Source organism: Telmatherina bonti (assembly GCF_933228915.1).
Source record: "Telmatherina bonti genome assembly, chromosome: 20".
NCBI classification, from domain to species: domain Eukaryota; kingdom Metazoa; phylum Chordata; class Actinopteri; order Atheriniformes; family Telmatherinidae; genus Telmatherina; species Telmatherina bonti.
The window spans coordinates 27416821-27560999 of NC_136618.1; the positions used below are offsets into that span (position 1 = coordinate 27416821).

The window sequence follows — 144179 nt, forward strand, 5'->3', positions numbered from 1 at the left end:
AATCAAACAGTAGAGAACATCATAGGAAGGTGCTAGTGGACTGCTGGAGTCCAGTTGGACGCTGGTCTTGACATGTAGTGCTACAGGCTTTTTTTTTTCCCCTCCCCACAATATTACATATGTTAAAATACAAAGAATAAATACCATAATATTGGTTGCAAAAAGCCGGGCTAAGTTCTCCAACTTTCCAACAAATATAGCTAAACTGAGTGCAGAAGTGCTCCTCAAAGAGCTGAGTCTTCAGCTTGCTCTTAAAAGTAGACAAGGACTTTGGAGAGTGTACAGAGTTTGGGAGGTCATTCCACCATTGTGGTACAATGGTGGAAAATAGTCTGGCTAGTGATTTGGTCCCACGTAGTGGTTGTAACACAAAGCATCATTCACTAGTGGAACGTAGCTGTTGATATGGAGTGTAGGTCTGGATTAAGGAGTGAAGGTAGACAGGAGCCATTTGAGTTATTGTTTTGTAAGCCAGAAGCAAAGCTTTAAATTTGATGCATGCTGAGACCAGAAGCCAGTGCAGTGCGATTAGCAGTAGAGTGACATGAGCTTGTTTGGGTTGGTTGAAAAAAATGCTGCTGCATTCTGGATCATCTGTAGAGGTTTAACAGAGCATGCAGGGAGACCTACCAGTAGGGAATTGCAGTAATTGATGTGTGAGATGACCAGAGCCTGAACCAGAAGCTGAGTCGTATGTTCCGTCCAGTACAGTCTGATTCTCTTGATGTTGTAGAGAGCAAATCTGCAAGTACGGGCAACCGAGGCTACATGGATCTTAAAGGTCAACCGGTCATCCACCATGATACCAAGATTCCGAGCAGCAAACATAGGAACAAGTGTGATCGAGTTAAGCTTCATACTTAATTGCGGAGGTATGGAAGGATTGGCTGGACAGATAATGAGCTCTGTCTTGGACAGATTGAACTGAAGGTGGCGAGCCTTCATCCATGCCAAGATATCAGCAAGGCAAGCTAATATTCCCATTGAGATGGTTGTGTCATCCGGAGGGAAGGAGAAAAAAAGCTGGGTATCATCAGCATAACAGTGGTAGGAGAAGCAGTGAGAGCTTATGACTGCACCAAGTGAGGAGGTGTATCGTGAAAAGAGAAAAGGGCCAAGCTCCGATCCCTGAGGCACCCCTGTTTTCAAATCATGAGATCTGGACACTTCACCTCGCCAGGATATTTGGGAGGATCTTCCTGTGAGATTTGGACAAGAACCACGAGAGGACAGATCCAGAGATGCCAACCTCAGAGAGTGTAGCAAGTAGAATCTGATGGTTGACTGTGTCAAAAGCAGCAGAAGAATCCAGCAGTATCAGGACTGAGGATTAACCAGTGAATCTGGCAAGTCGTAGGGAAACAGACAGGCGGGAGCAGTTTCAGTGGAATGGCCTTGCCTAAAGTCAGACTGATATGAATCAAATGGGTTTTCATTATGGAGGAACTGTGAGACTTGGCTGAAAACTGCACACTCTAGCAGTTTAGATAAGAATGGCACCAGTGTGACAGGCCGCTAGTTTTCAACCTTGGCTGGGTTGAGAGTGGGCTTCTTCAGCAGCGGGGGGACCCAAACTTCTTTGAAGACAAAGGGAAAGACACTGAATTCAAGAGAGGAGTTGATAATATGGGTCACTGCTGTTTTAAATCTAGGAGAAATGTGCTGCAGAATGACAGTAGGGACTGGATCAAATGGACAGGTAATGGCTTTAGAGTTTTGTAGACTTTTTAAGACTTCATTCTCGTTCAGAGGAAAGAAGGAGCAAAGTGAAGCACCAATAACCGGATGCGGTGGGCTGAGCTGGTCAGGCTTAGAGAATTGATTGCTAATGGTAGCAACCTTTTCGGTAAAAAAGGATGCAAACATTTCTGTAGTCAGCGTGGCTGGTGGCTGAGCAGGTGGTGGAGAGAGAAGGGTTAAATGCCACAAACAGCTGTCGTGTATTAGGAGCATTGCAGATCTTGTTCTGATAGACATCTATTTCAGCAGCCTTCAGGCTGGATGTGAAGAGTGAGAGTTTGTGCCGGACAAGTCAGTGATTTCATTAGATTTTGCACCACTTTCTTTCTGCTGCCCTGAGAACCTCTGTAAGCGGTAGCAAACCATTCTTAAGCTTGTTCCATACTCCACAAGAAGCAGGTCTGCAGTGGGGAGGGATCACTGTGGGGGGGGATGTCTGCTTTTATGTGCAATGAACCCGGTTGTTACCTCTGCTAAGGAGGTTATGTTTTTCCCTGCATCTTTGTGCTCAAGATTACTCAAAAGGTTACCGACGGATTTTTATAAAAATTTCAAGAGTTGTTGGAAATGTAAAAATGAAGAACTGATTAAACTTTGGTGGTGATCCGGATCACGCTGTAGAGCCTCTTGAGTGTCATGAGGGAGGAAGCCTGAGGATTTGACCAGGAAATGCAGACGTGCAGTGGGGTGACTGACAGATCAGCTGTGGAGCAGTTTCTGGTCAGTACCAAATCAAGACTGTTTTCAGCTTTATGTGTTGGAGGGGTCTGGACTAGTTTGAGACTGAATGAGTTGATGAGATCCAGAAAGTCATTGCCCTGTGCCAGATGGAAGTTTCCTGAGTGTAAACATTGTACAGACTCTATGATTTGAAACAAACCATTCAGTGAGTTTCAAGATTAGTTTATCAACCTTTTAGTAAGCAGTGTGATACCAGCACTATGCACTAAACTCTCAGTTCAGCTCCAGCTCGACCTCTCAGCAGCTCTTTTCCCAGCGGTGCTGTGTAATGGGACACTGCTAAATGATGCTGAGCGCACCCCAGTGCAGTCATGGCCGGTTACACCTGCCTCGCTCATTGCTGCTGTCCATGCACTGTTGTTAGCTTGTCTTCTTCCTGCTAATTTATGACCCTATCAGAGTCATTGGCTGCTGGCTACCAGATGAGCTCATGCTAAAACTAATTACTTAAACTAATTACTTTAGCCTGATAATCTTATTTTTAATGTATAATATATAACAGAGGTGTCTAGGCCTTACAGGAGCCCCTTATGCTATTATCCACAGCCAATACCAAAGCATGTTGAGCCGCTTCAAGATGAGTAAGTATGATGCAGTTTTTTTGTTTGTTTTTAAATATGCTATATATGCTAATATGCTACTAATGCTAACAGTTAAAAATTCACATGTGGACTTTCTTTGTTGGGAAAATATGTGCATCCTTTAGTGGCTTTTTTTTTTTGGCTTGACAAATGTAAACATGGCTACTTCATTTGGGTTTCTTATTTGCAAGCAGTGGGAGTGGCTCAGTTTCTACAGCCCACAGTGTTTGTGTGCCTCTTGTCAAGTCATTCTTACTAGCAACTCTAAAACTATGCTTTGTCTTGCTCCAAGTTTGTCTTTGTTCACTTTATTTCTTGTTCACCGTTGTCCATCAAAGGTCAGTAAACATGAAACTGGTAATGGTGCAGTTGTGTGAAGAGCTGCATGGCTCATGTTACCGTTAGCTGTTATAGCCATCGTACTGCTATACCAGATTTGACTGGGGATTTCTGTTCTCTCAAATGATTTTAACAAGATTTTTTAACATTTACACTTTCTTCTTGACTGGAATCCAGAATTTTTCTTTACATACGTGAGAATATACTTCTTTATTTACTGAATTCTTATTAACTTACTTACATTGACATTCGCAAGGACTTGGCTTGCAGTATTATTCTACAGAGATTGTGGCTAATATATGAAAGTATTGAGTCTTTTTCTTGTTATATACACAGCAAGGAAGAACCCGTGTTCTTGTGCCAAGGTTAAGATAAAACTTAACCCACTCAACAGTGCTAGAGATAATCTTCAAGAGGCCAAATGTCTGCTTACACATCACTCAGGTGAAAGAGTTTCCACTATCTGCTTTTTAAGATAATTCCAGGATTCAGTTTTAGCAATGCCTTTCTTTTTGTTCTTGGAGCTTTTGGTTAAAAACTATGTTTAAACTCTACAGTGTGGCATCTGTTCAATCAGCAAATACATCGTCAACTATACATTTATAGCTCATTATACATGCACTTGTAAACAGGTTGTGGTTAATGCCACATCCCTACACGACTAATAGAAAGTGACAGCCAGTCGGAGCTCCAGGGCACACAAGATTAGATAACTCAATGCAAACAGACACAACTATCTGCTCTAAGGGGTTATTTCCTTGCAGCCTGTGCTCCTGTTGGAGGTGTCCAATATGAGTTCTTAGGTTTCGCCTTCCTGTCTCATGTATCGCAGCGTGTTGACACATACAGAGGCAGTGATGTATTATTGAGGGTGTCTACAGATTACTTGGTACTGTACATTAGGCTAACAGCAGCACAATTACCTGCACAAGGATGCATGTATAGGATTCTAATTGCTCAGCATGGGCAATGACTGATAATGTCTGAAAAATAACGTCCGGGTCTGCCGGTTTTATCTTGCTGTGCGCATTGATCTGTTCACAGTCACACAAATTAGTTTAAACTGTCTTAATGATAATTAGGTGAGATAAAACAACAGCTGGGGAATAAATCTAAGATAGTATCTGTGCAACAATCCTCTCTGGACAAAATGCAAACACTTATATTAAAATAAAAGGAATGGCTTGTTGCTTCATGCTTAAGTCCTGTAAACAGCTTTCCTTTTCATATGAATGGGCATCTATAAGGGGAAAGGCTCATGCTGCAACACAGGCTAATTCCTACTAATCCCGCTGCAGCTCCTACCACTTAGAAATGGTTTCCAATGGCAGCCCTGGAGCAGGGGAATTGCTAGTGAGATTAGCTTGTGCGAGCTCCTCCTCTGTGGTTTTCAGTCACAGGCAGGGCAGGCCTCTCTGCCACTGCTTCCACGCTTACCTTTCGCACAGAAATGGATTAATTGTTTTTCCAAAATGTCCCAGTTCTTATTGGGAGGATAATGTAAGTCAAGTTCATCTTGTTCAATTTAGACATTAGTTTTAAGGGAGAATTATTTGCACAGAACACACAGAAAGAAAAAATAGGCCTTTGAATGATAGATAAAAGGTACATTGAGAGGTGCTTTGGTAGCATTTTCCTTTGTTTAATTAGTATTTTATCTAATTTAGACTCTGTTCACGTTCTGATTAATATTCTGTAGTTTTGATTGTAGATTTTAATAACCTTGTGTTAATATAGCTGACTTGTCATTATGGATTTCATCTGATAAATGTTACAACTGCTGAGATCTCTGAAGCAAAACAGATATCAGGCAATGACATTTAAAGGTTTATGGCTACTTCATGCTTTTGTTTATACCGTAGTGGATGACAGTTGTAAGAGAGACCCTGTAAATAAGCCCCCAGCTATCTAGTCTATCAGGATTATGGTCAAGTTCAGCGCTTGATCTTCCAGATTAATTTCCAAACAATTTAAGCTCGGGAAACATTAGCATTAAATTAAAAATCTAAAAGTGATCATATGACTGTTTGAAAAAAAAAAAACCAAGAGATGTACATGTATTTTTCCCACTTGTTTTAACCATGTGTGTAATTTACTTGGACCTGAGCTCATTACTGGTATCTCACATACATTCTGGATTAATGACAGTATTGGCATGGCAACTGGTCAGACATATACAATATCCTGCTCGATGTGGCATCTTCTTTGGCCCTAACAGTAATCCATCTCCATTTTTCTACTCATTTTAGGAGATCTCTCCTGAAGATGTTTCCGCAATCAGGGAAATCGATTGTCTTTGACAACTTTCCGGATCCTACCGACACCTGGGAGATCATTGAGACAATCGGTAAAGGGACTTACGGGAAAGTCTACAAGGTGCTCAACAAAACTGATGGAAGCAAAGCAGCCGTGAAGATACTGGATCCAATCCATGTAAGTTGTGTTTGGGAGTGAACCTTTGCTCTGCTTGAGAAGAAACAAACTGCAACATGTGAACGGCCGTCACTCTGTGCTGTTGTAGTCTGTTCGATGGCACAAAGGAGACACGCGACGGCCTTTGTGGTCCGAAATATTTAAACACAAACAAACTGAAAACTGATGATGAAAAATCTGGTTTTAAGTATTTTAAACATGTAAGCCATTTTTACAATTCAGGACCTTGCTGGGTTGCTTTCAGATATGCAGGTTTTCCAAGTAGGTTAGGTAACAAACACAATGAGAACGTACACATCACTGACAAAATTCCATCCAGTGATGTGAGTTTTATTTATTCATACTGAGGTTGATTTTTCTAAATATTCACATGCATCAGATACACAATCGACCAATCAGAGAATTGGATTTGACACCTGAGCCAGAGCCAAACATGAGCTTTGCTAGCCTCACTTTGTTGCTGATACTTAATTCAATCTTTGTCTCATCAAGACCGAGCGTCTTTGTTATTTTTCTCTGCTTCTTCAAGCAAGCAGCTAGCTGCTGAAGCAGATCCTCAGATTGTCCCACTGGCGTCCTAAAGTCCATCCTGAAGCAGCTGTGGTCCAGATTCAGCTTCTGCACTAAACATTTAAATTCTCAAAGTTCTCCTCTGTTTTCTGGAATAGGATGTACTCAATGCGCTGTTTTGTCTTTTCAGCTCAATATTTTCGTCACTTGCTGTGGAATCCATGTTTGTTTTTGCCATCTTGCAAGTTTGCTTCAAACTCTTCATCATTTATCTGCAATTTTGCATCACACTTAGTGTGCATAAACAAAAACATTACGTATTCATGTATTATTATATTTTACCTATGAAATATTGACAGATTTGTGTTATTTATTCCCATCGGTTCTGGTGTGTGAAGGTTTTATGTCTTAAACTGGGGATTTCTTGCATGAAGGAGTTTAGAGTTTCATAGACATCAAAGTTACCTCCTTCCTTGAAAATGTTTTTGCCAGAGGAGTAATTGATGTGGAAATTAGACATAATTATGTTGGAGAAAAAATGGACGCGTAGGGCATCAACGTGCTGATGGTTTTGAACTTTTGCTGCATTTACGTGTGGAACAGATGGAGGAAAACGTGGTGATGTACAGTTTTTTTTAACCATGTGGTGAACTGCAACTGTGCAGGAAACTCATTTTGTCCTCTTGTATATGCAATGTTGTTTAGTTTGGCCATCCCCTGTAGCTCCTGACCACAGCTGAGGGGAGGAACATAGATAGACCGAAAGACTGAGAACTCATCTTTCTGCCCATGTCTTTCTTCGCCACAACAGATGCCTGAAAAAGATCATCACTGCAGACGCTGTCGTTTACCTGCCTGTAATTTCCTACTTTATGCTTCAGCTACTCATGAACAAAACCCAGACACCTGAACCCTTCCACTCTTTGTCCATATATTCAGCACCAGTCAAAATGTTGGGACACGTCTCCTCATTCATTTTGAATGAGGACTGTACAAACCTTTGATTGGTATTAAGTTTTAAAGTTATTTATTTAAATGAAGACACTTGGTTTATATGTTCAACACAACTGAGTTTGGACATCCATTCATCCATCATCCATCCATCCATCCATCCACCCACCCACCCATCCATCCATCCATCCATCCATCCACCCATCCATCATCTATCCATCCATCCACCCACCCACCCATCCATCCATCCATCCACCCATCCATCATCTATCCTTCCATCCATCCATCCATCCATCCATCCATCCATCCATCCATCATCTATCCTTCCATCCATCCATCCATCCATCCATCCACCCATCCATCATCTATCCTTCCATCCATCCATCCATCCATCCATCCATCCACCCACCCACCCATTCATCAATCTACCCATCCACCCATCCATCAATCCATCCATCCATCCACCCACCCATTCATTAATCTACCCATCCATCCATCCATCCATCCACCCATCCATCCATCCATCCATCCACCCATTCATTAATCTACCCATCCTTCCATCCATCCTCCATCCATCCATCCATCCATCCATCCATCCATCCATCCACCCACCCATTCATTCATCTACCCATCCACCCACCCATCCATCCATCCATTCTTTCTTTCTGTAACTAATATTTTAAAACAATATTTTTATTGCTGTTTAGCATGAGGATTAGGCAAGAAGAGAAAAAAAGAAGCCAAAATAAGGACATAACAGAAAGCCCCTCACAGTGACTAAAGCAATTAATTTATATAACAATATGGAAAACTCAATTAACAGTGAGATGTTACAGTGTTGTGTTTGACTGATATCACTGCTACGGCAAGTGTGTGATTCTATTGGTATGTCTGTCCAGAGAAGTCCATACAGGCCTTTCTACAGTTTGCAGAACTGATGAAATCCTAGAAAGGATTCCATGTCTTATAAAATAGTGAAAGTTTGTCTTTGGTCCAGTAATTCATTGCTTTCAGAGGGATACGTTCCATTATACTTTGTGTCCACTGTGAGAGCTTGGAGGTTTGTCAGAGATCCACCCAAATCGAAAAGACCTTCTGGGACTACACAGGAGTACATCGAGCAGTCTCAACGAATGAGGTGACAGATTCAGAGTGGAAGCCAAGGATACAAGACAGGAGTGAGATCAAGATTTTTACCAGATATTACAAAAATCTCCTAACATACATTTCTCCAGAAACTTCCAGGAAGGGGACAGTAAAAAATACAGTGATAGTATGTACTTAACCAATCTTTATACTAATATTTAAGCAAGTAGTATATGATGGATATTTGATCTTGGGTTTTGCACTAGGAAATGACATGTCATGCCACCATTCAACCCCTCCTGACTCCAAATGCAGACTTTATAGCTGATTCTTTAAGAGAGCAAAACCAGGAGACTGTAACTGATTCATTATACCAACTGCAATAAGTTTAACTGGTGAAAAATACTTTCTAAATGTAGGTTTGGATTATTGTTTGGTTATCTGACAACCATTTATCTATGAAGTATGATAGAGAATCTAAGGAGCAGCTTTAATTAACTCTTCCATTGTGTAAACTTTAATAGATATTTTATTAAAAGAATATTATGTTATTTTTTTTTCCTTTGATTTAACTTCTTATGGGCTAAGCTAAGTCTATCATAACTTAGTCTCCATATTTATCACATAAATGTGAGCCAGTTTTTGTTCCTTTAATCCAGATTCTTGGTTTTCCTTTGTTGCATAATAATAATAAGTCTGTTTGACATAAAACTGGGCAAAAAAGTAAAGAGTGTCTGACAACTTAGTAAACATGCTGCTGACAGAATGATGTTTTCTCATTTTAACTTTCTTTGACGTCTGTTTTTCAGGACATTGATGAGGAGATTGAAGCAGAGTACAACATCCTTAAAGCTCTTTCTGACCATCCCAATGTTGTGAAGTTTTATGGGATGTTCTACAAGAAGGACGTAAAATGTGGAGATCAGTTGTGGCTTGTACTTGAGGTAGGAACATCACACCCCCGCACCGTTGTCGTATGATAAACACAAACATTTCGTGTACTGCAGGTGCTGACTAAAGGTCTGGTTGCACTTCATGGTCTTGCCAGATAAATGCAACGGCGACCCAAGCTGGCTGGGATTATGCAAGAGTTTTAGCCACCCCTGGCAGTGTTGGAGTTTATTTACTGAACACCTGAGGGATTTGGTCGCACGCCAGTTAAAATCATGTGGGCGGGGGATGGCTTGCATGCGATGGGCACCGTCCTGTGAGCAGCAGTTGGGATTTCTCTTCACGGGGGCTGTCTCAGTAAATTAGTTTATACACCTAACAGACTAGAGCTCAAGCTGAAAGATCCCTTTTTCAGCATGTTTGGATTAAGGGCGCAGTGGACAAACATTTCCCTTTGCTTTCCTACAGCTGAATGTATGGAGAGATTCAGAGTCTGAAGTGCAGTTTGTTCGTGAAAGTTCAAGGGGACCTTGATGCCAAAGCTCCTCTGTGTTCATGTAAAAAAGAAAGAAAGAAAGAAAGAAAAACCTTGCCTCCAGCCCCATATTTTTCCAGCTTTCATCTGTCTTTGCCTGCAGTGGCCCTTTTGAAATGTCAAGCTCCAGACAAACATGTAATGGAGGTCAACCTCTGAGGAGAAACACACACAACGGTGTGTTTCTAGCTTTTGACTCTCTGACCGTGTAATTTTACCGTTCACTTTGATGAAGAGCAGGAAAAACCTGGAGACATCCGATAAACATGTACAGGCTTGATAAGAATTAGTCCAGTATGAGTGTCACAGCGTCGGCCATGCAGCTTTGATGCTGTTTTCTATTACCTTACATTTTACTTTCTGTTTAAAGCTTCATTTTTTAACTTTTTTTTAAAAAACATTTTTAGGACAACGGCACATTTTGTCTTTACTGAGGAAGCAATATGAACCAAGACTTGCCTGTGAATGTTGAGCTTTAGGTCTGTTTCATGATTTTGGAAACATTCTAACTTTTCTTCCAGGTTTATCTTGCAAAGCTAATATTCTATAAAGTCTGAACTGTGTAAAATGCATGACACTAGAGGTAGACTCAGAATCAGTATCAGAATAAGAAGCTTTTATTATCTCTGAACCGGCGACTTGACACAACAAAATTACTTCCAGGACAACCTGTCCAAGCAGGATCAGGCCGACTGAGGCAGTCGCCACGTGAGCTTTTAGCATCACATTATATGTGCCAAGCAGCAACCAATCAGTGTTGTTCAATATGTTTTGTTTTCTCACTCAACCATGTTAGATTGAACATCTGAATCTAACTGTGTATGTTTATTTTAAGCATTATCTTTACTACCTTTATGTATGTTAATAGTTACATAACGTTCATATAAAACGCTGTCAAAAATCACTTCCAATATATTTGCTTCACTTCTGAGTTCCCAACATCAGTTTCAGGCCGTGTTTACTTTTATATGTATAGTTTAGTTTAGTTTAGTTTAGTTTAGTTTAGTTTAGTTTAGTTTATTAAGGATCCACATTAGCTGTAGTAAGCTACAGCTATTCTTCCTGGGGTCCGGCACAATTATAATATCAAAAACAAAAACTTGTAAAAAGTTACACAGCACATCAACATTTCGATTCAATCCTGGAAAACAAGTTGTTTACATCTTCAAAATCATCTCTTTACATCCATTTTTACTTAAGTAAATGCATGCAAGTAATGTCCATTCATATTACACCCTATCATGTAAACTATTCATTTACAAAAAATACACTTACTCATAATTGGATATTAACCTATATATGTGATTATCTATAATACAAATCTTTTAGTACACCTCTATCCACATTATCAATTTGTTTACTCTATTGCACATTCATTTGTATTTATTATACTTTTATCACCAAACCCTTAATGATTCATGTAGATACCTGTACTTTTAAAAAATAGTCTTTTAATAATATTTTAAAGTTTTTTAGGTCAGCGGTTAATTTAATGTTTTTCGTTAGAGAATTCCATGTTTTCATGCCTTTATAAATAACAGTTCTTTTTATGGCATCTGGTTTTGTTTTAGTCAAGCTAAAACTTCCATCTTTTGTATGTCCTGTGGTATATTCGTGATTTCCAGCTCTAAAAGTAAGGTTATTAAATAAAATAACAGGTCGTTTTAATACAGATACATTTCTAACTACAACTGTCAATGAATATAAGAGTCTGTCTTTGACCAACAACCGGTTTCTTATGCATTGTGATGAAATTTGTCCTGAAATCAGACTTCAGGACCATTTGGGCAGCTCCACTGTGTACATGTTGTAGTCTGTCTAACACCTCCCTTGTGGCATTTGACCAAATGACTGGACAGTAATATAGTTGAGATAAGTTTCATATGTGGCCAAGCAACATATGAAACTTATGTTTCCATATTTTAAAAAAATGCATTTACACAACAGCGGAACTGTATGTGTGCAGGGGAAAGCACAAATAGAACCACACATTGTCTTTTGTGCATATCAGGCCTTTAATCGACACCAAACTTTTGCAATGACATTAGAAAGAAACACAACAACAGAGGCATTACATGCTAACACAACACATGTAACACACTGCAAAAAGTCAGCCTTAAAAAACAAGAAAAAAATAAATAAAAATGAGGTAAATGTTGCTTAAAATAAGATAAATTATCTGCCAACAGAACAAGAAAATTTGGCTTGTCAAGACTTCCTAAAACAAGTACAAATACTCAAACAAGAGGAATTCTCTGGCATAAAAACTAAGAATTATATTACCTTTAAAAAAAAAAAAAAAGCATATGTGTACTCAATTTAAGATTTTTAATCTTACTTAGATTTCAGTTTTTGCAGTGTGTCTTTGCTGACAGCATAAATGTTCTGACAGAAACAGGTTCACCATTGTTGTGCTTTTCGTGGGTTCAGCAGGGTCTGAGTGTGCAACGTAAGATGACATGAGAGACGTTACCGTCAAAGACAAGACTCGCCTTGCGTTGCGAGAAAGTTTCACTTTGGAAACTTTGCAGGTTTTTCCTCCCAAAACTCTGTAATCATGTAAACAAGAGGCAAGAACACGACCAAACATACTGTCTTAGTGTTATGGTGTAAACCAAGCCTCAGACAACAGCAAAGACGGCAACAGTGGAGGAGATCACGATGAGGCAGATTCTCTGAATGAGACATTCATCCATTATTTTATTATAGCTTCTTCTTCTTTCTTATTTTTACTGGTGACATGTGAACCAAACTGCACAGCAGTGCCCCCCATGGTTCCTGGTGGTGCTGCTCCATTTGCTGCATCAGGACCACAAGGTCTTTGACAAAACGCTCATGAACACAGAGGATAGACAGAAAACTCCACCTGTATGCACAAGCATGTTTACTGTACGACATTAATTTGCTTTAATCAGATTTCAGTGTGTTTGGGATATCTTATCTCATAAACACAACTCAGGGGTCAATGCCGCCAGCTAAGGAGAGCTGCTGAGGACAAAGGAGGAGAAAATGATCCGCGAACAGATGCAAAAATAAATTGCAGTCATTTTGACAAATCTGTTGCATATGTTTATGGTCTGGGGTGGCTCAGGACAGAGGGTAGCAATCAATCGTAAGTCAGACGCAGGTCTAGAATATTTAGGATGGAACCAAGAACAGGGTGGGATGTGTAAAGTGACCCATAAATCATGAAAATAAATGCATAAATGCATTAAAAGTTGAGTAAAACTGTTTCTTTTTTTTTTTTTTAATGATTGTTGATTATTAAGAAGTGTAGCACACACTTCATCTGTAACTATTATTAAAATAAAGTTTGGAAACACTATTGTGCAGATTTGTGAGACATTTAATAGATTTTTCTTCTGTTTAATTATAACAATAAATTTGGTTTAATTGTGACATTAATGTAGTCAGTTACCTGGCTGGAGGGAGTTCTTTAAGTACATAACATACTGGATTTATTCATAATGTAGCATCAAAGTTTCCTCTAGACCAGGGGTGTCCAGCTCCACTCCTGGAGGACCACAATCCTGCAGTTTTTCCATGTATTCAAGTCAATTCAATTTAACTTTATTTGTATAGCGCCACTTCACAACAATGTTGTCACAGGGAGCTTTACATACACATCATTTCAAGTCAATTCATACATATCCTATAACAGAAACCAACTGATTACATCGAGTCATGACTTGGATCCAATCCCCCATCCTGAGCTGCACGCGGCGACAGTGGGAAGGAAAAAACTCCCCTTTAACAGGAAGAAAACCTGCAGAACCCGGCTCAGGGAGGGCAGCCATCTGCCTCGACTGGTTGGGGTGGAGAGGACAGGAAAGACAGATCAACATGTACAACTGCACTTATTCCCTGCACTTATGCACTTATTGCACTTTTGTATCCCTACTCCAACACACCTGACCTAAATGAATCAGTCACTGTGCAGATCTTCATTGGCTGTTGGATCCTATTGATGTGAGACAGATGTGTCGGACAAGGGATACATGGAAAACCTGCAGGACAGCGGCCCTCGAGGACACCCCAGGTCTAACATCAGCTTAACCTGGATGTGTTCAAGTCATATCCCTAAAACTGACCTGTTTGGGTCACTTAGGTCATGTCTTAATCTTAGTTTTCATCAATAACTTTATTGTGTGTATAGATAAGAGACAAGCACGGCATAAACAGGCTGGATGAATAGTTTAACATAAACCGTCACACTTTGACACAAGGCTATAATTACCTAGAAAATATCTTCCAGTTTTATTCAGCACATTAAATCAAACAGATTTCCGTCTTTGCAGAGTTGGAAAGCGATGTGTAAATATAATAATTTTTGTTGGACACAAATCTGATTGCCTGAAACGAATCGGGAGCAATCTATCCTGCAAACATCTCATCTGAGGAGCGAATGTGAGTTGCCTGCAGATCACACTGTTTTATCAGCATAAAGCTTATTGTTATTTCAACAAACCCAGGATTTATTTCACCTCTTCAGTTTGAACACAACATAAATAAAAAAAAAAAATATTTGACTTAGTGCGATTGTTTTGACTAAAGAATATAATGAAGTGAAACCAGATTTACATGGTGGGATATCCCACAGAAATACCTACAGCCTCCCTGAAATCGTTCTGCCACCTCGTGTTGCTCCTCTTTCCACTTCCGGATCAGCATTTCCATATTTCTGTAATCTAAGCTAAGCGGGATTTTGCATTGACAGGAGCAGTGTCATGCAAACCCACTAGATAGCTTTCACCTCCACATCTTGTGTTTCTTTCTCCTTTCACCTGCGTCCTTCCTCCTGACCTTTGCGGAGGACCTTGCACTGACTTGACTCAAGTATCAAGATGCAAGATGATATTTTCCTCTAGTTTTACACGGCGCTAGCTTATGCCAGATGAAAGATGTGGCTCTGTATTTCCTGGCTAATCCTGAGCATGGCTCTTTGGAAAGTGGCTGCATTGGCAGTGTGTGTGCTCTGAAGTAGATGCACATGGATTTCAGCAGAGAAAGGACAGGAAATCAGGGAGTGAGGTGGCAATTCACCATGGTTACTGTCCCTCCTTTTGAGACTGTAATTTTCCATCCTCTTGCTGTGCTGAGAGGAGCTTCTGCACTGACAGCGGACAGCTCATTATGAGTAGAATTCATACAAATTGCATCCTCTACCTTGTTAGCCTTTTATTGAGGCTTTTGGCTTTGCCTCTGTAATGCACTCCTTTATGATTGCAGATGTAGGCAGAAATGATGGAGCTTTTCATGTTCGGAGACCTAATATTGCTAACAGAGCTCTGAGATACTTCAAAGAAAGCAGTGATGATTGAATTTTATCGTCTAATTGCAAATAAGACTGATTTGACTGTGCATTTTATATGTCAGAACCCATGTTTTATCCAAGGAACCTTTGAAAGTAAGATCAAATGAGTAGCGTATTGAAGCTTGTAGTTAAAAAATGTATTTTCCATTTTGCCATAAAATAAAAAGACAGAACCAATCCAACGGCACCGGTCTGGTTGTTTAAAGCCAATAATGGACACGTGTACATGAATTATAATTCCTCTTTAATTTAGAATAAAAGTTAAATTTGCTTTAAAGAGGTGAAAAATGACCATGTAAACACCTGATTCTGGATGAAAGTGATAATTTGGGATTATACTTTGTCTTCCTTCTCCTCCTCAGCTGCTGACTAGGATGTGGAGTTGGTACTTCAAAGTCATCATCAAAATCAAAGCAAAAATGGTATTTGATATGTGATTTTCAATGTTATATCCGAAAAGACGAGAAGCAGGAATTAGTTTGTTTATTTTTGGTATCTGTTCGTACGTCACGTCCTCTGTCGGTCCAGGCTGAGCCCTTCCCAACCCCCAGATTTAAAGCTGAATTTACTTTCATTGAGAATTATTCATTCGGAAGTAAAAAAAAAAATGTAATTTACAGAAGCCAGTTTTTACGTTATATGTTTTCATGCTAGCTTTTGTATTTAGCTCACACAGCAGCACTGAGCCTGTTCACATTACCTTAAAAATCTGATAATTGTGAGTCATTATGTTGTTTGAATAATCAGAGTTGATGTGTGAACAAGAACAGCAGAAAGTCGATAATTGAAAATGAGTTTGAAAACAAAATAAACCTTTTTCAGTATCTTGATTTTCTTCAGAGTCACATAAGACTAAAACTCTCCGTTGTTTATGAATGGTTTCGTTTTGCTTTGTTTGGTTTGAGCATCAGCTGCTCTAATCTGGCAGCAAACTAAAAAGCCGACACGCTGCTGGGTTTTTTCTTTCTTTTATCGCTGATAAGGGCTGATGTGTCTGAAATAGCATTTAAAAATAAATAAATCGATAAAAATATGGCAAGAATATTGGGAATATTGTGTGAATATTGTGTTACCTCCTTTTCTACCTTCTTTTTAGTATAAAAGAATATAATGAATCAGATGTACGTGTCCAAATGGACAAAGAAATCAAAACATCTTGGTGTTTGAACCTGAATGGAAAACCTAATGCTGTTTCCATCATCATTTGTATAATCTGCTACCTTTGGAAATCAAATATTAATCAGATATTTACTGTGAATGTTACCGGGTTGAGTTTGATGTTGAAAGTCTTCAAAGAGACAAACTTTAGCTGTGTTTGTTTGTTTGTTTGGCATTAGATATTTGGTAGGTCGCAGTTAGCGTGTAATAGTATTTATTAAAACCTTTTTCATTGCTGATTTTCAAGGCCTGGACATAACTTAAATCTAGACTATGAAAACATCTCATATTGATGCTTGGTCAGATAAAACCTTCATCTTTAATGTATCGGGTATCTTTCAATTATACTTTAAAAATAATTTGTTTTAGTTGTTTTTCCTTTGCTACCTGTTAGGTAATAAAAATTAATAAAATAAATAAAAATCAATAAAAAATGAAATAATAATAATAACAATAATAATAATAATAATAATAATAATATTAATAATAATAATAATAATAATAATAATAATAATAACAACAATAATGGACTGGCGAGCTGTCCATCGCCTTTCGCCCAAAGACTGCTGGGATAGGCTCCAGCTTCCCTGCGACCCTTCCTTGGATTAAGCGGTTAGGATAATGGATGAATGAATGAATGAATAATAATAATAATAATAATAATAATAATAATAATAATAATAATAATAATAACAATAATAATAATAATGATAATAATGATAATAATCATAATCATAATAATCATAATAATCATAATTTCAGTAAGCTGACAGTGATGTAACTTAACAGAAAACACAAAAAAAAAAAAAAAGACTTAAAATTGTCCTTCTGAATGCAGCACGATGGAAACTTTCATTTATCAGTCACTACAGCAACATCATCGGTGTGCGTTGTCCTGATTATGTTGACATGTCAGTTCCCAGAATCACTGCTTTGTTGTCTTCTCCTTGTGACGTGACCCGACACGGCGTCCACCCGGTAAAAGTCAGCAGCAGACTGCAGTGCTCTGCATTGACCCCCATTTGTCTCTGTCCTGACTCGCCCCCTCTCAACCTCTGCAGTCATTAAATGACAATGAGGTTTAAAATGTTATTCCTTGTTGGGACTTTTCAACGAACGCTGCCGGAAAGCAGACACCTCAGCCATTATACCCATGTAAACGATAAGGCCACTGTAACAATGGGCGCGCTTTTCTCTGGACACCATCCAACATGTCACACACACACACACACACACACTCCCTTCTTCGAGTGTGGTGCTTCTTCCTACTAATAACACAGGAAATGAAAAACATTGAATTTATAATTGCTGAGAAACGTACATGAAAAGATGACTTAAGTTGGCACCTGCGTGTTTGTTTCATCTTCACATTTGTTTTATCTACTTCTTTGCCCGTCTTTGATGGACTACTTTAATTTACATGACTAAACAAGCACCTGACCTCATTTGAAATGGAGACTATGCCAATCAGTATTCAGTATATCCAGCTTAGTCTTTGAAACCAATAGCTCTGTGACAACTCATAAGATGCGGATGGAAAACATAGATCTTAAGACCTTTTAAATCAGTAGCTTGGATTTTGATTTTCAAATCAATAAAGATGCTAATTAGAAAAGATCAAACTGCTTTGTTTTGTTAATGTGGTTTGTAAGTAAAATGATGACTCGTCATAAAAAAGGAATGTTGGCTGAATAATTGAGGAAATCTTTCAACTTTATTGAATATTGCTGCATCTCAGTTTTGTTATATAGTGTAAAAATGTTAAAAAAAATAAAAATAAAAATAAAAAAGTTCCATGTATAAATACATGCATTATTGCATTTTGTTAAAGAATAATTACTAAATATTTTCTCAATGCGATGGAGAAATTCTTTATTATCGTAAAGGTGCTTCTGAAATGAGCCTTTAATCTTGTTCCATTTAATATCTCCTTCACCAGAAACACGAGGAAATGTAATTTAATCCGAATTAAACCAAACCAGCTCCGGAGTTTCATGTGTCACTTCCTCCCTGAGGAGTTTTAGATCTCCAACACATCTCTAATAATTAATGTTCATGTCCAGCATTGTTTTGTTTTGGTGAGAGCATTAACATTTAGGACCTTTAAATCTAGGACACCAGACCTCTCATTAATATGGATTTGCCTGTCTGTCCTGTGTAATTTAATGATGACAGGTGATATGGCGGCAGTGATGTGAGCTGACGTCAGGTGCCTCTCATTGTTAGAGTGCTGTGCTGTCCGTGAAAATCTCTGCAGTATTCTCTGCTCAACTGCAGTTTGTCTGCAAGTCTGATAGCAGAGAGGAGGAGTGATTAAGCTCCCCATGTGGCAGCTGAAATACACGCCATCCATCCTGCAACAGTTCACTGGGCTGCTGCTGAAGGATACCTAGATTGATTGACGCATTGCAAACAGACATTAGCCACAGCGTTGAAAACTTACGCCAGCACAATCAAGGTATGGGACCTGCTCTGCTCTCAGCCCATAATGTATAAAAGTATTACTGAACATGACAGCTGGGTCTCCTTTGGGCCAGAGTTTCAGTTTGAAGTCAAGGTTAACATCTCTGGCTGGAAAATCAAATTTATATGACAGAGGAAGTGGCGAAAAGTTCAGAACTGAGGACACAGTCAGCCGCTATAGGTTACGACCATATATGAAAATTGACGGAGCCTCCGGTGGTTAAAAGTGAAGCCGATGCGGAAGTGCATAAAACTGCAGTTCCCCCTTCATCCACTAGGGGCTCCAAAACAGAGAGAATCCCCATAGACTCCCATGTTAAAAAGACCAACTTCACAGCAGAAATAAACATGTTTACAGCCTGGTTCAAGAATCCATTTTCGGTTTATAGGTCAGGTTTGCCTTCATGACAACTGTGAGGGGAGGGAATTTTTTTTCCAACTTGCCCATTTAAAAGTAATTTAATCTCGAAATTCTGCATATTTAGGGGCATGTCCTTTTGATTGACAGGTACCCGATCTCCCGCTTCAAGTCAGAAGAACGTCGAACAACAGTTTTTACCCAGTTAACAACATGACTTAGCTTTAGCCCTCTTATCTCCGTTAGCTGGTTTATCTACTATTAGCTCCGGGTTAGCTCGGTTAGCTTTTAACTACAGGCAGCTTGGAGCTCGCTCCATGTCAAGCATCAACCATGACGCTCACAGCCCCCCTCTCAGCTCTGCCTCTTTGCCCATATTTGTATTTTCCGGGTGAGTTGACACGCATGCCCTTGCCAAGATGGCGATGGTAAGAACCGCCCACAGAGCTTCATTTCAGCTCTTCAGAAACCTATGGGTGACGTCACGGAGGCTACGTCCATCTCTTTATATACATATATGGTTATTATTATGGTTATACGTTATATGGTTACGACCAGACTCTGCTCGGGGATGTGAGACGTAACCAAGAGAACTGCGGACAGGTGTTAAGGTGGAAGTGCTGAGAATTTGTTGTCACAAGTGATGATGGGGAACAAACAAATACTAAAAACACACATAGGTCACACATATAAAGCTAGACTCAGGGCTGGACTGGGACACAAAGTCAGACTGGGAATCATACACTCATCCCAACTCATATCCTGCATGCATACGCTCACACACATGCAAGTGAACATACAGAGACAAACTAAGTAATCAGCTCCTTGTAAACCTCAGTATTTGTATTTTGAGTAATTATACAGAAGTGCTGCATCATTTTTTCCTATAAGAGACCAAGTATGCAGGGTAAACACTACCTTCCCAAACCATTAAGTAGATAAATACTGCATCTAAGCTTCATGCTGTGCTTTTTTATGCTCATTTTAAATGTGCATTCAAAGACGTTAGAGTTGTGTTAACACTAAGCTATATGGAAGTTATTCATTACTAACATTTTCTGATATGTACTGCATAGTCTTTGTGTAATCGCCGCAGGGGACTGATTTTTATCCTCAGAAACCACACACCACTGCCTGATTATGGACTAATTAGGCTTTCAGTGTACAAGTGAGGGAAATTAGTATAATCGCATAAAGAGCAGCAATGGAAATTTCCAGTCAAACACAAAGTGCTTTTTGCTTGTTGTTAAAGGTAAGGATACAAACTAAAATGGGCAAAAATATTCCTGGAAAACTAAATAAAAAAAATAAAAAATAGAGAGATGATGCACCAGTAGGAGATTTTTTTCTGTGTTTACAAACATCATTCAAATGCAAAATCTACAATTTCTTTTCACTTCCAGCCCCGAGCACAGTGACTGACGTCTCAGAGCTTTTCACTTTCTGTATACCTCTGGCATCTTCCAAAGAAAGCCCAAATTAAGGGTTATTATTGTTGCCAAGGCAACCTAAAGGGTAATTTTCTGTCATTTTACAAGGGAGATATCTACTGACAGCAGAGTCCGTGTTGTGATGCAGAACACCACAAGAAAACACCTGCAAACAGACAAATGAAAGGTTTCCTGCTCCCAGAAGGAAAAGTCTATCTGCAATCTCACACAGTGAATATATTCTATTTATAGAGTATAATTTCTTATATAAATCATTCCATTGTTTGGAACACTACACCATTTAATTCTTTTTTTTTTTTTTTTTTGTGGAAAATTTGTACATTTGCCATTTTAAGATTAAACCGTACATTAAAAATATGCATTCTCTCCCACTAAGCTGACTCAGAAAGATAAGCCTCCAAGGACAGACAGAATTACTGTCAGCATCCTTCCTTCTCCCTGTGAAATCTTCAAATCTGAACACATTTAAATCCCACATATCTAAGATGCCTCAGATTTCGATGCATTGTGTAAGCTAAGCTGTTTGTGCTGACTCATGTTGAGTTTGTGCTCTTCGTCCTTATGTCTTTGTTGTTTTTTTTCCCCCTCTGCAGCTCTGCAATGGCGGCTCGGTGACAGATCTGGCCAAAGGTATGCTGAAGAGAGGAGACAGAATGGATGAAGCCATTATTGCCTATATCTTGCATGAAGCTCTCATGGTGAGTCTGGTGGTTTGAGCCCAGAGTGGTGCCTCAATGAAGGGGGTTAAAATGGGGGTAATTTTCCAGGCAGGTGCTTGTCAGAGAAAGGCCATTAACCTTTTCTTTTCGCAGGGCCTCCAGCACCTGCACATCAACAAAACCATCCACCGCGATGTCAAAGGCAATAACATCCTACTGACAACACAAGGAGGGATCAAACTCGTGGACTTCGGTAAGTTCTAAGCCTCTTTTTGCCAAGAGATGCTGCAGCAGGATGCCTTTGTTTTTTCACTCCATCCCCCCCTAATCAGTGAAAAATCATGTTATGGCTCAATTTAACAGAAGAGGGTCAAATCCATTACCTTCAGCTCTCTGCCAAACAAATTGTGCTGCTAATTAGTTTCCCTGAGAGGCTGGAATGCATCTACACAACCCCACCATGTAGCGGATGATTCTGCTTTCCATTACACCCCATCTTTTCTGCTCTTACCAAGACAGCAAAGGGCAATCCTGCTATTCTTCCTGTGATTTCCCTTATTTGCTTTTTGGTTCTCTAAACCAAATTAGGCACTCCAAGCAGCAAACCATGATAGGCAAAGTGATTCTGACTATTTCCAGGGGATGACTCACCCCTTTTTCATCAGGCAACACACAACAAACACAGCTGCCTGTTTTCATTACAAATTAAATTCCCACTCGACGTGTGTGTAGGTTTTCTAATTGTGGGCTTCTCTTAAAAGCCTTTCTCTAACCATGAAGCATAAAGTGCACAGCTCTCATATAAAGAGGAATTATTAATGGACGCACTAATATGGAGCCCGTCCACCTTTTTTCTCCTTCAGAGCAGCTTCTTAATCCTCATGTTGCCGAGTGCAGAGGGGTGATTTGTGCAGCATGCATGTACCTTAAAAACAACATAAATGCCTGTTTAATAAAATTCTCAAGCCATGTCACTTAGTGGAAGTGACTCATACAGCTTCTATGTCAGGAAGCCTTTGTGCCAGACAGAAACTCATAGGCCCGGGTTATTTTTAAGTGATCGTCTTTAAAGCCATACTAAAGCCTTGTCCTGGCTAGGTCTGGTGCCTGAACCATGCTAATGCTAATAGACTATAAAATCCTCTGAGCTGCTGTTTCAGAGACAAAAAAATAGTGACAACAGAATTAGCTCTGACTCAGGTCTCCCACACAAGATTCCCTGCAGCTTACTGGGTGACAAGTATCAGACTGATGTGCACCCACCAGCACAAATATAAAGGCTAATGCGTCATGATCATGAAGAGTCATGGAAAACACTTTTGTTGTAAGGTTTATGTATGAAAACTGATGGTGCATCACTTTAAATCCTTTGGCGTACATAGGGGTTAATGGCTGCCTCAGTCACTGCAAGGGGCTGCAAAACAAGTTGAATCATCCACTGTCAGCAGCAGGAGGTGTTTGGTGTTTCTCTGAACATGGTGCTGTGCATTGTAACCAAATTTCTCTCCAGACATAATGGTTGCAGGAGTCTTGTGGCTTGTTCACATGCAAATTTGCAAAGCTAAGCTCTGCAGCCATGTTGCTTTCAGAGAGAAGAAGCTTGGTGTTCTTTCCAAACAATCTTTTTCTACTTGTACTGTAGTGAAACGGAGCATTTAAAGCTGGGGTAGGTAATGTTGGGGAGCTAGCAAGATGTGAAAGTGGCACCCTGTCTTGGCTCCTCCCCCTCTGGTTTTGTTCCTTGTGTGATCCAAGACTTTTTATTCACAGCTTCTTCTACCAATGATTTTCTCTTTCTTGGCTGTTTAGCGGGAGGAGGCAAATAAAAAGATAAATTGTAGTTTTTCTAAGTACTATGCAGTCTGAACTTGGTTTAATGTCCAATCCTAGGAAAGATGCATGTTTTCCACTGGAAAATAATCTTTCCCACTGTAAAATCAGCATCAGCAAGTTATTTGGAAATGATCCTATAACTCATAACAGTTTATATGCAGCAAGAATTGCATCTCTAAGATAATTGCAGATGTCTTTCCTCCTTGTTAACATCTGAATTCTCCAGATCAGTCAACAGTTTTTACATGGATTATATGATCTTGGTAGTGGGGTTAAAATTAGACTATAAACACTGTAAAAATGAAAGAAGATAAACAAACTGTTCCGTTGCGATTCTGAATTAATTCACCATGATGCTGTTGTGGTCAAGATGACACATAACAAATAGGAAATTCAGATTGGCCGTATAACGATTGTGAACAAGCACATCATAAAAATCTCAGTAACTGAGTACATTATGTAAGAAATGGTCACTGACCTACGAGAAAGCTTCCATCATGCAGAGAAAAGGGCTTCACCCACACATAGTTACTGTCAGCACAGCTGAACAAAAAGTTATACTTCAAACAACATACTCATCACTAAAATTATGATTGACAGTATATCCCCCTCTATAAATAAGTCCTGATAGTTTCAGATAAATGTAACCTGTTCTGATAGATTTGTGTCTGTTTCTTATCAGCTTAATCCTGTAAGGAGTATCAGTGATTACTAACAAACAGTAACTTTACAATCAAATCTTGAAGGTAAAAACCACACGTTTGACGACCACAATGTTAAAATAAAATAAAAAAAATAAAAAAAGAGGAAGACAGGTGCTTTTCATGGCGACTGAAAAAGACCATTTAACTGACAGAAGGGGACAAAGTCATCCCTCCTCTCCAGGCTACAGTAGCACCCTTTCAGTTATCCCAAGGAGATTGACAAAGTCTGGCACATTTCCCAACAGTGTACATTCCTTTTAACACTTAACAGTATTTTAATCTTAAGTATTACTTAAGGAGCATTTATGTTTCCTTTACATTTGTAATGCGTCCATTACGTTGTTATTTACAACATCCACTAGAGGGCAGTGCTGATTTCATTCCTAAGTTTCGACATTAGACAATAGTAAACATGGCGATGCTGGGAGGGATCGTGTGATGCACAGGTAGTACAGCGGTCAGGGGAGATGGTCTGCACACCCAATAATATTGTCACAGCTTCTTGTTTGATCATTTTATTGGTTGCACACGAGCTATTCTGCTCAGTACTGCCCCCATCACTCCCGGTGAGTCTGCTCTGTTTGACACCGCTGTGTATGTGTTTGAAAGCTCTCTGAAAATATATAGAAATATTCATTGAATGAAAGCAGAAGACTGATAGAAGACTCCATCCATAAGTTTCTTTCACGTTGAGCATAAATAATCCCTTTGCCTCAAGTGAAACTGTGCCGAAGAGTCCAAGAAACAAGACTTCAGGTGAGTCATAAGGATGGCTGGAGACTCTAAAACATCTCTGCATTCACAGGCTACTTCAATGAAATCTCACTACCTAAGTGACTATTTCCATTACCACTTAAGAATGAACACAGCGCCTCTTTTTTGCCTTTTCTTTTGCATCAGCACAATGTTGTCGTGGCTTGATGTGGATTCCACTTCTTTGAGTTTGTTTTTGAATTTTTGTCATTTATTCACAATTTCGGGTCACACTTGGTGTGCAGAGACAGAAATGTCAATAATTCACCTTCAAACTACTGTTTATTCGCATTGGACCTAGTGTGTGAAGGCCTTTAGAATCCATCCATCCATCCATCCATTCATCCATCCATCCATCCATCCATCCATCCATCCATCCATCCATCCATTCATCCATCCATCCATCCATCCATCCATCCAGCCATTCATCCATCCATCCATCCATCCATCCATCCATCCATCCATCCATCCATCCATCCAGCCATTCATCCATCCAGCCATTCATCCATCCATCCATCCAGCCATTCATCCATCCAGCCATTCATCCATCCATCCAGCCAGCCATTCATCCATCCAGCCATTCATCCATCCATCCATCCATCCAGCCAGCCATTCATCCATCCAGCCATCCATCCATCCAGCCATTCATCCAGCCAGCCATTCATCCATCCATCCATCCATCCATCCATCCATCCATCCATCCATCCATTCATCCATCCATCCATTTTCTTGACCGCTTAGTCCAATTCAGGATCTCAGACAACTGGAGCTTTTCCCAGCAATCATTGTCATTATCACCACTGGCCTTCAGAATCACTTCAACAAAACATGACGTCCTTTATGACCACCGGTTTGCTGATGGTTAAAATTATTGTCGGGTTGTTGGGTTGTTGATGAGGGCGAAAAAAAACAAAACAAAACAAATGCATCTAAGTGATTAAAACAGTGACCAAAAATGTCCAACTTCAGCTTCTTCTGCATCAAGCTGGTTTTAATGATTTTTAATGTAGAAAGGGGGCATGCTACACTGAGCAGCTGTAGAGATAAAGCCCCCGCTGTGACTCATCACTAACGGAGACACAAAATAGCAAAGAGATGGATCAAAAAAAGAGCAGCAGAAGAATGAGGAGAGCTGCTCGTTCATGGGTCTCTCATGAATATTCTAATTGACAGCGTTATCTCAGCGATGATTATTAAGTGTGGCCCACCAGGCTCCACTCCTGGCTAATGTAGTGGAAAGAGAAGGGGGGCTGTGAGGGCTTTAATAGGGGGGCTTTTGTATTTCTGCATTCTCATATGCTGCCATACTTCACGTGTATCACAGCATACATGTGTGTTAGTGTGGATTTACTGAGGAAGTTTGCTTTCCTGCTGTAATTTATGTGTTTGTCCATGTAAAAGTATGGCTCTGTCCTCAGTAATGTGGGTGATGTAAATGCATGGCGGTTTTGTGGCGTGATGGCAGCAGCTTCCCTGTGTAACAACTGCATGCGCACATCCCATCCTGCACATGACTGTAATCCCTTTTGATGTTTGCCACAGAGGGTTTTTTTTCTCTGCACAGCTCATACTTGTACTTGTCTTCACCCCACGCAGCAACAGAGCATGGGTGTATTAAAGAATTGTTTACATGGTAATTAAATGGGTGCACAGAATGGGCACTTATAATATATAGTCACTGGGACTTTGCTTTGGTGTTGCCCTTCTTTCTGGATATAGACTGGGCTCAGATCTGCAGAAAGTTCATGTTTTAATCTTGTTTACACTTTTCACCATCTGGAGATGTTGTTGGTACATTTCCTGAAGTCTCCTTTGCATTTCCTCTAAGCTGTTATCTGCTTGCTGCTTGCCAACACATCCTTGTTGCAGAACGCCTTTCACTACAGCATAATCTTCTAATATGCACTACGAAATACCTTTTTGTAGTCAATAGATAGTCTCAGCATGGCCCTAAATGAACCTCCAACAACCTGCCAAATGCAGGTTGAAGTTTATTTTGGCAGGTATAAATGAAAGTGACGAGCCACCTGGATGGTGTTTGAGTTAGGTGTCTTTGCAGCGAGCTGAAGAGCAGAATCCTTTTGAGCAGAGCTAAATCTTCAACTTTCCTCTCAGTTCTGCTGAGGATTTATGCAGGCAGTGTCATGGTTTGGATTTTCCGTGCCTTAGTTTTCCTGTTTTATTTAGTAGTTTTTCCTGTTTAGCTCCATGTCTTGTTTAGCTTTTGTTCCTGTTGATTTAGTTCACCTGGGTTCATTTAGTTCATTCGTTTCACCTGTGTCTTGATGTGTTCACTGTATTTATACCCTCAGTTTCAGATCTTTGTGGCGGATTCATTGTATTAGTCCCCTGAGTTTTTGGTTTGGATTAAAGCGTCTTAACTTGCATCCCGGTTTTGCATCTCTGCATTTGGGTCCACACCGCATCCTCACCCTACCTTGACAGGCAGTGGTGAGACTTATCATCTATTTTTGAAAACCCTCAAATGCTAATGTATGTTGATGATTAAAGGCGTCCGATATTATCAGGATACCAATATTATCGGCCGATATCGACATTAAAATGCTGTATTGGAAAGGATCGGTATCGGTTTTTATTTTTTGATGACATAACTTTTACACACCATGCATATATTACACATCAAACTCTTCAGCTAAGTCTTCTCTGACTCAATGTGACTGAATATAGATTTCATGTATAGTGTTACAGATATTTTTGTTTGATGGCACAACTCGCTCCAAAAATATTGGTGTCGGTTGATATTGGTATTGGATATTAAGAGTTGGACAAAATCAGTATATTAGATATTGGTAAAAGAAAAAAAAAGCCAACATGAAACTTAATATTCACCTTGACCTATTTAATTAACAAAACAAGGTCTCTAATGCAGGATTAAAAATAATAATAGTTGATAATATCTTCAGCAGATAAACTTGGGCATGATTACTGATGACAGATTATCATAGTTTATACTCATATTTTATCTTGTCCATTAAAGGATGTGCTGCATTTTTAACACCTAATGTAACAAATCGCCCAAGCATTGATATTATCATACCTTGAATATTTCCCAGCAGTCTGTTCCAGTGCTTTATCTGACTTAATAAACCAGAGTCCAGCGACACACACAGCACTTTATAGAGAAAATGTTACTCTAAAGCACGAAAATTAAAATGGGATATATAAATGTAATGCACTTCCAAAAAATATATCTACTGGCAATGAATCCAGTTACAATTTTACACTTACTTTTTCCTTTTAATCAGTACTTTAATACTATAATATTACACTATGTCACGGTGGTTTGATTTTAGTATTTATTATTATAATAATATCATTGTAACGTTAGTTTACTGACATTAGTCCCATTCTGTATCATGGTGATAATATTTGCATTTCTTGTTGTTTTTGGATTCTTATCTGTTTTTATTGTGTGGATAAATATTATATATGACGGACTTCTGGAGGAATCGCTGCTGTGTTTAATGGGGATCCCAGTAAAAGAAATAGAATTTGAAAAAAAGCCTAAAACTGTTCTGCGGCTGCATGTCGCGTCCACCTTCAGTTTGGTTAGCATGCTTTTATCTGGAGGCCTGGTTTTTGTTTCGGGTCCAGCTCCCGAGCTGGCTGGCTGCTTCAGCGAGAGGCAGCCTGAGGATACATCACAGCGTGGTGCAACACTGATTTGTCTGGACTGGGCTGGGGTCACGATTGTGGGTCAGCATGTTCCTTGTCAGGCTTTTCACAGCATGCATACAGACACACACACACACACACACACACACACATGCCCCACTCATATCTCTGCCGTGCTGTTTCTGCAGACTTAATGTGCCTCTAAAGCGACTGCTGTAATGCAGCTTCCTACGGTATGATATAATAAATCACTCAGAGACAAAACATCTTCAGTCTCCAGCTGCTGACGCCGGTGTGTACAGTGGAGTTTTATTTAAATGTTGTTCTTGAAATGTCCAACAAAGTAACTTACAGAACATGAAATTCAAAGCAATCTATCACTGTGAGAGGAAAACACTGCAGTTTGACATTTCTGTGGAAGTACAGTATATTTAGCTTCTTTCTCCTTGTCACGAGTGACAGATCTATCAGCGGAGCAGAAAGAAGCTGTAAAATCCACCCAGCCTCATATCAGTCCTGCTTTACCGCTTCATCATGTTTACCTGCTACTATGATCTTTGTGAGGATTAAAAACATAAGAAGGAAGTTGATGAAATGGTGTGAATAGTCTTCTCTGAGCCTTCAGAGCGAGGCTGAAATGGTTGTAATGTGTTTGTCTTCCCTGCAGGCGTTTCAGCCCAGCTGACTAATACCCGTCTGAGGAGGAACACCTCTGTGGGAACTCCCTTCTGGATGGCGCCTGAGGTATGAAAACTGGTCCATAACTGCCCCCCAGCCTCCTCTCTTTCCACCACATTAGCCTGGAGATGATCCCAGTTGGCAGTTCGGTTCATAATCATCAATGAGATAACGCCGTCAAACTCAATGTGCCCAGAAGAATGAAAGGAGCAGCTTCCATCATTCATCTCCTGTCTGATCGTGCCTTGGTACATTATACAGGAGATATAGCCTTAACTCAGACATGGTTGCATTAAAAGTGAAGTTTTTTCCCCCTCATTCAACAGTCATAATGTTTTCTTTACATGTGTTTTATTATTATTTCTTGTTTTTGAGTCATCTAAGTGGAGTTTTCCAACAATACTTATCCTGTTAAATATCTTAGTTATGTGTCATTGAATCACACTGAAGCCAGGTTTAAAGTGGAACTATTATGTGCATTTCAGGCTAATTTATTTTTATTTCTGAGCCCAGAAAGGCTGGGATTGATGGAGTTATTGTTACAAATGGCTTTATTTACTTCAGACCGACCCTCTCCGTAGGCTGTCAGATCAGCCTGCGGGCAAAACGAGTGAATTGAGACTCTTCTGCATTAAGCCCCGCCTCCCGCCACTGCACTACATCGGGAGCGCGCACCGCACCTGCTTTCGCCGTCATTGTAACGTCTCATAAACAGAAGGATTAGGCTCATATGAACTCAATAATAAACAAAATACAATGTCAACACATAGCATACAGCCCTACATGTTGGAACCTGAATCAGATCCTGAAAACGAAGTGGAAAACAGCAACCCACAGCAACGAATGCAGCAGGATGTCTCTCTTTGGTAAACTCACCAGCCATCGTTGGAAATAACTTTATCCCACGTTTTCCACCCGCCTGATGTATTTGTACATGCCCTTGTTAACCAGTAGAAGGTAACCAATCACTGAACCTTATCCCCCGGGACGTCACAAGGATTTCCAAGTAGAAAAAACTCTCTAAAACGACACGTTTTTTGTCGCCATGGAAACTGAATGGAGAGCGTGCTGGAACTCAAACTCAAACTCAAACATGCGTTTAGGTGATAAAAAAGAGTGCCATTCACATGTCTGATGAGGATTCAACACTGCAACACTGTAGAAAGCTCAGAAAACTCCAAATACCATAATAGCAACCCTTTAATGTAGAATAACCTCTGTAAAATCAGACTGCAGAAGTTTTGGGTTCATATGTTTATATGTGGTGGTTAAGTTTAGTTTATTTACAGCAACTAACTGGAAAGTGGTGGAGATAGTTAAGATAAGTTATAGTTTATTCAAAATCACACGGAGATGCTGTGAAAAGACGAAGAGATGGTCACTAAAGCACATTTTTACTCAAAACACGCTTGATCAAAACAGGGCTTGACAGTGGCTCAAGAGGTTGTCCTGAAGGTCGGCAGTTCGAATCCCCAACCATGCAGAAAGGGCCAGTGTTCGGTCGGAGGCCAGAGGGTGCATAAGGAAGAGCATAAAACATGTAACAACGAAAGCGTCTAAATAAAGCTTTTGGGATCAGTAGTTGGGAGCAGGTGATTCGCCATGGCAACCGCTAGAGAAAGGAGCAAAGTTGAAAGGGAAGGAGAAGGAGGAGGAGACTAGATCAAACCGGGTCTGGAAAGTCTGCAAACTCTATGATCCAATGATAGGGAACAATCATGTTCAAAAGCCAATATATTAAACTTTTAAATATCAGCTGGAGTCAAAATCAAAAGAAAACAGGATTGAATTATTGATTGATGATGAATTTATTTGTTCATTTCATGTTCAGTTTAACTTTACATTGTTATACATGAACAAATAGGCACAGATAGAAGATTAAATCTTATACAATCTGCCCCATAAGGCACCTTTCTAATAATAATAATAATAATGAGTAGAGCTGACTTAACTAAATTAAATTAACCCCCACCCTAACCATGTCAGCACACACTACTTCAGCAAACAATAAGAGAAAAAAACAAAAAAAAATACATTTGTCTTGTGTATCAGATAGATTCAATAAACTTACAACTGTGTTTACAATCTCGTAATTTTATCCTTGTACATTTTTTTAAAATAAAAAATTCAAATTATTTGCAAACTATAAAAATATTTTACTTGTATTTCATGAGATTCTTTGCATTTTTACAGACCAACACTTACTGACCAACCAAAACCCCTCTGTTTGTTTCTCTGTAATCATCGTACAACTTGGAAGTCTTCAGTTGCTCCTAAACATAAACATGATTCACAAACTCAACGATAAACATGCTGCCATTGTGTCGTTTTAAAATCAGATCTGTGCATCAAAGTTGCCATTTATTTCTGCTGCTTCGTTACAAAACAGGCCAGCTTGTTTTAAAAGAACCTAGTAGTTTATGTTAAAGGTGAAGTATGTAAGATTTTCAATATTTTCAAAATAAATTAACTAAGAAAATAACTACAATCATAATTAGGTTTTTTAAACATGTAGGTTCCAGTCTGTCCATATTTGATGTGTTATTAAATTAAAAGTTTAATTAATGACAAAGACCCTTCTTAAATGTTTGCCTACTAGTAAAATTAGTCATTTGTCATTAATTAAACTTGTAATTTAATAACGCATCAAATATGGACAGACTGGAACCTACATGTTCAAAAAACTTTCTAATTATGATTGTTGGTGTTTTATTAGTTAATTTATTTTGAAAATATTGAAAATCTTACATACTCTACCTTTAAAGCAAAAAAAGTTGCGTTATGTGAACATACCGGTACATAAAGATGAGCTTCCTCTGAGAAGGAAGAAACAAAACTTCGGATCATTTCCAGACAGTTTCAGCACACGATAAGTAAACTGTGCAGCGAAAGAATTCAGATATTTCTGCAACATATTGTCGACATGCAGGGAGAGGCTCAACAGGCCCCCCCACACAGAAACCTTCTCCTGGATTGATCCAACAGAACATAGAGGTGTTCCTCAACCACCTACCTGCACACTAGGAGTCATTTACTGCCACGTTTCAGATGAAATGATACTCTCCTGTACCAAAGCTACACTTTGTAACCCCTGCATTTAAATCCCCCTCAGTCTGGACGCTCTCCCCAGGACGTTACAATCCAAGAACATTTTTACATGAGGTTTGCATGCTGTGCAAATGCAGCATTAGAGTCCCGGTAGGATGACGTGGACTGTGATTTAAAAATTATAATCTCATTTGCACGTTGATCGACAAAAGTTCTGAGAAAAGAGCGTTGCTTGAGACGCGGAGAGGTTTGTGGAAGTCAGCAGAGGTTTTTCTAAACACAGACCTGCGTCAGCTTCTGGAGGAGAATCGCTTGTTAAGCGTTGAGCTGCGGGGTGAGTCGGACTGTGATAGTCTAGCTTTATGCTCTTAGTTGTAACCAGTATGCATCTTTTCTGGTAATTTTTTTAAGCTGGATTAGTTTTCTTCTTGCAAAATGTTTGGGAACAGATTCAAAGTCAACATTTTTGTGACCGACATGCGAGGCTGGAACATGATGCTGCAGAGCTCTGCGGTTTGCAGAGATGTGTCGTAATGAGTGTGTCTCGTTGAACGCGGTAATGGTTTGTCTGCTCGTTTTGCCTGTGTTCATAAGTTCTCGCCTGTCGAGAACAGCCAACACAAATTCTATTGATTTCTGACATTTTACAATAATGACAATCCGGCTTGTGTGTTAGTGTGTGAGCTCTCTGTGTGTGTGTGTGTGTGTGTGTGTGTGTGTGTGTGTGTGTGTGTGTGTGTGTGTGTGTGTGCGCATGCCTCCCACTCAGATGATTCATATTGTTGATTGGGTACCATGTTCCCCTCAGGACAACCATGATAGACTGAGTATAAGTGTGTATGTATGTGTTCAATTTGCTGTATCGCTCACTGAAAATGATGTTGAGTGTGCTTTTGGCTGAGCTGCTGCTGCTTTTATATGATGTTTGTGATATTTTACAGCTTTATAATGACATTTTACTCTGTTACAAGTTGTTTAGTGTGTATTTCTGTGCAGGAACTGATTAAATTTATAACATAATCTCAAAATTTATATATATATAAAAAAAAAGTACCTTCCTAATGAGAAGGTGGGATTCATACTAATACAACATCGTAGCTTACATGACGTCTCTGCTGTGTCTGCAGGTCATAGCGTGTGAGCAGCAGCTGGACTCAACCTACGACGCTCGCTGTGATGTCTGGTCTCTGGGCATCACCGCCATAGAGCTGGGAGATGGAGACCCGCCCCTTTCTGACCTCCACCCAATGAGAGCCCTTTTTAAAATACCGCGGTAAGCCTTCATCAGCTCTTCACAGGAAACTGTAGTCTTCATCAGCGGGCTGTGGTTCAGGCCTGTTCTGAAGCTGGGTGAATAAGAACAGAGATTTATTATTTTTTTTACTTCCAGCGTGTAAAATGATAATCTCTGGTTACAAAGTGACTTGATGCAAGACTTGCATCATTCAGACCCACCGGTCTTCTAACACTCTCTCCAACCCGTCCAGATGTCCTACCTATGGTTTTCACTCATGAAAGCATCATGAAAACATCATAAAAACATCATTTCTGTGTGTCGGTTTAGGACATAAATTCTCCCCCAACTCTGTGCTGACCTGGTGTTGTTGGGAGATTTTTCCTCTTTTTTATGATCAGTTTTTGAATTTAGAAAGTCACTAAAGTCTGTTTATAAACGTGATTATTTTCTGTTAAATCTAACATTTCTTTTTGGAATCAATATTGGGATCAATATTGCATCTTTCGAAGTGAACATGAGGTTTTCCGCGTTCATTCCCTCTCAAAAGACTTTACCGTCTGACTGGGTTCCCAATGAAAACTACCATTAAATAAAGAGAAGCTTTCAGACATCTCATGCATTCTTATGAGCAATTTAGAGTAACCAATCAACCTAACATGCATGTCTTTGGACAGTGGAAGGAAGCCAGAGTACCTGGAGAGAACATGGAAACTCCACAGACCAAACCTTGCTCCAGCCAAGGATTGAACCAGCAACCTTCTTGCTGTGAGGCCTCAGTGCTAACCACTATACCACCGTGCAGCCTTAACCTGCTGCTTAATCTGCTAATATTTGGTGGTTGTAGCTAAAGCCAGAAGAATACATACTGCTGCATCTCCTGATCCACAACGCTGTGATTTGCTCCACCATACAACGTCCCAACACAGTGTTTCTTCTTCCAATGATTTTCCTGACTGCAGGAGTGTATTCATGTCCCGCTTCCCCGACTGCTTTTGCTTCATGGGAGAGGCTGATAGCACATCCACCTGTTCTCGTCTCTTCCTTGTGAGCTGAAGGTGAAAACTAATTGTTTATCATCTGCTGATTCCAGTGTGAAACACATAGAAACACTGTCACCCTAAAAGCACAGTGTTTTGTCCATTACTGCCTTGAAGCACACACACACACACACACACACACACACACAGATGCAGAGAGGCTTCCTCTGCCTTGAAGCTGTCCTCTGTTTGCTGTGGGGGTCGTGCTGCACTGGAGCCATCACACAGCGTTCCCAGAATGAGTCTGACTGCTGCAGTCAGAGCTCCAGGCTCTCTGTTCACACTCCTTCCTCCTCTCCTCTCACGACTGCAGGCTCGTACAGCTGGCAGCCTGAAAAGCCAAGCTGAGGGTTGGAATTCAACCACTCCCTGTCGCCTTTCATTTAGGTAGCAGAAACAAGATCATTAAGGCCAGCGTTCCTTAATGTGTGAAATATCACATGTAAATTTCATCATGTAAAAGTGTTCCTCTCCCCTGTTGTCTCTCAGGTAAAAACATTTGCCTCTAAGAGCTAAATTTTAAATAATATACATTTTTTTTTTATCAGTGGGAGGCGTAGGTTTTACCCTTCAATCAAACAGTAATCCTGCAGGTACATGAAGGCGGAAAGCAAAGCAGTGATGACGAAGCAGTTCTGCCAAAACGGCTGAATGGGAAACATTCATTTCTGAGGGAATTGCAGCCCTTTATGTTGACTAAGGACGCTTCTGAATCCAGGCCAGTAAGAGGAAGGACTCGTCCCAGATCCAGAAAATGCTACAAAATTCTGACATGTCACGTGATTTTCTCTTAAAAAACAACACAAGGAACACATTTACATCCACATAGATTGTCTTCATACAAATACTGAGTTTTTACATACAGTTATGCTCATATATATTCATCCCCTTTCATTAAAGAAAAGGCTGAATTTACAACAGTCACTCAAATAACTGGAGACTTAAAAAAGGAACAATAACTAAACATTTGCAAAAATATAACTTTGTAATATAAGACATTGTTTTTTCATTTAATTGATTTGAAGAAAGAAAAAAAAACCCAAATTGGTCCTGGACAAATTAGAGCACTTTTCTGTTGAACAGTGGGACAAAATACCTGTCAACAGGTGCAGAAATCTGACTGAGAGGAACAGAAAACACCTGACTGGAGCGGAAACATTAAACGATTGTTCAACTAAATATTAGTTTGAGTGATGTATTATGTAATAAATTATCCTATTTGTTTGCTTTTTTTAAAAAAATATTTCTATTGAACCAGAATTAGAAAATAATGTAATGATTTTCATAAAATTTTTATTTATTATTACTTTAGTCAATTTCAGCTTATTTTACAGGCAGCTGTTTTTTTTTTCCTTCTTTAATGAAAGGGTATGAATAAATATGAGCACAACTGTATGATCAGGCCACAAAACTACTCGTGTAATCTGGTTTATTTTCATTTTACTGGTAAAACTGTGGGATCAGTCACTGTCACAGACTAAACCAACTCCCTTTGCTTTATATTCTTTCAAATCAGGAAAATTTGCAATCAGTTTAGTTTTTTTGCGCGAACTCAAACATTTTTTGTTGAGCTGTCTGTAAAATCTCCTGGCTTTTCTGGATCTTTTCTGCCTTTTGTTCCAGTTTCTGCTTGAATGCTTCAGTAATGGTGAAGTCTGGTCTCTGGGGAAGAATTCACTCCTACATCAAACCCGTTTTTGGAAACAAACCAGGCTTGAAATAAAATGTTTAAACATAAAATTTGAAGCCACACTACTGGACTTTGGCAGATTTTCTTAGCGAGGTGCTTCATAACGACTAATCATCCAATCTTGCATCCTACCTCTTCTCTGAGCCCCTTCCAGCTTGTAAAAGTCCGTGTGACGTTGTCTCTTTTCTTGTACTGTCTTTTCCTTTATCTCTTTTCTTTGCTTCCACTGATGTCGTCTTGTGTGATGTTGCGTAATCCAGGATATATTTCTGTGACATGCACATCAGCAGTCGTAATAATAATAATAATTTCAGACGCTAGCACTGATTTTAGTTCTACATTTCACTGATCTAAGATTAATTTAAACAAATATGACTGATTAAAACATTTATAGATTCAATGCAAAGGCAATAAACTGATCTGATGTGATTAAATTAAACTTAACCAGAAAATTCCAGATGTGTTGATATAAAACAATCATTTATGGGTCGTTGTACCTGTTTTATTGTGTGGAAATGTGTGTTCTAATAAAAAAAAATGTTCTTTTTAAGTATAATTGACACAGAGTGTAATAAAATCAGAACCTAAAGAAATGCAGACATTTTAAGATGGATATATATATATTAAAAAGCCTGAATCAACCTTCTCTCATACTAACATCTTTTTGACCCTTTTAGCTTTAATCCAAATAAAAGACAGGACAAAAATGTGCACAATATAAAACGGCACAACAATTAAAACTGTTCATGATGGCCATGTGTGAAGAGGGAACCTTTCCTCCATTATTATGTGGAAGAGAGAAGATAAGCCTTCATTACTGCGGTGAACGTCAGCACACTGCGTCATCACACTGTGTTATAAACACAATATGCATCCTCCCACTTCCAGCCTTTAGACGGGTCTAAAACCTCAAAGTAGGTGTATAATTAAGTACCACATGTCTGACTTGTCTTCTTCACAAGTCCACAAGCCCCCTGCTTGTCCTCTGGATAAGAAAAACACTTTAATAGTCTCAGCATTAGCCTAACAGACTCCAAATAAGCGTCTGACGCATTTGCTGTCTATATTGGCTGTGTTGTGTGATAAACAGGAGATGTATGTCCTCTCATTACAGCAATCTATTGCTGCCAGAGCCTGCGTGCAAAAGGCCTTGATGCATTAGCGACGCTGACTTCTTTCCCGTGTGCCAGGAACCCGCTCGTAAAAAAGACATTTAAGGCAGAACAAGGATTTATAGTGAAGTCTTGTTGAGTTTAAAAGTGGAGTATGTAAGATTTTCAATATATATATATTTTTTTTTAAATTAACTAAAAAAATAAACTACAATCATAATTAGATAGTTTTTTAAACATGTAGGTTCCAGTCTGTCCATATTTGATGTGTTATTAAATTACAAGTTTAATTAATGACAAAGACCCTTTTAAATGTTTGCCTACCAGTAAAAAAAAAAAGTGCTTTTTGTCATTTGTCATTAATTAAACTTGTAATTTAATAACACATCAAATATGGACAGACTGGAACCTACATGTTTAAAAAAAAAAAAAACTAAATCTAATTATGATTGTAGTTATTTTATTAGGTTTTTTTTAAAAAATATTGAAAATCTTACATACTCTACCTTTAACGTCAAACCGGAAAGGAAATCTGCAGGAATTCAGTGTCTCATCAGGGTTGTTGTTGTTTATTTTTACCGTATGAAATCAGCTGGTGGATTTCACAGGTAGAGGGTCGTTAGTTACGGCTTGATCCCACCGCTGAAACGTCTCTGGATGTCCCTGAATGACAAATTGTTTCACCGTTAAGATTTCACTCCATCGTTCCACTCGGTGCCTTTGTTCTCCACCCCGCCTGCGTAAATCCCATCTCGTCTTATCCTTCCATTTATCTTTCCCATTTCTTCCTTTACCAGAAACCCCCCGCCCACGCTCCACCAGCCGGAGCTCTGGTCAGATGACTTTAATGACTTCATCTGCAAGTGAGTGTCTGGATAATAAATATTTGCTCTGATCGTGTGTGTGTGAGCTGATAAATGTATTTCCTTAATCCTACGTGTTCTTCTTCCACACCGCAGATGTCTGATAAAGGACTTTGAGCTGAGGCCAAATGTGCTTGACCTGCTTCAGCACGTCTTCATCAAAAAGACTGTTGGCAGAGAGAAGATCTTGCAGAAGCAGCTGATCGAACTCATTGATCTCAATCAGCAAATGGGAGTGATTGAAAAAACAAGGTATTGTCTCAAAGTTGTGTGTTTGATAGAAAAACTGAACCTCTTCCTGTTAGTGGTTTTATTTGCTGGCAGGCGAGTTCCCCTTCCAGCCAGATGTTTTACAAGCCCTGTCGCCCTGAATCCTGCACCAACTGCACTTAAAGTGCACCAAAGAGTGTGTAGTAGCCTCGCGTTTCTGCATTGTTAATCCTATTTCTGTCATTTAAGCCATCATGGAAAGACAGACAGAAGCACAGACAGTAATGACAGGTAACAAATGCATATGTGGCCTTTAGTAGGAGCTTTTTAGTCCAGTTGTAGTCGTGTTTGCACATGTATTTGCTGTCAGCTGCATGGGATGTAGACTTTTCCACGCTGTTATAGATATATTGTTGTCTGTGTAACAGCTGTCTTTATTTCTTCTGTTTCCTGAACATGTCGTTTATATTATTTTTACATCAGGTTTGATCATCTGATTCAGGTTTATGTGGAGTTACTACAATAACAGCTGCTAATCAGGGTCCTTTTTCCACCATCAGACTGGTGTTTTATTAAAGCTCAGTTGTAACCATGATGGGAAATTACGGCCATCATCAGCTGATCGAGTGATCAAACTGCTTTTATTACATTATCTATACATACTTAATTAAATTTCATGAACTTTAATGAGAGAGTTTAAACAATAACACAAACCTTTTAAATGAAAATAATTGCAGGAACTGAGTTTATATGATTGGCATTTTTTTGTTGGTTCCAGATGTTTTTCTGCATGAATATGAAGTTTATGGCAGAAATCAGCCTGAAATCTCAGAGGTCAGAAAGGTTGAGTGAAAATGTTTACAGTTCCAGCACCTATCATCCTGGTTAGGTTGGCCATAAAAATGTGACAGGAAATTTGCTGCTGATGTTTTAGCTTTTGTGATTCTGATTCAGGCTCTGAATAAAGGAGATATGTCTTGACAGGGAAAGGAGAGCCAACGTGAAGATTAGATCAATCTTTTAGTCATGTGCTTTGTCCATAATCAGGTTTTGTTTTGCAGCAGTTTGTTTTTATATTAGTGCTCATGATGTACTGAATTAAAACTAATGTATTTATACAACATATATTTATTTAAAGTAGTTCAAAGGAAGCATTTTTCCTTTCGGTTTTCCCCCGAAGGGGTCACCACAGCGAATCATCGCCTTCCAGCTACCAAGCCCAGTTGGTATGGTTGTGCATTGGCACATGTTTTACTGGTCAGGGCTTAGATAATACTTGTGTTTCCCTCGTGGCTGCAGCGTAGGGAGCAGGACTCGAACTGCCGCCCTTCAGGTCACAGGACAACCGCCTCTACCATCTGAGTCCACCCCTTTAAAGGAAGCATATTACATTTTTTTTATGCTTCTAAAGTTTTAAAATAGATATTTGTCTTTTCCTGCTTGAAATGACTTCATTTTAAATCATCGTTTATTTTTCTTGTCATAATGCATGCGACAGATCTGGACTGCAGGCGGTTCAGTTCAGCAGAGTCAGAGACTCTTTCACCATGGGGTTGAGATAATACAGTCTACATTGATTTGTTTGGACTTTTCAGCTCATTTGGACCAATTAGTTCTGGAGGGACTGCCTGAAGAAAAAACATAGTTTAAACAGCTTTCTCTCTGGTTGTTTCACACCACAGACACGAGTGATAAAACGGCCGTAAACTCAGCTGCCAGATAAGCTGAGATGACGTTGTCGTTCTTCCGTCTCAGATTCTTCAGATTTTTCATACCCCTGATATTTATGTTTCATTTTGTTACATAGGTAATGTCAAATGGGGCACGATTGTAATGTATGATGTAACTATGTTCACTGTAAAAAATAAAATATTAAGACTCTTCACAGACAAAGAGTTTTAGAGGCCAACATTAATGATTATTGCTTAGAATAAACTGAGACAATTTTCTAATAATAAAAACAAAAACGTTTAGTTTTTTTTCTAATTTGTTGTCTTTGTGCTGTTTTTCCAGTCAACCACGGCGTTTTCTTTTCATTTACATTTTTCACTCTGTCCCAAAAGACAAGGTTGTGAACGCAGTGAGTGACTCTGCTGTTCATCCTGTGGATTGCAGGCATGAACGTATCCACACTAAAAAAGGAAGCCACATGAAGACACAAACCGATGCAGACGAGGTGGACGACCTCGCCACCCTTGAGGTTCTGGATGAGGTAAAAAAAAAAAAAAAAAGAAAACTTTAAAACTCAACTTTCATGGATTAAATCACACCCAGCCTAAAAAACAATAAATAAATAAATAAATAAAACAAACTCACATGCATTTTCCTTATGAGACATAATTTAGAAGCAAAATAAACAGGTTTTCCAAAATCAGAAAATATGTTTGTTAAAACAATAAAAAATAATTTTTCTTACTTTTGTGCTAATTTGATTTATCAGGTCTAATTGCTTACATGTCCAGACAGACTTGATTTATGGTGGAAATGAAGAATTTGGGACATTTTTCATTTCCTTTAGTTTTGCTACAAGGCTGAATCTCAGTCAGTGTCTGTTTTTCCTTTTTGTTTGTCAGAGGAAGATGAATTTATGTCAAGACAAAGCAGCTGTTTTTGTCATTTCAGCTCATCAGTCATTATCAATCAAAACTGAATGATTAATAAATAGCTAATAAATCACATATAATGTAATATATATGGATTGTGTATGAGCTAGATCCATGGCTTAAACTATTGAGAATTACTTTAGCCTCCTAATCACATGCTGGTCAGTGGAAGACAAACACAGCAGCTTCCTTTACTGAAACAACACTTAAAGCAATTTATCAAATCTGAACGCAGCGTTGGTGCTTTGAACGATACAACCGGCCTCAGTTGCTGGCGGATATTTCTTCCCATCCTTCAAGCTGAGAAGCTCAGCTGTCGCTGATGAACCTGGCAGAGCGCCGACAGAAAAATTGATGACCATGTAATGAAAATAAAACAGTGACAAGTCGCCGGCTTTGACTTGAGACGAGCGAACACCTCAGGTGGCTTCCTGGAGGGTCTTCCTGCACTTTTCTCTTCTGGCAGTCATGTAGGTTTTTATCTAGAGCAGAAATACGATGCAAGTGGTGTGAATGGTGTTTTTTTTTTTCTGTCAGAACACAGTCACAGAGCAGCTTCAGAGTCGATACAGCAGAGATCAGATCTACACCTATGTGGGAGACATCCTCATCGCTGTCAATCCTTTCCATAAGATGGAGATCTACATGCCGCAGGTCTGTGAGGAAACACTCCATGCCTTTCTGTGTTATTTCCCCTCATATGTTCAATAACACCCTGATATAGCTTTATTTAGCCTCCTCTCACATGCTGTCTCTCTCCTACCTTTGTGAATGCCTCCTGTAGCACACGAAGATGTACATCGGAGCGAAGAGGACAGCAAACCCACCGCACATTTTCGCTGTGGCCGACATCGCCTATCAGTCTATGGTTTCATACAACACAGATCAGGTGAAATGCACTGCTTAACTAAATGTTCAAACTGTGTCCCAAACACAACACAACTGGTTTTAAACCAGGAGAAAACAGAGTCTGAGACCTCCTTAACCTCTAAGGATTGTTCCTATTGATGCACGTCAAAGTATTTAGTTGTTTTCTCTGTGAATTTATGTTTAATAAATCTGCAATCTGTTTAGGATCTCAGAGTGTTTGTTCTTTTACTTCTTAGCATGAATAACTGAAACATAATGTGACTCCGGCTTCCTGTCTGCAGTGTGTTGTCATCAGTGGGGAGAGTGGAGCAGGTAAAACCGAGAGTGCTCATCTGTTGGTGCAGCAGCTGACAGTTCTTGGAAAGGTGAGACGATGACAGGGGTGGAAAAAGTTCTGGAAACTGCAATTAAGTAAAGGTATCTTTATTTTTAAAGAAAGAAAACAAAGAACGAAAGTTATAATTTACTTTGAGTAAAAGTTACTTTCAGTTACCTGATGTAAACAAAAGAAGTGTCATAAATCCAGTCCAACAATGTTTTTAATAAACCAAGCATGTCTGTGCATTTTCCTTTCAGTGGGAGTCGAATGAAACTGAGGTAGATTAGCAGCGGAGAAGGACAATCTGTAGCATTTGGCATAAGTCCTGTTCAGGCTGATGTTTTCTATCTGCATTCAGTGGGGTTAAAATGTACCTGAGTAAAAGTAAAATTAACTATTTTAAAATTTACTGAAGAAATCACAAATTACTCACAAAAATTACTTAATTACAGTAATGTGAGTAAATCAAATCAGCTACTTTCCACCTTTGGACTGAACACATCATCATATATATATATATATATATATATATATATATATATATATATATATATATATATATATATATATATATATATATACATATATATATATATATATATATATATATATATATATATATATATATATATATATATATATATATATAGTATATATATAGTATATATATAATATATATATAGTACATATATATATATATATATATATATATATACATACACATATATATATATACTATATATATAGTATATATATAGTATATATATAATATATATTTAGTACATATATTTAGTACATATATATATATATATATATATATATATATATATATATATATATATATATATATATATATATATATATATATACATATATATATATATATATATTTATATATAACATATATTATATATATACTAAATATATATTATATATACTATATATACACATATATATATATATATATATATATATATATATATATATATATATATATATATATATATATATATATATATATACATATATATATATATATATATATACATATATATATATATTGGAGGAACTGCACATCTCATAAACTTACTATTCTTTTTTTTTCCATTTATAGTAAAGTATATTTTAAGCTCAATTAGCTCAAGTAACTAAATCCGAAATTATAGAAGCCGTTAATTATCAAATCTCCATCAATTGTGAGCTCCAAGCATCAGCTGAAGTTGCCATGGTGATACTGAGTGCAACATCCTTTCTGACTTAGACTAAAGGAAGGACTTCTGTGACTACTGCAAAGTTAAAAAGAAAAGGTGGTAACACTTTACAATAATGGTACAAATCACATACTTAAGTAATGCGTAACTCATGATGAACTAATGTATTTATTAATGAAGACTTTATCATGAATTCCTGTTGCTCATCATGAACTAATGATGATCTCAATGTTGATTCATGTTCTTACTTGACCCCTAATTAATCATCAGTTGATGAATATTAGTTCACTGTTAATTTATCAATATATCAACAAATTTGCTGGTTTAGATTAAAATATATAATTTAATTCCCTGCTACTTTTATTTTAATTTTTATTTAAAGCAAGACACACTCAAAGAAGTTCACTTGGGTAACATGGATATGTAAAAGCACTTGGAGTGATTATTAGGGTTTTTAAATGATTGTATTAATACATTTAAGAAAGATATGACACTGGTATGTATGGAAATGCTTTATATTAAATACATAGCTGCTTTAGTAACAACAAAACAAACAAACAAAAAATACAATCAGCATTTATTAATAGTCACTCAAATCGCTTTTGCAGCCATGTTCACCCAAATTAACATCTTGCATGTGTCTTTCATAAATACAAATAAAAAAGAAAATCAGTAGCAGAGAATTAAACATGTTTCTATTTAAACTGGCAAATATGTCATCATATTGATGAATTAACAATGAACTGATGTTCATTAATTGATGATCAATGAAGGATCAAGTAAAGACATGAATCGTTAGCTCATGTTGAGCAACAGGAATTCATGATACAGTTAATAAATACATTAGTTCATCATGAGTTACACATTATGTAAGTATATGATTTGTACTATTATTGTAAAGTGTTACTGAAAAGGGAAAAGTGCCAGTTTTTTTTTTTACTATAGTGTGAAATTTTTGTGTACTGTCAAAACAATAACAGCGATAAACACAAGTTTATAATTGCAGTAAGGGATGGAAGATCTAGCTAATCTGCCCTTAAGCTATGCATGTGTTTGCTACCTGTCAAGTGTATAAGTGGAATTATTTGTGGCTGTCTCAAGCAGAGAGTGTTTGTTTTCATGTTAGCTGACAGACAAATGGCAGCTTGTCTAAACAAAACAAAAAGTTGATTTCATGCCAGTAATCCCTGTTAGATATTTCAGTCTAACAAACCTACAAAGTAAAAGCACCGAGCGTTACAGCAGACTGGAGATATTAAGAATATCCCTCCTAAAAACCCGTCGGTCCAGTCAGTTTGAGCTTCTTCAGATGGAGGCGTCACTCAGCACGTCATTTCTGGCGTTGACTTCCATCGTTATGACCTGAATGATGCTTCCTGCAGGCCAACAACCGGACGCTGCAGGAGAAAATCCTGCTGGTCAACAGCCTGGTGGAGGCATTTGGAAACGCCTGCACCGCCATCAACGACAACTCCAGCCGCTTTGGCAAGTACCTGGAGATGAAGTTCACCTGCGGCGGGACGGTGGTCGGAGCCAAGATATCTGAATATCTGCTGGAGAAATCCAGAGTCATCCACCAGGCGATGTAACTATCCCTTCCCTCTTTCCATCTCTGTCTTGTCTTTCCCTGTTCTAACCTTTATCTCACCCTGACCTTCATGGAAATGTTGGTGCAGAGATCGGTGTGTATTGGACCGTCTCCCTTTATTTTTACTTTTACCTCTCCATTTTAAACTACTGACATTTGCTTTCAGTCTCCACTCACTCCATCTTCTCTTCTTATCGTGTGTCTGTGGAGCAGACTGGGTCAAGCGGAGGGGCAGACTTATTTCCTATGTGATCAAAGATTGCAGTCTAGCAAGAGACCTTAGTGGAGCTTCAAAAGCAGACTCAAGTATTTCATTAGGAGACAGACTGGCAGCTCAGAGATGCTTTGATTTGGCAGTGAGCAGGATGCCGCAGCATTTATTTACCTTGTTGTTGCATTGAGGTAGTCAATAATAATAATAACAGATATATTTTCTCTGATCTTTGATCGTTCTTTGCTGCATGTTTCAAAGCCCAATGGAATATTAAAATTTATAGAAGGCAAGAAAAATTATCTTTGTGGATAAAATGATCATATTTTGTATTTGTTGTCACATATAAATTAGTAGGTGAGGGTTTGGAAACACCTCCTTTTTCTAAATGAATAGTAAGATGTGTCAGGATCTTTGATCTACTGTGCATGATGTCAGTATGTTGAATGGTCATAATGAGGTTTAACCTTTTAAAACCTGAGTCCAACCAATAGGAGGACTTTTTCAGAATAGATGGAGCCAAACTGTGGCCATTTTCATTCTGCTTAACTTTATTAGTTTGCCATTGTGTTCAGGTTTACAGCTATGGCTGCTTCATTCCAAAAGAATATTCACACTCATCCTGAAAGTTTTTATTTGGCTCAGTTAGTTTGTTAGTTTGCTTTTTAGGCCAGCCAGAACTTTTTTTTCCATCTGTCGATTAACCATTTTTGTTAGAGATGTCTGACATTATCACCAAATTGATATTATCGGCCGATATTGACATTAAAAGGTAATATCAGACATTATCGGTATGGGTTTTTATTTTGTATTGACATATTACATATCAAACTCTTCAGCTAAGTCTCCTTTAACTCAAAATGACAAAAAATAAGAGATATCATGTATAGTTTTCTAGATATGTCTGTTTATTTGACACGACTTGCTTAAAAAATTTTGATATCGGCTAATATCGGTATCAGAAATATATATCGGGTATTGGTTAAAAAGCCAACATTGAACATCCCTAATTTTTATTAATCATTGATTTTTTTTTTCCCCAGAAGATCACAGCCCTGCAAGTTTTTGATGTTTCTCAGCTCTAACACTCCTTTTTCAATAAAATGATCCAACAGATTATTTAGTTCTGCACAGTGACTTATTCATTTGAATCAAATGTGTTGGAGCAAGGAAATATCAAAACGTGCACACTGAAGGCTGACATACACTGATATTGTAGCAGAGAAATACTCATTTCATGATGGGTATTTAACTTTTGTGCGGGGGCTTAAAAGACAGATACAGGGCTCAAACAACTAGACGACACATTATTAACTAAATTTAGACTGTTATCTAACTTGACTTCAAGCAGCCAGTGATTAGAAGTTATTGGTAAACTGAACCTGATCTAAGTCCTGTAAAGTGTTTTAAAATGTGCTTCTTATTAACACAAAAAATTCACTAGGGTGTTAATGTATATATTTCTCTGTAGTGGCCCACCACCGAGCACGGGGCATTGCAGAGGTTCCTGTGTATGTATTCGTCAGGGACACTAACACACAGTGATGAAATACTGTATATCACATTTTAATGGTACTGTTACCATTATCTGCTTATTGATCAAGTTCTCTATCACTTCTCCAACTGATTCTTGACACATTTGTCAACAAAGAAACAAGTACATTTTCAGCATCAACACAGCTGCTTATTGTTTATAACATTTGTTTGACAGGTTTACTGTTTGAGCCCAAGCAACAACCTCCAGCGGTTAAAAGTGAAGCTTATGAGGAAGTGCATAAAACTGCAGTTCCCCCTTCATCCACTAGGGGCTCCAAAACAGAGCGAATCTCCACAGACTCCCATGTTAAAAAGACCAACTTCACAGCAGAAATAAACATGTTTACAGCCTGGTTCAAAAATCCATTTTAGGTTTAATAGGTCAGGTTTACCTGCATGACAACTGTGGGGGGAGTGAATTTTTTCCTAACTCGCCCGTTTAAATGTAATTTAAGTTTGAAGTTCGGCATATTTAGGGACGTGTCATTTTGATTGACAGGTACCCAATCTCTTGCTTCAAGTCAGAAGAACGTAGAACAACTGTGGTTTTTAGCCGGTTAACAACGTGACTTAGTTTTAGCCCGCTTACCTCCGTTAGCTGGTTAGCTCCTGTTATCTCCGGGTTAGCTTGGTTAGCTCTTAGCTATCGGCAGCTTGGAGTTCGCTCAATGTCAATCATCCACCTTGATGCTCACAGCCCCCCTCTCAGCTCCACCTCTTTGCCCATATATGTATTTTTCGGGCGACACAACACACTTTCCCCTGCCAAGAAGGCGATGGTAGGAACCGCCCCCTGAGCTATAATTCACCTCTTCAGAAACCTATGGGTGACATAACAGAGGCTCCATCCATCTTTTTATATACAGTCTATGTTTGAGCCTCAGATCTGTTTTGAAGTCTCTGAACTCTGGTGCATAACAAAATAGTTCAGCGACTTTTAGGTTTTATGCAAAATAAATCATTTGATTTTCCAATTGAGTTGTAGCCAACTTACCACCTTCATTCTTGGAAGACTTAGAGATGAGACTCAGTCAGCTTCTTCATATGTGGTTGAATTCTAAGCACTTTGTTATCACGCTGTCTTTTTTACTGTTGTGTATTCTTTCAACACACTCTTACATTTAGTAATAATTTGTTCTAGGTTCAGGTTTATGGATTTATTTTTTTTACATTATTGAAAAGTAGCGTTTAATACAGCACTTGTGTGAGCACCGGTAGCCTCCCAGCCTGGCATTCAGGTGAACCCAGCCGGAAGACGTCACACTTCAAACAGAAGAGCAACTATTTTCTGGTTTCAGATGAGAATCAACTTTTCAGGTTTGGAACCTGAAAATGTTGAGACTTGTGTAAAAGCACTGGCTGGCTCTAGATTAGGTTGGGGAAAGAGCCACTAGTGCCAGCTCAGTGCAGATAATGTGAATAAAAGATGAAACATAATAGTTTAGAATAAAAACATAGAACTAGACAATCATGATCATTTTACTTTTTCGTCACAGAAAAGCACTTGTTTAAACAGTTGATCTTATAGCAGTTTAGATAAGTACCAGCGTGCAAGTCATCTTTTCTCCAATCTTCCTTTTTCCTGCCTGTGAAGGAAATGTGATTAAGCTTAATTAAACTTTCTGCATTCCAAATGCTAACGTTGGTTACACCAATGTGCTCTCAGTCAGCATTTAAAAATGGAGAAAATGTCATCTGAAATCGGTGCACCTGCTGTTGATGAGCTCAGAGAAACAATTTTTGATGGTCAGGAAAGTTTGGGACCATTTCAACCCATGATGGGGGTGGGTATCAAAACAATAATCTGCTTAAAGCGACAGAAGTCACACAAGTGGATGGACTGAAGGGCTAAATAAAGACCAAGAACACATTAAATGTGGTTGAAACAGCTTTTGATGAAACATGCTGAGCTAATTTTGTGGAGTCCCTGAATAAAAGTAAAGAGCTTGAGATCAAATCAAAATCAAACTTTATTTATAAAGGCTGTCTGTCCTTTAGCCGGGTTCTGCCGGAGGTTTCCTTCCTGTTAAAAGGGAGTTTTTTCCTTCCCACTGTCACCAGTGTGCTTGCTCAGGATGGGAGATTGAGTTGGACCCTCCAACTCAATCTGTTGGTTTCCTTATATAGGCTTTTATGAATTGGCTTTCATTGTGTTTTTTTTTTCTGTCTGTAAAGTGTCTTGAGATGGCATTGTCTTGATTTGACGCTATATAAATAAAGTTGAATTGAATTGAATTGAAAACAAAGAAAATTCAACAGCCCCTCCTTTCTCACACACTCATACACACACCCAACATCAATTTCCAACACTTGTCTAAAACATCACGCAAACACTGACCTACACTGCAAAAACTCTGCCTTAAAAAACAAGAAAAAATATAGAAAAATTAGGTAAATGTTGCTTACAATAAGATAAATTATCCGCCAACAGAACAAGAAAATTTGGCTTGTCAAGACTTCCCAAAACAAGTAAAAATACTCTTAAAACAAGAGGAAATCTCTGGCATAAAACCTAAGAATTATCTTACCTTTAAAAAAATAAGCATATGTGTACTCAATTTAAGATTTTTAATCTTACTTAGAGTTCAGTTTTTGCAGTGTAGTTAAATATTGCTGAGCACAGATGAGCCCGCTAAGGAAAAGTAGGAGATGTATATGTTTAGTGCTTTAGCTACAACACAGACATTATGTCATACCAATAAAGTTGAATTTATGAATTGCATTTTTATGTTTGCACAGAGGAGAGAGAAACTTCCACATCTTCTACTACATATACGCCGGCCTTGCTGACAGGAAAAAGCTCGCTCACTACAAGCTCTCGGACAGCAAAACACCAAAGTATGTTCCAACGCTCCTTAGTCCTTTTCTCAAGCGCCGTCATTTCCTTCTCACTCTGCAGACGCTCTGCTTCCTCAGACCCCATGTCCTAACCTTTGTGTCTCCTTTTTTTATCTGCAGGTATCTGTGTAATGAGCACATTAAATTAGGGCCGGATATAGTGAGCAACCCCTTCTACAAGGAGCAGTTTGATGCAGTGGAGCAGTGTTTCAAAGTCATTGGATTCACCCTGGAGGTATAAACTACTGCATTAAGTACTGGACAAACAGCTAAAAGAGACCCGACTTCAAGTTTTTACAGCATCCCCACTTCCTTATCCTTTCCCTTTTATTCATGTGAAGTTTGCTGAGCATGCATCAACAACAGAGAACTGACTGATTTTTTTTTACTATTTATTAATCTATTTTCACATATTTAACTCGTATGATATGCAACGCACATGTAGTCCCCAGGGTTGTCTGTGATGGAGCATAAACTACAGGCACGTGCAGACAGTCAGCTGTTGATATTGTGAAGCCTAATGATCCTCAAAGAACTGATTGCTCTTGGGAGCCGCGCGTCAATAGTACTTATCCTGTAATCGCTGCTGGAGGACCAGCTTCTTACTCTACATTTTGAGTGCATCACGTCTTTAGGGAATTTTTACAGTTCATAAAAGAGAGAGTTTGACACCATTTTATCAATTTTGATTAAAAGTTTTGGGACCTTCACTGTCCCGTTAGAGGGAGTCAACTTCTGTGTTGTCCTGCTACATAGTCCATTGTCAGACAGAAATACTTTGGCATACAGACAGTTATGGTCAACTTAGAGTAAAAGCCCAAACCATCAGCCCTTCACTGCTGTGCTCTATGCTTGGTGTGACATCTTTGTGGTTATATACTATATGGGGTTTTCTCCAAGCATGATCCTGTTTATGTTAAAACTCTTCTACTCACATGGTTTGTTAAGATGCAACTTTGCGAACCAAAGCCATGCAGCCATGCTCTTTTTAGAGAAGACAGTCATGAATTTTTACATTTAAAACTCAGGCTTAGAGAAGTCTGAGATGTAACGTCAAGATTTTTCTGCAAATTTTTCAAGCGTTGCATAATTGGACCTTGGGGTGAACCTGTTGGAACGTGCACCCCTGGGAGGATTAGCTACTCTCTTGGCAATTTTTCACTCGTCAATAATCTTCCTCACTGTAGAAAATGGAAATAGAAACATTGGAAATGGTCTTATAACTTCCCTGACTGTTCATTTCTTATCTTTGTAGGAGCTGGGAAGTGTTTACAGCACGCTGGCTGCCATCCTCAACTCTGGGGACATTGAGTTTTCTGCAGTTGCCTCGGAGCACCAAACAGACAAGAGCAACATCTCCAACATTTCTGTCCTGGAGAACGGTGAGACGAGACAGTGTCTGATGACATAAACTGGACTGTATATTTCCTCTCCCTTTCCTCCTCCTCCTCCTCCCTTTTTGTTTTTCATCATTAACTCTGCTGCAAGCTCCATTTGGAGTGGAGATAAATATAGGAAATTATTGTTGTGAAATAAATTATATATCAGTAGAGACATGCTATTCCAGAAAATCATTACCAAATATCCATTTTGCAATAGCTAGATTTTACACGCCATGGTGTACCTAATCTTTTTTTAATTTAAAAAACACGTTCTGGTTGGTAATTTGCTAATCTGTTTTGATTAATTGCATTAATAAAATGTGCTGGATAAATGTCTTTCTAATTCAGAATGAGGACAGCTGAGGCTGCACAGTTTCATGTCAGAAATGTACTTAGAAATACAAACTTTTATCCAATCGTCTCTGTCATGTCCCACCAGTGGCGTCTCTGTTACGTATCCGCTCAGATGAGCTCCAAGAAGCCCTGACATCCCACTGTGTTGTGGCCAGGGGAGAGACCATCGTCAGGCCCAACACGGTGGAAAAAGCAGTGGAGGTGCGGGACGCCATGGGCAAAGCTCTCTACGGCCGCCTCTTCAGCTGGATTGTCAACCGGATCAACACACTGCTGAAACCTGACAGCCAGCTCGGGTGAGATCAAGAGCAGAAAATGTGATGATGTCATCTCAGGTGACATATGTGATGTCATACTTTTTCTAAACATGAAGTATAACATAAGTATAGAAAACAAAAATCCCAGGAGACCAAGAGAAAGGTGGAGACAAACTATCATTCTTTTACATCTTTAACATTTCAAGGAATATATTGAAACAGTAACCAGTTAAAACTGCTGTAACGTGTTGAGACTGGTTAGCTTAACCAAAACACAAGAGAAACCAAAGAAGACTAATTCCTCACCTTTCCTTTTAATGACCAAGTCCATCACCAGTTTTTTTCTTCTAAATTTTGCTATTTAAATTTATCTTCTTCCCAATGATTGGTGCCTCTATCATATAGTGCTGGGCGTAGGAGTGATGAGAGACCCAGCTTTGCTTGTAGCTGTGTTACTGTCAGTGAGCTATGTTCTGATTGGTTGACAAGCAGTAAAAAAAAAAAAAAAAAACTGTCAACATTGGCTCGCTTTTGCACATGAACATCTATCTGTGATGTGTAAATGATCATTTACAGAAGGGGGAAGAAAAAACAATCATATTCTGTGATGATCAAATTGTAAGTGTGAGGAGTCACACCCTGTGAGAGGCTGAAATTATGCATGGCAGTTGACGGGCTAAAGGCTAATTGCTATTTCCTTTCTTTTTCATTCTTGTCACCCCCAGAGAGGATGACAAAGGCTTGAACATCGGCATCCTGGACATCTTTGGTTTTGAAAACTTCAAGAAGAACTCTTTCGAGCAGCTTTGCATCAATATAGCCAACGAGCAGATCCAGTTTTATTTCAACCAGCATATATTTGCTTGGGAACAGGTATTTCGCTGCGGGATAGCCCACATTAGCATGCACCGTAACCCAGCACTGAAATCAAAGATAGTTTTTTGTGTGCTTGTATCCCTTCTAAAGAGCACTTTGTGTGCAGTTTTCACACTGGCACCATCTCTTTTCCATCTAAATTGTGATAAAACGTCATTGTTTGTCACCTTAAGAGAGACTTTAAGGGTAAAATATGCTGCTGTCTGTATTTACGGCAGAATGAGATTCTCCGTTCTCCCCCGATGCAGTCTCGTGGGAGTGTTTTGCCTTGAGGGGGTCAGAGAATGGTTTGCTAATGTTAAACGATTTGGACTCACCCATGGAGAGGTGCTATAAATCATCCCAAACAAGGGTCAATTAGGAGTTGAAAACACTTCATGTTGGACTTAAACTCACTCTTGGGAATCACTGGAACCAGGCCCAGAATTACATTGTCCTATATGGCAAACACATATACTCTGGACGTATGGGAAATGCACTGTACTATGAGATTAATAAGTATCACCTACAGGAGGTCCCCATGCGTATAGACTAATTATGTGGTAAGGTTTTATCAGTGGATCACATGCAGTACCTCCATGTTTGCACATGCTGTTACTTATCTGAAATCTCCCTGACTCCCTGTTTCTTTCCCGACCTGCTTCATTCACTTCACAGTGGTAGTTTACACTTGAATAAGCAGATTGATTTGATGTTGTTACTTCCAATTTATGCCTTTTTTTTCACTGAGCTTTAGCCTCTTCTAATGCTGAGTAATAGCAGCTCTGAGTCACCCTGATGTGCTCAAGTTAGCTAAATATAAAGTGGAGCACTAAGCTCACTTTGTCCTCCAGATCTGTTTTATTTGAATAAAGAGACAGTGGTGTCAGCAAAGCTTGAACACAAGGCTGCTAACTAAGAATTCAAGCATACAAAATAAATAAATCTAAACATGTTTTTTAAGCCTTTATTATCTAAAGCTTTATTTAAACCGCTTTCTACTGAGGTTTCCAAAAAATCCCTAAGCTGTCCTTTAAAAACATTAAAAAAAAATAAATAAATAAATAAAAAAAATACAATTAGGCTAAAATACGGAAGTTAAACGTTTTGTTTTTATGGTAAAAGTGTGTAAAAACATACATACTGTGTGTGGCAATGGATGATATGATCGTAGTTGATACACAAATGTTTATCTAACCCAGTAAAGGAGTGATGGTACCCTGTCCAAAGAAAGTTAAAGCAATCTTCTACGACTACAATGTAGGTTCTAGGATCTGTGGAGGAGAGCAGAACTCTGTATTCAGAAGGTGTAATGGTATATGTAATTCAATACAAAAACAGGAGATTGTTTATATTAAAAACAAACAAAAAAGATTTAATTAAACAACACAAAATTGTTTAGAGTGAAAAGTTAGTGTAATGTACAGTATATACAGTCCAATATCCTGGTTTTAGGAGCCTTAAATGGGATGTTTCTGCTGTGATCTTCACAGTAGCCAAAAGCACAGGGAGCTAGCTAAGCTCGGTCATCTGTAAAAATCTGGTTATGTGTGGTCTGGATTTGGGGTCTGCTTTCTAGTAGATTTCACAGATGTTGTACAGAGGCATGGAGTCAACTAACAGCTCATTTATGCTCACACAGTAATACACATACCAACACTGTTGAAGCCTTCAGTCCATGCTTTTTGTTCATTTTGTGTATTTTATTTTTTCAATTGAAACCATGGGTACAGCATTGCTTGATCACATGCTAGGTCACATGCTAGATCGTATGCAACCAGCAAAAAAGAAAAATCACAAAAAGTGGCAAAAACCAACACAAAGAATGACCAAATTTTTAGATTTTTACTGTCAGCTGAAATAAAAATGATTGTGAGTTCTCACTTTGATCTGTTAGGCACCTACAGGGAACCTAAATGGGTCTTTTGCTGACAATGGTTAATGAAGTGAGTTGCCTACGTTAGTTACAGTATTTTCTCGGTTTAATGTGGTTAATGCAAAAGCACGGAAAGAAACTAATAAAGGGACAACGTACACCTAACTTAAATACACAATAAAAAGAAATTAGAAATAAATCAGGAAATGTCATAATAATACAGACAATCATTAGAAAAACTGTAGTTTTTAGACACACTGAGAAAAATGGGAAGGAATATTTACAGCAACATCCTCCTAGCCAATGCAAAGAAATTGAGATGTGCTATGAACCCGTTTTGAATGATGTTTTTTCACCTTGTAGGATGAGTACCTGAATGAAGAGGTTGACGCTCGGATGATCGAGTATGAAGACAACCGACCACTTCTTGACTTGTTTCTGCAGAAGCCAATGGGGATGCTTTCCCTTCTGGATGAAGAGAGTCGTTTCCCTCAGGCCACTGACCAGACACTTGTTGGTCAGTTCATCATATTTTGGCCCTGAGAAAGAACAACTAGTAACTGGGGCAGGCTCTGGCTCTACCTGCAAGCCGGAGTTAAGCGAATAAGTGTGTACAGTCACTGGATTATCAACAATTAAGAAATATTATATTTTACCTACAATAAAATTCATTGACTGTATAGAAAAGATGGACGGAGCCTCCGTAATATTACCTGTAGGTTTCGGAAGAGCTGAATTCAAGCTCATTGGCGCCATCACCATCTCGGCAGCGTCACATGTGCCGTCAATTGCAGATAATATAAAAATGGCAAAGAGGTAGAGCTGAGAGGGTGGATGATTGAGATCTACTGAACTCCGACATGCCTGTAGCTAAGAACAAACTGAGCTAACAGGAGCTAACCAGCTAATGGAGGTAGGTGGACAGAAGCTAAATCACGCTGTTAGTCGGGTAAAAACTGTGGTTTTGCAACAAACTGCCTTTCAGCAGCAGGATATCGGGTACCTGTCAGTCAAAAGGACACGCCCCTAATTGTGCTGAATTTCAAGATGAAATTACTTCTGAACTGAGGAGTTAGAAAAAAAATTCACTCCTCCCACAGTTGTCATAAAGGTGAACCTGACTTATTAAACTTAAAATGGCTTTATATACCAGGCTGTAAACACGTTTATGTCTATGGGGATCTGTGATGGACTGGCGAGCTGTCCGGGGTGTACCCCACCTTTTGCCCAAAGACTGCTGGGATAGGCTCCAGCTTCCACGCGACCCTTTATCGGACTAAGAGGATAGGATAATAATTGAATGAATGAGTTTGCTCTGTTTTGCAACCCCTAGCAGATGAGGGTGGAACTGCCAAATTTGGCCTCACTTTTAGCCATTAGATGCTGCCGCTTGATAAAACTCCTGTCCAGAAAATAATATTTTTGGAAAACGGGAAGACAGTTTTTTTGTTTCTCCTTAAATTTAAACAGCATGACAGACTCTCAGGTGAGGACTTTTTACGTGCCAGGCTTGAACATAGTCAATTTGTTGCTTAATTCCTGCTAATCAAATCTGACATGAAAACAAAAAGTGGCAAAACCAACACAAAGAATGATCAAATTTTTACATTTTTATTGTCGGCTGAAAAGAAATTGTGAGTTCTCACTGTGATACAAATATTAACCAAGTCCATCTATTTGGTATTTTAGAGAAATTTGAAGATAATCTAAAGACAAAAAGCTTCTGGAGGCCAAAGAGGGTGGACCTTGGTTTTGGGATTCACCACTATGCTGGAAAGGTAATTCATCTTTTCTTATTCTAATTTGTGCCATTATAGACTGGAACCAGTTGACATGTCTCACTCATGCTTTTCCTTCCCATCAAACTCAGGTGATCTACAATGCTGCAGGCTTCTTGGCCAAGAACCGAGAGACACTACCTGCTGATATCATCCTGCTGTTGAGGTCTTCAGAGAATGAGCTCATTCGCAAACTTGTTACACATCCTCTCACCAAAACAGGTAAACTAATCTTACAATTTCACTTTTTGGAACATAAACAAGCATCCAATGAAACTGTTTGTGAAGCAGCACAAAATATATTCTCAAACTAAAACAACAGGCTATTGTTTACCTTTATATCAAAGTATATTTTTAGCTTTCATATTCATATATATATATATATATATATATATATATATATATATATATATATATATATATATATATATATATATATATATATATATATGTATATATATATATATATATATATATATAAGCCAGCATTGGCAGAATTAGTATTGTTTGTTGGCACCCTGCTCAGTCAGAATTAAATCACAAAGTCGGTAATCTCTTAATCGCCCTATAAAAGTCTTTAAGTTGTTGTATCAGGCATTTGTGTTTCATGACCCTGTAAGGATGTTGTCATTGACCTGATTAATGATAACTCTCTTAACAAGAAATACATTCAGCCTTTCCAAATTCTGCCCCACTGAGTTTAAAATATCAACAGAACTATTTTTACAGTGTTGAGCAGAACCAGAGCCTATCATCAGGCATATTACAGTCTAAATAAACTTTATCCAGTCTGATGAATACAGTAACCTTCATGTCCTCTTGTAAAATTAATAAAATTAATAGATTCCTCATGTTTTCTGAACTTTTGAACACACAAATAAGTTATTATTGTGTACCTAGTGTAATATTTCCTCACTATCACTCAGTGAGTCACTGTTATATTTACTCACCAGAGTTTGAACGACTTTACACACACACACACACACACACACACACACACACACACACACACATAACTCGCTTTACACACACTCTCTCCCTCAAACTACTTTTGACTGCCTCAGATAAACCTAGAAACAAACATATAAAAACAGAAGTAAAGTTCCTGCGGTGATCTAGTTTCAGCTTCTTCAGTTTATCCGGATCAGCTGTTGAAAGGTTGCAGCTTGTAGCATCATCAAGGCTTCTTCGCTGGAAGCTTTCCATGACAGACTTTCTTTCAACAGTAGCTAAAAAATTACCTTAGTCTTATCCAAAAACCAAGCCTAATTCTCCATGTAAAAGACGTACAGGTGGTCCACGGGTTACGTGGTTCTTGACTTACGTTGTTTCGACTTTACAACACTAATTAAACATAAATATAAATGAAAAAATAGAGCAAGCTTTGAAGTTACAAGGTTCTGTATAAGCACTTACGACACGTGACACGGAGGCTGATAAAATGCCTCAGCGGGTGTATATTTATTCTATTTTAATTGAAATGTTTATTTTAATTGCCTGTACTGATTTTTCTTTTTTTTTTAATTAATATGATGTCTAACACATGTATATAGATAGTTATTTAGTGATTAAGGGGGTATTTAGAGGGTATTTAAGGGTTAAAAACAGACTTACGCAGAATTTTGGGTTCCTCTGCAACGTAGGAACAGAACTTGTTTGTAAACCGAGGACCGCCTGTGTTCTATGTCCATTTCTGCTGAAGAATCGCACGTTATTTCTGTATCTCTCCCTGAAAATATGCATGCGTGCATTAATCGCACATTAAAAAGTAGTGCAGTTAAAAGGCATTTGCTCTAAAAAGTCATTAAAGCTTTAGCTTTAGTACCGTGCTAACAAGGCTAACCAGATTTAGCTTTGGTCAAAGTTCAACTCCTTTGTGCAGATCTTGCATCACTTGTTGGTTTTTTCATCTATGTTTTCTTCACTACTCAAATCCATCCATCAGGCCAGTTGGCTCATCTCTACCCAGTTACCCGCGGACTTTGCATGTCTGAATGTCTGTGTGACATGGCTGAATGACTCACTCTGCACTTCCTAGAAAAGATTCAGAACTTTTTCAGAACAGGATTTGCATGTGTGGCGAACTCTTGCACCCATTTGGAGCAATCTATTTACTGACTCACTATTTCACAGGCAACCTTGCCCACACCAAGGGTAAAGGCATCAACACAATGCGGAGCCCGCGGACTCCGACACGGACCAACACCTTAGCCAAGGTACGGTTCTGGCTGTATTTTCTCCTGCATAACAAGTTTCCTTCGAATGTTTTTCAGTTCATCTGGTTGTCAAAAACTGCTCCTTAATCACAGTTAATGTGTCTAAAATATTCTTTATTTGTGCTCCTACGCTAATTAAAAGTTTCCTCTGTGTTTTTTCTTTCTCTTTGTCTTTCTGTCCTGTAAGATGGGAGTGCTAACGTTGTACAGTTCGTTTTCTTTTAGTGAGGTAATCAGTAATTTTGCATATAGTTTGTTCCTGTATTATTGTGCCAGTGCAGATGTCCTTTCCTCACTCTCAACATCCCACAGTGAATGAATGAGTACTAGATCCAGATGTGTGTAGACCATTTGGAGACAATTAAGGCTAAATTATTGCTATAGAGACGCTACATATTTGTTTATAGCTCGTTTCCCTGCAACCAGTCTGTGCTTGTTGTTGAGATATGTATTTTGGAAGATGCCAAAAACACCATCCCCTTGTTTTTTTCTGTTTATATTCCTGATCTGTTTTAATTAGACCCATGCCTTGTCCTTTTACATAATGCCAGTAAACAAATGCCAAAAACATTTTGCAATCTAAGCAATCAAACTACAGCCAAATAAAACTCCTGGCAACTTAATTTACATGGCCCACTTGTGTGAATTACCTTTGATTGCTGCCGTATTCACTGATTGTAAGAATTGAGGCTATTTGCGAAACCTTAAAACCATTGAGGGTGGTCACAGCTACATGGACTGTGTTGGATGAGTTCTTGAATTTATTTCCATTCATCTGCATGTCTTTAAAAGCACATGAAGAGCTCATCAAAGGCTCTGCTCTCCAAAGAGCCACAGTGAGCAGTTTAAACCACAGTTAGGCTGATGGTGTGCTGTAGTATCTCCCTGCATTGTGCTGAGAATTAGATGTAGTGTCTTAGTAAGAACTAATGCAAGTTTTCATTGATTTTTGCAGTTTTGTCTCTTTTGTCTTTGTACAATATTGAAATGTGTATGTGAACCACTTTTTGGAAGAATAGCTGTAAACCAGTCGTAGTTAACAAGAAAGTACTCTTGATTTGGCACTTATCCATCTATCTCTTTTGCAGCTTTCTTGGAAATTAAAGCACACTCCTGAAAAAAAAAGCTTGCTCCATGTGCCTCTTGAAGACACAGTACAAATTCAAACGGTGATTGGTGATTTTTAAAACCAAGATAAAACTTAATGCATATGAGAAACAAGCTTTAAAAGTTGCCATCCACTGTAGACAGGTGGGACTCAGCTTGTGAAGCAGTTTTACTTTACATTAAATAGCTGAAAGTCTTCTGTATCTGAAAATCTTACGTTTATCTCCTGAATATAAACATAAGCATCAGTAATGTAGAGTGTAGTTTGACTGAACAGTAAAGTTGGTGAGATTTATTTTCTAACATGCTTGATGTTTGTTTTTTATTCAGCCAACTGAACCTGGAGACATGCCTTACCACCCGAGGGAAACCACCAACATGAAGACACAGACAGTGGCGTCTTACTTCAGAGTAGGATTGGATTCTTGTTTTAGATATTCACAGTATTTTACGTTCTTTTTTATTTTTTCCTTGTGCAATCTGTCCTTCCAGATAAAAAAAATTTACTCAAGTTATCAACTTGCAAATGGATTTTTTTGTGGCACTTTCTTTCATTTTTCCATATTATTAGATTTTAATCTTCTCATTGGCCTTATAATGTAACGTAACAACAGCTGTGTTGGACAAGTAGCACCATTAACACAGTGCAGTGTAAATGTATGTCCAGTGTTCTGACAGATGAATGGCTTAACCCTTTACGCCCCGGGCCTGTTTTTCAGGCTTCTGCTCGAAATTTGCATATCAACACGGACATAAGTTTATTTCTGCAACCACAAGGTGTATTTGAATACTTTTTGAGTCAGAGTAAAGGGAGAACCTGTGAAATTTGTTGACCCTTGTAAATATCAGTATGTGTTATTCATAGAGAATAGATGAATATGGCACTTAGCACAAATGAAAGAAAATTTAGGCTTGCCTAAAAAAAAACCCCAACAAAACTAAAAACACTTTCGGGATTATTGTGAATATACCTTTGGAACAATGCAGCTGTAGCTCTAAACCTGTATCAGACCATTTCACATTATGTGAATATGGGCAAAGGTTAACTCTGATCAAGTAAAGCAAAGCCAAATGAAAAAGGTTGTAGTCCAGCTTGGGTGAGGAGTCCAAAATGGCCATTTTGGCACCATGTGTTCTCAAACTCCCCTAGTCGGCAAGAACTAGATCTAAGAGTGGTTTGGTTACTTCTAATTTCAATAAATTAACAATAAAGAAAAGATTGAGTTGGAGTTTTGTTAGCTGCTTATATGAACAAAGAGAACATGTAGATATTTTGTTGTTCTTATGCAAACCTCAGCACTTTTAAATGTAGTTTCCTACAACTGTAAACAATAAAATCATGTGAATACAATGGTAGCTTTATTTATTATACTCCTTTAATCTGGTTGAAATTCAAATTAGAGAATGTTCCTTGGACACTTAATACAGAGATCTGGTAGATCACATGTGTAAGTGCTGCAAAGTAATAATCCAGATGAAATTGGAGTGTGACAACTGGGCCTCCCAACTAAACTGTGGATTATATAACAAAATTCTTAAAGAAGCATACCAGGCCTCAAATATGAGAATACAACAGAATAAGAAGAAACAAGGGACATACCAATAATGTCTGGGTCTCTGCTGGAAAAAAAACATCCCCACACAGTTTTACTCTGCCATAAAAACATCTAAGAAGTATTATTTTATGATTTTAGATGTTTTTGTTGTTGTTTTAAATGTGATTTTAAATTTTGAATATGAAAGAGGTGTGTTTTACCCTGTTAGCATGTTGCAGAAATGTTTTCAGTGTGGCTTTCTTCATTCTCACAACCTTTGAATCCTCTTATGTCTTCCCAGTATTCTCTGATGGACCTGCTGTCCAAGATGGTGGCAGGACAGCCTCACTTTGTCCGCTGCATCAAGCCCAACAACGACCGTCATGCCAAAAAGTTTGATAGGGAAAAGGTTTTAATTCAGCTGCGATACACTGGTGTACTGGAGACCGCCAAGATCAGGCGTCAGGGATACTCCCATCGTATCCTCTTTGCTAATTTCATAAAGAGGTCAGTGGTTCCACTTTTTCCTCCAGGTCTACTCCAGAGACAACAACAGCCTATTTGAGCTAAATGAAAAATCAATGTACAATTTATGCTGCCCCTCTTTACAATCTGTGGGCGTCCAGCTGATTGCAGAAAATTGTTGCAGGTACTATATCTTAGCTTTCCATGCTCATGAGGAACCAGCTGTGACCCAAGAGACATGTACAGCCATTCTGGAGAAGGCAAAGCTGGAGAACTGGGCAATGGGGAAGACTAAGGTGAGGTTTCACTTGGGAATGTTTGATATTGGCTTGTTTTCTGATATCCAACATACCGATTTTGTCAAACTCTTAATTTCCGATACCAATATCAACTGATACCGATAGTTTTGGAGCGAGTTGCCCCAAATAAACAAAATGATCTGGAAAACTATACATGACATCTCATACTTTGTCATTTTGACTTAGATGACATGTAGATGGAGAGTTTGACTTATAATTTGTGCATATTGTGTCAAAAGTTGTGTGATTAAACGAGTAAAAACCGATACCAATCATTTCTGATATTGCATTTTAATGTTGACATTAGTCAATAAAATTATGGTATTAGTTAGTTAATAATAATTAGTTAATAATATTATGGTATGCCGGTAATATTGTACATCTTTAATTTCATCTGAACTCTTATGACTGAAGAAAAAATGTAAGTTCTGTAAAAAAAAATTTTGATGAGGTAAAACTGTAGTTCGGTAAATCTTAGGGAATTTGTTGATGTGTTTCACACAGGAAGGGCTAACAAAAGGTCACACACTTTGAAACCCGGACACCAAGTATTATTTATATTGTTTAATTGCTGTTCCTACATAATTTCAAGTGATTATTTTATAGAGAAAAACAAGGCTGATTGTACCAAGAAAGTTTTTCTTTTTTCACTAAACTCATTTAGCCAGTCGGTTGCTGCTGAACTCCTCCAAACAACTCAGAGATCTCGTTGTGATCTGTGTTTGTATTTATTGGGGGAACATTGCTTATCCTGGTCTGAAGGAATAATTGTAACACATCAAAATGTGCATCAGGTGTTCCCCAGGGCGCCATTCTGGGACCTGGTCTGTTCTTTAGATTTATAAATAATTTGATTAATCTAAATTTTCTCTTTTAGGAAAAATTTAAAAAAAATTTGAGGGACCAGTTCTTATTTTTCTTTGAGTCTGTTCTATATTTTTGTTGATAAGTTTCAGTATGTAAAATAGAAAAAGAATTGAATTTGTTGGGGAAAAAAAAACTTTAGGTTGTAAAAAGCTTCAGTCACAAGGAGTCATTGGAGATAATCCTTTACTTTCCTTCTCTTCTTAAATCAGGGGTGTCCAAAGTCGGTCCTCGAGGGCCGCTGTCCTGCAGGTTTCCCATGTATTCCTGTTCCAACACATCTAGCTTCCACTAAATGGATCAAACAGCCAATGACAAGCACAACTGATTAAGCTCTACTACTAATTAATTTGAATCAGGTGTGTCTGAGCAGGGATACATAGAAAACCTGCAGGATTCTGGCCCTCGAGGACCGGAGCTGGACACCTCTGTCTTAAATGGTCAGTGTTTCTAATGGTAAGGTACATTATAAAGGAAGCGCTGCAGCTCCTTTTGAAGAAAATTCAAACTACTTTTATCATGGCTGTTGCTTAATATCTTGTGGGTAATTTCACTTTGTTTGCTATCTTTCTGGGAAAAAGATTTTCGACCAGACTGCATGGAAAATCAGTTCTGAAGGTCTGAAATTTGATCACTTGTGTTTGAACAATTGTACACAGTGAATCTCTGTGCATGTTATGTAATTTCCTTTCGGGATTTCTTTTGGTAATTATTCAGACATTAATCCACTCTTATTTACAATTTAAAAGTGTTTTTACTTGCATAAACTCACATTTCTTTAGCAAATTGTTTTCACAGAATCACACCTCTATTTATTTATTTATTTCAGACAGGTCAACATTATATATATATATATATATATATATATATATATATATATATATATATATATTTTTTTTTTTTTTTTTTTTTTTTTTTTTTTTTTTACATACATATACGTATAGCCTCTGCAATACCCATGTATTATGTTGACAGGTCTAAAAAGGGGTAGGAAGAAGTATACCTTATTTGCTCCTACCCCTGATGATTAATGATTAAACCTAACACTCATCTTGTTTTCCGTATCTCGATCGTACCTCGATTTCTACCTTTTAACTATGTGATCAACATAAATGATTATTTACAAGTGCAAAAACTTATTGACCGTGTGATGGACTGGTGACTTGTCCATGGTGCTCCCTGCCTCTCACCTGATTATTACTGGGATAGGCTCTGGGTTTCCCTTGACTCTCAGTTGAACGAAGTGCAATCAAAAATGAATGAATGAATGAAAAACATATTGACTGTAATTTGAGCCAATAGGTTTATTGTTATCATGACTGTAGCTGCAAAAGAATGTTTAGCAACACATTTGAGGCTGGATAAATGACTGTTTGTTTACACGTCTTGGGTTTCAGGTTTTCCTGAAGTACTACCATGTTGAAAATTTGAATCTGATGGTGCAGCAGGCCACAAACCGAATCATCCTGCTTCAAGCTTGTGTCCGAGGCTGGCTGGGAGCCAAACGCTACCAACGGATGTTAAAAGAACGGGAACAGAGCGCTTTGGTGCTGCAGTCAGGTTGGTTAACCGCATTCTCATTGTATAACGTATCAGTTAGTTATACCAACTCCTGCTTCAATTTCTAGCTTATAGAGGTCACAAAGTTCGGAAGAAGGTGGCTGATGATAAAAGTAAAGCAAAGTTTGAAGCTGTCATCATCCAGTTTCAGGCTGGTAAGAAGAATTTGCCATTGATTAAGTTAAATAGCTAAATCTAAGCTTAGGGTCTATCATTTTAGCTCAAGCTTTTCTTCTATCCTCAGTTTGCAGAGGCTATCTTGCAAAAAAGAAGTACAAGGAATTGGTCGATGAGAAGAACAAAGCAGCAACCAAGATTCAGGCACGTTACCGAGGCCACAAGGAGAGGAAGAGCTTTCAAAGAAAACGGTAAGCGAGACAGGAAATAAGCACAATGTAAACCTCATAGAATGGTGTCTTGTTCTGAAATGCAATCATTTTGACATCCAGGGAAGCCAAACAGAAAGAGAAAGCAGAAAAGACTCTTCAAGACAAGGAGGCCACAGAGCCAGAAAAAAAACCCAATGATCAAAGTGCCTCAAATGAAGCAAATGATGAAGAGGAGGAAACCAAAGCTGCTGTGGTTCTTCAGAGCAACTTCCGGGGTTACAAAGAGAGGAAAAAGTTTAAAGAAAGGAAAAAGACGATGGCTGGTGCTGAGCTGGAGTTACCAACTTCAGGCAAGGAGGAGAACAACACAGCAGGAAAAGACGAAGCGAAGAAGCAAGAGAATGACGAAGACGATGAAAGCACTTATGAAGCGGAGGAGAATGACGACAGTGATAACACTCAGGTGCCAGAAGATGAAGAACATACAGAGGTGGCTGATGAAGCAGTGATTGAGGACGCGGTTGCTGGAAAGGAAGAGAAAGAGGATGGGCAGAATGGACTGGAAAAGACTGCAGGGGAGGAAGATGAGGAAACCAAGGCCGCCACTGTTCTCCAGAGCAATTTCAGAGGTCACAAAGAGAGGAAGAGGTTGCAGGAGGAAGGTAAAATCCCAGCTAAGAAACAAAAAGCTGAAACTCCTGCAGGGGAACAGGAAGAAGCCTGCTTGGAAGCAGCTCAAGCTGAAGCTGATTCGTGTCCAAATGATGGCACATCAGACGACCCAGACGAGACCAAAGCAGCTGTGGTGCTTCAAAGCAACTTCCGAGGCCACAAGGAGCGCAAACGACTCGAGGAGGAAGGAAAGATCCCCAAGAAAAAGAAGAAGGAACCAGTAAATGAAGAAACTGTTGGGCAGGCTGAAGAACCAGTGGAAGAAGCACATGACACGTCACTGGAGAACCCAGAGGGACTGGATGAGGAAAAAGCAGCTACTGTCCTGCAGAGTAACTTCAGGGGCCATCGGGACCGAAAGAAGCTGAAAGCCCAGAAAGAAGCGCGACAGAAAGCCACAGAGGAAAGCGTGATTCCTGATGAGACAGAAGAGGAAACTAAAGATGAGGAAGAGGCATTGGATGCCACCGATGTGGTGATTGAGCGTAAAAATGAGACGGCCGTCGACAAAGAAAGACAGGATGAAGAACAGGCAGCAGTGACACTCCAGAGTAACTTCAGAGGCTACAAAGACAGGAAGAACCTGAAGGCCAACAAGGAAGCAGCGCAAAATGAAGCCAAGGAGCTGGAGAGCTTCTCCAAAGAAGTAAACGCAAAACAAATTTTCTTTCAGTCACTTCCCTATCCTGTCGTTTTGTCTGTTTATGTATTGTTGTCCCGTAATCTCTTCAACAGATCGCAGAGGCTTCGCAGGACTTTCAGGCCCTGCAGCAGAAGTTGAATGAGATCATCCAGGCTCATCAATCAAATCCTGAGAGCAATGGCATGTTTGTGAGAGGAAAAGCAATCAATGGCTACGCTTCCCAGCATCAACAATCAAGTAAGATAAGTGAGCTTGGCTCAGTGAAAAACAGATTATGAAGCAATACATGCAATTCATAACGTTGGCTTAGATTGACCCGAGGTTAATGTGAACTTCTATCTCTATTTTCATAAATCAGCGAGTTAAGTGGGATGTACTGTATTTATACTCTATATCTTTCATGAAAGATGTTTTCATCAGGTGACAGTTGAGACGTATTCACCTGAAAGTGCCAGAATTCAGTGGAGTGACTTCCTGCAATTTAATTCAATTCAACTTTACTTCACAACAATGTTGCCACAGGGCACTTTATATACACGAATCAACATACACATCATTTCGAGCCAATTCACACATATCCTATAATACAAAAACCAACTGATTGCATCGAGTCATGACTTCGATCCAATCCCCCATCTTGAGCGGCGACAGTGGGAAGGAAAAAACTCCCCTTTAACAGGAAGAAACCCTCCGGCAGAACCCGGCTCAGGGAGGGCAGCCATCTGCCTCGACTGGTTGGGGTGGAGACGACAGGAAAGACAGAACAACATGTACAACAGCACTTATTCAGGAAGACCTGCTGAAAAAAGGAAAAATAAGTTAGAGACGGCAATATTGACATATATTTATAAATTAATACATTAGAGAATTAGAGCAAGGTACATCTCAATGCATCAGGTAACATCCCCATTGCTACATAAGTAATGGTTGGCTAGACTACCCATAACTATAAGAGCAATGAGCATAACCTGGACATACATGTCCGGGTCCCATACATGCAGTATGCAATGAATGATGAACACAAAGTAAACAACTGCATAAGTCCAGAATTTTAGGCGGGAGTTGATGCTCGTCCATTTGGGTTTTAGGGATTTTTTCCAACTACCTCCTTTCAGAAGAAGAAACAGTGAGGTGCAGGTAAAGTTGCCTGTTTTCACCGAGCAGATAGGGATGTTATCAATAGGTGCTTTTCTGTTTTCTCGAGCTTCACTGGATCAGGAATTCTGCAGGCAGTCAAGTGCCAAAGCAGGAAGCAAATCTATACTTGATGTGTCATCGAAAATAAAATTAGATCTGCTTAGGTGATAGCTGTAATTGCTTTCAGGGTAGTGAGAGAGAGTGTGTGTGTGTTGGAGTGGAGAGGTGGGGGCTGCAAATTGAAAGTTCAGAGTCTCCAGGAAACCCATCTGGCAATTCAAATGTAAAAGTCATCATGGGTCCAGGTGTCTGGCATAATGGAATAATTCAATAACAAGACAAAAGACAGAATTGGGCTGGTACTATGATTTAATTTAGCCATCACTCACTCAGAGTTTTATCATATCACGCCTTTGGAACAAACGGTACGTTGTACACATTCTTGACAAAGAGTAAAAGCACCAAAGCAGTAGAAACAATGAGCTAATGAGCGAAGCTTATCTTCAGTTATCTTCAGCCTACTATAATGCACAGTTCTGACTTTTATCAGCAATTCAGGAAGCCTCGAGTGCAGCTACACCCTCTTGTTTTAAAATCCAAGTGGCTGAGAGGGGTGGGGGCTTGATGGTGCTGAATAGGAACCAGGTTGTAGGTGGGTCAGAATGGACGAAGCAGGGTTTATGCAGTGACGTTATTAGTGACGGATGGAGAGCGGTACTCAACAGACATTTACATCATTTACTTCTTCTCAAAGGCTTCACATGTATTGAAGATGTTGCCGTGACGTAGAAGAGTCACGAATAAAATGGTGACTTCTTCATCAAGTGAATGCATAACAAACTAATTCTAATGGTGTCTTGAAGCATTTTTAGCCCATAAAATCGCCCTCTTTTTGGAAAAGCATACGTGTCTTTTGTAGCATTACCGTCGTATAATGTTATTTATGGCACAAGGGTGCACTACTCCTTTAACATGACAAACTGGTCCTGCTCTCATTTGATTATTACTGGGTTATGTAAACACAATGTACTCCTACATACCTGCAGAATTAAATATGTGCTACTGAAACATATGAAATATAACTCACAGCTGTCCCATTCAGAAAAAAGTCACATCAAACTGATTTCTGTCGAGAAAATGAAAATAATTTGTGCCAAATCAGGACAGGAGCTTAATCTAGTATAAGAAATGCTTTCCCAATTTATTTCCAAAGTTGAATGGTGGGATTTGTTTTGTTTGGCTAAAGAATAGTCAAGTCAAGAGACACATTCCTGGAGTTAAAATGACATGCCTGTCAGAGAGAGCAAACTTACATTATGGTGTGTGAACAGTGTGTCATGTTATATTATATCACATTCTCTATAGTACATGTAAAAACAACCTTAGTTTGTCAAAGGGCTGTATGAGCTTTATAATCCTCAGTATAATCAACTGTCTCTAAATAAATCTGAACTAAAATAAAGAATAAAACACCATTAATCAATCCATAAACCAACTTATGTAACAATGGTAAGAAAAGTACATTTCTTATGTGTTTTCTTTATTTGTCCCTTAAACGAAATGTAAAGAAAAAAAGAAAAAAAGCAGATATAACTATTACTTTAAACAATAGTTAACGTGGCTCTGGCAAAATTGTAATAGAATAAGTTTTACTTTTAAGTGTAAATTTTGGAGCGGAAGACAAAAATCTTTTCTTTTTTTTTTTTTGTTTTGAGCCAAGTTGGTACCGTAAAGTGATGCCAAATGTCTCAGAAACAATACCAGCAACAAACATCAGCTGTGCTATTCTTATAGTTTTCATAAATTTTCATTAATAAACTTTTTTTCTTAGCAATTATTGTCATTTAAAATCATATAATTTGATAAGCATAAAAACACACAAATAAAAAACACTGATAGTTTTTATCCAGCTAGCAGAGTTAGCTTAGCTAGCATGGGAAAATGCTCAAAGTATGGTTGTAGTAAAATTTCAAAGCAAAGCAGTTCCAAAGAAACCAAAAGTGTTTATATATACATATATTTAAACAACTTTGTGGTTTGTAACCCTTTACACAGCTTACTTTTCCTGTTTCTTGTCTCTATGCTACGCTATGCTAACATGCTGCTGGCTCTGTGTATATATTTACCACACAGAATTCAGTGTTACCATACAGTTTCTTTAATCTAGGCACACTCACCCTTTACAGGTATTCCTCCAACATATTGCCTGAGGTTAAATAGAACAAATTATCTGTTATTTCCACTGGTCAGCACGATTCTCAGAGAATTACACTCTTCATCCACAGACAGTGCTAATCTGTCCTCATGAATTTCTCTAACCCAATAAGCACAATAAACTAAATCAGAATAATTGTGCCTCACTCACAGTGAAAGCAGAGGAATGTCACTCACGTTGTTCGTTGTAGGAAAGGTCATCAAATGTTAATCATGTTTTGTGAGCCAACAATTATTGCAGGAATTAGTTTTACTTTTATGAGCAGTACAGAATGACCTTTAGATGAAGTTGTTCAATGATATTAGGAACTTTGCTTTACCTGACAGCTAGATTACACACACACACACACACACACACACACACACACACACACACACACACACACACACACACACACACACACACACACACACACACACACACACCCCACCCCCATATGAACATTTATAATGCTCTAGCAAAGGTCACTCACATATTTATAATTGCAATAATTTAGAGAAAAGTGATTTTTCCAGCATGTCACTCATGACAAGTATGACAGACCATAGTACGGTGTGGAGCATGTCCCAAACATGCCGTTCTCTTTATGTTCAATACATATTGAGAATACTGGGAGCATGCTACACAGTTGTTACACAGTTATTGGACACTTTGTGTCAAAGGTTGTTTCACATAATCTCTGTGGAAAATTCATACTGGACAAAGGCCTCAGGCCAGATCAATAAACAAAAGTCAGTTTAATGGGGTGTAGGTTCACACTCACTCCAGTCCAGACATGTAGATTTCACCAGCCTTCAAATTATTGCACAGAACCAAACAGTAAATCCTCTGCATTACTGTAAACATTTAAACTCAACATAAAGCACTTACCTGGTTTTTAATGTACTACAGTGTTAATCTATCCCGCATTTTCTTTTGTTTCTTGATTTAATAATTTTTTGTAATGGCCTTGAGCAATAGCTAACCTGGCTTTGTGAAGGTGTTTCATTTTTTGAAGTCGTTCTTTGGGCGTTGGTGGATTTTTTCACTCATTTTCCATCTAGCCCTTGTACTAAACTATTTTCTAAGGAATATGATTTTTGTTTGTTTTGTACTGACCTTCAAATCAGTTTAACATTAAAAAGGGGCCTTTTAATATAAACTAGAATGTTTTGTTACAACAGCATGTCCTAGAGACATGTATGTTCTCATTTGCGCAGTTATATTTATCAAAAAAAATGCCAGAGTAAAGCTTTCCTACGGCGTTAGCATTATCAGAAAGTGATGTCCTTAAGAAATCCAGCGAAGATCTGACACAGATGCCTCCAGCCTTTCAGGTCATCCCTCTACAGTTCACTGAAGTCCCACCAGAAGTGGTCTCAATGGAAAGTGGCCGTAAAAATGACGGAGGGGAAACAGGAAGAAAAGGCTGAAGCATGACAAGTGACACAAGAACTGGACTGAAAATCAGGGACAAAAAGTCCTAATGGAGCAATGAAACCTCTCCAGAGCCTGAACCTCAACATTACCGAAGCAGTTCGGGATCATCTTGACAAAGTTTAACCCCAAAGATCACCTACAAAAATACATCAGCGGGAAGGACTTTTACTGCCTTGTTCTAGCAGGTCTTTAAAAATAAATGCTAAAAAGCAGCTTAGGTCACAAGGTTGGGTCACAAATGCGTTTTAAGTTGAATGGAAATCTGCAAAGTTCCTGTAACATGTCATTGTGTAGTGGAAAAACAAAGTGTTTCTTTCTCTGGAACTCTTCTTTTATGTTTTGCTGGGTTAATTGTAAGACCAAAGGAAAAAAAATACAAAAAAAAAAAGTAAAATCTTTTTCTAAATGTTTCTTTTACTTTCCAGCTGACAAAAGACTGTCAAGAACTCCCCGCAGAACCCAACAGCCAAAGACCCTGAACACACCAGAGGACTCCACTTATTACACCCTCATTCATGTGAGTCGCAGAAAAGATGACGATTGATTTCAGATACCTTCAGCAACAAAGCCTTGCTTTCCCACCTTTGTGCTTTTTACAATACACATTGATTGGCTTTTTTTTTCTTTGCTGGTTCTTTTCACTACGCATGTTTCCAAGGCAAGAAATATCTATTGGTTTTACAAAAGCTGTCTAGAGAGGTAAAGATTTCTTTAGTACATTTTTCAATATTTTTTAAGTAATTTTTCTTTGACACAAAAAACTTGATTTTTATTTGTTGTTCTCTTAATGTAATTATTTGAAATTTCACATAATTAGTGTTCAATAACTCAGCTAAGAATTATTCTTTCTGTAGCACTTTATATGTCTTTAAAGCTGTCATGTTTTGGGCTTTTTCCTTTTTTTATATTGTGCAGATCTATAGCTTTGCAGAGGAAAGCTTACATGCTGCATACGCAATTCTGAAGCAGCTCGACGGTCTATGGTTGCTGCTGACTGTCATCTTCACGACGCTCCATACATTTTCACTTACACAGATCTTTACTGCCGGCTGTCCAGTTCGGTACACACTCTGTTTTCATAAAGCTTTCCGACTGTGAGTCATCCTGAATCAAGTCTTTTATAATCCTGTTTAAATGACCAAAGACCTCTCTTTGATGCAGAGGTGTGTCATAAAAGTCCTTTCTGGCAGCTGTTCCAGCCAGTCCAGCTCAGCTCCACTGCAAGGTAGATGAGCCTGTTAGTAAAAACACCTGCTCTAAATGCACATGTAGACCCAAAAACATTTTACTTTCACTTTATGGCACCTGGACTACACAAATCTGCTTTAATGGTAGCATGCTTCTCCAAAATTCTGATATAAGCTGCTCATCTGCATTAGTACCATCAGGCACTTTCACATATGCTTGTCATCCATACCATGGGTGGTGTACCATCCTTGCAGCTGCTGACTGTTGCATCTTCACTTGTCTGGACAGTCTTCTGTGCTCTTTTTTTATATAACAGAAGTATAGATCTTTCTGACCACTGTCTGACATGAGTTAATTTCCTGAAAATTTGGCAGTGTTTCTGCTCAACTTCTTTCCTGCATAGTCCAGTGTCAGGCTACATTTCCAGATGAGTGGTGGACTGTTGAGTAAAAGTGGCTTTTGAAAGGCTTTTTGAGGACATGTGGCTACACTGATTATAATGCAGTGTTGCTTGAGTGCACTTAGGTCACACCAATCCAGCTGTGATTTTCTTTGTTGTCTATTACACTCTGAGTTTTCCTCAGACTCCCGAAATCTTTTCACACTATCACGCAGTGCAGATGTCAAAAGAGTGGATTTCTCTGCAAACTTGCCTTGAGAAATATGTTTCAGTACTTTTTGATGTTTCTATAGTGAACGTTTGCACAAAGTAGAAAGCCACAACCCACAATCTTGTTCGGAAAGACTGAGCCATTAGGAGAACTCTTTTTATACCCAATTTTGACACCCCAACCAATTATTTTACTGGTCACAGAATCTTTGTGTAGGACTGCAAAATCTGTAAACCGTTCTCTTTCTTAGCATCTCTTCCAACATCATTGATAATTGCATTCAATTCTACACACTCAAAAACAGAGGTACCAGCTTGTACCTAAAAAGGTACAAATGCTTGTCGCTGGGGGTGTACTCTTTTGAGAGACATTTCTGTACCCTTCAGTTCTGGTCTATTTTTGTACCTCATCAAGTTCAACCTTACCTTATCAAGTTTTGTTTTTTATGTTTTTCACAGCATTAGGCCTGGTCCATGCCACTTAGCAATATTATCTTATCTTCAATCTAGAAAAAATCTCCAAAAACTCAAAATACTGACATTGTGGGCTACAGCAAGTGTTGTGCATCTAGACCGGTCTTAACAATACATTTCTTTTGAGGCGACTTTTTAAAAGATTTTTTTAAATAAAATCATCAAATATCAGTTGTAATATGTGGTGAAGTCGTAGGGGGGGTATACTGATAGCTGAAGAAAAGCTGGTAAAAGTCCCAGTATGCACTATACGCTGTAAAAAATAGTCCCGGTACGCAAAAGGGTAGAATTTAAAAGTGCCGGTACTGCGTACCGCTGCGTACTGGCCCACTTAAAGCACTGCTGCTAACAATAGTTTTTGTCACGACAAACATTTTTCAATGCCTTATGGTTAAAATGGTACAAATTTGTACTTTATGTCACTTTGAACCCTTTTTCGTACTCTGAAGGTGTGCTTCTGGTCTCTTAAAGACCAGTATTGTACTTTTGAGAGAACATTTCTTTAAAATGTACCTATAGGTACAGAAATGTCCTTATCTTGTACCTCTATTTTTGAGAGTGTACCTTGATTAATATTACCAAACACAAAAAAGCTGGTCAAAAGAGATCAAAGGTATTTATTTTCATTATTAATTAAAATTTTGGTTAGACTTTAGAAAACGTACCATTTAATACTTTTCTGGAAATGGGGTTTATCAGTTTCCAGTAACCTCGAACTGAAAAAGCAAATGGATGGATGGATGGACGGATGGATGGATGGGACCTATCAGTTGATGTTTATTAGTTGATGTTTGATAAATATATTGATATGGATGAACTGAAATATTGGTGATCAAAGAGGTTTTGAATTGTTTATTTAGAAATTCTTCAAGAAATTGTGTGTAATTTGGTTAAGCATTTGAAATGTGGTTTTTGGACATAAGGTACCTGTATAAACTGATTAACACCAGTAATGTAACATGTTTGTCTTGAAGTAATCCATTTTCCCCTTCTGTCCCCTCAGCGATCTGTCCAGGATGACAAGCGCAAACCCAGGAAAGAGGAGTAAGTGTGCAGTTCTTCTCTCAGCCTAATTGTAACATCTTATAACTTCTTTTCGTAAGACCCCTGCTTGCATGCCAGTTTGGCAGTCATAATTTGGAGCCATCGCTCTAGCCTGGCACCAACATAAGGACACTGTCTGGGTCCAAACTTAATGATGTGAAGCATCATACACACACACACATCATCACTTATATTAATCAGCCTCGTCTTTTCCATTTGTAATACTGCTCGAATCAAAGACACATAATGTCACACATAGTGGCTTTCATAAGTATTGTTCTGTAGATAATTGCAGGATAGTTTAAGAAACAGAGGAAAAGTTGCTAAAGAGTGTGTGTTTTGTGTGTTTTCATACATATGTATGAGTCGCACAGGCTACAAGGTGAGTAAACCGCCCAGAGTGAGGGGGTGAAGATAGACAGATAGGGATGGCTGAACAAGCATGGGCAACAGTGCTTTATCACAGCAGTTTGAAGAGGCACACACACCCACCTTGATATGAGCACACACAATTCAACACATTCCTAAACATCAAGGGTAATGATTTGTTAGCAGATAAATAAAGCCAGCAATGGACAGGAGCAGTTTACATGCACCATTAAGGATGAGAAGGTCAACAGGAACAATGGCATCTCTGGCTGAAGCTGACAGCAGAGGAGGAAGGGAGATGGAAAAATGTGGGTGGTAAAGACTGAAGTATGTGGAGGTGATGGTAATAAATAGGAGTGAAGACAAAAAGAAGGAGCAATGGGAAGAGAAACTATCACAGCTAAAACTTTATCACCAAGATCAGCTGCTCTATACGCTGTGTCTGTTCAGAGATAATAATAAGATTCATGGAAACAGTGCCCCTAGAGTTCATTTCTGCAGCAGGAATAAGTTTTAGCACTGTTGCAGCTTGTAAGACTGAAATGGTTTACCATCACTCGAACCAGGGACTAAAGGCCCATTTATGCTCAACGCAAAAGACGGACATGCAGATCCCTGGACAGCTTCCATTTTCTACGGTGGTTACGGACGTAATTTGGTGCATTTTCAGGGTCCTTGCAAATCAGTGCAATACCACCAGAAATCATGGAGGCAGTATGGAGTTGTATTGTCCATATACAACATGAGCAAACCAACGAGGAAGAAGAGAAACAGGAAGAAGATGACACAGAAATTGCCAAATAAAAAGTACCAGAAAAACAGACAGAAGATGCTGAAAAAAAAAATCACAAAAAATATGATTGTTCTACTTCTTCTGGTATTTTTGGATGGATGAAAAAAACTTAACTAAATAATCGCAATCCACCAGCGTCAAAATGATGAAGTGAACTCTGAACTCAGTACTGTCTTCTGACAGATGAACACTATGGTTACGTTAAAGACATATGGACGTATGAGGGGCCACGAAAACGCTTGCAAGTAATGTCCCCATTTACATACATCAGGGAGCATAAATGGCCATTAAAGGTCCGTTTATGCTCGATGCAGAAAATGGAAACACAGACGGATGATCCGTCCCACCTGCCTCCTGCAGCCTTTCGTGCATGATTTAGGGCTAAGCTATCCATCACTTGACGCAGAAAATGGAGCAATACCACCAGAAATCACGGGAACAGTATCAAGTTGTATAGCTGACATGCAACCAACAAAAGAAACCAGAGAAGAAGAAGAGGAACAAGAGGAAAATGATGCAGAAACTGCCAGATAAAAGAAAAGTTGAGCAGAGCAGCAAAAAACTTTGTGTTTTATTGCTTCACCTGGTGTTTTCAGATGGAGTGAACTCTGAACTCAACACTGCCCACTAGTGGATGAACTGACTTAACAACTATGCTAATGTAAAAGAAGTTTGGACGTATGATATATAAGGACGTTTGAAAGGCTGGGAGCTGAGGACAGAGCTGGAGTTCCTGGAGCAGACTGTCCAGATGAATTCTTCACACCTTCTACACACCACAGAGAAGAATCAACAGAGTGTGTTCAGTCAGAGGCTTCTTCAAGTGGCTGCAAGACAGAGATGACTTTTCCAACACACTGGGATCAAATGGTTGTTACAGGGCTTCTGCAAAGCTGAATGACATGTGGATGAATTCAGCCATTTGATTCAGATTTGTTGGAGAAGGGATGCATCTAAAAGTTGCAGGCACCCCGTGTTAGAGCAAGGGGGTCTAAAGTTGGTCCTGCAGGTTTTGGATGGTTCCTGCTGCAGCACTTCAGATAACACATTAACATGCTTTGGCAACAAGCTGAGGAGACACAATTAACTTGAACAAAGTGTGTTGGAGCAGAGTATCTTTAAAGGATTGCAGTCTCTGAGGACCAGAGCTGGAGGTTCGAGGTGTATGTCTATACATTTATATCATTTTCTAACCAAAGTTAGCATGGGACAAAAGGTTGACTGTTTCATCTTAGTGCCAGCTTCTTCCCCACTTTAGTGTACAAGTTTTACTCTACATCAGTATCCTGATTAAATCATTTTCAGTATAGATGCAGCACTGTGTGTAACAGCTGATTAACTTGATGAATGTTTCACGACCCAATGTCATTCAGAGCTTCCCTTTCCACTGCTGCGTCAATCATATCATTCAGCCAGAGTCTGGAGTAATGGTGAAATTTTATTCTCATTCTCAGACAGCACATTTATCTTCATCATCAGTGGGATGCTTGTGCGCCCTCCCCTCCTCCAAAACGCTGCTGTTGTAAGGTCAGGTCATTTAAGATGAAGATCCACAGCAGCTGATCACTGTTTATTAATATTAATATATTAAACTTATAGATATCAATCTGAAAATGATCCATTCTGTGTTTCTGATCACATGGGGTCAGATTGAAGCTCTCATTTATTTTGTTCCTACAATAATAAACCATTCTGTTATTGTACAATACTGTTTTTTCATGTCAAAAGTGCAGGAGAAGCCTGTAGTAAATTTTATTGGATACTTTTAGTTCAAAGTTTTAATGTAATAACAACTTTATAATTACTGAATGGACTTTGTTTTTTTAAGTTCAATACAGAAATGGTTTTCTTGGAAAATAAGGGCATGAAATAAATGTGTGTGGAAGAAATGCTTATTGAAACACAATGATTAGCTTTATAAATGAATTTTGAAGATATATTCTCATAGTGTTTGCTTTGGATCTTACAATACCACTTGTTTTGTCCTTTTCGGTATTTTAATCTTCCTGCATGTCTTTGTGGAATCAGCAACATTACGTGTTCAAAACAGTCAGTGTGTTTTTTTAGCATGATGCGAAATTCTGCTGCAACGTCACGTCGCTTACTTTATGTAAAAGTCGCAATGCGTGAAAGGTAGTGACGGTGCTATGCTGGTTGGAGAGTTAAAATCACTGTTGTGAGTCTGGTTAGAAGGCCAAAGAAAGGTTTGCTGGCACTTTTGCAGGGTTTATTACGCCAACTTAAGTTTCCAAATTGTCCTCTATGCACGTTTGATGACATGGATTGTGGTTCTAGGACAGAAATGAAATTACATATCATATCATTAACTTAATAACTACGCAAACATACCAGTACAATTTTAGCATAAAGGCACAAACAGGCTTTCTGTATGGGCTTGAAGCTGCTTCAGTGTCACGCATGATCTGCTCATGTGAACAGTGCACATAGATGTCTACTAAATAAACTGTATTACAAACTTTAACATAACTTACTGGACTTCACGCAAAAACATCCAAGCAGGGTTACAAACAAACTGCAAACGAGGCTTTAAGTGTCGAACTAAAGTTACGACTGGAAGAAAATCCTCTTGTCGTGTCCTTTTCTTCTCTCCCCTCTGGCCTGGCAAGCTGCTCGCGTAGCCCAGGCTCCGCCCCTTAAAGGGCCAGCACGTCAGTAGCCTGGCACGCCAGACTGGGGTGCTCCATATATTCAAAACAGAGCGACTCAGTCTGGAGTCCCTTCCCTTCACGGAGATTTGATTTGGTCTTAAACAAACCGGCCACTTTGATTGGTTGATCTGAGAAGACTTTTGCCTTTTGCTTTGCGTTGCCACGTATTCTTCAAAACATTCAAGATGGCGCACGAACATAGCAGGAGTTCGTTTCCTTTTGGCCGTAGTTTCGGACTTACAATTCAAAAAGCAACACTGAGTTTTCAATGACGCCATGTAGCCTCAGGTTTTTACTGCAAAAACAACACAAGTCAGTATGTCGTCTGTGCTGCACGCCATGTTTATTTTCTTCTGTTGCGTTCTCTCTACTGAACACTTCCAGACATTGTAGACTGCCGCTTTACTGACGTCAAGTCCGCCTTTTTTCTGATTGGTTAACTCCGCACTTGTTTGACCTGGCCTTGAAATCCGTTGATGCGAGTGTGTCCCCAGACTCTACACTGGAACAGCGTGAGAGTCTGGCTTGCCAGGCTAGCATGTCAGTCCTTTCGGCAGGCCTTTCTAGAGTGCGGTTTCTGAGTCTCAGGACGCTGCTGGGTCCCGCTGCTACCATCATCAAGGTAGCAGCGACTCCAAAAATGCACACTGCGACGTTGAAGAAGTCCTAAACGTGGACTTTTAAGGTAAAGTTGCGTAAAGTGTTTTTAACACAAAAAGAATTAGTACTACAGAATATCTGTTAAAGATCTGTGAGATTTTTTATGCTCCTCTTGAGTTCATGAACACCTCAATGTTTCTGAACGGGTGAATTAGTTTAGTTTTTATTGGTGACCAAAGGCTCTTTGTAAATAATCTCAGTTCAAGCTGTGCTGAACATGAAACAGCATGGCAGGGAACAAGCTTGGCCTTTTAAGACAGGACAGAAGAGCAAAGGTGTGCTGGGCTCATGACACAAATATGTCAAATATGAATGTGTCATTTTATCAACTCAATCTGTTGGTTTCTTTATATAGGCTATTATGAATTAGCTTTCATTATGTTTTTTTCTCTATCTGTAAAGTGTCTTGAGATGGCATTGTCTTGATTTGACGCTTTATAAATAAAATTGAATTTAACTGAATTGAATATCAAAGTCATTGGTCTCCCAGGTCTCACCTGTTTTGATGCCATCTGGCAACACAGAAATAGCTGCAGGAGACTTTATTAATAAACTTATGTCTAATTTGTACAAACAGCTCACTCTTAGTTCATCCTGCCCTGTTTGTGCTTCAGTCCAGGGAAACTGCTGGATGTAGACGACCAGTACTACCACACCCTAACCACCAGCAGGTCCTCACCTTCCATGTCCACTGCGAACACATCACCCAGGAGCATGCCTGAGAGGAGACAGTCCATAGAGCGGAGACGGTCCATGGACAGGAGGCGGTCGATGGACAGGAGGCAGCACGGAGACAGGAGGCAGTCCACAGAGCAGAGACCAGCAGGGTCCAGTCGACAGCCAAGAGAGAGGGCAGTCACTGAACCAGAACTTCCCAGACCGGCCAAAGACAACAGGTACATCATCAAGGTCCTCATTGAGAAAAGTACTGACAAACAGGGGCGGAGCTAGAGGGGTGGCCAGGGTGGCACTGGATGACTGTCGTCAAAGTAGTTTTCAAATGAGTAATTCTTTAAACATATTGGTGTTTGGCTGCAAATTTCAAGAAGACATTAAAACTACTCATGTTATGCAAAGCTATTAATCTGATATTATCCTGAAGCTATGCAGCTGTGCTCATGTGGTCATATGGTAGCACTAGATTAATTATTAGATAATGAGAGGAAACCGTGTCAAATTTATTATCCTGCGAGTGTATCAAGGAACTAAACATCAAATCATTTCAACATCAAAATTTAACATTGGAGCTGAAAATAAACTATAGAGGCTCAAATAATCGTGTCCGCTTTACTAAGACAGAGCTAAATGATCCATTTTGTAGCTCTATTGCAACAGAAGGCTAGCAAGGCTGTTGGATGATTGTAAACGACCTACAGCAGGAAAATGGGGAGAAATCTAGCCTGTAACCCAGAAGTCAAAAGCTTCAGTCCTCCAGAGCTGCAGTCCTGCAAGTTCTAGATGTTTTCCCATTTCAACACGTCTGTTTCAGCAGACTGAAAATTCACTGAGCTGACCTTGATAAGCTTGGATCCATTTAATCTGAATCTTAATTTGAGCATTGAAACACCTAACATCTAACCTGCAGGGCTGTGGTGGAACAAAGCTTTCCTACCCCTATAAATAAGAGGTTTAAGAATAAAAATATAAGAATGAAGTGAAAAGAAGATGTTTCTGACTTTTTGTTGCAGAAGGACACTTATGTATGTATTAGGGAAGTGAAAATAACAGCAACTCACAATTCAATTCTATTCTGATTTTTGGGGTGACGATTTGACTCGGGTTTGATTCTCGAATTTTGATTCATAATCACTACACTTAATGTAACAAAAGGTGCTAATTTCCCAACTAATTTCATTCTTCTATAAACTAGAATAAACTGACTAATTATCAGGGCTGATTCAATTTAAATTGCGACATGTATAAAACTTTTTTTGCTTGTCATTTTTCTTGATTTGAATATTGGAAAAAACAACACAGCAGCCAGACCATCATTCATCAAACGATTCATAATTGATTATTTTTATTTATTTGAAAAAAATTCTGTGTTTAAAAAAAAAATACATTTAAAATTGTGAAGCAAAAAAATCCCAATTTTCAATTTTTCTTCTTTTCAATTCCCATCTCTTGTATGTATATACCATTACACACACACACACACACACACACACACACACACACACACATATATATATATATATATATATATATATATATATATATATATATATATATATATATATATATATATATATATATATATACATATACATATATATATATATATATATATACACACACATATATATATATATATATAAATATATATATATATATATATATATATATATATATATATATATATATATATATATATATATATATATATACATATATATACACATATATAAACTAAACAGATGGGTCCCCTGCATCAGTGTCTTCAGCCATGACAGCAGCTAACATGGAGCTACATAGGTCACTGTGATCAGACGCAAGGATTCAGTGACCAGGAGACATCAGTAATCTCCCTAATACAACATCAAGCTCCACATTCTGTGTTTTAATACAAACGTTTTACTTTTCTTTGGAGCTTTTGCTGACTTGGTCCAAATATTTCTGCCTTGTCATACAAATTTTTGATAAAGTATTGTTTTATTTGACCACATTCATGTGACCAGTGTGTGTCAGTGGTGTGTGTGAGCATCTGTGTGTTAAAAAAAAACACAATCATTTCCTTTCTGTGTGACATCACACAAACATTTGAATGTTTTAGTTTTCCAGACATCTCACAGACTGTTATGGGTAATGTTTAGGAATAGTCTGCAGCTGTTATTTCATCTTTCTCACATTGAACATGAGGATGAGAGGCACACGTATAATAAATGACATAAACATTGGCAGAGTTCCTTGTTGCCTCCTTTCTCCTCCATCCTCCCGCTTGTGGCCTGGAAATTGTTCAGCCAAATGTCACCGTTGAGGCTTTAAGCGCCGATGCAAAGCACCCAGAAGTCTTTTTTGGCTCATGTGCAGGAGGATGTGTCACTTTGATCCTTTATTGCAAACTGAATTAAAAATAAATATACAGTATGAAAAACTAATTTTATCATCCGACTGAAATATTTAAATACAGAAGCTGCAGCTGAACATAAACCTGAGGATGTTGTTGTGTGATGTCAGTAAAACACACAACAATCTGGCCGTTCATCACCTCAAATCCACAGCGATCGTGATAAATGGCTGAAAATGATATGAAATGAAAACCTCCTGGTGAAAACACATTTCCTCTTGTCTTCCCTGCTGCCATCATTCAAAGCATCTCCTGCTCATTTTAGTTCCTCATTTGTCTCTTGTGTTGCGTTGACAGGCGTTCTGTTCCCCGGATGTCTTCCACGGAGAGTCGGACTGGGGACAATCCATACGACTACAGGCACCTGCTGAGGAAGACCTCACAGAGACGAAGGCTCATCAAACACTACTGAAAAGCAAGAAGAAGAGAGAACAAGCAAATCATATGTAATATCCAGTCAGAAAATCCTCTGTAAAGACCGAAGAGCGTCGTTTAAAACTGTTTAGTCATGATTCACGTCTCTGACTTCCAAACGGGGCATGTCGATGAATAGACTGTGAATAATAAAATCTCTTTAAACTTGCTGTAAATGAAGGTTTACTTTGATCCAGCCAGTGATTATAAAACTTCTCGGGTCATATAAAAGCTTGCAAGTGATGATCGTCGTCATGGATACTGTGCAGTTGAGGCCATTTTAAAGCATCTGTATGTTGGAAATCTCTGCTTCAGCATCATCGTGTTGTAAGAAAAGGACATTCTCGTCTTTGCTGCCGTGTCTGATCCTTCAAACACAAACTACAGTAAAAAATTTTCTCATGTTTCATTTGTTTCATGTCTCGTTTTTCCAGACTTTGTAGCGAAACACACTCACATTTCCAACACTCTCAATTTTATTTCATCTGAAGCTGCTGCCATGATGTTATTCCAGCCTCTTTGAATTCCTGCGGTGTTCATCCACTCGTTTCTCCCAGATTCAACCTCTAACCTTCATCTGACATTTGGAAGCAGGGACTCTGCTAAAGGGGTTGTTAGTGAAACTCCAGTGCACACAGGCAGGGGAAGGATTGTGCAAAAGTCTTGGTTCCAGTCACAGTTTTTTTTATATATTTCCATGAAAACATGGAAAATATTTAGTGAGTCATTTAACTACAAATAGAAACAAAGGAATATATAACATCTGAAGGACTTTCCAAAGCTCTTTGCGTGTTTTGTGCCTTCTGCTCTGTGCAGATGATCCCACACTGCTTCAGGTCTCAGGAGGACTCTACCCTCCATCAGACTGGATCCTCTGTCATTGTGGGTCCAGTTCTTGTGTTATGTGGACAATCTCAGCCTTTCCTCCCTGCTTCTCTTCTTTACGACCGTTTGAGACAAGGCTTCATTGAACAGGATGGTTAACCTGAAGGTCCAGATGAATCTCCCAGGTCCTGTATGCTATTTGTTGGGTTGTTTTTCTGAGATTACATCTGTTTCACATCCTGTTCATCTGATATTTTTGTTAGTTTGGTTTTGTTATATTACTTCCATCCATCCAACTTCAACCTCTTATCTGGGGTCGGGTCATGACGGCAGCAACCCCAGACTTCCCTCTCCCCAGCCACATTTGCCAACTCTGTGGGGGGGATCCCGAGGCGTTCCCAGGCCAGCCATCCCTCCAGCGTGTCCTGGGTCTTCCCTGGGGTCTCCTCCCAGAGGGTCGTGCCTGAAACTCCTCACCAAGGAGGTCCAGGAGGCATCCTGACCAGATGCCCAAGCCACCTCAACTGGTTCCTCTTGATGCGGAGGAGCAGCGGCTCTACTCTGTTCTCTTCCTGGATGACCGAGCTCCTCACCCTATCTCTAAGGGAGAGGCCGGCCACCCTGCTGAGGAAACTCATTTCAGCCGCCTGTATACGAGATTCAAATGTGTTATGATGTGTTATGTTATATTACTTCTTCTTTTAAAAGATAAGATCACATGGCCCTTTACTTGTCCTCCATTGGAGAAATTCCAGTTGTTGCAGCACAGAGGTTAAAGGTCAAACAGACGTTTAAATAAAAAGAAATTTCCATTTCCTCACATCTTATAAGCCCAAACTGCACATCATGTATACCAGTGGCTCCTAAGCTGAGGACAGGGCCCCTCAGAACGGTGGGCCTCTCCTGGGGGAGCCCTGCAGAACAAGTTTGGGAACCAAGTTTTCATGTCACAGTTTTTTAGGGAATTATCTTGGTGCAAAAACATTTGCAAACGTACCTAACACGTACATATCATTTCAACATCCCATTTTCATCACTTATCGGTGCCTTTTTGTGCTTGAATGACTGTTAAGTCAGTTCTGAGCAAAGAAAACCTCCCGGAAATGGACAGTTTGGCTCCAACAAGCAAACTACAAAGTCGACTTTTTCTGGGAAAACAGGCTCATGTTTGCAGCGTGGACCCATGACAAAGAAGGGAAGAAGGACATAACTGCTTTTGACTTTTGATTTCAAAAGTACAAGCAATCTTTTAATTCAGAATTTACATATAAGAGGGGAAACAAAGTTGTTATGAGGATAAAGCGATTCGCCGAGGGGTTCACTTTATTTTAATGAGTCTTTCATGCCATCAGATGGTTGTCAGCAGCAGCATTAATAGTCAGCGCAGATGTGGCTCAGTCTAGTTCTGATGCCTGCAGGGTCTGCTGGCGTTGCTTCCTGGTAACACGATAAGAAAGCAGAGGAAATAAGTTGCTGGTGTTGTGTTGAGATATGTTACACAGTAATGTGCAGGAATGGAAATACATCATTTAATAAAAGTAAGAGAAATTATTCTGATTTTGTCCACGCAAGCAAATCTGCTGAAAGTTTTAAAAAAAAAAAAAAACAAAGATGGATTTAGTTATTCATTTTATTTTTTTTTTTTTTTTTTTTTTGGGGGGGGGGGGGGGGGGCATAAAACAACTATATTTACATGCTTTATCTTTTTTTAATTAGGATTAAAAAAATAAATCAAAATAAAAAGTTCTGTTTCTTGTTTGTTTTATTTCTTTTTGTTTTGATTGTTTTTGACGGAGCGGCTCAAACACTGAAAGGAGAAGGGGAGGGACCGACCCCCTCTCTTCCCCCTTTGTCCTCCCCCCCTCCCCCCGGCGGGCACAGAGCAGTCGGTGGCCAAGAAATAGGTCTGCTATCGCCAGGCGGATGAATTAGTTGGCATTCTCAGTCTGCGTGGAGGGTAAGTTCTCCACGCAGGGGACAAAATGTTGGGGGGGGGTTGTGGAGTCACGACGCACGACGCAACACACTTCGTCATGACCCTGAACTGAATCACGATGGGATTTCTTTAGTGACGTGAAATTTAGGTTGGAAGCAATCAGCGGATGGCTCGTGCGCTGCGTATTCACCAACATCTGTAGCTGTGTGTTTTTTTTTCCTCCACCTTCCATCACTTCTTCTTCTCCTTTTTATTTTTTTGTTTGTTTGTTTTTACGTTTCATTTTTGACGCATCTTGAACTTCTTAAACTGTCCTGCGCTGTTTTTGTTGTTGTTGTTTTTTTTTTGTTGTTGTTTTTTTTCTCCCACTAACTGCGCGCTGCTCACCGAGTGCGCGCAGTGTTTGCGGATTTCTGTGCGGACACGTCGCTTCACGCCTCGTGCACCTGTGGACGCCTACAAATAAATCAAATTAAAAAAAAAAAAACAAAAAAAAACGAAGGAAGCCTTTTGGGTTTCATTTCTGCACCCTCGGCTCGGTTTATGTGTAGAGCAGCGTGGGGCGGTGCGTGTCTGATGCACGGAGGGGTTTCCAGCAGTCTGCTCACATTCAGCACCACCTCGGCTCTGAACAGCTCCCGCTCGTCGCGCGTGGATGGGCTCTGCCGGTCTGCGTGTCTCCTTCAGCTCCTAACAACCGGACACGATGGCATCACACGGGTTCTGGTCTCTCGGTGGAGATAATGCGGGGGCCAGTACCGGGAGTCAGAGCCCCAGCACGCGTGAGTGTTTTGGTTGTTGTTTGTTTGTTTTCAGGAGCGCGCGCAGGATTTCTTTCATTGTCTCAAACGACTGAGCAGCAGACAGGCCTGCTGCCACATCTGGAACCACATCTGCGCGTTCGTTTCTGTCCATTTTTGTTCTCTATTTTATTTTATTTTATTTTTTATGTTATTATCCAGGTGATTTTTATTAATATTCCATTGTCATTTTTCTATGATGAAGTTGGACAGCAAACCACGAGGCACGAGCCTCCTCATGTGATTTGTTTCCTCCTCTCTTCCAGCCAGGGCTTGGTGCCAAGCGGCGGCCCAGAAATTATCCGGAGGAATTGGATCGAAATTATGTGGTATGTTGGTTCACAGCAGCGGTGGGAGTGTGTGTTCGTGTGTGTGAGTGTGTGTGTGGGGGGGTCTATTATTTCTATCGAGTTTTATAGGCTATTTCCAGACTGGCCTTGCAGACAGACGACTAAAAATATCTGCTGGTGGTGTTGGCTTTTCCACAGCGCTGCTAAATGTCGGGGAGGTGGAGAAAGCCGCCGAGGCGGCCGCCAAGCAGCCGCCGGAGACCCCCGCAGGGTCCTGCGGCTGCAGCAAATCCTGCAGCTGCAGCAAGGCTGAAGTGGGCTTCACAGACCTCTATTCAACAGGTACTAAAGCATTACTGTGTCTGTTGGAGACCTGGGTTTTTTTCTCACTCAAAACCCTACATTTAAAGGGAATTATGTAAAAATATTCAGTAAAAATAAAAGAAAAAGGTCAGATTGTCATTTTAACAGGCCCAGTTCGAGTTATCCTTCTTCAATTAACGGATATTGTTTTAATGATAATAAAAAAATATATATATATATATATATATATATATATATCCTGATTTTAATGAGGTTATATTGTTTTAAAGGACGGCGTTGGAATTTATTTGTCTATTTTTAACACCAAACAACGAACAGAAAATGTGCCTGTTTGGATAAATCCTCTCTACATATATGTAGTACATGCTGAAGGCCTATTTAATGCTAAATATATATACATATATGATTTGTTAGAAAAGACGTTTGTTTTTGTTTATTTGGGGTTTTTTTTCTTAGAGGTCACCTTCAGGCAAATCCTGCTGGGATGTTCTGAGAAATCTGCAGTTCCGTTTTCAAAGCGCATTTATGAAAAACAAAATGGTCTTTTTCCTTTTCTATTTTTCTTATTTTCTTCATTCAAAATAATTTAATTTTTTAAAAAATCATTTAAAACCCTGATCTAAAGCCCTGCAAATGTGCATCTCGTACACTAAATGTTTTTCGCGCATCTTGCCAGACACATAAATCCCAAAATGTCTCCTTTCTTATTAGTTTCTTTTATTATTATCATTCTTATTATTTCACAGACCTGTTACCTGCCATGGACGGTGACACCAAAACAATGACCTTCCTGCAGGAGGTTGTGGATATTCTGCTGGCCTACATTGTGGAGTCTTTCGACCGGGAAACGAAAGTCATTGATTTTCATTATCCAAACGAGCTGCTTCAGATGAACAACTGGGAGCTGCAGCACGAACCCGCCACTCTGGATGACATCTTGATCAGCTGTCGCGCTACTCTCAAATACGCCATCAAAACAGGTAAGTTCAAGCTTTTTTTAGATACGTATTAAAAAAAAAAAATTTTTTTTAATTAAATAAATTAAAATAAAATAAAATAGGAAAAAGTGCCTCTGCTTTGGTCGCATTTGTTTGGAAACACTTTATTTATCTTTATTGCAGCTGTGTGGGTTAGATACAGGCCTGGTCTCCGGCCTGCAACTAATACTGATTTTAGAGTTATTAAAAAGATTTTAAAAAATATATATCAAGAATATAACTACATAAATAAGAAACCCAACATTTATTCTGCACATTTACAGATTCAGATTAAATTTTCCTGGATGAAAGCAGGAGGGAGAAAAATGTGCAGATGTTTAAAAATATATATATTGTGATGACAAAAGAACATGAGCATGGAAGATGTCCTCGTCATCCTCCATGGCCACCAGACCGAGACATGCAGCGATGCAGGAACTGCTTCAGCAGGCAGCACATAATAGGCCAATAATCTGCCTTCATGGGCCAAGTCCATTATTCTCAGCTGCCTGACAAGCACACATGGGAGGAAATTTACAGCAGCGAGACACATATTTCATTCCTCCTAAATAAATACCAAGAAGCTGTTTGGAAGGATGTGTGTGTGTTTAATCCATTTAATCACAGCTTTATGATAGACTGAGATACAGTTTAAAGGTAAATTTGATAAAAGTTATGTTTTTATTCTGATTTCTCCTCTTTTGTTGCAAACATTAATGACAGGAAATGTTTCTATGGGCTGCTTTTACCTACAAAATTCTGTCACCAAAATTAGAGCTGATTCATAAAACACACAAACGAAAGCTCCTCTTTTATTTTCCAAAAGAAAATTCTGTGATCTTTTTTTTTTTTTAAAAGGTGCAGATTTAAGGTGTGTTTACCCCACTAAATAAACCCCAGCACCACCCACTGCAGCAGCAAATGTTTTCATTTCTTCCAAAGCTTATTGAAGCATCGCTGCGTCTCCTTTCCAAACCTGCAATTAAAGCATTTTGAAAACGACAGTTTCTGCTCCTTTCTGCGCAAACTCATTTCAGTTTTTTCTGTCTGAAAAAAAAATGGCTTCAGATAGCAGCCATCTTACTCGTTTTACTCTCCCTCCTCTCTTCGAACCCAGCCCACCCCAGGTACTTCAATCAGCTCTCCACAGGATTAGATATGGTTGGGCTGGCAGCGGATTGGCTGACATCCACCGCCAACACCAACATGTGAGTATGTGGCTCCAGCAGCAGTTTTAGGTCCTGATAATGATGCTGACAATGAAATCCATTTCCGGTGCATCCGCATGCACTCTGCTCTGCGTCTGCACACACTGATAGCAGCTTTCTTTCTTTCTTTTTCATTCAGTCAAAGGGTGAAATGAAAGACAGACTCCCCTCTTTTTACTCCCACACTGCACCCCTCCCACTTCTGCCTTTTATCCCTCCCCCTCACCTCTGATCCCCATGGGGATTCATGGGGAGAAAATTAGCTCTGAAATTAAATTCAGACTAATCTGAGGCTAATTTTAGATGTGTGTTTCAGGGGTGATAAACTCCTCAGCGTTGGCAGCCGTGAGGGATTCCAAACATGCCTTTTTGCAGCCATTTAACCATTTTATTAACAGAAAATAAACGTGTAAATGTATGTTTTTAGTCGGCATTGTTAAGATTTCTGAACAAGAGCAATGTTGAATAAGAAATGTAACATCTAAAGCAGTAATATTAAACTCCTCCAGCTTTCTGACCTCCTTTAGAAATGAAGATGGACTCTGAAAACTAAATAATTCAACTCTTCTTAAACAAAATAAATATTTTATTAACTATGTGAGGCCTTTATATATCCACTCTGCCCTGAATCCATCAAAATGCAGTAAAAAGTTGATTTACTTTGTACTTTTTTTGCTGATGAGTCATGATGGTGGCATATTTGTGTAACCAGCATCATGTGACGTTGTGTAACGCAGGTTCACCTATGAGGTGGCTCCTGTCTTTGTGCTGCTGGAGTACGTCACTCTGAAGAAGATGAGGGAGATCATTGGCTGGCCGAATGGGCGAGGAGATGGCATTTTTTCACCTGGTACGTGTGAGGTGCCGCAACACCCCTCCGTCTCGCTGGAAATGGAACCGGCTGTATGTGTTGTAATGTGTCAATTTGCATTTTGATTATATAAATGGAACTCGTTTCAAGGCCAATTATCGTGAAACGATTTTCTTTTCTCAGCTTAAGCCCCCTTCCCTCTCCCCCGACAGCTCTGAATCTTTAATTTCTCCCTCTTGCTTCTGCTCGACACATGATGAACAGTCTCCTGAGGGTTTAATGACAAAGCTTGTGATTGGCTGTGACATTACAGACAGCAGGCTGTGTTTGCAGAGGCCGCATCGTTTCTGGATGTGCTCCGATTACCTTGCGAACACAGTTTTCTAGAAGTGTCTTCATTTTTAAACGTGCGAGGACACCCTGAAACTGTTCCGCTTTGATTGGGCTGGAAACCCTGCATGGCTCCCCTGAGACTGTAAATCCCTGTCTGTCCTCTAGGTGGTGCTATTTCTAACATGTACGCCATGCTGCTGGCGCGCTTCAAGATGTTCCCAGAGGTGAAAGAGAAAGGCATGTCCTCTGTTCCCAGACTGGTGGCCTTCACGTCGGAGCATGTAAGGCTTCTACCTCGTCCAGTTGGATCAAACCAGAAACACACACCGCTGTTTTTATTTCAACCAAATGTCAAACACTTTCAAGTTGCGTAAGCGTAAGAAAAGTGGCGTCCTGGTAGCTGCAGGATGATGTGTTTTGTACAAAGTGTGTCCCCGCCGTGGTTCTTCTGGTGCAAAGCTGACATTATGTTTGTCAGACTTCGAAGGACACGAGGTGACAGGTGTGTGTGTGTGTCACCTTATATGTCAGCTCCTCTATCTTTAAAGGGTAAATAAAAGACGCTGGCAGCTTAGAGCCAATCAGCAACACAAGAACTGTCAACATACAGATTTAACATGTCTGGTATGATGTTGTCCATCATTTTCTCCTGTTTTTCTCTCACCTCTCAGAGCCATTTTTCCATCAAAAAAGGAGCAGCTGCTTTGGGTATCGGGACTGAAAGTGTGATCTGCATAAAAGCAGACGAATGGTAAATTTCTTTCACCCACACAGTTAATTTGTCTGCGCTGAGAAACGCTTTTTGCTACTGTAGTAATACAGATGGATTGAAATTCTTGTTAAATGTCTGAAGGGTTTTATTCTTTTAAAGTCAGAACTTTTTGTTGTCTGATCTCCTGTAAGCCAGTGTTTCTTAGCCCTGGTCCTCGTGGCCCACTGCCCTGCCAGTTTTAGTTCCTACTAACGCCAGTATGCAGATTAATTTAAGTCCTTGCCAAGTTCTATAAAAACCTGATATTGAGCCACTGGTTTGAGTCAGGTGTGTTAAAGTAGGGTTACCTTTAACATATGCAGGGCAGTGGACCGTCCTGCATCCTGTCATTTAGTTGTTCCTCAACAAAACAATAATAAAGGTTCAAAAATGTAAGATTACTACACCTCTTAGCATACCGAACCATTACTGTTTGGTTTTTCAATGGCAAAAAAATTCCTTAATGGTCAAAAATGGTCCAATTTGTACAATTTTATGGTTTCAGAAACGCTTTTTGCTTTATGTAAAAGTGCTACAAACGTGATGCTGCACAGTCATTAGACGTCCCAAAACGTTCATGAAGGACGTAGAAGACATGGTGGTGTCACATCCCAAACTGTCATGCAAGGAAACAAACTTGTAGTCCCGTAAAACCTTCTTTTACTCCATCCGTAGCAGCTGGTGGGAATCACAGATATGTATCAATAGATATGAATATTTATTCATTTAGTCCCAATGTTAAATGTTTGCATTATTCTCAGTCACACTTTTTATATTTTGGACATCTGGACAGAAGAGTTGAATCCTCCTGGATTTAGTCTTAACCCTGTAAACCCAAACGTATCATATCTGATACAGTTTCAGAGATATTGGCATCAGTTTACGGTAGAAACTTTACTCAAAACCCTCTTTGTACACCAAATGATACTGGTCTCCTGTCCTCTGGGGGACACCAGAAAGCACAAGACAAAACTACAAGTTTTGACCTATCACGTGGAAATAAATCGTAAAAAATAAAAAATTTTATTTTTTATTTTTTTATTTTTTTAAATAAAAAATTTTATTTTTTATTTTTTTACAAAAATAAAGATGACAAAATAAAGATGTCAGAATAAAAAATTTGGAGTTTTCTGCACAGTTTTTATCAGGTTCAGCAACCACCAGACTAAGCATGAAGAGAGCTCTCTTCATTTGCAGCGCTGAGCAGCTCTTTACGGCCGGCTGCTGATTGCTCAGGCATATTACCATTCTGTCACTTGGCTGAAAGGATTTAAAGACTCAAATTTCCTTCTGTTTTGGAGATCATTTCACCTCTGACAGAAGAATCTGGAAGAACCCAAACGTTTGCATACTTCTGCTGCATCTCCAGCAGCTGCTGACACACAGATTTATCAGCACTAAGAAGCTTCATGCAATATTCAGTCATATTCCTGCACAATAATGCTGATAAATCTTTTGCTCTTTTGACTGAGACAGAACTTTTACTCATCTTTACTTCATGTATTGCTGTGTATGTATTTTTTTTAAAATAGAGCTTTGTCCAATAATGATGAAGCAAAGTGGAACTAAAGCTTGTTTTTTTCTTTTCAGTGGTAAAATGATCCCAGCTGACCTTGAGAGAAGAATACTGGAGGCAAAACAGAAGGTAATGTGACACACATTTATAATCTTGCTATGAAAAGAGAGACATTCCTTCACATGTGACTGAGATGAAGACATTTGGACACATTTTAAAGCAGCAATGTGCTTCATGTGCTGCATGTTTTTCCTTGCACAGGGTTTTGTTCCTTTCTTTGTCAGCGCTACCGCCGGGACAACCGTGTACGGAGCCTTTGACCCTCTCATCGCCATCTCCGAAATCTGCAAAAAGTACAACATCTGGATGCACGTAGACGTGAGTCGAATACATTAGAGTTTAAATGTTCATACTCTGCAGTAATGGACAGAAACGTGAGCAACCGGCTCCTTGCTTTAAACTGTTACCTCGTACGTGTGCTGCAGAACGTCTGTCCACAGAAACCACACAGCTCACCAGTGAGTTTGACAAATCTATTATGTCTGTCTGGCCTCCAACGGCATGCGGCTGACCCAGATAGAGAGCTAGCCGTTTCCTATCTAACAGTGGAGATTAGAAAAACTGGAGCAGAGGCTGTAAATCATCTCCTCCCCTGGCTTTGCCATCACAGCCCCTCTCAGCGAAGGAGCTCCATCCATTAATGAAGGTGGTGTTGTCCTCTATTAAGGCTCGTAAATGGTCCTGTCCATCATTCTTCAACTAGCTGAGATTTAAAAGAAAAAAAAAGCAGAAAAGCAAAATGAAATGTCTTTAAGAATTCAAATCTTCCTAGCAGCGATGGGAACATGTGCACATAGCTTCATAGATATTTTATGCCTTTTAAAAACAAAAGATTATATATTTTACTCTCTTGCTTGTAGCTAATCTGTTTAATAGTTTGCATGATAAAATGTGGAAAAGCAGGCGCACATGTAACATGTAACATGTAACACCAAATTCTTTAAAAAAAAAATTTTTTTTTAAAGTATTTTTTTTCACTCAAATGCTGAGATTATTTTATGTACTTTCAGGTAAAAAAACAGCATATAGATTTACATGAATGATGTTTTATAAATCAGATTTAGCCGAGATGTTTTGAAAGTTTTGTTGATTGGATTTCAGTAAATCCGCATTTGGGTTTTAGTTGTTCCACAGAAGATTCGGCTTGTGTTGTTTCTGCTTTTCTGTTCAGATCTCTGATTACACTCTCAGACAGGTCTGATAGTTTCCCAGGTGAGTTTTATAAAAGGTAAAGCCACTAAAGGAGGTTGTTCCACACGACTAAGCTAGTCTCATTTTCCATGCAGTCTGCAGAGAAAGAATGATTGTTTAATGCTTTATGAAAGGATTAACACTTTAAACATTTGATATTTTGAACACTTAAAAAAATGTGACTCAAAAAGCCAACAGGTTTGTTTAGGAAAATCAAAGAAATTCGGAAAATGCTTCATATTAAGAGAACAGCTGTTTGTTTTTCTGCTCTTCATTGGAAGAACAGCTTAAAAAAAAAACAAAGAAACATGCAGCTACCCATCATAGAGTTAATTCATTCTCCACTACAGGTGCATTGTAAGAACATGCAACATCATCTTTCACCACATTAGTTCATGCTGCTGCGCTCTGGAAGGTAGCATCTAATATTAAAAGTTTTCCTTCTCAAAATTCACAATATTAAACAGTGCAGAGTTTTGGCAAAGCAGCATTTCTACCCTCATGTTTGATATTTGTTTAGCTTATATATATATATGTTCAAATACATTAATGCACTCTCATCCAGTCTGTCAGGCTTAAATTATTTTTTAATGTTGCTGAATCTCCTTTCTTGTCTTATTGGTTTTATATTTGGACCAGATGGAGAGTTTTAATGTTATATTCTATTTAATGACAATAAACTCCAATTTCGACTGTAAATACCAAAGAAGCTGATGTTTGAAACGGTTTTGGATGTTGAGATTAATTATTCAGTTCAATTCAGCTTTATCTGTAGAGCACCACTTCACAACAATGTCCTCTCAGGGAACTTTACAGACACATTAATTCAACATAAACAGCCTAGATAAGGAAAACCAACAGATTGCATCCAATCTTGACTGGGATCCAATCCTGCATCCTGAGCTGCATGAGGCGACAGTGGGAAGGGAAAAACTCCCTTTTAACAGGAAGGAAAAGCATCCAGCAGAAGGAGGGCAGTCATCTGCCTTGACTGTACTGCAACTTTAATTCAGGCAGACCTGCAGAAAGAGCAGAAACATGTTAATGATGCCAATACTGACATATGTTTCTTTATGGAAGAAGAGGAGCAGAGAGAGGAAGAGGAAGAGCTCCGTGCATCATGGGACGTCCCTCAGCAGTCTAAGCCAATAGCAGCAGAACTAAAGGGATGTCTGGACCCCTTAACTATAAGATTTATCAAAAAGGAAGGTCTTAAGCTTTATCTTAAAGACAGAGAAGGTCTCTTCCTCCCAAACCGATACTGGAGGCTGGTTCCGTCAGAGAGAAATAGGATCTCTCCCGGTAGTCCTCGCTGCAGCATTTTGGATCAGCTGGAGACTTTTCAGGGCGTATCAGGGACAGAACATCAACAAGGAACTGCAGTAATCCAGTCTTGAAGTGACACACATGACCCCAGTGGCTTTCCATGTGTGGATTTTAACATGTTCAGACTAAAAGGACAGTTTCAGACGTTTGTTCAGGAACAGTAGAGCTTCTTCAGAGCTCCGAAAGACCAACAAACTCCCTGTGGCAAATAAGTAAAGACTTGTTTTACCAACAGGACAGAACTATTTTACCTTCGTTCAGGGCATAATGACACATTTATGATACAGTAATGTGTTTGTCCGCTCAGGGGGCGTGGGGAGGAAGTCTGCTGATGTCCAGGAGACACAGGTGGAAGCTGGACGGAGTTGAAAGGCAGGAGACTTTTCCTCTTTTGTTTTTATTCAACAAAGAGACAAACCTGCAGAATCTATTGAGAATCTGAAATAATAATGAAATATGGCTGCTTTTTATCAACCGCAGGGCCAACTCTGTCACATGGAACCCGCACAAAATGATGTCCGTCCCTCTGCAGTGTTCTGCCCTGCTGGTCAGAGAGGAGGTAGGCTTCAGCTTCGCCACCACATCCTGCACAGACCTGGTTCGGTTGTTTTAGTCCTTGATGTAAACTCTCCGGATCTGATCTGACAGGGTCTGATGCAGAACTGCAACCAGATGCACGCCTGCTACCTTTTCCAACAGGACAAGCACTACGACCTGTCCTATGACACCGGAGACAAGGCGCTGCAGTGTGGACGCCATGTGGACATCTTCAAGCTGTGGCTGATGTGGAGAGCTAAGGTGGGACAGCTAGCATGAAGTGTGTGGTTGTTTCAAATCACTGCAGTGCATCCTAGACGGATTTTATTACAAAATACTGCCTCTAAAACCCTCTTTTAATACATTAAAACAACGTCTCATGATACTTTAATTTTTCTAGAGTTAATATTCAATAAATCCTTTTTTTTGTTATGTTTTTTAGCATTTGAGTGAATAACTTTCAGGTTTGTGTTTCTTTAATTGTGAAATTATGACGCCACATGTGTTGGTACATCATCATCCTGCAAAAAGATTTGCTCCAGTTTCTTTATATTTTTGACTCTATTTCTCCGGTTTTAATCCAACCACAGCACAGATATCTAACAGGTGAAAATCTCTTTCCTGGCAGGGCACCATCGGCTTCGAGGCTCAGATTGACAAGTGCTTGGAGCTGTCGGAGTACCTCTACAACAAGATCAAGGACAGAGAAGGATACGAGATGGTCTTTGATGGGAAGGTATGTGCACATTTATCCTTCATTCATCTGCAACATCAGTCCACATTGCTTCTTTCGCCTCAGTGTCATTATGGGTGACTTGATTGGCACATAGAGAGCTCTGGCTTTGTGTTGGATGGACGCCATGGTTGCCTCTAGCTGCTGGTATAATGTGCTGCTATTATGTGTAATGAATAGCATAACGGCCCCTAATTGCTGATATGCATATGAATAGCATAGTGTCTGAAATATCCTGTGCTAAACTGCAGCACCAACACATGCGGGTAAGATGGGGTTATTAAGGCTCTCCTGCACAAGAGGAACGCTTGAAAACCCAGAGTCATTTACAAAGGAAAACCCTGTAATGTTTCAAGGCTTATTGTCGTCCTGCTGAGGCCCCAAAAAAAAGAGGTTAAGAGCATCAGAGAGTGACGGGAAAAAGCGAACTCCTCTGGGCAATGACCCAGGTGTTCGCTTGTCTTGCCTCCCACCAAGCCATTACATCAATCTGAGGATGAGTGTACGGCAGCCCAACCAGCCCAGCTGTATAAATGGGACTGGTGTGCATGGTTAGTCAGCTGTTGGTAATGAATGCTTTTCCTCTGGCAGGCAGGCAGACAGTCGGTTTCAGAGGCCAAAAAAGCAGAGCTTTTTTCAGGCATCTGGAGAGGATCCAGAGAAGCAGGCTACCTGCCTGCTGCTGGGAACACTAATGGATTTTTGCTTTGTGACGTGAATTGCCATTTTCGGTCAAAGTCAGCTCGGGTTCGAGCTGCAGATACTTCCAACTGCTCTCTGATTTTCGGATCATATGGATTCATTTTGTGTGAACAGTATTTTCCCATCCTTTGTAAAGGCCTTTGCTCATATTTATATTATTTCTTATGATCCATTTGGCCTCCTGAAAGTTGACGCTCACTGGTGGATTGGATTGGTTGGTTGTGATGTTGATTACAGGATCTCATACATACATGACAATAGGACCGTTTCTTTTTCTGTCCCACAATTCCTTGCAGTTGCAGCTTCTGAAACAACTAAATCACATTAATCCAGTCAGGCTAAGTGGGATTTGAGCAGATAAATATGAGGACAGGAAGATCAGTGTGAGCAGTAGAGTCTGAGGTGCTTACTCAGGCATCTCTTCAGGTACCAATCAGATGGGATCTAATGACATTAGTGAGAAATATGTCCAGTCCATTATTCACTGCCTGAGAGTTCATAAAATCTCTTGCTAATATTCTGCTACCAGACACACCAGAGTACCTTCAGATGTGCCGATAGGTCAGAGATCTTACAATGTTCTGAGGAGGATGTATAAGGGTGGTGTCAAACTCATTCTGGTTCAGATTTACTCTAAAGTGAGCCTGACCAGTAAAATGGTGGTATAATGGTGTAATCCAGCTAGCTGGTAGCAGAGGACGGGCTTGGCCTGGTGGCTGATGGTGGAGCTGGACCCAGCTTGGTGGCGAGTCTCAGGAGTTACTTTTAGCATGTTGTGCCTGTGTTCAAACGTCAATTCAACCCCAGTAAAAACTCCTCATTTTGCCCCTTTGGTTTAGAGAAAAAAAAGTCCAATATTACCAAGATTTTCATGCTCAGTCCATTGAGGAAATAAAATATGAACAAGCTGAGTTTGGTTTCACAACAGTTTCATTTACATTAAATCTTACAGTGGATCGACAGAATCCCAGAACATCTCATCACAGGAATCTGGAGGTGAAAGTTGTATTTTACTTTAAGATTAAAACCTCTTGTTAAGATCTGAAGCAAGGGGTCACCAGCTCCGGTTCTCTACCATCCTGCAGGTTTCAGTGTTTCCCTGCTGCAACACACATGACACAAATCAATGGCTCATTAACAGGCAGGTGCAGAAGATGACAACAAGTTGTTAGAGAAGCTTTTTATTTGAACCAAGTGGGTTGTAGCAGGGAAACATTAAAACCTGCAGGATTGTAGCCCTTGAGGACTGGAGCTGAAGTGCTGCTGATGAAGAGCTTATTATAAATGCAAATACGTGTTCACTGGTTATCCTGAGCACATGAACTGACTCAGCTCACAACACAAACTCAGATCTAAGAAATATGTAAAAGGTAGAACTTTTTATCCTTTCTTTGTAATGTGAATGTAAGAAATGCAAGCCTACATGGGAAAATTAGGAAGAAACTTTCATTTAAAGTGCAGATATTTTACATTTAATTTTCACATTTCCTGAAGTCACAACCAGACTGAACGCTCTTGTGGGTCATACATTTGACACCTCTGGCCTTGTGGATGAAGCTGGGCCATGTGTGCATTAAGGAATAATTCCTTTTTCAATTAAAATAAAAACATGAACTTTCAAGTGAATTTGTTGCTTTCAGGTTATGAAATGAATCCTTTACAGGTTTGTGTTCTTAATTTGGACTCTATTTCCTTTTTTTCCTCAATTTAAATAAATCAAACTTCCCTCAATAAGTTCAGAAAAAGCATTAAAACACATTTAGCTATAAGTCAGCAGCTCGACGTCTGATGCTGTTTTGTGACCGATCCAGTCGAGCACCAAAATATCTGGATGTGCACCAACATTTCATTTGTGTTCCTCATTTTCCCACCTTTTCTCCTAATTTTAACATCTAATTATGTATTTCATGTGACCATCGTTATAATTACTGTGCAGCAACATCTCCAAGGTTATTAAAAAGGCATAAATGTGTGTTTCTAATCCAATAATATTCAGCACTTCTATAATTATTTTCCAGCTCTGCAGCACAAGTGTTTCTTCTTTGTGTGACGCTGGTAGTTTATGCATGTGGTCTCTTGTCGCCTGTGTGTTCTCAGCCTCAGCACACCAACGTCTGCTTCTGGTACCTCCCCCCGGGGATGCGCTACATGGAGGACAAAGAGGAGAGAAAGAAACGCTTGCACAAGGTGGGCGAGTTGAGATAAGAGGCCTGACTGCAGTATCTGCCAAACACACCTTCCCCCTGCCCTACAAGCACGCCACTCATATCCAGCTCGACCATCACATGTCGGGCTAATTAGGGACAGCTTAAACGCAGGATTAAAAGAACAACTTGCTGTTCACATGAGGAACTGTAAACTGTGACAGCCTTAAAATGGAGCGGCGTCACAGAGGAAGGCTTAAATATAGGTAAGGGCGTTCGCTTTTAGCTAATGTGGTGTCAGCAGAGGCTGACTAATTGACAATTAGGACAAGCAGATGGTGGTGGAAGCCCGCCATGCCAAGATCACGTTGCTACCTGGGCTTCTCTACAACTAGCTGCGATGAAAAACAGCCATCTTTGTAATAATTCTGTACCATAGACTGTATACAAAGAGATGGATGGAGTCTCCGTTACATCACCCATAGGTTTCTGAAGAGCTGAATTGAAGCTCGGTGGGCGGTCCGACGGTCGCCATGTTGGCAGCGTCATGTGCGTCGTCTCGCCCGGAAAATACAAATATGGGCAAAGAGGTGGAGCGGAGAGGGGAGCCCTGTGTGTCATGGCGGATGATTGACATCGAGCAAACTCCAAGCTTTCTGTAGCTAAAAGCTAACCAAGCTAATCCCGAGATAACGGGAGCTAACCAGCTAACGGAGGTAAGCGGGCTAAAGCTAAGTCACGTTGTTAAACGGCTAAAAACCGCGGTTGTTCTACATTCTTCTTACTTGAAGCCGGAGATCGGGTACCTGTCAATCAAACGGACACGCCCCTAAATATACTGAACTTTGAGATTAAATTATTTTTAAACAGGCGAGTTAGAAAAAATTCACTCCCCCCACAGTTGTCATGAAGGTAAACCTGACCTATTAAACCTAAAATGGATTTTTGTACCAGGCTGTAAACATTTTCATTTCTGCTGTGAAGTTGGTCTTTTTAACATGGGGGTCTATGGGGATTTGCTCTGTTTTGCAGCCCCTAGTGGATGAAGGGGGAACTGCAGTTTTATGCACTTCCGCATAGGCTTCACTTTTAACCGCCAGAGGTTGCCGCTTGGTCTGTACGTGCAGGTGTTTCCTTTTGTTTTCTAAAGTAGAGCTGAAATCACAGCAGAGATCGTGCATCACTGACTGGACAGACTGTTTGGCCAGCTTGATCTTTTCCACTGAGGGGTGATGTCATGTTGCCGCCCTCAGCGCTTCGGGGTGGAATCTGAGAGTCTGTATTTTCCATTGGCCGTAATGACTCCACATAATGAACAAGAAGGACTGGAAAATTTGCAAATGACTGATTTGCAGGTTGATTATTTTTACGGCATGCTTTACCAACTGCAGTAGGACACCTGCAAGAGATTTAGAAGGAATGACTGATTACGTGCATTTACTGACTCTGACAGACTGCAATATGATGCTTAAACCAACTTTGGGTCCTTCTGGACCCAGCTAAGCGTTAAAAGTCCAGTCTGATTTTTAACTTAATGCTCCCAGATTTATTAAAATTCCTTCTAGATGTGTTATACTTTTAGGTTCTGACTCATCGTTCACTTAAGCCCTCATGCTAATGCAGGACCAGGCTGCCACAATGACTTAGTGACTCTCCCATCCAAACACGAAGTTGGGTCATAATACAGAAATGTAATTACTCATTTCTCGCTTCCTTTAAAGAGATCCAGCAGTACTTAGAGAAACCCTAAGCATCGGCTCCAGAGTCACGATTGTGGAATTACAAGCTGAACTGGGTCAGAAAGAGAAAGTTTGGCTTGCAAACTTGAAATTGAGTCTGCTAAAATCCACACGACTGTCAAGAATCTGCTCAGCACAAAATAAATGACTGTCACCGCTTTAAGGCTGGAGATAACCTCCGCTGGCAGCAGTGGCACCGCTGCGTGCCCAGCTGGTGTCAGATTTAACTGTCAGACGGACGGGAGATAATAAATCAAGAGGAGAAATCTGAGAAATGTGATTTTTGTAGCAGCTGATAAACTTTGGAGACAAAAAACTGACAAAAAAAGGGGTTTAATCTGATAATCTGCACTGCAAAAACTTCTTCAAAAACAAGAAAAAAATATACAAAAATTGCTTAAAATAAGATCAATTATCTGCCAACAGAACAAGAAAATTTGGCTTTTCAAGACTTTCCAAAACAAGTAAAAATACTCTTAAAACAAGAGGAATTGTCTGCCATAAAAACTAAGAATTATCTTACCTTTAAAAAAAATAAGCATAAGTGTATTATGCTATTATATAAGTAAGATTTTTAATCTTACTTAGATTTCAGTTTTTGCAGTGTGATTGCACAGTTTTGTCTAAACATAAGAACAACTGGTTGATATTTCTTCATGCTCAGTCACTCTCAAACAAACCAGCTCTCAGTTTAGATCCTCACTGAGAGAAGACACAGCCTTACATTTATACCTCACTTAAAGGAGACTAATCAGGCTTTCCAACAATGTGAGGTTTTTATATCCATTGCCACACAGCTTTCATTTTAAAGCAGTTTGAAGCAACCAAACTGGACAAAAGAGCTTGACGGAAAACTTAAATAAAACCCACTAATGAGAAAAATAGGCGCAGACCAAGCGGCAACCTCTGGTGGTTAAAAGTGAAGTCTATGCGGAAGTGCATAAAACTGCAGTTCCCCCTTCATCCACTAGGGGCTCCAAAACAGAGCAAATCCCCATAGACTCCCATGTTAAAAAGACCAACTTCACGGCAGAAATGAAAATGTTTACAGCCTGGTACAAAAATCCATTTTCTGTTTAATAAGTCAGGTTTACCTTCATGACAACTGTGGGGGGAGTGAATTTTTTCTAATTTATCCCTTTAAAAATAATTTTATCTCGAAGTTCAGCATATTAAGGGGCATGTCCTTTTGATTGACAGGTATCCAATCTCCCGCTTCAAGTCAGAAGAACGTAGAACAACTGCGGTTTTTAGCCAGTTAACAACGTGACTTCGCTTTAGCCCACTTACCTCCATTAGCTGGTTAGCTCCCGTTATCTCCGGGTTATCTTGGTTAGCTTTTAGCTACAGAAAGCTCGGAGTTTACTAGATGTCAATCATCCGCCATGACGCTCACAGCCCCCCCTCTCAGCTCCACCTCTTTGCCCATATTTGTGTTTTCCGGGTGAGACAACACATCTCTGCTAACATGGCGATGGTAGGAACCGCCCACCAACCTTCAATTCAGCTCTTCAGAAACCTATGGGTGACGTCTCTTTATATACAGGCTATGGCACAGACACATGACATAAAAGTAGGTAAAAAGCCCTACATTCCACAATAAACAACATCAAATAAAACAAGAAAAAAATTAATAAATAAACATTTTAGATGTTGTTAAAAACGTGGATTTTAACGTGGAGGTGGATAACTACGATGTGAATATCTTGCTTTGTGATCACCTTACTTCCTCATAAATTCCTACATCTTTCATGTTTAAATTCATTTTCTCCTCTTGGGGGTAACACTAATTTCGGCACATTGCGTCTTGTCAGGTGGCTCCGGTGATAAAAGCCAGGATGATGGAGTACGGGACCACCATGGTCAGCTACCAGCCACAAGGGGACAAGGTCAACTTCTTCCGCATGGTAATCTCGAATCCTGCTGCTACCTTCGAGGACATCGACTTTCTTATCGAGGAGATTGAACGACTCGGCCATGATCTATAAGACTCATCTCACCAAATCCTCCTGTACTTTTTCCCCTTGACGGATGAAACGTTTGTCGTGAATGTACTGGTAAACATTTTCTTTACTCTCTTTCCCACAAAGTTGCATATTTAAGAGTATGTTTGAGAAAAAGATCTGCAGATATATCCATGTGTTATGTATTGCAGCTTTGCAATGGACCGACTTGGTCCAAAGCTATGTAAAAATGCTTCTGTCTGCCTTCCTTATAGTGTAGTGGCTCCCAGAGTAGTGTAAGTGATGTAACTATGTACTTTTTGTGATATGAAATGCTTGTGCAATAAGTCGATGGGAAAGAGCTTATTTTTGGATCATTTCTCATTTGCATAATTGTTAAGTGCCAAATGTGGTTGTGTTATATTGTAACTTTAACATTTTAAACTTCTGGTTTAAAACAAAAAAAAAGCACTTCACTTTACCTCAGCTTAATTAACTGCCTTTACACCCAAACATAGACCTTCGAGCAGTAAATTTCGACAAAACGTCTCCGATCTGATGTTGTATAGCAGTACCAGCACATGTTTAAGGCTTATCCAAACCAAAACAGGCTGTATTAAATAAATATACATTTAATTAATAATTCTGTACAAATATAGAATATAGAATATAATAATATAAATAATTCTTTATTACTTTAAAACCAGTTTGTTCGTCCATTCAAGTATGTTATAAAAAGAAAAAAAGGTAGTTTGTTGCCAACTTGCTTCAAGCGTATACCAAATTCTTGGCTGTAAATTTAACTGTTCTTAATTTAATGTCATTTTACTCTGTGTTTGCTGCTCCATGTAGTCCTACTGCTAAATGTTAACTGGTGGAGTCGTTTCCCCACCAGCATGAGATCATTTCAGACCGCCCTCTTCATCGGTGCATTTCTCCCGAAGCTGCAGGTTGCATCCCCACACATGCATTAAGACTCCCGGATCCCACGTGCAGGTTTTTCTGAAAAGTTTTGGTGAGGGTTCATGCCAAAAAAGCATTTCTCAGGCTTCTACACATTGCCCATTGCATAACAATACACATCTTAGATAAACAACTTCCCTTTGGACTCGACCATACAAAAAATAATCTTTGAGCTTTTTGGCCACATAAACTTTGGTCATTGTTGTTTGTTTTTTTTGTTTTTTTTTTCCTTGTGTCTGGTGAGTAATACCAGTTTACCAGCTGTACAAAGTGGATAAGTACTGATGCATTCCAGATACTGAGGGGACATCAAACCCTGCTAGTCAACAGGGTTTGAGTATTTCTAAAGGCATTTGCCTTCCTTTAAAGGGAATTCCTGTATCACAATCACACCAGAATCCATCTAGCCAGGCTTCAAGCTTCAGGTTTTTGGCTGAAAAGAGCTTTTTCAGGCCAGTTAGTGTCTCTTATATCAGAACTAAAGTGTACTTTTTAAGAGAAGCGCAAAGCCCAACGCTTAAGATTTTTCTCTTCTGAAAAGTTTCCAAAGAGAACGATGCATCGACTCTCTTTCTGACTTGATTCAACAAGAGTTTGACCAACGATGTGGCTTTGCTAACTGGGATTCGCTCACCTGATTGAAGCTTCAAGTTCTGTAGTTCTTTGAATGTAATTTCCCTTTTCCAAAACTTTTCCGATTCTGGCTTCCCAGAGTTTCCCGTGAAACCAACCATGGGTCCAGGTGAGGAATATGTACATGTAATGGACAGTTCCCGAGTACACTAGTATCAGTATCCAAATGCGTTTGGAAAAATCTGGAAAATGAAACCAGTCTGCACTCATCTACATCTAATGCTGTTGGTTTATTTCGATGAGCAGCAGGTTGTGCTAAACTTTAGAAGACCGTGTCATAGACCATGTGATTTTTGTATTTACCTGCTATGTCTGCAGATTACAGTTTATGGTATTTAAGTTTTAATCTGGCCCTGTTATTGGCCGGCCCCCTGACCAGGCTGCACCCTGCCTCTCGCCTGGTAATTGCTGGGATAGGCTCCAGCTTCCCTGCAGTGGTATATCACTATGAAAAACGAATGAATGAATTAACTTTTAATCTCTATATCAAGCTTTCCACTTCGTGAGAATAAAAACTTGAATTTATGCAGGAATGATTCATTTGTATGGTTGCAAAAGCTTCCATCCAACTATTCAATGCTCAAACATAAGATTAGCACAACAAAGCTGGATGGAAACTGGTGGGTTAAATTTACTTTGATGCTGGAATGCTTTTTGGGCCAGTGACAGAAACAACCTGCAGTGCATGGTGGCCATCCACTAGACGCCAATCTGAAAGATTTTAACTTTAAATCTGCAAACCTCTCATCTTCTGCAGGCTTTTGACAGCCAATCTTAAAAAAAAAAACAAAAAAACATAGCGGGGCAATAAAGTTGTTTTGTTTGGATGTGGGTACTTCACCTGATTTGCAGCTACTGTAAACCAGACATCACTTGCACTAAATCATACTGGGGTAGAGCAGCATCCCCTCGCATTGCAACTGGGATTCCCTCTGTATTCATTCACAAGCAATATTAGAGTGATGGTCCCATCTATATATCCTGCAAAATAGCTAAAAGGATTCATTTAAATGTATATTAAAGATGATCAAGCTTGAAGACCAAGCAGATGGTAGTTTGTAGAGAACAAAGAAGTGAAGTAAACAACATGCTTATCTTAGGCGGGTTCGTCTTTGGAATGTGAACTCTGATTAAGAAATCAGAGGTTCGGTAGCATTTTCATTAGAAAAGTTAGAAAAGCACAATTTGTTCAACATGGTCGGTCAGTGTACAATCACTTTTGATCATATACTGTAAATAGTATTTCGAGATGTCCTAAGTACATATCTTTGTGTATACATACATGTATATAAGACGTATAACCAGAGACTATTTGTGAGGTAAAGTTATCCATATTTTCTCTATCTCTGATATAGATTAATTGTATTTTCATCTTGTTGGTCCAAAAGGCTTTTTTTTTCTTGTGTGTGTGTATGTATGTGTGTATGTCGGATACTTTGTGACTCTTCTAGCTATTTCAAAGAAAACTTGTTTCAGGGACTGGCTTTACAGAAACGTGCAGATTTCACCTTGAAATACTTACGAGTCTCACTCGGAGACGTGAGACTCAGGTGTTTGGATTTTAAACGAATAAGCAAAGCCATTTTTGACTCTGAAGTTCTGTGTTTTTTATTTTGTTTGTTTGGTTTTTATGTGTGTGCGTGTGTGTGTGTGTGTGTGTGTGTGTGTGTGTGTGTGTGTGTGCACAAGTGATACTTGACGGTATGTGCCAACGTGTACCTTAGTGTGTTTGTAACTGTGCTGCCTTAGTAGAAAATTTCCAGTATTGTCTAGTTTTCCTCCAAAGAGGAGGTTGTGCACTTTAGAGTATACATATGATCTAATAAGAGTGCAATGTCCAATGGTTGTCCATGAGTTGATGTTTCAAAAGATTTTGGTGAAGAAAAAAAAAAAAAAGACATAACTTTAAGCTCTTTTGGTCTGAATGTGTCTTGAATCAAGGGTCTCTTAGGAATGAAAGCACTTAATCTTTTTTTTGTCAGTTTGTAGATATTGTAAACTTTCTTGTCTCAGAGAGTAGCCTAAAGTTTTAAATATTTACCGGGCAGTATTTCTGTTCATTCCCCACATAAACTGGCAAACACACTGTGACACAGACAACATCAGGTTTAAACAGCGATGAAGGAATCTCACTGTGGTATTCTCGGAAAGCCAGACGCTTTGTTTCTCTTGCTGCTGCTGCTGCTGCTAGACTTGCTTCCTTTGCACGTGCATGCGATGCCTTGCCTATCCAGCTTGTTTGATGTACAGTCTCCTATATATCTATATACGTATATATTATACAGTATGTGTAGCTCCTGTAATTAGCTTTAGTGTCCTATATAGCCTAGCCTGTAGATTAGTGCACTGTCGCTCTAGCCTTTACATGTGATCTCTGTGTCTCTGGCTTCCTGTAAAGTTTCTCTGTGCTGCAAGCATGCTAACCTCGCTTTGCATTGTAATCCTCTTGCGCTTGATCTGACTCTATCCTCTGTCTTTCTGCTTGAAGACTGTCGCTGCTTTGAATGTTATATATATATATATATATAAAATTGTAGTCCCTCAGCATGTCTTTCTGAAAGCTTCTCTCTGCTTTGCACCTGTATGACCTTTTCTCTCTTTCTCTTTCTGCTTTGTCCTCTGGTAGCAGTGACAACATATCCTCGCGCTTTCCTCTGACACGTCTTGGCTGCCCGCTGTCGTTCAGTTTGTGTCTGAGACTGTATGTTATCTTGTGTCATGGTGCTGCTGTCTGTGGTTTGTTTTACTGAGGCCCTTGGCTCCGTGGGATAGAGAGGTGAAATACACAACTATGAAAAACAGACCCTAGTTTATTGCCTATATTAAATATAATTTTGTTAATGAAAACAGTTGAACCCCTTCTGTAGTACTCAAAGTGCATTTAAATATATATGGTGCAGTGTATTGATCTGCAAACTGCTCTACTGGCTTCTCCAACATTTATTTGTCCTGAACTTCATGTTAGTCCTGGGAAGAAAAAGAAATAAATATTGTCAAAACAAAACTTGCATGAATCTCTCTTCTTTTTTTTTTCTAATTTTGCTTTTCTTCAAGCCGAGTCTTTTATATTTTCAGAGCAACTTCTTTACTGTAAACACCATAATAGTTCTTACAGCACTGTTCCCATCTGCTGGACAAAAGCACAGCGTTAATGTGAGTTAAAATTGTTACATAAGCTGGTGCAAAAAGTCTTTCAACGGTAAAGTGGAACATGGAAAGTGGGACTTTCAGACCACTACAAGGTAAGCATGTGGTTGGATTACGAAACAACATACCCCAACAAGCAGATGTCCAAAAGGGCCCTCGAATGTCCAAAAAAGGACTGAAATACAAACAATACAGTTATAAAAAGTTGGTATAAGTCTGTTTATCTTGCAGGGAGGGGTTCCCATCACTTGACCATTTTATTGTCATTTTGGCCTTGTATTCCATAAAAGCATTTACTGCATCTCTTTGTGGTCATCCACATTGATTTTGGTTAGTACGGTGGTTGGGGGGGGGGGGGGGGGGGGGGTTGCAGGGTTATCACAAGGGGGGCACAGCGAGGCTAAATAAATTTGGGAGTTTTGGCACTGGACAAATTTGTAAGAGCACCAACGATGAATTAGGATAAATCAACAAGAGAGACTTCAAGTACTAAAAAAAAGAGAAGAAAATCTGATGCAGCATATCTGCTCCTGCTTGACCAGGTAACAGTCAAGTAACAGTAATAATCAGTGATGGGTAATGCAGAGACCACAGTTGGGGACTTTTCATCCTGGATACAAAGAAAATCCTCTAAGTTACATTAGAAATAAACCATAAAATAAACTATCATATCTAGCAGAGTTGTTTTTCTAAAGCAGCATCCGTCTTGGTGAAAACTCGGCTCACCTGAAGACGTATTTCTGATTTAAAACGTTTCACACTGAAGCAGAAGACTGGATCATATTACTGACACTGACATGGTTTGACTACAATACAGTCACTAAACTAATTACGCATTTCTTAGTGTGTTTCTTTGGTTCATGTGACGGGGGGGCTTGACTCTGTTGTCGTTGGAGAAAAGGGGGCCCTGCTGAAAAAGTTTAGGAATCACTAGGTTAGTACTCTCATTTGATGTACTTTCGACTCTCATTTTGGTTGTTTTGCATTTCTTTTTGGTTATTTTCTGCATAATCTCAAGATTTTACATTTTCATTTGGAGTTTTTCTCTGTCGATACAACCAATACACACCTCTTAATGGTTGTTTTGCCTCTCATAATGGTCAGTTCTGATTTCTTTGTGGTCTTCTACATTAAAGATAAAGATCAAGGCTAAGATTTAATTAACAAAGAGGCATTTGCTGCCTGTAGGAATTTTAGAAGACGGGAGGATGACCAGTGGCCTCACAGAAAGAAAGTTGCTGGTTGTTGGTTCAAGCCCCAGCTTGGGGGGGGAGCTCTGAACAGTGACCTCTCTGTGAAGGACTTTGCATGTGTACGCATAAGTTCTCTCCATGTACTCCCACCCACTCCCACCGTCCAAAGACATGCATGTTAGGCTAATTGTTTACTCTACAATGTCCCAAGGAGTGAGTGTGAATTTGAATAGTTGTTTGTCTCACTGTGTTGACCCTACACTGGACTGGTGACCTGTCTAGGGTGTACCCTGCCTCTCTTCTGCTAATTGCTGGGAAATACCCCAACTTCCCTGTGACCCTAAACTGGATTATGCAGTATAGATAATGTTTTTGGGTTTTTCTTTTTTTCTTTATCATGCTCTTGGGATTTATCCTGTGTATGCACAGCATAATCTGCACCACAAAATACCAAAAAATGCCAACACGGGTCTCTGAGATCATGATGACATCATTATATCTCCTACAGCCAGTATGATTGGATGGTCTTTTGTTCATCTTCACACTCTAACAATATAAAAGAGCATTGAAATAATTAATAATTATTGTCATGGAAGCCATCAACACTTCTCTTTGAAGTGAGAAGGTGACCATTAAAGCTGCCAGTTGACTGGCGGTTTTGGACAACTGGATGTTTTTTTATTGGTCTTTAAACTATTAAACCAAAGTGGAGAAGATTTATCCACTGAGTAAAACTATCTGCTCCATCAACACCTGCCAAACTCATGCTGATTGACATCTGTCTCAAGAAAACACTCCTGCTTGTGGTGAGGCCATATGACAGCAGAACACTGTGCTGTGGTTGTGACAGATTTCCAAGAAAATCTGGAAGTTTAAGTCTTCATGGCTGGGCCTCATCACTGCAGAGAGGTTAGCTCCATCATTTATCAGACTATAGTCAGTATAGTCGTGTAAGGGGTGGGATGGTGCAGATAGGGTGCTGGACCTCTCCGGTCTGGTCCAGCAGCACTATACAAACTCTGTGATGCAATTAATTATTCATAATAAATAGAAAAATAAAGTAAGAACCCAAAATATGAAGGGGATCATTACATCTATAAAGCTTCAGTTAGCAAAGTAAATTTGTTCAGCAGAACACAGCATCCAGACTATCATCCTGCTTGCTTAAATGCTGGATAAGACTAAAAAGGGACTACAGTCAGTACAGTAAACTGATAAAATGGAAAAGCACTAAACCTGATTAGTCAGTACAGCTGACTAACCTTGTTTTGTAATGCATAAGGAGAAATAAAAAGTAACTAAATAAAATCACTTGTTGCGCTTTATGTCATTTGCAGCGTTTACCTTTTGAAAATATTACATAATTGTAATTTCACTGCTATCTTTACATTTGAAATTATAACATTTAGACATCATTATGTAACACATTTCATTTATATCAAGACTTTTCTGTCAGATACAAAACAACCATCACAAAAAATACTTTTTTTTTTTTTTTTTTGGTTTGTTTGCTGAATGTTTACATTGAGCATCAGTTTGGAGCATAAAATGTGTTTTTATAACATGCTTAGTTAAGCTATATATATATATATATATATATATATATATATATATATATATATATATATATATATATATATATATATATATATATATATATATATACATATATATATATATATATATATATTTTTTATTTATTTTTTTTTTTTTTTAATTTATTTATTTCTTTTTTTTATTAAATAAAATATGTCATATATAAATGCACTCTTATTAGATCATATGTATACTCTAAAGTGCACAACCTCCTCTTTGGAGGAAATATATAAATAAAATACACATATATATATATATATATATATATATATATATATATATATATATATATATATATATATATATATATATTTTTTTTTTTTTTTTTTTTTTTTTTTTTTTTTTTTTTTTAAAGGCTTTGATCTCTTTACCAGGCATAACTGGTGGGTGACCCTGCTTTCTCTAGGTGGCACTGCTTCCTCACAGTTTCATGATAGACCAAACAGGAAGAGTTGGCGAACTCTGACTGAAGGAGCTCAGAGGTTTGTGCCATTACAAATCTGCCATGGAGCCATGCAGCTCATGAGTGACAGTGCAAAAGATCCATTCAGGTGTGTTTATCACCTGATCAATGAAAACCATAGGTGTGTGCTGAAAGATGGAGATAAATGCATTTTTTTCTTTTTTTTTTTCCTTTTGTTTGTTACTGTGCAGCCTCAGACTTAAATCCACACATATTTCAGTCTGTAATGTGACAACTGTGCCTAATGTTCTTCCTGTTGATGGTTGTGGTTGTGGCTACCACGTTACTGTGGGTTATTGTGTTACCTTGACCACAGCTAAGTAGATATTTGCACATCTGGAATATATTTGCTTTGGAGCCAAATGAGTAAGACGTTTTTAAGTTTTGTTTGAGGATTTGTGTTTAAACAGCTTTAAATGTTTCTACATTACATTACAGGACTACAAGAAAAGCTGAAAACATGGAGAACATGCCATTAATTAGATTGATTTTGGTCTTGGTACTAAAGAGGAAATGTATCCTCTTTGAAGTGTGAAGGTGACCATTAAAGCTGTCAGTTTACTGGCGGTTTTGGACAACTGGATGTTTTTTCATTGGTCTTTAAACCATTAAACCAAAGTGGAGAAGATTTATCCACTGAGTAAAACTATCTGCTCTGTATTGGGAGCCTTTAAGCTCAAACCTGGAGTTAATTATAAATATTTCATAGATTAAAGCCCAGTAGGTGAGAACTACTCCTATCTAGTGGTTTGCTAATTCAATGCAAACAACTGAGTGGTTCTCTCCGTTTGAGGCATTATTATCACTACCGAAGCTCCAAAAAGTCACAAACAGGAAAATTTCATCATCTAGTTGGACCATTAGGTGAGGAGATACGAAACGGTACATATTTCTGTTTTGGTATTGATGCTAATAAGTTAAATGCCTGCCCTCCATGTATTTGGTAGCAAGCTACTGCTAATAGCTAATGTCATTGTGTAAAATTGTGTGACTAGAGGGAGGACATCAACCCCCAGCTACCTTGACAAATCATCTGAAATAAATAATGAAACACGAGGAAAAACTCTGGGAAAATACGTCTGAATAAAGCGGGTGGTTGCCTGCTGGTATGACTTTGGTGAACAGCAACTGAAAATTGTTGCAACACAGCTTTGTCAATATAAGCTAACGAACGAATTAGCATGTCTGCCGTTTTATACAGCAAGTTATCGCTAATTGTCAGACTCAGTTGGAAGGATAAAGTCATTGCTGAGCTACCTGCCCTGTTTCTAGCATAACGGCAAAATAAACTAAACTGTTAGATAGCATCAACCTACATGCCCAGCAGAAAGCTGCAACCTCAGTTTCAGGTTGGAAATCCCTCTCCCTCATGAGTTTTGTCCATCTGGTAAACGCTACACAGATGTAGACAGTATCCCATTTCACTCCTTGGCCCTTCCACTTAGCCCTACCCTATGGTTTAGTGTGTTCGCGTGCAGGCGCAGGGTGTCCCAGTTACTGTTAAGACATGAAGGTAGAGGAAAGTAGCAGGGCTATACTGGGAGTCCTCAAGTTTCGTGGTTCTCGACTTACGTCGTTGAGACTTTATGACGCTCATTAAATAATTGTAAAAAAAAAAAAAAAAAAGCAAGTTTTGAAGTTACGAGATTCCATATAAGCGCTTGCGATGCGTGACGAGGAGGCTGAGACGATGCTTCAGTGTATATTTATTTAATTTTAATTAAAACAGCTTTTTTAATTGCCTGTACTATTTTTCCAATAATATTATGTATAATTTGTGTATTTAGATAGTTATTAAGTTATAAACCCTTTTTGGGGGAACTCAATGAAATGCCTTAAATTTTGAAATTTTAACCTAAAATTGTCCTCCTGTTTTGTACTAAGACCTCCATTCTTTTGTTACATTAACTAAATAAAATAAATAAAAGTGTCATGCTGCATATGAAAGAAAACGAAGTGATTAAAAATAGTCACTTTCTCCACAAAGGGTTAAAGGGGTAGGAACGGCATAGGAATGGAACTTATTTGTAAACAGAGGACTGCCTGTATACCTCTTCAAACAAAGATTTTTTTTCAGAAGCACACTTCAAACAGAGAGGTATGAGAAGTGCCGAGCAAATCATCACCACGATGGCCGAGGCAATAAAGAAATTCACAAAAGTATTTTCTCCATTGATAAAGTTTTAAATTTACGACAACGGTTGTTTTGTCTAATATAACCTTGTTTCAATGTGTTGAGTTCAGTTTCCTCATAAATGTACAGGAAAAAATCACTGATAATACGTCAAGACTTCATTAACAGGCTGAACACTAGCAGTGCTTTATTTGCAGTCCTAATAATCTACAGTGATACCATTATCAGTAACGTAACTTATATTAAAAAACTTTGGCAACCTCGCTGCTGATCTTCAGTTACATTGAAGGCATCATGGGATACAACATGCAGACGTGTCATGCACAAATCAGATGTAACGTTAACATTACCCAGTAACTTTAATGAATTTCCTCCATCTGGTAAACGCTACACAGATGTGGACTAAATTGGCACGACCACTTAGCCGGACCTCTCTGTTCAGCGTGTTCACGTGTAGGGGCAAGGTGTCCCGTGGTGATAGGTTAATGAATGAACTGAAGTTGTGAACAAATTGCAAACATCCATGTTACACATGAACTCATTGGCTGCCAAAGACGTCTGTTGACGTCTTTTCAAATCTAAACGTTCACTGCCAAAGATGCCAAAAGACGTTTTTTACGCTTTTGTGGTTTCATTATGGAAGCCACTTTGGCCGGGTTGGCCGTGTGTCTGCGTATCGGGCTTCTTTAGGGTCTGCTTCAGTAAAAGCTAGCAATGACGACTGATGACATATGCAGTTATTGAAGGGGTGTCCCAATTTGTAGGGGCTTACTTTTAGCCCTATCCCTGGTTGCTCTGTTTTAACCCTTTAATGCATCATGTGCGCTACAGAGTGGGCATTAAGTGAGACACCCAACACACTCCCACTCACTGAAGAACAAACAAATATAGTGTACACGTACCAGTACATGTAATTACAGACTTCTCCTCTGTGATAGAGAGGACAAAAAAGATCTACTAGTCACTTTTTAAAGAATATTTCTATAGATAAAACAAATGAAATAAAAAGTCAAATAATATTAAAGACAATGGAAAGCGTCTCTGTGCATGTCTGCAGATGTAAAACATTGAATGTGAAAAAAACTGGCATTGCTTTTTTAATAATTCATGCATCAGAGGGTTGAGGGGCAACGGGGAAGGGGAAGGAGTTGGGGAAAAACAGAGAAATGGGAGTTGGCCTTAGACTCTTGTTTCCTCTGTTTTTTGTTTTTTTCTTGTTAATTTTTTTGTCCTCCATGTGGATGATCCTCCATTTCAATGGAAAATGGCAAGTTGAATGATCCATCGTCATCTTTGGCACACTGTTTCTTTAAAGTAATGATGTTCTTCTGAAAGTAGACATAAGATTGTAATTCCATTTAATTTTAATAAACTATAGATTTTTAGTCTCATCTGAAAATAACACTATTAAAGAAGTTAGGATGGTAATAGGCAACGGAGAGGGTAGTATGACGGGATAAATAATTGTTTTAGTTAGTTTTTGGCAACAAAACTACTGATAAAAGTTCAATACATAATTACAACTCTATGAATGCTATCAGTCATCCCCATGTGATCTGTTGGTGTATTAAAACTACAAGAACATTAAACTCAAAAAGAAAATAAACTGTTATGGTGTGTTTCTCATACCTTTATCTGCTCTTTTGGACAGGAACTGCTTTCAAGTTTTTTCACATTTTATTTATCCATAAATGTGTTACAACACAATGATTTTCATTTTCCACACATTTGAAGTCCTCATTTGGAGCATAAAAATGTTACAAAGAGTGAGGTTGTAAAGAAAAGTGAAGCGTGTTGATCATAGACCTTAGAGCTCACTGTTTCAAGACTCAAAACTTCTTGTTCTACTGAAATTTCACATTCAGGTGTTTGGAAGGCACACACAATAGCTGAGTCGGCATCCATTTTGCATCTTGTCTCTTCTCTGAGTTCTCTCCAGCAGCTGAAAGTTAGGCCAATAAGGACTTGTTTTATCTCTTGATCTGTAATTTTGTCTCTTTCCTTAGACATTTCTTTGGTGAATCAGCCACAGTACATGTTCAAAAGAGCAAGAGGGACAAAGGAAGCGATAAGGCAAGAGTGGAGAGAGCTCACAGTATAGACAAGAAACAAGATGGGGCTCTATTCTGCTATTTCTAGTTTTCTGAGCTTTCTACAGTGTTATAGCGTTGAATACTCATCAGACATATGAGCACCGCTGTTTTTTATCACCTAAATGCATGTTTGAGTTTTTCAGCGCTCTCTACGCTCGGTTTCCATGGCGATGGAAACAATTGGTTTTAGAGAGTTTTTTTCTTCTTCAAAATTTTAGTGACATCACGAGGGAGGGACTCAGTGATTGGTCATCTTCTCTAGGTCGTTCACGCTCACCAGAAGAAAGCCACGCCCACCTTCACTGCTCAGTATAACGACTCCCAGCAGTTGACCAATCAGACGCAGCCCACAGGCAGGACAGAGGGCGGAGCTTTCTCTGTTGGCTTGTTTCCGGCAGAAGCTGATCTGATGGGATCAATACAAAATGAATAAGGTTTGTAAAAAAATACATGATTATTTCTTGCCCTTTCTGGATTTGCATATTAAAACAAATCAGACTGAAATGTGCAGAATAGAGACACTTTAATGCTTGAATAACTCCACCAGATTTTTCTTACATCTAAATTACATAACTGTAGCCTGATAATAGTCAGCATATATATAAATACAACCTCAGTTTCACTCTGGTTGCCAGTATACATATTTTTTTAGAAGTTTTATCACCATACAAACCCCCTGCCTTCTTGAGACCCTCGGAGAGGGGGCCTTCTGTCTGCCGACTCTTGATTGAAGACCAGGGGGAATAGAGCTTTGATGTTACAACATGAGACTATGGAGTAACCTACCTGAGAGTCTGGCTTAAAAAAAAGAACTTAAACTTTGACTGTCTTTTTTTTTTCTCCACAGCTGTTTTTATGGTGTTTAAACTGCATGACAAGTTGAATCAGGTTTGACGTTGTAGGGTCCCTTACTATAACCCTTTCCTGATCATTCATGTGGTGCGAAATAAACCAAATAATCAAAGTAAAGTTAAAAAAAATAATAAAACCTATCAATTGATCAAGCCTTTTTTAAGCAACTTAATAGGATCAAACTTTTATTTAAATGTTTAATTCAGGTTCACACAACCTTACTGAGTTATCCCAAAAAGGATTTGTCTCACTTTTACAAGTTCAGTCCACTTTTATTTTCTTTTTTCCAACGTTTATGTCATTACATGAGCAGCTCTTCTCTTCAACCCACGTTGGGATTTTTGTTAGCCAGAGTGCTTCTGCACATTCACACAGACACAAAATGATTGCCAGCCCATTCCCCATTAATTATAATTATAGACTTCCCTACCAATGCTTTTCACATCGCTTTTTGAATTCTTATGTCATTAGTCTTCCAAATTAATTTCAGTCAACCTTTATATGCTGCCTCAGTATCATCATCTCACTGACAGGCCATTCAGTCACAAATACTCTAAATATCTTCATCAATGCCTTTATATTATTAAAAATGAGAGAACATAATTATGATTAAATGACTTTGTCTGCCATTTCTCAAAATGTGCAGCTCCTTCTACTCTGTTTCCATATGTGCAGTTTATCAGGTGTGTCACCTGGATGATCTGCTCAATGTTCACAGCAACCTTGACCATGTGGGGGAGTTCACCGGCCTCGTAAAGCCCCGACACGCTAATCCTCCAGACAGCTGCAAAGACAAAAAGAGCTGCCTTTCTCATGATAGGAGAAATGTAGCAAACAAGACGTAAAGTTTAAGACGTTGAACACCTTTTGTTTTGCTTGGTGGTGATTTATGAGCAAAGCGACAGATGGTGAAATCAGGGTGGTTGACTTTTGCTCTTTTTTTGACAAAAGGAGCAAAAGGATTCTCAGGCTTCCATAAACTACTGAAGTCGACCCTGAAATCAGTGGTGTGTATGTGTGTGTGTGTGTGTGTGTGTGTGTGTGTGTATGGCTACAAAACCTCCGGCCCTGGTGTCAACCCAGAAGCTGTAAAGTCATCTGTTAGTGATTAGTTTTATCCAGAAACTCCTCAGCTATCACGTGAAAGCCTGAAAGGCCACATGCTTGCAAGAGAAGTCAACCAATCATGCATGTAAGGTTATTTATCAGATGGGCAGACAAATTTCTTTTCCATTTGCTTTTTACTCTGTCGGAGTTTCCTGGTGATTCGTCTCTTCATCAGCAGAGACCTTGTTATATTGATCAAGTCATATTGCAAGTGACTATACTGCTGATTTCTACCTCTTGCTGGCAGCACCTCACCATGAGACTCATCCTCGAAGCCGTCTTCCAAAATTAAAGACAGAAAGAAAGTGGTTTGCACAAATCTGAGGAGACCTTTATGCATGAAATTCATATATGAATTTGTGTTTGCTGTTCTTGTTGGTGGTGATGTTTAGAGGGGTCAAAGTGAGCATAAATGGGCCCTGATGGTAAAAATTTTGGGGCAAAAAAAAATAACATTTATGGATTTTGAAACACCTGCATGCATCAAGTTATTTATGGCGTTAGAAATACTTTATTTTCGTTTGTAAAGTGAAGCGAGCCTTAAACACTCAAAGCTACTTACAAAATGTAAACATTTGTAAATCATGTTTTAGTAATTCCAAGCTTGCTTCGGTTTTTAACATTAAATGAATAAGATTTGCTTATGAATAAGCCATAGACATTCATTTATGTCGTTCGTGTTGATGGAGAAGTATTAAAACCAAAATAAGTGCACAGTCGTCGTAGCATGAGGGACTTGAGGGAGTCTGGTTTAGTGGACTCGGTATCTGCTTTTTACAGATGAAGGGTCGTGATCATCAGCTCTCACTGGAGCAGTTTGCAGCCAAGTGTGAAGTGGCTCGGATGATGATAAACACTTATAATATTTCAGGGTCTTGTCCACATGTGGGGCGAATACAGTGAAATATTGACAGGAAGATCAGTGCTACGTCTGCAGGTAAAAACCAAAAGCACAAGTGTCTATGTTAAATATTATCTATTTATCTGCATTTAATTTAGAAGGAAACATCTATATTATAAATGATCATTTCTGCTGAATTCTATCTGCACCAAATACACTCACCAGCCGCTTCACACCTGTTCAATTGCTTGTTACACAAACATCTTATCAGCTAAGCGCATTTAGTCATGTAGACATGATCAAAGTGACTGTGACAAGGCCCCCTCGTCACAGTGATGGGAACAGGGTACAGGAGGGTAACTTACCTGGGTGTCGACCATGTCTGCTGGGGATGAATGGGTAAACGGGATCAATGGGTGTGCGATGTCTAAATAGCCACGAAATGCGCAATGCGGCTGTGACGTCACCATCCGGTGCCCCACTGAACGTGGCAAGGCGCCAGAATATGATGTTTGTGTTCTGTATGTTTCAACTGTGGGAAATGTTCGGGGTTTATCAATGTGTCTAAATTTTGGTGGGTTGTGTATGTATTAATGTGGGGAGTTAGGAGAAACCTGTTTTCTATGTGGTAGTTAGGGAGTTCCTGGTGGGCGGGGCTTGGTATTCATAAGACGCGCATTTTGGAGTTGTCGGTGTGGAGAGTGAGGAGTCGAGATTGGAGCGTAGCAAGTCAGTGTGTTTTTGGAGCTGGAGAGGTTTACTAGTGGAATCGATGTAAATAGTTGTACATATTGGTCACTGTATATATTACTGCATGTTGGTGGATTGCCCGGGAACGAATAAAAACACCTCAAACGAAGTCAAAACTGTGCCATCTTATTGGGAACAGCAGAGGACCCCGTGACAGTGACTTACTGAAGTTAAAATCAAGCATCAGAACAAGCAAGAAAGAAGATTTAAGTGGCCATGGCAGGATTGTTGGTACCAGACAGGTTGACTGGAGTATTTCCGAAACTTCTGATCTGCTGGGATTTTTCTCGAACACAACCATTAAGGTTTGCAGAGAAAAGTCTGCAAAAGAGAAATTATCCAGTCAGCATCAGTTGTTTGGACAAAAATGTATTGTTGACTTCAGACAAAAATGGGCAGACTGGTTAGAAAGGCAACAGGAAGTCAGACAATCACTGGTTCCCAGATATGCAGAACATCATCTCTGAACACATCCAACCTTGAAGCAGGTGGTCCACAGCAGCAGAAGACCACACCAGATGCCGCTCCTGTTAGCTAAGAACAGAAAACTGAGGATACAATTCACACACACTCACCAGAACTGGATAATAGAAAATGGAAAGATGATTTCTGGTCTGATGAGGCATCACTTCATCTCCACATTCAGATGGTAGGGTCAGAAGTTGGTGGAAACATCATGGAAGCCTGGATCCATCCTGACTTGTACCAATGGTTCGGGTCCTGATGATGTAATGGTGGGAGGGATATTTTCTTGTAACATTTTGGGCCCCTTAGTATCAACTAAGCATCCTCTAACCACCACAGCCTACCTGAGTATTGTTACTGACCATGTTGGTCCCTTTGTGACCACAGAGCTTCTGATGGATGTTTTCCACTCAATCCAATAGAGCATCTTTGGGATGTGGTGGAAAGGAAGATTCTCATCACAGAGGAGCTGCCAACAAATTTGTAGCAACCATGTGATGCTATTATTTTAATATTGAGCAAAATCTCCGAGTAATTTTTCCCAGCAGCTTGTTGAAACTAAGATAACAAGAACTAAACAGTTCTGAAGGGACAAGAGGGTTTGACCCAGTGGTACGGAATAAAGTGGGTGGTCGGCGTATATTCTAAATACAGTGGTTCTTCTGGCTTGTTTTCTGCCTGGCGATTGAGTCCTCTTTGTTTTTAAAAGTCAGTTGTACTCATTAGCTCCTCTCACCTTAAGGTGCACTGTCCCTGCTACCCAAGCATACACTGTGTTTTGATGCATGGCCCTAAACACACACTGGCTGCTAAACTTGTATGCAGAGTCATTTGTATGGATGCATTCAGTAAGATAGTTAATCTGTAAGCGCCTGCCAGAGAAGGCAATTAACCTTACAGACCACCAGAGAGTTGATATGAATGAGAGAGCGTCTCTTCACCGTTTAAATATACACCAGAGGGACTTGTGCACTCACATTCAGCTAACCTATTATTCATCATCAGCGCTTTTAATGGTCTCTTCATGGAGACAGCAAGACAGGCTTCACTCCATTTTACATACACAAATATATACTGTGAACACACACAGGTATTTATTTCCACACTTTGGTTGGCTGGTCCCAGCAGCTCGGGAGTTTTAGATTGCCCTTGATGCAAAAATGATTAAGGTCAGGTAAAGAACAAGAAAATGAAATGCTGCATTCTGGGTGATCGGGGAGCTTAAACAGGCACTGGAGTAAACAGCTCAGTTCCTGCCAAGTCTGGAAAATGGAGATAGAGAATGTCCAGTACCATTATTTTCATTGCCAGTATTTGCGTTGTCCAGCCAAAATACCCAATAAAACAAAAGTTTCACTTGTCCCTCATTTTAAAAAACTCTTTAGCTGCAACTGAATTTGGTGTAAATGCATCTGGGTTTTGTGAAATGGAAAATCTTTACATTTAAAAGATTAACTTTTCCCTGTTTGTCAGATGGAGAAACTTTCACAAGCTGTTCAATACCAATCCCACTCTGTGTTTGTGGCTACTGACCTGCAAGCTGGATCCCTCATGCATCGGTAACCTGTCTAATGAGGAGAGTAGCATCGGCACAGATGGGCGAAGGAGGGGAGGAGATTGTGACAGAAGAGGGGACGTGGATATGGAGGGGATGGTGGAGAATACATGATGAAATAAAGGGTGAGAGAGATAACCACTTAAAATATAGATACAGATCGGTTGTGTGCATTTAAGAAGGTAAATATGGAAGCTGGTTTTGCTTTTCAAACTTCTGTCAGAGAAAGAAAAAGCTGAGCTGATGGTAGAATATGATGCAACCTTCAGAGAGTTGACATAAAGGGGCACATTGTCATAAAGTCTTTAGTTGAGCTAAATATTTATTTTATAGTTTCATGAAACTGTTACTGGATCTGAAAGTAAAAATATCACTTATCTGTCACACAACACAAGGTCTAAATTGAACTTTTCCAGAAAAATCTTTAATTTAACACAATACAATAAATCATTCATTGAACAGAATACAAGCTAATAGTGCTAAGCGCTAATGTAAACATGCTAGCATGCCAGTATTTATCAACATTAAGGGTTACAGTAAAACAAAATAGCTAACAGTAGCTGCTTGCTGTTGTTCTTTGATAAGTTGACATTTTCACTGGACTGTCAGAGGTTTGACTAGAAGCACAATAAATCATAAGTGTCTCCAAAATGCAACGGGTAGGCTAAAAGTGGAGTGGAGTGAGTTGCCACTGGGAAAGTTAACCCTTCCTATGTGTCTAGATAGCCATGCCCATGTTTTTTCTTGTGACCATAAATTTGGGAAGCACACATCTATTCCATCTTGTGGTGATAACAGAGAAACACGTGGGAACGACATTCTTTTTTTTTTTCAAACAACAAAACTTCCAAACTAAATTTTCAGCAAAATAGGTAAAGGGATCATTGAGTCCAAGCAAATTTCCAGGCCTAAAATTATATATCATACATGTTCATGATTTGCTAACATATAAAATCATGTGAATCAATGCTCTAAAGATTAGCCTGAATATATAAAACTAGCTGTTTTTTATTTCCAAAAATGGTGGCTATAGGGCAACGTAAGCCAAAGGCTAGGGGGTAAATTAAGCCAGTGGTTCAATTACCCCTCCAGAAAGTACTGAAATTCAGTTAGTATCTGACATATACACTACTCACAAAAAGTTAGGGATATTTGGCTTTCAGGTGAAATTTATGGAAAATGCAATGTGTTCATGCAACAGTGATATAATATAAAAGTAAGACATTTAAGTAGAAGGATGCACTACTGATTTCCTCATCTCAAAAAATTCATTCAACACAAAAGGTAACAACAATGGTAGTTACACCACAACAAAAAATGTGAACGTCTCAATATCTCATCATGTGCCCTTGAGCATCAATTACAGCTTGACAACGACGTCTCATGCTGTTCACAAGGCAACTTATTGCCTGCTGAGGCATGGCATCCCACTCTTCTTGAAGGGCAGCCCTCAGGTCATTGAGGCTCTGGGTTGCAGGGTTTTGAGCCTCTACACGACGGCTCAGCTGATCCCACAGGTTTTCAATGGGATTCAGGTGTGGAGAGAGTGCAGGCCATTCCATTTGAGGTACACCAGTCTCCAACAGCCGTTCCCTGATGATGCGGCCTCGATGAGCAGGAGCATTGTCGTCCATGAAGATGAAATTAGGCCTGTGCTGTTCATGTAGGGGCACAATCACTGGATTAATGATGTTATTCAGGTAGTATGGGCTTGTCACTGTACCATTCACAAAGTGTAAGGCAGTTCTGTACCAAGTGGACACCCCTGCCCACACTGTAACACCGCCACCACCAAAAGCTCGCCTGGTGACAACAGTGGCTGATGCATAGCGCTCTCCCTGACGTCTCCAACATCGTTGCCGGCCATCATTTCTGCTCAGTGTGAATCGACTTTCATCAGAGAACAGCACTGAGGCCCACTGGTTCCTCGTCCAGCGTAAACGCTCCCTGACCCATGCAAGACGATGATGCCTGTGCCTGGTGGTGTGGTCAGGTACCCGTGCAGGTCGTCTAGCACGCAGACCACGCTGATGGAAACGGTTTGGAATGGTCTGACGTGACACTTGGGTGCCTCTCACCTCTCTTAAACGTGCCTGGAGTTGAGTGGCATTCATCATCCGGTTTCTCAGGGCAGTGTTCACAATGTAGCGGTCATCAGCACGGGATGTGGCCAAAGGACGTCCACTTCTAGGCCTTTCTGTGACTCTTCCAGTCTCTCCATATCTCTGTTGCAACCTGCTGATGACACTCTATGACACTCCAAGCTCAGTGGCCACTTCTGTCTGAGAACGTCCTGTTTGAAGCATCGCAATGGCAAGGGACTGTTGTTCCATTGTTAGGTGTCGTCTTGGTCTCATGATGTCAAAATGTGAACAGCATGATGAGGACAACTGTTTAAACACCAGCTCTAATTGAACCAGGACATTTATTGGTCAATTCAAGGATCACACACCTGCCGTGATTTTTGCTGTTAAGCTCCTTGTTAGAGAACAGCAACTTGTGCAAAATTTATTGAAACATTTAACAGTTGGACATGTGCATTTAAAAGCTTAGAGAAGATCACATTAAGTTCACCTGTACAGGTTTGAATGCATTTTAGGCTTGTTGTGAAATTTCACCCAAAAGCTGAATATCCCTAACTTTTTGTGAATAGTGTAAAACTGTATTTAAACTAAGTATATGTTATACCCCTGAATTAGGGTAAAAAGAATCACACAAGTGATTATTACTCTTCCCTCACGCGGTGGGTTTATTGCAATCAAAATACAAATTTTATATAAAAAATTTTAATTAAGTCATGAACAACTAGTAGACAACTGCTAAGTTTCCCGTAGCAAGGCAAGTATTGAGGTAAAATCATTACATCTCAAAATAGCATAAAACCTCAATTTGACTTCACCAAACTAGCATAAAACATGCTGTAATATCTTTAAAAACTGTAAACACCATCAAAACATTTACAATATTCACCTGAATTAGGGTAGAAAGAATCACACGAGTGTTTATTACTGCTTCCCTCATGGAGTGGGTTTATTGCAATGAGGAAACGGCGCACGGTCCTCCTAGTGGTGGGATGAATCAATTGATCACAGAGCAACGTGATTTAAGCCTCTTAAGCTGCTCACCCGTGCATAATGGATTAGGTTGAACAAGATAACAAAATTCTTATGAACAATGTATCAAAAGAATGAATCTTTTAGCTGTATTTAACTCTTTACTGAAATGTCTTTTACTATTCATAACAAACTCTGTTGCTTCTTTTAACCCTTTTATCCATTTTAAAATAAATCACATTATGAATTCATTCTTAAACTGTGGTTATGGGAGAAAGGTAAGCCTATGTTATCAACCATCTCAACCATCACATATACTCAACCGGTTTGGTGCATTTGTCGCATGATAACAGTTGAAAAAGTATCTTACCAAGAACCCACAAGAGGACAACGAGACGAGGCTCAACACGCTTTAAAGAAAAGTAGAGTATGGCCAGTAATGTCAAGGATGGGAGATTAATCGCAAAAGAGAGAAATATTGACAGGTCAACAATGAGAAGTTACACAAAAAAGAGGGAGACAAGGGAAGTAAAAACACTTGGGTACGAAAGATTAGCTGAAGCAAAGAGGCTGTTTTCCGAGGAGGTGAAGAAGGATTTCCTGTTGATTCTGATTCACTGGGATTTTCCCTAACAGCAGCTATATCATCCCTGATGCAGAGGTTGAGCCGTCCATGGTGTCAGACAGGTCCGACCTGTGAGGAGTAACCTTGAAGAGCTGGAAATTCAGCCTCACACAGGTGTAAATGTTTTAACAGAAGCTGATTTATTGAAAAAGATGAAAACTGGACATTGATAGGGAGAACCTGGAAAAGTGTATTTCAATGTTACGTAACTCTGGAATTTGTAAACACTCCAACAAACAGGCCTTAAATCTAATATCCAACAGCTTAGTCAAGGGGACAGGCAATGGTCATACACAGAGAGGCAGGGATCAGACTCCTCCAATGGGAGCACGTAAGAATCTGTAGATGTTCAGAGCAGGAGTCGATGTCCAGACAAACACAAAGGTGTGGGCAAGGCAAGATAAGGATAATCCAGAGACGTGGCTTCGTCAATCACAGGAAGACTGAAACATAGAAAAATGCTGGATCCCAACTAGACGAATGCTGTTGACCATCTGGCAGGAAAGCAGAGACTGGAGAAGGTTTAAGTAGAGCAAACTGGTTTCAACCTTCCTTTCTGCTGCGCTATCTTCACCCTGCACAGCCATGCGCTTCACCAGGTGACACATATTCACGCCTCAGTCATGCTGGATCATGTGTCTCCTAGAGAGTCTTATTCTTACACAAAAGTCAGCAGGCTAGGAAACGAACAAGCCGAAAGCGCACAAAGACAAAAATCCTGACTGACAGCAGGCAGCCAAACATGAAAAATAAACAGAATAGAAAAAAACTGACAAAAACGGCAAAGAACAAAAAAAGCTGAAGGGGAAACCAACCCAGAAGAACGTTGAAGTGGACTGCAGGTCTGAGGAGAGGGATGTTCCCAATCCTTCTGATGACACATCTGAGCATGAGCACTCCAGCAATGAGAAAGGTGCACCAGATCTTGTAAGTTGGTGACTTTGACATGAACATTTGCAACCAAATAGGAACCACCTCTGCATTGGCTTGGTTGACAGCCTTGTGGGTGACGAAGTGAGTGGCTGATTTTTCAGAGGAATCACTGAAGGCAAGAAATCCCCTTTTGTATAAAAGAGAAACTTTGAGGTGTCTTTCCCTTGGTATGAAGCGCTGAAGAAGCTACCTCAACCTTAAAAAGACAGGATGATAATAGAAACATTCAGAATATCAAGGGCAGACGTATACATGACATGTCTCTCTTGACAGAGCAAATCTGTCTGGCAAAACTATGACACACAGATTGCCGTGCTGTATGCAGTGATGCTGGACAGGACAGGTTAAAAGGAGCTGCAAGGAGTTGACAACAGGTCATATTTACCTGCAAACTTGGCAGTAGGAATATTTACATAATAAAGCTCAAATGCTCAGTTTACACTGGATCAACTTACCCACTGACTTGGTTCAACACACCCCTAACCTGCGGCAACTAGAGCCACAGGAGCCCCTTTTTTTGAGGTCATCATTTTTAACAGCTTTGTCAGAGATGCATTCTGATCATTTCATTTGATAGGATACATGCTAAAATAAAGGGTTTCATTCTATTTCTGTGTCATTTTTCATTACTTCCATTACAACATGGGTAAGAAGGGCCTCATCTTACTCCATGCTCCCACACTAAAAAATGTAAACACGGCATATCAAAGACAATTTGAATAGTTTTTACCCCACTTCCAAAACCTGTAGTCTTCTGCTATTTTAAAGTATTTTAAAGGATTACAAAATCTTTTTTTAAAAATTATGGCATACATTATTTTTTCCTGCAGAATGTTTTCATTAATGGCAGTAACAGAAAACTAACAGCATTTAAAAGACATTTTAAAAACACCATTTAGTGTCCTGTGCAGGAATAAACCATCTCAGTAACCACAGTACAAAGTGTATGGCAAAACAGAAAAGCAGAAAGATTCAAATGTAAAAAAACAAAAATGCTGTTCATCTCTCTTTTCCATAGCATAACCTAATGTTACCAGCAAAGGCCTACCAATTATTTGCCATTTATTGTTTTAGTCGAACAGATGTGATTAAATAACACAAAATACTCTTTAAAAAGGCTAACAACATCCTCAGAAACAACCTGTAAATCATCTGAGCAGCAAGGAAACAAATGGGGGAGTTTTGCCGCATCAAACCTCACCACATGGTCTAAACATTTCCCCGTATACAAGAGACCTTGGCTCCTACAGTAACATCCGCTTCTGATTAAAGCGAGCTCGTCTCAGGCTTTGTCCTTTTTAAGTCAACATTGGAACACATTGGGGCCAGATTTGGGTTACGAGGGTGTTCACCTCAACCGCAAATCACCAAGACGGATGTGTTTATCAAAATGACACCATGCTGTATTTTTTTAGCAAACATGAACAAATGATGCTGATATTCTTTCTGAGTTTTAAGTTAAACACTTTATGAACATGAAAATGATGAATCTTAGACTACGCTGGATTGTTTAGTTATTGAAACACAGCTGCTTTGGGGATCAGATTCTTGCTGTGTTGGAGTAGCTGACATGCCATTGACTGAGTTAACTCCAAACACAAAAACCCTCAGAAAGCAAATAAACTCACAACAGATGCAGATGCGGCAGTGAAAGATGTCTCTCTGCTGTGCCACAGATATTTTGGCATGCAGGTCCAACGCTGAAGCTTCAAAATGAACAATTGAAGAAGTGAATCTATGGAGACTTTGTTGAATAATTCTAGTTTTTCCTTGAACATGCAGTCACAAAAACTTTCCAGATTCAAATGGTCTAATATGAAAATAAAATCCTGATTTGAAACTGTAGCGTCATGTGACAAACTGATTATTTAGCTCATATACATAGATGACACAAGTACGAGACAGAAGTGGAAGACATTTCTCACAGTATTGGAAATACCAGTGAGTGACTCTAGTCCTCTCACATGCATGTGTACCAATAAACCACTTTAAAGCTGGGGTAGGTAATGTTGGGGAGCTAGCAAGATTTGAAAGTAGCACCCTGTCTTGGCTCCTCCCGCTCCGGTTTTGCTCTTTAGGTAATCTGAGGCTTTTGTCTTACCTCCAGCAAGGAGGTTATGTTTTATCTGTTTGTCAGTTTTTGTTCAAGATTACTCAAAAAGTTATGGATGGATTTTATTGACATTTTCAGGAGCTGTTGGAAATGTCAAATAGAAGAACTGATTTAATTTTGGTGGTGATTCGGATCCCTGTTTGGATCCAGGAACTTTTTAAAAGGCCTTGGCGGAGGTTTGCGCTCTGAGTGTTTTTCTAGTTCGCAGCTTTTTCCACCAACGATTTTCTCTTTCTCTGCTGTTTAGCAGGAGGATGCGAATAAACCGAGCCTGGTTGGGAAATCATTCCTGCATTTTCTCAGCCATGTTTGTCTTCCGAGTTTCTTCTTCACTACATTGTATTTTCATCCTAACACGCTGTTTATATGCAGGATGTGGCTATCAGGTATGCATTGCTGGAGGGGGAGGAGGGGAGCCGGGAGAAGAAGCTTACAAAATATAAGAAATGAACAACTTCAGTTCGGTCCGAACGTTTGGATTGATCAGAGTTTTTACAGATTTACAGTAAACTGAGGGTTCTAACTATATGTCTTATTTTTCATGATTACAAAAGGTATAGACAAGTATCAGGATGAGGAACCAGTTCACCCAGAGTAAAAAGAAATGCCTTAGAGCAAGATTATAATATAATATATAATATAATATAATATAATATATAATATAATATAATATAATATAATATAATATAATATAATATAATATAATATAATATAATATAATATAATATAATATAACATAATATAATATAATCCTCCCCCAGCATTAAAACCTGAACCAAGAAAAAATAGTAAGCTAAGTAACTTTTTTTTTACTATTTGGCCCTTTAACAAAATGTTGCAAAAAAAGAACAATTTTTGGGGGAGATATTTACCATTTATTACCGTGTGATATGTCAAATTTATGATAGTGTAATCTTCTGCTTCCTGTAATCTATTGGGGGGGGGCAGAAGACAAGTAAAGGATTGCTGAAGAGGATTTTGAGCAAAGTTTTTACCATAAAGTGATCCAAAAGATGTCAGAAACTTTATGTATCAAATATGATACTTTTGGCTTTATAGGGTTATATGAACATGATGAACTGTAGAGCAGCTCAACTGTGTGTGAAATTGTACTGAGTGACTATAAGTGTTGCCATGATGATTAATTCTGAACATTTTCCCTGAAATTGATTACTGTACCATCATCTTCATCAGAGGGAACATTTTCACTGAACAGCAGACAGTCACTTTGTGAGCTTGCTGCTATATTTGACTGTCATTGCATACAGGCATCATGAAGATGGTTTCTTAAAGGTTTTTGTGTTTGTTTGTTTTCTGGCTACAGGGATTCTTTTTTTTTTAATTTATTTTATTTTTATTTAATTATTTTATCAGGAAGTGGAAGATCTCTTTTTCCAGGGAGTCCTGGTTGTGATGGCAACAAAAGTTTTACATAATGGATGATATTACAATAAAACACCATAGAAGGTGAGAAATACAGGCCCAACCAAATCCAGCTATACAACTGCAGGTTTACTGCAAAGCATTTTAGTCAAAAATCCTTAAAAGTTTGTAAAGAGGAAAGTTTTTGTAGCTTAATGATATTTTGAAGCTCATTCTCACAGTTTATTCAAGGTCTGAGTAAACCCAAGAACCATTTTAAAAGTCCAGTTGTAGTGTTGGTACCATACTGAATGGTCTGATGACAGAACGATGGAAATATTGTTAGATAATTCCCCAAACAATGTTTTGCAATAAAAAACAATGTGCATTTTTCTGTATTTTATAGTTGTTGTGCAGTTTATAGAAGGTCATCCTGAGTCATACGAAGTGCAAAGAGGCATAATGCAACATGAACATGTCCTGCCACTCGCCATAGCAGGCTGGACTGAAGGACGGGACAGAGACACTCATCATGGTAGCACAGGAGCAAGCCTTGAGCACCAGACCCATAGAGGCCCAGACCAATCAACAGTGGTGGAGAATGATTAAAGTTGTGATTTATATCAGTTGTTTGCTTTAGGAAAAGGTTTTTTGTGATGAATTTAATTTTATATGAAAAGTGCTTTGCAAGTAAAGTTTGATTGATTTGTATCAATTAAACTAAGATAAAATAGACTTCATGGTTTAAATACAAAGTTAATTTAATACTAAGAGGAAATAAAAACATGCTGGTGATGAGAATAAAAAGTTAAGGAATTCAGTATTTAAGAAAAATCCTGACAAAAGGAGCCTTATAGGCAAAGCTTCCAATACACTACTTACTACACACAGTGGTTTCCTTTGTGTTTGACTCTTTCCTGTTCTCTGTCTCTGTCCCCGTCTTTCTCTCTGATGTCTCTGAAACTTTTCATGTGCTCAGGGTCTCATTTGATCTACAGTGTCAGACATCTGGAGCAACGCTCCACTGAAGCACCTGTTTTCAATTCAGGCAACCGACAGAAACATTTTATTGTTTCTTGCAACCAGACTTTTTTTTTTTTTCCTCTCTTCCCTTCAGTGACTCACAGGCTATTTGTTATGCTTAAGCCAAAAAAGAAAAGCTGAAAGATAGATAAATAATTTGAACTTGATTATAACAAACAATGAGGAAAATGCAGTGTATCATATTCAAGGTAATATGTTTGCAACTTTTGGCACCTCAGCTGCTGAATACAGTTGTTTTTAACCAGCTCAGCATGTTGAAGAAGCTTAACTTTTACCCTTTATTTTAATACAAGACAATGCTGTTCATGATGGGGGTCATTAGGGGTATGCTTAATGTAATATCAATATCAAGAAAATGGAATTAAGGCCACACCACATGACGAGGTCATAAGATGTGGTTAAGTTAGTTTCCTTTACGTGCACATTGTTGCACAAAATAGATCATTTAATAGCATTTTAAAATGCCTTACATGTCTATTTTGGATGTAATGGCTTCAAACTAATATCTTTGGAATAAAGCCAACCTGGACACTTGGTTCATTTTACAAGAATGAAATTTGTTTTCTGGCAAAATATATATTTTATTTGGTGTTGAACAAGAATACACACACTGAAGTTCCACAAGACAACAGCACCCAAAAATCACTATGTGCAATGAAGTGAGAATAAAGCTGAAGAATTTCAGTTGCTGCCAGCTCTCTGAAACACTTAATTATGCCTAATTGTTCGGAGGACAGAACACACACAGAAGCAATTAGATAAGATATGCATGGGCAGCTCTTCACAGAGAAACAGCATCTACAAAGAAAGATGTTTACACATTCCATAAAGCTAAATATGTCTAAATAAACACAATAAAGGCTATAACTGAACACTCAGGGCTTAAACAAAAAAGGTACTTTTTTTTTTCTTTTTACATCTTCTTTAGTAAAGCACCAGTGTTTTAATAAATAAATACTTTAAAATACCAATTATAAAAATTCCTGCTTACATAAAGAGTATATTGCATTAGTAATATAGTCTCATGCTATGAGCTATTTTAGCTTTTTTATAATCAGCTCTATAATTTTAACATTTCTCATGTGGTAGGTCTGGAATTAGCTTTACACATTAACTGGAACGAGGGGAAAACAACTGGCCTTGCTTGTCTAGCAGTCATAAAAGGAATACGTTAAGTCAGACGTTGCTTTTAACAGTACAAAAGAGGAAATATAAAAATGTCAAGCTGTTCTAGGAGGAAGTCATTTCATGCATGTTGGTGACTTCCAGATAACGGAGTGGATGACGTGAAGTTGGTGATTATTAACCGTTATAATTAACTTGCCACTAGGATGGAAAAATTAAGCCACTAGGTGCTACAAGTGCAGTACCCCTAAGTCCCACTAGGTGCTGATTTTAAGGAACGCTCTGTTTGTCTGACATGCTTGAAAGAGCCTGACAAGTTATTTTAAGTTGGCAGACTAGGAGGATAATTCATTAGTTTTCTTAAAGCAGCTGTGTTGTCATGAGTTATAGCTTTTCACTTGCTTCTTTTAATCAATTTTAATTGACAATACCTATAGCTCATTCATTCATTTGGTTATTTTCTAGTCCACGGTAAACCCTGGACCAGTCGCAAGGCCAACAAAGTAAATTTAGATCATTCTTCAGTGAACGTAACTAAAAGATCATCAAAGGTTTCAAATGTCCATTTTTCTCTTTATCTTTTTGATAAAGCCAGGTGCAAGATGTAGTAACATTTAGTGGTAAAGACCTCCACTGCACTAAAGTTAATACATGCTGTCTCAAGCTCCCCTTTCAAGCTTGTAAAGACAAAAAGTTAGAGCAGCATAAAACCCATCCCTACAGCCAGTGTTGGTTTTACAGCCGTCTTTGCAACAGATTAAAAGAAAAGGTTTGATAACTGATTGAAACCTTTGTAATGCATTCAACAGCCAGATGTTAGCATGTGTTAGAAGTTATTTTCATCAGCGTAAGGGGTAATTTATACGACATACATATGTAATAAATAAATAGACACAGTACTAGTCAAATGTTTGGACACATTTTTCCATTAAAACTAAAAGGAAAGTGAGTCCAAACCTTTAACTGGCTCTGTATATCTGGCAAATGCCGCTGCCCATTTACTTCCTATCAATGCTTTAAATTAGCATGGCTGTGAGGAAATTCACCCAATAGAGAGCAGAGTTCGTTTCCAAGTTCCAACATCACTTTTAAAAGTAATACAAATGCTGACAGTAAAGGAGATCCTGATCATCCACATTCTCAGAATAAGGCATAATTAAGGCAGTGTAGTAGACAGAGGTGGTCTGTTTAGTCACACACGTTGTGGCTTCTTCCTCTTTCCTTTCACTTATCCCACATGAGCTACACTGCATAACATCATGATTTCTAGTGGATCTGCTGCATTTGTTGCATCTGAGTATGCATCAGTAAGCTCACTGAAAACGTCAAAGTATGCATGAAATGAACGCAAATGTTGGACAGCTCTGTCCGTATGCATATGTAATGTTGAGCAAAACTCAGCCCCCAAAAGGGCTTTAGTGGAAACAGAGAAAATTCTATCTCATTTTTGTGTAAGGAAGTCCCTAAATGACTAACATCTTGACTTAATTTTTTCCAAGTCTTTTAATTTCCTGGATAGCATGAGTTTCAGACCCAGCTTACAACCTATGCTAGCTAGCATTAGCATGAGGTGATATCTCGGCGCTGCTACACCATCTCTGCTGTCATGGGGATGGCAGCATGACTTTGATAGTTAATAAATCTTTGAAGACTGTTTGTTGGTCTTTGAATTAGTTTCCAACAAAAAAAAATGAAGTCAGTTAGCTTCTGCATCGAAGTGCAATACTGCGCCAGAACTGATACAGAACAAAAACAGCTGTAGCTTTGATCACATGACGTGATGTTAGAAGTATGGATGGATTTCATCATTATTAACCAGAACTTGCTGTTCACCCTCTTTCGAGTTTCTGTGTAAAGCCAAACACGGCAAGTATGAAGAATAAACACACTTTTGGGACTAAGTTAGGTTAAGTGATAGAGTATTTCCTTAAATGTCAAACTACTGCTTTCAGGACTTGGTGTTACGATATAAAAAGTTTGTTACAAACAGCATGTGTGTTAAATATATACTAGGCTGGACAAATTTGCATACTAAATGACTTATACACGTATGTTTACAAACGCATGCCAAAGTGTGTGTACTATACATACATATATATATATATATATGTACATACTTAAGCACCATGAATGTACACACGCTGACAACAGAAACATGCACACACAGACATTTAGAATTGGTCACTGCTCAACCAGCCGAAGTACTTCAAGCATAAGCAGTACTTTAGTTTTCCACAAAAAAAAAACAAAAAAACAACAAATACAAACAACAGGTAAAAATCTAAACAGGTGAGGAAATATACATGAACAACAATGAGGTGGAGGAATAAGTGGAGAAGCTGATAACAGCCGCATTTCCATTACACCTAGAATTGTGCAAAACCTAAATATCACAATGACAAAATGGTAATGGAAACACCTACATTTTGAAAAACCTCTTACATATTGCTAAAAAAAAAAGTGAAAATGAGAATATGTCAGCTGCTGATATTCATCATTGTGTAGTTTTTTTATGTTTATCATCCAGTAACTCATTGATCTAAGTGTGTATGGTGTGTACAGGACTATTTTCTGTCTGTCACGGTTATGATTTATGTGAGATCTGGTACCAAGGGGTGGAATGGGGTGGGGGTAGTGTTGGTTTGTTTGAATGTTTAATTATCACAAATAGTAATAAAAAAAAAAAACTTTAATATAAATAAGTTTTTGCATTCCCATGAGCTGGTTTTTAAGACACTTCCACATGTAAGTATATTGCAGTATTTGTATTTATGTGGTATGAGGGTGATGTGACTCGTTTATTTCTGGTAAAGGCGGTGCAGTATGGAGCAAACACTAGCAAAATGTAGAGTTTTTATAATAAATTGGAAGGGAAAATTAGGAAGAAGGGCTTCGAGAAGCCATGGAAAATCCTTTTCTGCAAGAAGAAAACCCTGAAATAACATTATGTGGCTACCTTGCATACGCTGCAGCGAGACAAGATTTTACGAGAAGATGACTTCGGCATGAAACACCTTCCAATGGAAACACCTGCAAAGCGCAACTGTACTTTTTTTTAATTTTACAAATATCACTTTTATTTTGTGAAAAACTGTAATGGAAACGCAGATGTTATATTGTCTTAATAATCAGTATTCTTACTTAATTTGGTACACTTTGAATCTGGTTTGTAAATCGTTGTGCAAAACTGTCATTTTTCACAAAGTCCGTCTCTTCTTCAATCACAACGCAACCCAGAGGATTGAAATGTTAGTTCCGCCCTCATGTGTTATTTGGTTAACTCTTCCTCGGATGCAGTCCAGTGTGACATAAAGAGCTGTGCCATTTTGGATCTGAAATGAAGCTCTCAGTCCAATGCTAGCCCATTGGCTCCCTTCAGGCATAGATCCAGACACCTGCTGAGCCACAGGACCTGCCTGCTGACCCTGACCCCCCACCCGCTGCAATGTGAGTTTAATTATATTACATGAGTGGATCAGCTTGAGATTGAGAGCTATGTTTGCTGTCCCCTTCTCTTTGAATATGAAGTTCTTCCGGCTGCCTGGTTCCCCCGAGCGAGCCAGGTGAACCTGTGGTGTGTCGGCACTGATCTGCTGGAACAACAGTGGTTTATTTCTGACTGCTCCGAATGGAAGACCAGTCCGGGACACGGTAGCTGTCAAAGCTGAAGAAACGGCCGAGGGAATCCAGATGAGGCTCAGCATGCTGATCCCAGTGCTGTCCCCAAAGTAGCGAATGTTGCACTGGGACGGGGATGCGATCTCAAAGCTGAGGGTGTCTCTGCTGTCCACGCTCACAGCACCAGAGAGAGTGATGGAGGTGTCCCTGTAGTTCACCCCTGTCTTAAAAGCCCGCATGACCTCCAAGCCAGAACTGTTCTGAGTGGTGTAAGCGATCAGGGAGAACCCCTCTCGAATGCAGGTGTGACCCATGGAGTAGAGCGCCTGCTGGAGGACGAACTTTACCACGCCACTCTCTGTGAAGCTCACCCCACGGCTGTCATGAGTCAGGCTGATCATGTAGGGGTCAGACACAGACGTCACGCGGAAAGTCGGGTGGTAGCTGGTCTGGTAGTGCACCAGCAGGGACATCTGGGCCGTCATAGCCACAGCACCGGTATCATGAGACAACCAGAGCAGACTTAACGAGGGAGTGGTAATATCGAAGACGTGAAGATCCTTGCTCTGATTGCAGTGTTGATTTGGACTCCTCAGCAGCAACGTGAAGGTGTGATTGGGTTCCACCTCTACCCCACTACTGACGCTAACCCCCTGGAAGTACTTCCCATCTGGTTGTTCGATGCGAACCCCGCTGAGATCCTGACCCTCTTCCTCCTGGCTTCTGTTGAGCCGCATCCCGACCTGTAGGAAGTTCCTGCAGTTGTGCTTTATAGCAAAGTTATGGTCCAGCCACACCAAGCCGTGCTGCAGGAAGGTCACCTTCCCCGCCTCGTTGGACAGAAGGTCACTGATTTCCTTGCCTCGTATGTTTAGCTGCAATCCGGGAAAGATATGGGTGCCAGATGTCCTGGCAGAGGGAAGCGCCACGTTCGCTGCCCATGATTGGGAGAGACGGCTTTCTGAAAGCTGTCCACAGACAGCATCGCTGATCACTGTGCAGGGAACAGTGACAGGCTGCCCATCACAGTCTGAACAGGCCTGGCACTCCTGCAGCTCCTGGTTGTAGAAGTAGTCGTGACCACAGAGGCCCATCACTGCTTCTCTTTCAGAAATTCCAAGACACCTGAATCCCCCTACACAACAAGAGACCAAAACAGGCTCAAACAGGTCTGCAGGCATGCTATTCAGTACCTCATCACTGTTTATCAGTGATAACTTGTTGGGGAAAAAGATGCTCAAACATGAAAATGAAAATAAGATATGGACTTACCAGGAGTATTAAGGCACTTCACTCGCTCCCCACAAATGTTTGGTAGCTCAAGGCATTCATCTCTGTCCTGCAATTCATACAGATTACCATCATGAGCTCATTCTGAGAAATTATGATTTATTTTGTGCTTATCAAGCATGAAGTCAGCAATCTAGATCAGTAAATCTAAATATTGTCCCTCCAAGTCAGTTTGCTGGCATATATTCCATAAAATCTCAACTATCATCTCTTTGCACTCCTGTGTAAAGAATCTCAGCTTGTACTGAAACCTCTGCACTGACTTTCAGTGCAGAACCCATCATTTCTTATGATAGAAGCAGCAGTTTACTGAAATATAAGCTTTCATACAAATGAATATAAAGTATATGAATGATGTGGAAACACGGTACGTAGAGAGAAAATAAGTCTTCAGTTATTAGCAGCTTGAAAGTGAGTATTTAGTTTGTCCACCTTTAGCTCAACACACACACAGGATGCTGTTTTTTTTGGTTTTTTTACTTCAGCTCAGCATTCAACTCCATCAGCCCCAGCTGACGAATCAGCACGCTGCAGACATTGAAACTTGAAACAGACTCAGAAGACCTGAGCTGGAGCATGACCACCACCTACATTATAAGGAAAACTGAGAAGTGTCTCTTCTTCTTGAGAACATTGAAGAGGAACAAAGCTCCCTCCATCACCAGACCTGTCATTGTATCCGTGCAACGATACAGACATCGGTCATGACCGCCCTTTTTGCACTGTCAATAGTTCTGTACATGTTCATGGTTGAACTTTCACCTTTATTATCACTCAGTGGCTTGAATGTATGTTTATCTATCTATATACATGTGGCTGCTCTACCACATAGTTGTATATGTGTACACATACACAAAGTGCAACTAAGTTAAATCGTATCACAGTGTTCAATAGGCCTGTCGTAATAAGTCAATCAATCGCACGATAAGAAAAAATGTGCGCAATAAGTTTGCTGGACGCAGGAACTTTCATTTGTCTTTCTTTTCTCTCTCCAGTGCCACATCTGTTTTAAGACAATATTAACTAAACACAGCAATACAACAAACTTCCATCTGAACTTAAAGCACAATCATCAACTGCAGTTTTCCCAGCTGGGAAAAAAAAGACCTTAACAACCAGGCTAACTCCATCTTCCAGACAGTCCACGATCACTGTGGTGTTTAACCGACAGATTAAATACAACCAGGACAAAGCAACACGGTGTGTACTCAGACAGTGGGTTGGTAAAGCGATGCTGCCCTTTAATATTGCTAAAAAGGCGACATGTTAAAAAAAATGTTGCAAACATTTCACAGCCAGTATGAACATACATGTTACAAACGGCAATTCCACAACTTCACAATGACGTGAAAAATGACATTTTACCATTCCACCTCTGGTCAAGTCCAAACATGCCCCCTTATATGACCATACTCTATGTAACACAGTTACATGGTGTTTAGAGACCATTTGTTCCAGATAACGTTGCCAAAACCCCAGGAGAAATCCTGATCTGTTATAGCAGACTGGGGACTGGATGAGTCTCGTCTGCACATCCAGCTAAATGTTCTGTAGAAATTGAAGTATGTTGATCTTTGAAAGGGTTTACTAGTATTATTGTGGCATTATTGGTATTTTAGTTGAAAATGGTCTCAAAATTTCAACAATAATCGCTTAGCACAATATTATCGTTTATCGCAATAATTTCTGAGACAATTAATCGCATGGCAAAATTTGTTACCATGACAGGCCTTCTGTTCAATGAAAATAAAGCTTCTACAACTACGATTCTTTATTCTTCAACACATCCTGAAACTTCTGAGACAATTTTCCTCTCATTTATTTGATTATTCTCCAGGAATAGTTCTCCAGGTTTCTTCAATGGATTGGATGTTGCTGCCTTTATTCCCCCTCTATGTCAAAATAATCCCACACTGGTTCAATAATATTGAGGTTCAGGCTCTACAGAGGATTCATCACTTCATCTGACCTGAAACCACTGATTTTCAATCCAGTTCTCGTGTTACGTGGCATATCTCAGCCTTTTCTGCTTGTTTCCCTTTAAAATGTAACCTTGATCATGACATTTCCATGGAGACTATTTCTGATGAGGCTTGAGTGAATAGAAGATGGATAATGCGTCAGAGGGACACTGTGCATCATGTGGAGATATACTGATACCAATCGTTTCTCAACTAAGCTTTCTGTTCAGTAATCGCAATACTGTTCTTTTTTTAACCTCAGTTAGGTGCTTTTTTTATTTAATTCAATTCAGCTTTATTTGTATAGCGCCACTTCACAACCATGTTGTTACAGGTGATGATACTACAGGTGGTGTTGTTACACATCATTTCAAGCCAATTCATGCATAGCCTATAAAAACCAACTAATTGCGTCAAGTCATGACTTCGATCCAATCCCCCATCCTGAACTGCACGCGGCGACAGTGGGAAGGAAAAAACTCCCTTTTAACAGGAATAAAGCCTCTGGCAGAACCCGGCTCAGGGAGAGCAGCCATCTGCTTCGACTGGTTGGGGTGGAGACGACAGGAAAGACAGAATAACATGTACAACTGCACTTATTCAGTTTTAATGCCTGATTAATTCATAGAGTTGGGAATCAAGTTACATTGCTCTGAAAACGTTCAAGGTCCAAGTAATCACCCTAATGGAAACATGTGCATTGCCTTTTTTGTTTCTTGTGTTTCATACCTGGCACATTCTGTCTGCAGTTGGGGAGCACTGTGAGATCAGGAAGAAACCCGGTGGACACATGGTGCACTTCTCACACTGGGGTGGATCCCTCTGAAAATCACACCACTCCTCTGGTCCACACGATGAAGAGCATCCCAACAGCAGTTGAGGGAAATTAGCCTCCCCGACAACATCCATCACCTTTGAATCTACGTCCATTTTGTGGACGGCGTAGGACTTTCGCAGGTGGCTGCGAGCCTGGCTCTGTAGTCCCGCCAGGTGGCTCTCGAAGTAGCTCTGCAGTTCTCCCTGCAAGCCCTGGAAAGACACCTGCTTGATGGTGTCTGAGAGGAGGCCATATTGAGCCTTCACTGCATCCATCTGCTCATACATTCGCCGCTGCTGCTCCAGGATCCCTCGCTGCTGCGACAGAAGCGCCTCCTGTTGGTCAACGAGCTTCTGCTGCAGGTCGCGGATGATTACCTGTTGGGCTCTGAGGGCCTCCACCAGCTTCTCCTGCCCCTTAGCCAGCTGGAGGTGCAAGATCAGGGCATCCTCTGAAGGAACTTCATTCTCCCCTGACATGAAATGAGAGCAGAATTAAAGACGAGGTGGCAAACTTTATAATCACTGTTATAAATATTCTGCAAGTAATTTGATTATATACTACAGTCTGCCCACTTGCATGGCCAGGCCAAACCGAACTGCCAAGTGCACTGAAGGTTTCCTGTGTGGACTCACATCAAAGCAGTCACATTTTCTGGGCAATTGCCTCTGAGACATTTTTTCCAGTCCAGCAACACAACTTGCTCTGCAGGTAGTTTTTTTCTTTTTTCTTGTGACTGAAGGTCAAAATATTCCTCTGTCTTCTAAAAAGTGACCCTCATTCAGTAGGGGTGGGAAAATCAAATCGGAAAATCAAATGATGGTCTGGCTACTGTGTCGTTTTTTTTCTAATTGAAATCAAGAAATATTATGAGCAAAAAAATAAGTTTTATACATTTATTTGGTTTTTATTCTACAAAAATAAGCAATATCAAAGAATTGTGAGAATCGCAATTTAAATTGAATCGTCACCCAAAAAAGATCGGAATCAAATCGAATCGGGACAAAAGCGTATCTCACAGCCCTACACTCTCAAAAATAGAGGTACAAGATGAGGACATTTGTGTACCTACAGGTACATTTTAAACAAATGTTCTCTCAAAAGTACAATACTGGTCTTTAAGAGACCAGAAGCACACCTTCAGAGTACGAAAAAGGGTTCAAAGTGACATAAAGTACAAATTTGTACCATTTCGACCATAAGGGTACCTGCAGCATTGAAAAATGTAATGTTAATGGCTGTAATGTTACAAACTAGAGCAGAGCTGAGTGATGACAGTAGTACTACTTAACAGTCATTTACTACACCAGACAATGAAGGTCAGATGCTGCAAACTAAGTGTATGTCTGGTCAGTATTTTGAGTTTTTGAAGATTATTTCTAGATTAGATGAAAGGGGATGTGTGTTAGTGTTTTATCTATTTTTATCTATTTTGATGTAAATTGTTTTATAATGTAAAGCACGTTGTATTGTTTTTAAGCACGTAAAGTGCCATACAAATAAAGTTTGATTTGATTTGATTAAAGATAAGATAATATTGCTAAGTGGAATGGACCAGGCCTAATGCTGTGGAAAACATAAAAAACATAACTTGATAAGGTGAGGTTGAACTTGATAAGGTACAAAAATAGACCAGAACTGAAGGGTACAGAAATGTCTCTCAAAAGAGTACACCCCCAGCGACAAGCATTTGTACCTTTTTAGGTACAAGCTGGTACCTCTATTTTTGAGTGTGTATCATTCAGACCACTGATGGGGTAAAAGGACTTAAACTCCATAAATATATATATATATATATATATATATATATATATATATATATATATATATATATATATATATATATATATATATTTAGTTATTTTAAGGGTTGATTCAATGGTTAAACTTTTTTAGACGTTTGCTCACATAAAAACTTCAACAAGCTTACAGAGTTACTAAGTGGTGGGTTAAACTTGTAGATGAGAGAACTGATGAAAACAGCAGACCTGGCTTGATGTCACATGTGAGCTGGACTCCCAAAGGAGCTCCGCCAAGTTCCGACGACGGATATCCCAAGTCGGGGAAATCGGCCAGGAACTGAGCGGCTCTGTCGGACAGATGGACCGGAGGAAGCTGGCCGTTGTCCTCCGGAGCGGCTGGACATTCCTCTCCAACACAAGACCTTCCCCGAGCTATCGGCCGTATTCTCAGGGGCAGCTTGCACTCGATCCCTCTGCAGTCTCTGCTGTCGTTGGTGGGGTGAAGCTGTTTCCCACCAGCGGCGCAGTCCACGCCGATGCATCCTGCGTGGAAAACTTCAGGCGCTCTGATCCGTGCGCCAGCGTCGGCTTGGCGCCCGCGGAACAGCTGGGTGGCCGGGTGGGTTTCTCTCGGAGGGCTGGGGTGTGCGTGATGAGGACTACCAGCCGCCTGTGCTGTGGGGTTAAACTGGCGCGGAAGCCTGGAGGATCTGCTCCCGGGACAGTGCGCTCCGGTGCAGGGTCTTGGATCTCCGGTGGTCCCGCCGTGGCAGTGCGTCCCCGGGCAGATGTCTGCGGCGGTGTTGGGTAGGGAGGCCCACCACAGTAGCAGCACCAGTAGAAACATTTTGTTTGCCTGTTGTGTGGGTCTACAGAAGAAAAAAAAAACAGCGTTTTAATAATGATCACATCTGATAAGAAGTGGAGTTGTTCCCGCCATTCCCGTCAGCTCCTCCAGGCTTTGGCGAGGCTACTTGTCCCGACTGTCAGGAGGGATAAAAACATAAGAAACAGGCATTCCTGCTGGCTCTCTCCACATCTGACCCACTCTGAGGGCTCCTGCTCCACAATGTCGGAATGTGGCATTCCTGAGGCTTAATTAGCATCAGGTTTCCCTGGCCACAAATTAACCCTTCACCTTCCTGCTCTCCTCGGTTCCCCTGTGATGAGGTTGATGATAAAATCCCACTTCTGATGCCAACATAAAAACAATTTGATCATTTCAGTCAGAAAGTAACATTTTTTTTCTGTAAAATAATGTCCTCCAGACTAATTTTAGATATTAATATTTGCCTTTTTTTTTTTTTTTTTTTTTTTTTTTTTTTTTTTTTAAGTCCCTTTTAATTTTGCTCACTGCTGACTTTTCTGTGACCCTGTGACCGTCCAAGTTGCAGAGAGCAGCAGTACTTTGTGTTAAGCCCATCCTGAATGTTGAGACAGCTGCTGGTCCTCAGCAAAAACGTCCTTCCACTTACACTGCCCTGTCAACACTAAAGGCGACCCCCTCCCTCCCATCTCTTGTTTTTTTTCCTCTATTAACAAAGCATGCAGAGGTCAAACCTTTGTTTAGGAGACCTATGGCTGAAGAATGTGAAACTCTCACAGCTGGTTTCAGGACCTTCCTTTAAACTCCCACATTAGTAATTTGTAGAGCTAAGCATCCAGTCAGAAGGTTGTCTGAGGTCGATGGAGGCTGTTAAATAGAAATGACTGATTGTTAAGGTCATAGGTACAGTACACTTTGCTAAAAGAAAGGGGGGGGGGGGGGGGGGGGGGGGGGTGGACAAATTTTAATGATCTCAAATATTTAATATAATAAAGCTGGAGTTTTGTTGGACACGTATTGCAGTGTGACTTTAATCTTTGTAATTCATGATGGAACTTTCTGTACATTCAAGTCATTCTTTCCCTCAGTTATTTTAAAATGACCATAAAAAGATTACAGGTTAATATGTTCCTCACTCTTTCGACTAGCAAATCTGTTATTATTGAAACTGTTTTAACTCTTTAAGTGATAAATTTATTACACAATGTAACATGTTTTATGAAAAGAAAACACATAATATGAATCTATATGTTTGATTGTTTTGACGATCAGTCTTTAATATTCATCCATGATTGTTTATCACGGTGGTAAGTTATAAATCTAATATTCAAAAAATTCAGATTGCATCTAAATTAATCTTTTTGTTCGTTTTTACTGTTAAAGACTGATTTTTTTTTTTTTTAAACAAAAGAAGCACAATATAGTTATGTTGATATATTGTTATTTTTATACATGTGTAAAACAATCCCAATGGGACCTGAAAACTAATCTTTTATTGAACAAACGTTGGAGGTACTCACTGCAGTCAGGTATGTCTTCTGTAACTCTTCATCAGACCTCATCAGCAAAGTGCTCTAATCATCTGAAAGTTTCTTTCTTTTTCTATTTTTCTTGTAAAAGTTGTTCTGTTTTCAACCACAGTTCAAAAGTGTCATTTGTTTGCACTAATTATAGTTTAGTAAATTTGAATTTATTACTTTTAAATATTTCTTAAATGAGAGGGTGTTAATACACTTAACACCAGTGGATACTCACAAGATTTCTTTTTTCTTACATATTACATGATGCATCATGACCCAGCCAACGCTGCCTCCACACAGGTTGGGGTTGTTCAGTTTACACTGGTCTGCAAGGAGAAGGAGGCTCTGTGATGAAAGTAGCTTAACTGGACATGAAATAGGTGACGGATAAACTAAAAGTTAAGTAATAAAGGTTTTCTAAAGTTTTCTTGATGAATCTTCAAGATTAAAATTGCATTAAATGAATCAAAATTAGGAGTGTTTTTTATCTTTCCAATAACACATTTGTCCAGTTTTTATTGCTTTTAAATTGAACATTGTCAATATTTTTACGTGGAAAAACAATATAAATTCATAAATACATTGTAAGCTCCAACATCAGATAAAGTCCCCTCTTGGCAACACTGTTGGGTTTGTCTCGTGTGAGCTGCTTCATATATATATATATATATATATACATATATATATATATATATATATACATATATATATATATATATATATATATATATATATATATATATATATATATATATATATATATATATATATGTATATATAAATATATATATATATATGTATATATATATATATATATATATATATATATATATATATATATATATATATATATATATATATATACATATATATATATATATATATATATATATATATATATATACATATATATATATATATATATATATATATATATATATATATATATACATATATATATATAAATATATATATATGTATATATATATATATATATATATATATATATACATATATATATATATATTTATATATATATATATATATATATATATATATATATATATATATATATATATATATATATATATATATATATATATATATATATAATTCAAGTGGAAATTCCAACAGTTATGTTGAAGCCCCTCCATAATCACAACACTGTGATCCTTCATTGTTGTTGCCGTTGGGAGGGTTTCCACATGTTGCACATGCTGGTTAAGCCACATGCTGCGATGCGTGTTGTAAGCTTCAAAACAAAACAGTAACATTTTCAGATTTATTCACTTTGGACTTTGTATTTTCGGGCTCCAGAAATGCAGTTCCACACATACAAAACATCCAAACTTTAGCAGCTACACCTAAACTCAACACAGTTTAGACACTGATTAAAAAGTCCACATGGAAAGATTGGGACACTACCAGCTTTCACTACCAGGTAACTCAGTTCTTTAGCAATAAAGAACTGAGTTACTCCAGCATAAAGTCTGTTAGAGAAAAAATGCAAAGACAGTGAAGCTAATAAAAAGATTAAATATTTCATTAAAACTGAAGAGAGATCATTAAAATTGTGAAGCAAAAAAATCCAGATTTTCAATTTTTCAATTCAATTTTCCCACCCCTAGTATTTAAAGTGGAACTATTATGAGCATTTCAGGCTAATTTATTTTTATTTCTGAGACCAGAAAGGCTGGGATTGATCGAGTTATTGTTACAAATGGCTTTATTTACTTCAGACCGACCCTCTCCGTAGGCTGTCAGATCAGCCTGCGGGCAAAACGAGTGAATTGAGACTCTTCCGCATTAAGCCCCGCCTCCCGCCACTGCACTACATCGGGAGCGCGCACCGCACCTGCTTTCACCGTCATTGTAACATCTCATAAACAGAAGGATTGGCTCATATGAACTCAATAAAAAAAACAAAATACTATGTCAACATATAGCATACAGCCCTACATGTTGGAACCTGAATCAGACCCTGAAAACAAAGTGGAAAACAGCAACCCACAGCAACGAATGCAGCAGGATGTCTCTCTTTGGTAAACTCACCAGCCATCGTTGGAAATAACTTTATCCCACGTTTTCCACCCGCCTGATGTATTTGTACATGCCCTTGTTAACCAGTAGAAGGTAACCAATCACTGAACCTTTTCCCCCGGGACGTCACAAGGATTTCCAAGTAGAAAAAACTCTCTAAAACGACACGTTTTTCATCCCTATGGAAACTGAACGGAGAGAGTGCTGGAACTCAAACTCAAACTCAAACATGCGTTTAAGTGATAAAAAAAACAGTGTCGTTCACATGTCTGATGAGGATTCAACACTGTAACACTGTAGAAAGCTCAGAAAACTCCAAATACCATAATAGCACCCCTTTAACATATATGCTTTATTGCTGTTTAGTTGCAGTTTGATGAGATTTAGCCAACGGAAACCAATAGATTCAGCTTACAAAGACATTATGGTTCACTTTAAAACAGACCACTTCTACACCCTCCAAGATAACTCCTTTCTCTTGTCCAGGAGGCTGATCCCACTTCTTCTGCATACATTTAGTACTAAAATGATCATTTGAATATTACATCCACAAATATACTTGGTCCACTGTCCAGTACTTCATATATGACATGCATGTGTTTCCTTGTTTAATAGATAAAGCCGTGTTTTGGTTTGCAAGTCACTCTGGTGACGCTGTGGAGGCACATGAACTGGTTCCACATGCAGAAAAACATCCATCTCTGTTTTCTGGCTGTAAACCTGCAATGTGGATT

General features: G+C 39.1%; 3 protein-coding genes across 3 annotated transcripts; all 3 read left to right on the plus strand.

Annotated features, from left to right (window-relative positions):
- Positions 1 to 5666: 5666 nt before the first annotated feature.
- Positions 5667 to 33139, plus strand: LOC306771029 (myosin-IIIa-like; the record flags this gene model as incomplete). Its single annotated transcript, XM_079260055.1, has 6 exons — positions 5667 to 5834; positions 9191 to 9325; positions 21145 to 21249; positions 21364 to 21463; positions 28804 to 28880; positions 32990 to 33139. 6 exons carry the CDS (start codon positions 5667 to 5669, stop codon positions 33137 to 33139), a joined length of 735 nt encoding a protein of 244 aa, XP_079116181.1.
- Positions 33140 to 34374: 1235 nt separating this feature from the next.
- myo3a (myosin IIIA) lies at positions 34375 to 81436 on the plus strand (the record flags this gene model as incomplete). Its single annotated transcript, XM_079259989.1, has 29 exons — positions 34375 to 34523; positions 37736 to 37801; positions 37898 to 38053; positions 40127 to 40223; positions 41152 to 41268; positions 41399 to 41503; positions 41766 to 41849; positions 44397 to 44599; positions 49089 to 49187; positions 49308 to 49422; positions 50443 to 50569; positions 51009 to 51219; positions 51906 to 52053; positions 54275 to 54428; positions 55601 to 55689; positions 55782 to 55911; positions 57823 to 57905; positions 59343 to 59423; positions 60849 to 61054; positions 61197 to 61308; positions 63573 to 63735; positions 63804 to 63890; positions 63980 to 64103; positions 64185 to 65382; positions 65472 to 65616; positions 70576 to 70667; positions 73426 to 73466; positions 78572 to 78853; positions 81322 to 81436. The coding sequence occupies 29 exons, from the start codon at positions 34375 to 34377 to the stop codon at positions 81434 to 81436; spliced, it is 4779 nt and encodes a 1592-aa protein (XP_079116115.1).
- Positions 81437 to 84905: 3469 nt separating this feature from the next.
- Positions 84906 to 101629, plus strand: gad2 (glutamate decarboxylase 2; the record flags this gene model as incomplete). Its single annotated transcript, XM_079259531.1, has 16 exons — positions 84906 to 84981; positions 85266 to 85328; positions 85488 to 85631; positions 86360 to 86593; positions 87708 to 87798; positions 88536 to 88648; positions 89108 to 89223; positions 89614 to 89693; positions 91284 to 91338; positions 91471 to 91587; positions 94094 to 94158; positions 94267 to 94345; positions 94435 to 94584; positions 94952 to 95059; positions 97856 to 97945; positions 101456 to 101629. The coding sequence occupies 16 exons, from the start codon at positions 84906 to 84908 to the stop codon at positions 101627 to 101629; spliced, it is 1755 nt and encodes a 584-aa protein (XP_079115657.1).
- Between the last annotated feature and the right edge of the window lie 42550 nt (positions 101630 to 144179).